General features: G+C 42.7%; 2 protein-coding genes and 1 long non-coding RNA gene across 6 annotated transcripts; 2 read left to right on the forward strand and 1 right to left on the reverse strand.

Annotated features, from left to right (window-relative positions):
* Nucleotides 1-477: 477 nt before the first annotated feature.
* Nucleotides 478-57,330, reverse strand: Dusp22 (dual specificity phosphatase 22). Of its 3 annotated transcripts, XM_059263228.1 has the most exons (8): nucleotides 57,232-57,330; nucleotides 47,643-47,676; nucleotides 42,885-42,967; nucleotides 20,479-20,528; nucleotides 6,733-6,807; nucleotides 3,788-3,959; nucleotides 2,918-2,990; nucleotides 478-1,016 (listed from the first exon to the last, which is right to left on the reverse strand). In XM_059263228.1, exons 1-8 carry the CDS (start codon nucleotides 57,250-57,252, stop codon nucleotides 970-972), a joined length of 555 nt encoding a protein of 184 aa, XP_059119211.1. In that variant the 5' UTR covers nucleotides 57,253-57,330; the 3' UTR covers nucleotides 478-969. The 3 variants fall into 3 exon arrangements, with proteins under 3 accessions (XP_059119211.1, XP_059119209.1, XP_059119212.1); XM_059263226.1 differs by having other exon boundaries at nucleotides 478-2,990; XM_059263229.1 differs by lacking the exon at nucleotides 57,232-57,330 and adding an exon at nucleotides 57,132-57,227 and having other exon boundaries at nucleotides 478-2,990.
* Nucleotides 57,331-57,509: 179 nt separating this feature from the next.
* Nucleotides 57,510-76,868, forward strand: LOC131910406 (uncharacterized). 2 transcript variants are annotated; one of them, XR_009379126.1, is made up of 3 exons: nucleotides 57,510-57,604; nucleotides 74,481-74,587; nucleotides 76,763-76,868. It is a non-coding gene; the product is annotated as an uncharacterized LOC131910406 (long non-coding RNA). The 2 variants fall into 2 exon arrangements; XR_009379125.1 differs by lacking the exon at nucleotides 57,510-57,604 and adding an exon at nucleotides 59,752-60,694.
* A 15,991-nt stretch (nucleotides 76,869-92,859) lies between these two features.
* LOC131910407 (basigin-like) lies at nucleotides 92,860-93,739 on the forward strand. Its single transcript, XM_059262336.1, has one exon. It carries the CDS (start codon nucleotides 92,860-92,862, stop codon nucleotides 93,673-93,675), a length of 816 nt encoding a protein of 271 aa, XP_059118319.1. The 3' UTR covers nucleotides 93,676-93,739.
* Nucleotides 93,740-108,171: the final 14,432 nt, after the last annotated feature.

The raw sequence follows: 108,171 nt of genomic DNA on the forward strand, positions 1-108,171 counted from the left end.
TGTCTGAATTTCTTTACACTCACAAATGATGAGGTTTTCTTTTTGGTGCTGGAGATAATAGACAGAAGGTAAGGGCTTTACTCTGAGCTACACCTCCAGCCCCAACAATCCTAAGACATACTTACCTTTTAGTCATCAGTGTGTTATGTGCCCCCCTTTTGTTTGTTTGGGTTTTTTGTTTTGTTTTGTTTTGTTTGAGACAGAATTTCTCTGTGTAGTTTTGGTGCCTGTCCTGGATCTCGCTCTGCAGACCAGGCTGGCCTCGAACTCACAGAGATCTGCCTGGCTCTGCCTCCCGAGTGGTGGGATTAAAGGCACATGCTACCACCACCTGGCTTTATGTGCCCTTCTTAACATGTGCTATCTGCCTTCTGGAGGGAAATATGTCTTCTGGGCCAAGACCAGGTGCACTGTGATCCTCCACAGAGAAACAGACGTGACCTTCACATGTCACATAAGAATACACTGCACATGATGTTAGACTTGGTTGACTTGCTCTTTATTAATGAAAGTGAGTAGCTTTTGGTAATTCTACCATGGAGAACAACAACCATGGGTAAAACACACACTGAGAGATGTATCTTGGGCTGGAGAACTTAACAGGAGTGTAGAGTTCGCACTACACACTTCCTAGGTGCCAGCTTTCCTCCCTGGGTAGTGTTCATGACAAGTAGTTACTATTACAAAACAGAACAGGTAGTGTGATAGAGCTCTTGAGATTATTCTACAAGCATCCGTTGGGTCGAAGGAACAACCACAGCAGTGGAGTTAAGGCAAAGATATTTTCTCTTGCTACAGAATCTCCATAGTTCTTAATGTATTCCAACATGATTATACATGCATTCAATTTAAAAGGAAAACAAACAAGTTTACAAATTACTACTGGACACTTAAAAATAAACACTATGACACTTTTCTTTTTGGCAGCACCAGACTGAACTTTGCATTATTTCAGAAACTTCAGGTACATTACAGTCTTCTGAGAAAGGCCCAGTACTTCAGAATTCCCGGGGCGGCTGTGGAGAAAGAACGTTACTGGCAACAAAAGTTAAGACAGTTGAGAACCTAGGGAATCTAAGGAGCTGTCCCACGTGTGCACACACACCCAGGCTTCCTTCACTGCCCTACTGCTTTGTTTTCCTCTTTCTCTCAAGTGCCAGGACCTCACTCTGCTCTGTGGCCCGCTAGCAGCCTCCTGCCTGCTTTTCTAGCCAGCACAGTTATGCTCCTTGTTAAAGGCAGGCTATTACAGCTGAAGATGCGAGTTCATGGACACCTTTCTCACTACACACACAGGGCCTCCATACGTGCAGAACTGGCAACCTCACTTTCCCTGGGCCCCAAAGGGCTCAAATTTGACATGCTCTACACACACAGGAAGATTATCCTTCTTATTCAGGGGCTCTTTTTGTGATGGAATTCAGAAAAACCTGGTTGCAGCATCTTTTTAGGGAGAGGTTGAGTGTATTTTTCATTCATATGGCTTAAGAAATGTGAGTTGGCATGAAGGACTGGAAGGTGCCTGCTGCCACAAACTTCAAGCTGAGGAGTTCTCGTGGCCAGAATCTGGGGTTTGACCCACTGGAAAACCTCATGGAAGCCCAAATTGAAGATTTTAAATAGCTCAATGATATAAATGTCTTTTTCTTTGGTTTCAAAATCAAAAGCAACATGATTAACATTTTCAACTATGAAGAAGAATTGACAGGGATACCAAAGAAACACTAGCCTTAAATAAGAAAGAGAGAAATAAATCTAATGAGGTAGCTGAGGTCAGAGATCAAGTCCACAGCCTACACCAGTGAGCTCAGTAAATGCTCAGGCATTTTAAACACAAACTGCTACGGTGTTAATAACTGTTCTTTCTTTCCAATTCCTGCAGGTACATACAAACCTGAGATTTAGTCCCTGCAACATGAGGCCATCCAGAGGCTGGAGTGTGTAAAAGCAAACAGGAAGCAGGCTAGACCTCTGGTGCAGGGCTACTGTGGCTCAGGTCCTCCTTGTCCCCATGGAACTCAAATGATGCTGGTCCCACACAGAGCAGGAACCAAGTAGAACTCAGGGATATGACTGGCTGGCAAGTGGAGTATGTCTTGAGGCAGCAGAGAGGCTAGGGTCTGATATTCCTAGCAAGCCCAAGGCAATTCTCACAAGTCCCCTCCCCTGTCCTATATACATAATTTTTGGTAGGGGTTATGTCACCCTTCCTCTGGAGGGTCCTGTCCCTTCCTCCTCTGCATCATCTCAGGTTCTGAAACACCACTGCTTCCAGCTGCTCATACCCTGAGTTCTCACTGATCACAGGTATAGGCTGTTACTTGGTGAGTAGCTTTTCAAAGCTAAGTTCAAATGACTTCCATGTGGAGTTGAACAAAAATGTGGCTGTCCCAATTCTATCAGCAGGGGATTTATAACTTTCAGCACCGCAAACATTCAGTTCTCCCATGCCGAGACACATTTACATGTATACTCTTTCACGATGCATACATTTGTAGGCACATAGGCATACTCTTACACACATGCATGCACATACACACTCTTGTACGCATACAATTAATACACTGCAGCCCAGCGGCATCCCAGGCACAGCAAGCTCAGGTGAGGCCAAGATTGGGTGAAGATGGGCAGAGTGAAAAGGCCTTGAGCAGGGCAGGGGAGGGTTGCTGGGGAAGGAGCCCTGAGTGGTCCACCTCGCTGTGATCTCCTTTTGTAGTCCTCAGAGGCAGTAGCCAGCACACCAGGCACACCAGCCTGTAGGCAACCCAGAAGACCCGCAGCAGGAAGGAAAACACCAGGTATCTCTGTTAGGTCTCTGTCGTGTAGTTATTGTAGGTCAGAGGAGACAGGGCTGAAAAGCTGCTCCACCGCCTGGTGCTAGGCCGGGGCTCCATGCGCCCTTGCTCTTTATATTTACCCAGAATACTTTTGGCTTCTTCTGCATCCCGCAAAGGGTTTTCTCCATATTCTTCTTTCAGCCACTGCCGATACTGGAAAAGTTGGAAACAAATCTCCAATGTCACATACACCCACACATGAATTCACAGTGACTTTCACTTCTTAAGCAATGGTGAAGTTTTCACAGGGAAGCATGGAAATCAAGGGCATCAGGCAATCACAGCTTTGCGGTTGACAGCCAATGGCAGGCAAGAGAAACAGTTGGTCCTTCAACGATCTGGGTTCAACACTTGAAAATCTGCTGAACTATCCATCTACTTAGCAGACTTGGAGCAGTTAGTGTCTGCTGCTAAGGAATCTAAAATGGATGCAAGAAAAATGTGTTCTTGTGCCATCTGCCTGTGACAGCCAGGACTGACGAAAAGAGTCCAGGGAGAAAACAGGAAGAGTTAAGGTTTGCAATTCAGAACCATCTCATAGAAAGGTGATCCTGTTTACTACAGCCAACAACCTAATACTCGAGTTCCCATAATTAGTATGGGAACTACCCCCTTCCACTGTCACCTGGCTGATCATAACTTTAATAGCTTAAAGGCTGAGATGAAATCAAAGTGAAAAAGAAAAAGAAGAAGAAAGTAGGCCAAACCAGGAAATGGTCACTACACCCAGAGGGAGAGCAACCCGCTGGTATGGAGAACCAGGCACCGCACGACGGCAAACCTGCCACACAGGAGCACAAACACGCAGGAAGACTCTCAGGGATGGAGGGGGAATCCTTGGACCTGATAACTTCTGTGGGCCTTTCAGTCCAAGTGCCACAATTCTCAAAGTGCAAGGCATGGCCCGGGGTGGCTGTCTACATCTGAAAAATTCCCTAAAGCCCACTCACCTGGTGCACTTCATATTTCTCAAATTCCTGCAGCTGCCTTTGGAAGCCCAGGTTGGGGTTGGCACAGGACCTCCCTGCTCGAACGGTGTGCAAGGCATCCTCCCAACCAAAGTCGGTGACAGTCATGATGTATGCAATCACCAGTGTCACACTCCTGGAGACCCCAGCCAGGCTGCAGAACCAAGACAGCTACATGTTGCAAGGACAGTCTGAGAACTACAGATCCACCACTCCACCTATCCAAAGGACCTCATTCTAGAAAGTCTGTCTTCCTTGAGGTTTTCATGGAAGCAGACAAGGGCTTACTATACCAAGAACTTTGCGCTACTCCAGCTCTACTGGAGTGGAACCATTCCAGAGGCATTTTAGCCCAACATTCTATAGCCTGGATATTTTCTATTTCCTTGGCAATAATGTAACTGCAGCACAGTGAGTGGCTGAGGGCTTCCAACCCTATGCAACAATTCCACTCGAAACCTGAAGGCTTCATGGCTTTATTAGCTACCATATATAAAGGGCAAGTCTATGACTTTCAAAGCTTATGAAAGGGCTAGGAATGCAGCTCAATGGTAGATCACTTGGCTAGCATCCTCAAGGTCTGGGTACCCATCTTCAAAATGGCCTACAAAAGCCTTTTCCAAACCTTAGTTTCTAGAATTGTTTTGATCTAATCAAGCAGACTGAACACTCCATGCTCCAAAGCAATCGCCAGGGTGCTTGCAAGCAGTAGTGGTTGGTTGGTTGGCCCTGTCAAGGGGTTAATTTTAAATGCATATGTAAGTTAAGACACAAGACTGGGCTTTCTCAGAGTGCTCTATCAATGACTAAACATAGGGAAGCTTAGAGAATGCTCTTGTTTTTTGAAAAATTTCAGATATACACAAATATATTAAACAGGAATTCTTAGAATATCAGGCCTAGAATAAATAGTCTAACAACAATAATAATAAACCCTCCTCTTAAGCACTAGCTCATCATCAGGGCTTTTTATTAGGAACTGCAAGGGAATTTTAAACAAATATATCCTCTTAGGCTACAATTCTTGATATGAATTCAACAGAAGCCTGGAGAGTCCCTGGGATTGGGGTTTCAGAATCTCTGTCAACTGCCTCCAATTGCACTCCCAAGGCACTTTAACCTAAATGTAATGGAAGGTTGAAACAATTATCACTTGTATTGGTTATGCTACCTGCTTTCTAAAACAGTATAGCACAAAAAAATACTGCACATTATTTAATATATAAACATAAATCTGTGTAAATCTGCAAAACACCATTCTTAAAGCTATTGAAACATCTCATGTCTTTTTCTGCTTTTGTGGACTACTGGCTCACAACGTCTGGATGTGGCTTCTCTGTCTATTGTATTCTGGCAGGGCCACCACCAGCGTAAGCACCAAGAGTTACCACTTCACACTGCTTATGCTGCGGGGGTTGCGGGGGAGAGGGGGGACCTGCTTCTATTCCGTCAAAAGACTTACACTTTCAGTTAATTAATACCACACATCATTCAAGATGAGGGGATATGATCAATCTCCACTTTAACTATGCAGAGCCACGGCTCTAAATGTTGCAGGCTATTATTATCACGCCAACGGTAATACTGACCCAGAATGCACCAGGTGAAAATCAGATCACTGTACAGACACTACACTTAAGCATGCTGGCTTGCCTTTCTTGTCAGTGTGTGTGTCTGCATGCATGTGCAGGTGACCTTTCTGATCATGGGTCACTGGTCTCAGGGCTCACTGTGGATACCAGAATCCACGGTGTTCAAGGTCTCATAAAGGGCAGGGTACTCGATGCCGTCTGTGTATTTCCTCCCAAACATTTTCAGGCATCTCTAGGTGACACCGAGCACACGACAATGCAAGTGCCAGCTTAACAGCTGCTGCTGTTGTCCCATACTGTTTAGGAAATAAGGACAAGAAAAACACGTGCATGTTTCATATAGACACACTTCCTGGATATTTCTGAGTCGTGGTTGAAATCACGGATTTGGAACCAATGGATATGGAGCACTGACTTTCCATTTATGATACAAAGTACAGCAGACTGAAGGTGGGTCCCTGTAAATAAAATATTTAATTCTAAGTCTGCTTGGATCAGTTTAAAGAACTAGAGGCAAACACACAAAACAAAAGCCCCAACCTCAAAGTGGAAAGGAATTATTTTGGTGTTGTAAAAATGTATCTCTACACAGCCACAGTTGCTACCAGAGTTGGCAGGAGGAAGCAGGGCTTTGGAATGGCCATCCTGGGGTCTTGTGTGAGTCTAACAGGACCAGCTGACACATAGATGCTGTTTTAATAAAATGTCAAGCTAGTAATGACAGTGTTTTGTGTCTACTAATCTTGACAATAACCTCTAGAAATCCTAAAGCAAAAACAAAAGCAAAAGCAGTCAGTTCTTTCAGCACAAGGAAATGAGGACTACTACAGAGCAGGGCAAGTACAGTATGCATTGGAGAGTCAGAATCTACAGTGCTGTTAGCACATGAACTAATGAACCACATAGAGAAAGGCCCTCATAGGCTCATATATTGAAATTCTTGGTCCCGAGTTGGTGGAACAGTTTGAGAAGGATTAGGAAGTATGGCCTTGTTGGAGGAGGTGTCACTGGGGATGACAATGACTCTGTCTGGGCTATGAAGTTTCAAAAGCCCAGGCCATTTGAGTTAGCTCTCTGCCTCATGCTTGTGGATCCAGTTAGGAGTTTCCAGCTACTGCTCCAGCAGTATACCTGCCTGCCTGCTGCCATGCTCCTTGCCAGGATGGTCATGAACTCTTAACTTTCTGGAACCATAAGCCCCCAGATAAATGCTTTATTTTGTAAGTTGTATTGGTCATGGTATTTTATTACAGCATTAGAAAAGCAACTAAGTTAAAAAGACACCAATTATAAATCAAACTTATGACAACATTGTAAAGAAAGAGTCAAACTTACCAGTGCACAAGACAGCCCTCACCCTGGAGTCGGCACTCATGAATGAATTTAATACTTTCTTTAAAATGTCTTGTCCTATACAGAAAAAAAGTGAGAAGTGATATTTACTATTTAACATCTGATGAAAAGAAACATCTTCTGGGATTTACTAAGATGTCTTAGAGCAATGATTGTCAACTTTCCTAACACAGACCCTTTAATACAGTTCCTCATGTTGTGGTGACCCCCAACCACAAAATTATTTTCATGCTACTTCATAACTGTAATTTTGCTACTGTTACGAATTATAATGTAAATATCGATGTTTTCTGATGGTCTTAGGTGACCCCTGTGAGAGAGTCTTTCGACCCCAAAGGGGCTGTGACCCAGAGTAGAGTCTGCCCCATCTAGAGCCAGACTATACTGGGACCAGCACAGCTTCAGCTATAGTGGATCATAGGCATACTGAGGCTTAGAAGGCCTCCAATCATCAGAATTTTCCAGAATTGATATTCAAGCCACCCCTGAATCATATGGGGTTGCTACTGACTGATACATGGAGTTCTTGTTTAAGTTCTTATGTTCAGTCTGCCCCTCACACTGGCTGTGAACACTGCACAGCTTCAGAGCTCAGATGAGGAAGGTATCCCTGATATGTGGTCTTCCCAAGTCCTAGAAGCTGGCTTATTTCTGACACCCTGGAGACCTTGGAGGCACTGGCTGTAATAATCTCCCTAGAGACCTCCCTGGTCATTCTTGTCACTGGAGCTGTGGGGAACGGAGAGTTTAGTTTCAACTGTTCTGCCACTCTGTGTGGCCTTAGAAGCATGACTTAGAAAGCAAGAATGATGGCTCACAGAGGAGAAAAGGTAAAATATCAATAAGCTTTGCAAATTCTGCAGTTTGCAATGATGGTGAATGTTATAGTTCGTTCTTCTGACCCTACCTTTTGGGTCACTTCTTTTCTGGGCATTTATTCAGCATACAACTATTCAGGAGATCCACCATCAGGTTCCCGGGCAGTGTGCCTGCCTTGAACTATATGGACAGAGATCTGCACTGGAGCATGGGCCAAGTACAGGTTGTGAGGTGCAGGCCCAGAACCTTTCATCAGGTGTATTTTACCCTCAGGTGGTTTCTAAAGCACCGAAATACCCAAAGCTGCCTATGTGCCCAATTCATTTCTCTATAAACACTGAGTACTGGCCATGTTCCAGGGATTATGACAGGCTGCGAGACAACTGTTAAGGAATAATTCTCCCTGCAGAATGACGGGGCAAATGAAATTTGGCTACTGCTACAGAAGAACTCAGTGGGTTTATGCTGGCAAGAGGTAGTGTGGTTGTTAAGAACAGGAATGGCCCCATAGACTCATGTGTTGAATGCTCTGGCCCATAAGGAATGGTACTACTTAGGAGTTGTGCCCTTGTTGGAATAGGTATGGCCTGGTTGGAGGAAGTATGTCATTGTGGAAGCGAGTTTTGAGGGCTCATATATACTCAAGCCATACCCAATGCGAGAGTTTACTTCCTGTTGCCTGCAGATTAAGATGTAGAACTCTCAGCTCCGTCTCCAGCACCAAGTCTGCCTGTATGCCACCATGCTTCTCACCATGATGAGAATGTACTAAACCTCTGAAACTGTAAGCCAGCCCAATTAAATGTTTTCCTTTATAAGAGTTGTTATGGTCATGGTGTCTCTTTACAGCAATAGAAACCCAAACAAGACTGAAGTTAGAACCAGGGACTGGGGTATTGCAGTGATAGGCCAGGTGGTGTTTTTGTTTGGAAGTATGTGGACTTTGGGAGTTTGGATTAGAAAAACAGTTGAATGATTTAAGTAGGGCCTAATGGGCCATACTAGAAGAAGCATGGAAGACAGTGGTGCTGAGGGTGACTTGAACTGTGGGGACCTGGCTCAAGAGGTTTCAGAGGATCAGAATTTTAGTAAATGGCCTAGAGACCCATCTTGTGATATTTTAGTGAAGAATATGGCTGCCTTTTGCAATTGTCCAAAGTCTGCTTGAGGCCAAATGAAGAGTTTTGGATTAATTTCATTGGCAGAGAAAAATCTCAAAACAGCCTAGTATTGACTCCACTGTACAGTTATTAGCATTCACTCTTATGAAGATCTATAAAGAAAAGGAACAAGCTGAGCAAGGAGAAATACAAAATGTACAATTTGAGGAGAAAAGGAGCACCAGAAAGTGGAATGGAGTTAAATCCTGTGTTCATGGAAATAAACAGATTTAAGGAAAACCTGATGTTAAATGGAATAAAGAGAGTGGAGACCTCAGGGCAAGATCACACCCAGCTAAGCTTCCAATGTGTGAAAAGGAATTAAAGAACAGCTTAAGTACAGACATAATGGTACGTGCCTTTAACTCCAGTACTCAGGAGACAGAGGCATGCAGATCTTGAAGTTTCAGTCCAGCCTGGTCTACAGAGCAAGTTGCAGAACAGCCAAGTTTAGGCAGTGAAGGAAACCACTGAAAAGAGAAAGCTGATGAAAATGTAATTGAACAAGGAGACCATGTTCCAGCCCTAGGAAGCAGCAGAACTTGGCAAGCTTTAAAGTCAAGAACAGAAGAAAGGGTTTATGGAATCTCCCTCCAAAACTAAGGCAAGCTGCTGAGGCCAGGCATGTGGCAGGGGTTTCCCCACATGGAGGCCCAGAGAGACCATTGTGTGAAGCTATGAAAGTGAAGCCTGGAATGCCTTGGAGACCTCAAAATGTTGGAGATGCCAGAATCATGGGATACTTGCCAAGGAGAGCTGCTAACAGGGAGTGGATCTGGCCCAAGAGAAAGAAGTGTGTTGTAGTCAATAAAGTTGAATGGAGTTGGAGATCAGAAGAATGCTTTGACATCAGACATGGAGATGCAGAGTTGGGAGTATGCCCAGCTGGTTTTCAGTCTTTCTTTGGTCCAGTATTTCTGTACTATCCTCCCTTTCCTCCATTTTCGAACAGTAATATAAATCCTAGGCCATCATATGTTGGAAATATATGATCTGTTTTTATTTTGATTTTACAAAGGACTACAGTTAAGAGATTACATGAGTCTCAGAAGAGACTGGACTTTAAACACATTTGAGACTGTTACAGACTATGAGGAGTTTTGAAGTTGGACTACATGCATTTTGCATTATGTTATTGCTATAAGCCTATGGGGGCCAGGGAGTGGAATGTGGTAGTTTGAATGGGTATGGCCCCACAGACTCATGTGTTTGAATGCTTGGCCCATAGGGAGTGGCACTATTAGGAGGTGTGCCCTTGTTGGAGGAAGTGTGTCACTGTGGAGGCAGGCTTTAAGGACTCATATATGCTCAAGCCATGTCCACTGTGAGAGTTCACTTCCTGTTGCCTGCAGATCAAGATATAGAACTCTCAGCTCCTTATCCAGCACCAAGTCTGCCTGTATGCCACCATGCTTCATGCCATGATGATAATAGACTACACTTCTGAAACTGTAAGCCAGGCAATTAAATGTTTTCCTTTATAAGAGTTGTTGTGGTCACGGTGTCTCTTCACAGCAACAGAAACCCTAAGACAAGTAGGAAACCTTTTTTTAAGGAGTATTAGGGAGTTTATTAGGATATAAATTGGGAAGAACAGCTCACTAAACAGGATAAAGCAAAATCACTGCAGAGTCCTGAAAGGCTGATGGCCAGTTCCACACTGCTCCTGCTGCCTGAGTCAATCCACACTGCACTGTCCAAGCCCACGAGGGAAAAAAGAGAGTGAGGTGTATGTGCCCCTGAGGTCTTAAGCTAGCCCTGAGGCCACACCATAGGGGCTGGTACCTTAAGGTCATAAATGGAACAGGTACCCACTAAATCTCCCCTTTTTGTCCGAATAAGGAAGTTCTAACCTAATACAAAACTATATCCAATAGGACTGATTATCAAGTATTGTCCAGGAGAGGGGAAAGGTAATAACATAAACAAAAATAGAAACACAACCAACAAGAACAATCAAACAAGAAACATATACTAACTGTCCAGAAATGTCCAGACCATAGGTAAATGGCAAACTACAGAGATTACTCCAATAGTGTCCTATCCTGAAGATTCTAACTCTAGTACCTAAAATGTTCTTAGTTAGATACAAGAGGATTATAACTGTAACTATCTAGTCTTCAACCCCATCAAGGACCTGAGAAGGAAAATAATATTACCTGAGTAAACAAGAAGTACAAGCAAGCAACTTCTGAAAATTTGCAAGAACTGACAGAGACAGCTAGCAGTCTGGACAGTCACCTAATGTTTCTCAGCACCGCTGGGGCACCCATTTCGGCTACAGGCCTAGAATATCTGCCAGACCATTTTCAGAAGCAGGAATTTTGAAAGATAAGAAACATTTTTAATGAGATGAATGTACATACAACACACATACCTATGCCTGCCAAAAACTACATGAGTCACAGAAGTGGAGATTCCAAGTATACCAACCTAAGGATGCTAGACTGCTATAGAAGTCTCTAGCATAGCACGGCATAGCACAGCATAGCATAGCATGGCATGGCATGGCATGGCACAGCATAGCATAGCATAGCACGGCAGACCAGTTTCTGACAATTTCCCAGGAAAAAGACTCCTAGATATAAACACAGGGCTCAGAGAACTGCAGCATTGTTCTCAACTGGCCATAAGTGGGCACACATATGTCCTTGCTAAAACCACACACCCAGCAACACTAGTACTCAGAACTCCAGTGCATAATCAGGTGGGAAGGGTAGGTACAGGAGCAATCTGACAGCTGGTGGGGAAGGTGTCTGTAGGCATGTTGGAGGGCTGAAGCAGAAGGGTAGAGCCTCTCAAGCTACAAGCCAAACCAGGTACCTGGAGCTGACCAGGACATCCCCGACACAGCTCTGACATCATAGCAAAACAGGCTAGGTACACTGATTCAGTTTTGAACAGCAAAGTGCTCAGGTTCTGAGAAGACTCTGCGTCTACCAGCTGTGGCCACAGAGAAAGAACAAGAAAGCTAAGGGAGAGGATTTCTGCAAAAAGTCTCTCTTTCTGAGCAAAGAAATGTGCTATGTCTAGCCTCCAACCAGAAAGCTACAAAAGTCATGCTAAGATCTGTAGTTGAAGCATGGAACTCCAACGTCAAGTGCAGAATGGGAAGCCAGGTACTCACAGGATATCAGAACTTTGCTGGCAGCCCTAGGAGTACCACACTCAGGTTTCTCCACATCACCTCCCCCTGAGACACCATCAGAGACAGTCTACTTACAGCCAAATGCACTCTCATATCAGAGTCTAATTCAGGAATTAAAAAAGCCCAAGCCACCTCACTTAGGTCAGAAGTATCCTGTGATGGCTAGTTTTATGCCAACTTGACACAGGCTAGAATCATTTTTGGAAAAGGGAACCTCAATTGAGAAAATGTCCTCACCAGATCGGCCTGTGGACAAACTTGTAGTGCATTTTCTTGACTAATGATTGATGTGGAAAGACCCAGTCCACTATGGGCAGTGCCGCCTCTGGGCAGGTAGTCCTGTGTATTATACAAAAGTAGGTTGAGCAAGCCATGAGGAACAAAACAGTAAGCTATGTTCCTCTATGACCTCTGCATCAGTTCTGGTCTGACTTCCCAGGATGATGTACAAGCTGTACGATGACATCAACCCTTTCCTCCCCAAATTGCTTTTGGTCATGGTGTTTTATTACAGCAATAAAATCCCAACCAAGGCATAGACCCAAGCTACTAAGCTGCAATCTGCCTCATGGCTTATACAGAGGTGTCCATCCTTCTTTCAGTAAACAGGAGCTGGATTCCAGACCTCAGACTTGACAGGCTATCCAGACTCTAAAGTCCCTTCAGACCAGCTGAACATCAGGGGATGGCCAGATGGCACATTTGTGGTAGAATATTATTTTAAGGTGTGTTACTTTTGTTTAGCTCTATGAAGCTGTGTTACTGTGCCTGTCTAAAACATCTGTTGGTTTAATAAAGAGCTGAAAGGCCAATAGTGAGGCAGGAAAGAGAAATGGGTGGGGCTGGCAGGCAGAGAAGATAAACAGAAGGAGAAATCTGGGAAAGAAGGGAGGAGTAGACAGAGAAGGAGGAGGACATCAGGGGCCAGACACCCAGCTACACAACCAGCAACAGAGTAAGGGTAAGATTTACAGAAGTAAGAGAATGGGATTAGCTCACAGGTAAAAGGTAGATGGAGTAATTTAAGTTAAGAAAAGCTGGCAAGAAACAAGTCAAGCTAAGGCTGGGCATTTATAAGTAAGAATAAGCCTCTGTGTGATTTATTTGGGAGCTGGGTGGCAGGCCCCCACAAAGGAGTAAAAACAACACACATTCCTTTGTCCATCAGGCTGTTCACACTGTAGTTGTCAGGAGTGTGCAGGAGTCCATCTCCCAACTACAGGTCCTACCTTTTGGTGGGCTCCTTTCTGATTGGGAATCACTGGTCTATAAGCAGGAAAAGGAAAAGAGTACTAGAGCCACAAAAGAAAAACCAGAAAGCAATGAATGAGTGCCACCCAGACGAAGAAGAAGCCACAGACTGCCTCAGAACGTTCCACGGTGAGCCAAAGCCAGCAGAGCTCCTCTGAATGCACACAGGCCTCGGATTCCTCAGGAAGCGGTTAGTCTACAGCCTCATTAAGATCTTGCTAAGAGGGCAGGCCAATTCCTCTACTGAGACCTCCCTGGGAGCAACTTCTTAAATTTGTTTCTCACATCTGCAGGTCACAAACTCCTAGGCTTCCTATGTACTATGAGGCAGAACTTTGATTCAAGAGTCAACCTTGCCACACTTGGGCTGAGCAATACCCAAACCTGTAACCAAGCCCACAATAGTGTAAAGGAGCCTTGCAAGGCCTGGGGAGGTGGCACCACCTATTCCCCCAAATAGCCTTTCCCTCCTTTGGTTTGCACGTCTGCATGTGACAGGTGCTAAATCAAAGACGGCACACAGGATGCTGTTAATGGCCACCACTATGCTGGGGGCAAGGACTGTAGAGCCCCAGGGCAGGCATCTGTAATGGGGACACCAACTGTCTCAGTCTAAGTGCACAATGATGCCCAGAGAGATGATGTAGAACTCCACCATGAGACTTGACTCAGACACAAAATCAGGCACAAGGCCAAGCCAGGCAGATATTCCTAGAAATGCCTTTTACAAGAAAGACCAGAAGGTGGGCTGGCCCAATGCCGCTCTGGTTTAAAACTGGGTGAGGCAGACAGAGGTGTGTGTGGGGGGGTTATTTCCAGGGAAAAATGACATAAATCCAAGCTCTGGTCATTAAACACCCTCCTCCACAGTGGGAAAAACCCACAGTCTGGGTTCTTTTATTTCAACTGCAGTCTGAAGCAGAAGCCCAGATCTGCAGGACCATCCCACCACATGCTGCTGTTTCCATGAACACAGTTCCCTCTTTGTGCTCTTCATCTGGTTGGCAGTGAACCTGTACTTCCATACAGAGGTTTGTTACAGGCTTGTCTGTGTCACATGCAGAAGGAAGCATGCCCACAGGTATAGGAGACTCACCCAACAGGGCCAACAGCCCTAAGAGAACACCGCAGGGGCAGTGGAGAGCTCTGGTGGAGAGATGTTCTTCATGTGGATTGAGCAGGGAGCCCAGTGGGTACATACACATTGTCCTCTTACTTCTCACTGACCTGTATCTCAACCACTCCTCTCCATTTCAGAGGCTAAGAGTGACCAGATGGGCCTTGCTGAACTTCTGAGAATTCAATAAAAGATGGTGGATGGAGCTTGTAAGCCATACCACATGATATTCTGATGTGGAGACTTCTTGCTGCTCTAAGACCCATAATCTTAGATGCCATGATCACCAGTGTGATGTGACAGAGTACTTAGGTTCAGCATTTTGCTTACTGGAGTTGGAGTCCAGTGACCTGGCCACCTGGAATGGTGGTGGGTCTTACTTCAAGGCCAGTGTTATCAAATGAGGTTGTGCTGACAGTAAAGGCCACAGACATAGATGATGTTTCTCCTCTCCAACTGAATCCAAGTGTGTGTAGACATAATCCCAGCAAAGGCAAGCACCTTATGGTCCCCATTCCTTTTTAAAGCAAAGGGGTTGAGCACTCTATGCTGGGATATTCTTCCTGGGGCCAAATTGGTCCAGATACCCCAGGCTCCTCTGCCTATCTCTCAGCTAGAACTCTGAAGGCAACCCCCCAGCATTAAACACAGACAACTCACACTTGTAACAGTGACTCCCAAACTTTATGCCTCAGGAACTGTCTCCATTAAATAAGAACTGGAGGATGTGTATACCATACTTTTCATTTTGCTAGATAAATTAATTCAAAAAGATAGTTTAAAAAACAAACAAGAGCCGGGCGGTGGGAGGCAGAGGCAGGCAGATCTTGTGAGTATGAGGTCAGCCTGGTCTACAGAGTGAGAGCCAAGAAAGGCACAAAGCTACACAGAGAAACCCTGTCTCAAAAAAAACAAAAACAAATCCAAAAAACAAAACCAAAAACCAAAACAAAACAAAAACCAAAACAAAACCCCCAAGAAAACAAAAACATCTCTTTACCCTTTAACATGGCATCATTTCACACACACACACACACACACACACACACACACACACACACAACCAGTTTAACTCAAGAGTAACAAGGACAGTCTCAGACCAGAACACTCTTGCTTGAGGAGAATGATGGTGGCTGTAGCAAACAGTGATTATACCTTTTCCAGAGTTCTCCATCTATCCTGAGAGCAGGAGAGCATCACCGAGGGATGCAAAGACCTCAAGAACCATCTGGAAGCACAGCTACAGTTGTGCAAAGGCTCACTTACTTCTGATCTTGAAAAACTGCTCATTAGCCATAGAAGTAGAAAAAAGGCAAATGAAAGAAAAATGGGAATACAGACAGAATCAGCTACACCTAGACAAAATGACAAGGAAGCGGACTAAGACCAGGGTGTCCCCGGACGCCCTACAGAGCTCTCTGTAGCGCTCACCTCACCTCTCCACAAGCCCTCAAGAAACACAGACACCTGCTTGGCTCTGAAGCCATGAACACTAGAGACTGCTGTACTGATGTAATGCTGTGGGCTCCAGAGCCTATGTCAGAATTCCTTCAGACTCACAGAAAAGGAAGGAAGAATGATCAATTCAGTGCTGTCTGAGTACAAACACCAACTTAATGGGTAATAAAAAACAGAATAAGCAAATGCAAGTGAATACGTATCTAAGCATCTACTTTCAAAATGCATTAGCATTCCTTACTTGAATACAGAGAGAGAATACAACCTTATTTTACAAACACTAGAGAATTAACAAAATACCCAATTTCATAATCATTTCAATACTCTAAGTCTCCAAGGAGATGGACAGATTATTAAATGAGAAGGTTAAAATGACTTGCTTTAGAGAACCCATAGAGAAAACAAACACAAATGGGTTTGCAAACCTTTATGTACTAAGCCCCAGCATGGGCCACTTGACACACATGCACAGCGTGCACCTAACACCCACTCTAGCATATCTCTAATTACGACAACATCATGCAAAACATACCACACTAGGGTTGTGAGGTTATTGGGACACGAAGAACTTGAACTTTTATATTTCCTGACTTGGGCAGGCTAGGTGGCTGGGGGAACTAAGCTAAAATTTTGTGCTAATGTTATCTCAAACCAGGTTTCTGCATTTTAAGTTCATGGAAGGTCAGATGGGGGAGATTCTCTAGGATTAAGGCCAAGACAGAAAACCAACTTTTCTGCAGTTCACAGCAACTGACTCAGAAGTGTCAAAGGTCACACACTTCTTACTAAGGAGAATCAGCCAGAATTCCTGCTGTTCAGGGCTTTGCAGAGAAAGAAATATTTAATCTTTATCTTACCAGCTGGGGGCAAGCATTCTACCACTGAGTATGTCCCCAGTCCAAGAATTAGGAAATAAAGCATTTCATGTAAAGTTGAAAATCATTTTAAAACCCGGCATCTAAGTTTCAAAGAGTGAGTAGTACAGACTTCCAGGACTTGGTCTGTCACTGAAGAGAGGGGACAAGCATCAGAGCTAATGTGGTCAGATGGAAGACTGCCTGTTGATAAGTGTCTGAGTTACCAATAGCAAGTTTTACAAACTACTCAAGTTTTCTCTTGCTTTTTTTTTTACCCAAAATATTAAGAATATTCATCTAGTGGTTGGAGAGATTGCTCAGTGGTTAGAGCACTGGCTTATCTTCTAAAAGACCAGGGTTCAATTTCCAGTGCCTACAAGACAGCTAACAACTCTAGTTCCATGGGATTCAAAACCATCTTTCTAGCCTGTGGGCAATGCATGTACCTGGTATACAGACATACAAACAGGCAAAATACCCATACACATAATATTAAAATAAATAAAACTTTTCTAAAAAAGATCTATGTTAAAAATAAATAAATTTAAATAAAAAAGATACTGATCCACCCACATTAGTTGATGATATAGATAGGGAAGGTTCATTGTGAACTCCTCATATTTATTTAGTGAGTACTAAAGACAGGAAACCCTAAATGAGTTAGATCATTCCGAGGTAAGCATTCCAACTGCTTCTATCACGGAATCACACTCACTGTTATAGTCTGAATGCCTCTCCCCGTCATGTGTTTACTGGAACCTTCATTCCTAAAGCTGGCAGTACTGGGAGACAGGCCAGGTATCAAGTATCTGGGTCATGGGCCTACGGAGAGTCTTCATGAACGTCTCAAGCACTTGCCACTCAAGGAGGCTTCCATCTCCCTACACTCGCTCACTCCTTTTGTCTTTCCACCGCAGTATTAGGAAATACTACAAGTCTCAACAGATGTGGCCACTCAATCTTGGACTTCAGGCTTCCTGAACTGTGAAATAAAACTTACTTGTTTTCTGTATTAATTACCCAGTCTCAGATGTTCTGTTATAGGAACAGAAAAGAGATGAAGACACTCAGCCACCTTCACTGGCAGCAGATAAACAAAACTTAACCTATTTCAACTGTCATTCCTGTAACGCTGAAGACACTTACTGTAGTAGGAACAGATCCATACTTTTCAAAGTGCTTAGAGTTCAGAGATATGCTCATGTACATATGATTTTTGCCACCCCAAATCCTAGAGATGGACGTTTTCAGATGAGAGAATTTAAGTGTAGACTAGTTCAAATGACTTGCCCACAGTATGTAGGACTTTCTGACAGTTGTGTATAATACAGGACTGTCAGTACTGGTATTAGATCACTGTTGTGGAAGTCAAAGACGGCACTTAGCTCCTAGAAAAGCTAAAATCTTACAGCTGCTCAAAGACCAGTGGCCATATGCCTTGACAGCACATACCTAGGATAGGTTCCAGCTTGATTCCTGCCAATCAGGTATTGACACATTCAACAGCATGGTTGAATCGTGGTTAGAGAGGAGAGCAAAGCAGTCATTCCAAAAATAGTCACCAAAACAAGGGCAGAAGATTGCTGTGGTCTTCGGAGAAAGGCAGCGCCTCACTTCCTTCCGCAGGGACCATGCCCTTCCAACCACTTCTGTTTCTTGACACGACTGGTAACCAAGGAAGTTCTCTAAAGTTGCTGCTTCTCCTTCCAGGGTAGGCTACTACTTTGTTTTCCTAGTAAATCTTGCCTCTCCCTCTCTCAGTATGAAAGCCTCACCTCTCTTTGAAACATCAAGGGTCAGGGTAGACACAACCCCTGGCCTGGGCAGAACATGTCTGTACCAACTTCCCACTTTCTCAGTGCTTTCTTCTAACTCTGTTCCCTCTGTCCCCTGTCCAGCTACCCACTGAACTGTAGACCTACCCTGCCCTGCCCCTCCTGCAATAGGTCAGTCTTATAAAGTTACAGCCTGATCCATGATTTCTCTGTCCTCTGCCAGTGAAGACTTAAGGACAGCTGACATTCCAGCATCTTCTAGAGAAGCCAGTCAGTTGGGACAGAAAACACAAGTATGTATGTAGTCTGCCTCACTGACATAGATTTGTATGTACCAGCACTTGTGTACAATGGAAGATGGACCCTGTGATCTTTCAGACTCAAAAATACCATTTGAATCTGGGGCACTTTTGATAAAACAGTAACAACTAGTTCCAGGAGGGCTGTCATGCTGGCCCCCAATATCCAGGTCAGGACAGCCAGAGAATCAGAGGCCAGGTTCAGTGGGATGTGTAAAGTGATGGAGTTCCTAGCATCTCAGCCTGCAAAGGTCAAATGCAGGCCTGAGGAAACTATCACCTATCCATGCTAGGCTTAATTTGGGACCAAGGGTGCTTGTTGCGCTTATAACCGGATCTCCAATGCTCCATCCCATCCTATCAAGGCTGTACCATTGCTCAATGTGGACGCTGTCATTGAGGTGAGCTACAATTGTGAATCCCTCTTAAATGGTTAAAATGACAGAGAAGACCCTGTGAGACAAGTTGGTGGATAAAGATGCTTCTGCACAAGCCTGAAACCTAAATTAGATCCCCAGACCCAGAATAAAAGAAGAAAACTGACTCCTGGAAGTTATCCTTTGACCTCCCAAGTATACAGCATGGCACATACATGCCCCCACCCATGCACACATGTCACACGCACACGCACACACACACACAAATACAATAAAGCATAGGCATATTTTGGAGGGAAAAAACAATAAGCAGGACTAAAATGATGTCAGAGATTTATTCGGTTATGAAAACACAACAGTCTGGCCTTGGGTAAATGAGAAAGAGGAGGTGACTGTCAGTTAGGCTTGAGGTCTGTACTATCTGACAGGGGAAGCACATAAACTACATGTGAGCACAGATCGCCTGCACTGCAGCTGTCCAAACAGAGAAGAGCTCTCAGGGCAGAAAATACACACCAGACTGCTGTGACAGTATGTGGGCATGGGTAGGAAGTAGCTTTAGAATTTCTAGACTTAACATGTATATTTTTAAATATAATAGCTGTATTTTAGATATCAGGTTAATAAAATATTAGAATTAATGCTGCCGGTTTCTTTCCTTGGGTATTGGTTGGTTCTCAAGTACCTGCACTTCTTGTTTAAGACAGTTCATTGGCCTAGGATCTCACCTTGCATACCAGACAATCTTTCCTGTGAGTTTCCAGAGATTTGCCAACACCTCCCATTTTCCACAGGCTCTGGGGATCAGCACTGAGGTCCTCAAGCTTGCAAGGCAAACACCTTACTGACTAACCCACCTTCTCCATACTCTAGGTGTTCTTTGTGTATATATGTGTGTGCCTGTGCATGCACATAGCTACAAGTATGTGGAGGCCAGAGGTTGATGACCAGCGTTTTCTCTAGCATCCCCCACCTAATTTTTTGGGACAAAGTCTCTCCCTGAATCTGGGGCTCAATAATTTGGCCAGACTAGCTGAGCAATGAGCTCTGAGGATCAATTTATCTCTAGGTCCCTAGCACTGAGGTTATAGAAACATGCCTGTGCTGGTTTTCCATGGGTGCTGGGGTCCTGAACTCTGGTCCTTGGGCTCGCTCAGCAGGCCCTTTACTGACTGGGCCATCTCCCTAGACTTCAGGTCTTTTGAAAAAGAGCCTTCCTGTGGATACCCAGGCTTTGTGTTCCACAGTAAGACTGGAAAATAACAAGGTGCCTCCGCCTCAGTTTGCCGACTCACTCCCCTCCTCAGGGCAGTAGCTATGCAGGGACACCAGCAACTCCACGGACTCGCACAAGTGTTGACATATTTGTCTTCAGAGTCCTCTGTTGGCTTTTCAGTTGGCCCAATACTGATGAAATGCACACTGTACTTATTTTTCATTTCTCCAAATAATACAGAAAAAACTTACAGGTTTTGAGATGGTGAATCCGCTGCTGGAATACACAGGTATTGAACTCCCTGTAGAAGGATAAAAAATATACATATATATAAATAAAACTAAAAAAATGGTCCACAGTAAAGTATTAAAAGGAACCATTTACTTAGGTCAAAAAACAAGAAAATAAAAAGGAGAAGTTTTTATTCATCTTTTGTTGCCAAGGAACCAAGGAAACACTCTTTAATTCAGGTTCCTGATTCTTTTCCATAGGCATGTCAATATTCACACTTTGATTTGTAAGCAGCACATATAACAAATTTAGACAAAACTTGAGGGACTAAAAACAGGAGTTGAGCACTTCAGAGTTAAAGTTCCCAACTCATCGTAACACTTGTTCTCATCCTGTCTATGTTACTTTAGGATCCTGAACATCCCAAAGGACGCACTGTTAGTCAACACCTTCAAAAGGGCTGACAACCATGATGTGATGCCATAGCTCTCTACCTCAATTTTAGTATTGTAAGAATTACAGTTCCACTACTAGGCCTTCGAAACCTGGAAACAATGCTGCTTGCTTTGCAGAACAACACTACAAGCTTGTATGGTAAGCTAACATATTTATTTCCCCCTAATTTGAGGGAAAACAACTACCCAAGGTGATGATTTTTAGAAAGAGAAACAGAACTGGTTAACTTCTCTACAGGAAAGATGGACATTGTCATTCTAAAATCTTCAATGTCAACAGCAACCTTGGAATGGAATATGGTAAAGGATAGATGAACCATTCGTGAACTTTCTCTTATGTCTGCCAAGTGTCACAGAATCTTGTCACTTTGCCTTGGGCAGCCAGAGAGAAGAACTAATTAGTGTGAGAGGTCAGCTTGATGCACAATAATGATACTGATGCAGCCAAGTTCCTTGGGAGTGAGAGTTATAAAACAACCTGCTTTTTAGATTTACTTCACGACTTTCTGTAATTTTTAGTGCTGACCTGGTCACCCAGGAGGGTCACTGGAGCTGTAACCAGACAGCTACAGGACAGGCATCTTGCCGACCCACCCTGATGCTTGGTGCAGACGCAGCACCAGGCCCTCTAGTTCTGGTACGCTTACAGAAGGCAAGTTCTGAACTAGCACAAGGGACAGAGCATGGCAGCTCCTGCTTTGCTGGTACAGGTGGAGGCAGAGCACATTCAAACGGTCGACAGTTGTATAATGGGAAAGATGAGCTGGTCCTGGGACTCCAGCATAGAACCCATTTCTCCAGCTCTTGAGCAAACTACGAGCCTCCAACTGCCTGTTAACCTGCCCCTTTCTGCTGAAACTGGCTCAGAGTGTGATATGTTGTCAGCAAATAAACACCTGAATGGTACAACCCCCTCCTTTCCCATCTGCTATTATTGGGTGGGGGGCAGCATGAGGAAAAACTCAAAAATAAAAATCAATTTTCCTTCATTACTTCTGTGCAACTTTTGAAAAAAGAATCAAATTATTTAATCATGAATTAAAAGAAAATCATTATATACAGCAGTTATTGCATCTTTCTGTACAGGCTTCTGAGTCTTGGGGAAGATGAGGTTTACCTCTGTTTATTCAAATAGGAGCATCTCACTGAGAGCAAACGGACTTTGCCGAGAGAGGAAGATCTGCTGGCAGGACAGGAAAGGGAGGCGGTGGGCTCTCTTGTATGTACACTTGCCAGCCCTCCAGCCCGTTCTGCCTCTCTTCAGGTTTCCTGGGCTCCTGAAACTGTGCTATGCTGGGAACGCTGACCAGTTATCTTAAACACTTAAAGCTCTTCCAAACCTGGTGGCATATCATGGCGTAATTTGATGGATAAGACACTAGAAAAGAAAGCACTTCTGCCAAAAAGAGTCCTTTCCTCCTCTCTTCCACAGAGATGAACAAGTCTGTTGCCGAATACACACACCCATTGCTTCCTACAGCTAGATGGGAGTGCCTCATTTATTTATTTATTTTTTAATTTTTATTTATTTATTTTTGCTCTTGAGTGAGATCTGGCAGTTAGGTGGTCAGGCCCAAAGCTTGTGAATTCCTTCTTCCCACATACTCCCTCCATCCCTGTGGCAGGCCATACTTCCAGAGGACAGGATTCTCAAGTGCACTACCGCTACCTCAGCCTGGCAACTCCAGTCAGGCAAAGGGCTAAGTGACCCCTCCAGGACAGCACAGAAACGCCTACCTCTCCCTCATGGTGATGAATAGCCACAACATTCTAGTAGAATCTATGTACTGAGATAATAAACAAAAATAGAGACAATGAAGAGAATGGACAGAGGTTAGGCCAGGAGCATTTTGCCTACTAAAGCATATGCCTTGAACACTTGTTATCAGGGTAATTGGGAATCATTGTGCTTCCTGTATGCTATGCCAGATAGGGCCACATTTACCTCTGTGCTACCTGATGCACACAGAAGGAAATGTGCCTGGGCCCACAAAGTAGAACCTGCCCAGTATTCAGGAAAATCTACCAGCCATAGGAAGCAGGTGGAAGGCATTCTCTCTGTGTGAGCCACAAGGATAAGGAAGTAACACGTTGTCATTCTAGGCTCCTGGCCCTCACAGCTGAGATGGGCAGGTGGAGGCTTTAGCTTCCTCCTCACATAACTCGTAAAGACGAACGTGTGGCTCTCTATTACATTTGAGTACCCTGTGCTGTTAAAGCAAGACAGAGACAAAGACAAGACGCTACAGCATCAAAGACTGTGTGTATAACCACAAGAACAGTTAAATTCCTGGAATGATGCCTGGGCTGTGGTAGGCATTCACTTCAAGTCTGCATGCTGAGGATAAGTGCTAATCAGCTCCACAGAGATCACGGCAGGAGAAGAATGCAGGGTGTGTATGTGCTGGTGAGTGCCATCAGGGAAGGAGGAGAACTGGGTTTTAGGCCATGCAAAGGGCACGTTGTCTACCTAGGCTCCAGTGACACTCAAACAGAACACAAACCACTTCACTATGACCTACAATAAGAAATATGCAAATCTAGTCATGGAAGGAGTCAAAACCGTCAAAAAGGTTTAGCTGCTCGCCCCCAAGAGCGTCTATTTATCGTGACTTAGTCATTAACAAAGCACAGATATCTTTGAGGCCACAGAAGGCAGAACTACAGCTACCCAAAAAGGCGTCAGATGCCTGCACATGTGCACAGCTTTTAACAGTTAGTTACTAATTCAGAAAGCAGCACTGAGACCCCTATGCCACCAGAAAGCTGGGCTGACTTAAAATCACCCTGTACTAATAAGCGGAACAGATATTCCCTCTCTATGATCTATATAGAGGATCGTGCTCTGGAGAGCTTTGCAGAGGAACAGATGAAGGGTAGAATGTATTTACTTACATTATGGAAAGGACAGCAAAAATTAGGTTTAAAAAAACTTAGAAAACATCTCCAAAAATCTCCAACAATCTAAAAAAAAATCTACAAGTAGTAAAAATAGCAACAGCATTTCCAGGAGTATAGCATTTGCTACATATTTTCTGCCTCATGTTCCCTCTAATATTTTGAAACACATAAAAATAAAATTGGTTTTCTGTTCCTTGAAATAAAATTCTTACAAAATAAAGAAAAATAAAAATTGAGCACTTTCTACGGTGTTTCAATAGCGGCTGGTGGGAAGCCAGTTAACATTTATGGAGCTACTCAATATCAAGTCACAACTTTTCAAACCCAGAGCGCTGAAACACAAACATTGCTAGTGAGCTGCCTGTGCATTAAGAGTCGCAGTCCCTACAGGAACATAGGAAGAGCTCATTTCTTTGTCCTGTGCGGCCTCTGAGTGGCCCAGCATAACCAGGAACAGCAGCAATACTGATGAGGTGGGCACCTTAATCAAGAGACAAGGGAAGGTGCCAGTACTCGGTGCCCACAGTAGGAGACGGCACATGCTGCATATTTATCACCCCAGGAACCACATAGTACAAAAGCCAAAAAACTCAGGACAGGAGTAAAAGAGTTCTGAGGGATCTGCCCTGAGAAGCTTCCTGCTGAAATTCTTGTATTTGGGTTTTGAAATTACATCAACTGGTCAAGAAGAAAGTTCCGAGAGAAATCACATCAACAGGACTCCACTGGGGAGGAAGAAAGTTCAGAAAGCACATCAGAGGCTTGATCTGAATAAGCCAGAACTGTCCTAGTCTCAAGAGTTCCACCATTTTTCAGTTTTCTGTTTCAGCAAGTAGAATAACCACTAAAAGGTAGGTTTTTGCCTTTCTTTGGACTGAAACTAAAAATTACACTTAAAATGACAGACAGGCACATACCTGAGAAGCAGGGCCAAGCTTCTGATCACAAAACCAGGAAAGAGGCCAAACTCTTGCTTGTTTCAAGTACAATTTCTAAAACTACCCCCCCCCCCGACATAGTAAGAGTCTGCTGAGAATCCAGGTGACCTGCTTTTCAAAAGATCCAGCTGTGCACAGCCGTTCTCTTTCTTTCAAGGAAGCTAATGTGAACCACTTACAAACAGAACCCCATCTCACCTGTACAGCAACATGGCTGGGCCCTGAGGGCATTACAGACCCACAGAGGATCTTCCTACACACAGGAGCTAAAGCTGTTCTTCTCACACGAGTGGCCTAGTGGATATTAGGCAGGGGAGGCAGGGATGTGGAGAAGCCTGGCAACAGCAAAGGGGATGTTGGAGACAACTACTCCAGAACATGGCAGGGAAGCAAAGATGGCAGCAGACAGGATGGAGGTGCCATACGTGGCTGATTTGATTACTGCATATTATATACATGTGGCAAAGTATGTACAAATACTCCGTACCTGTCTAAAAAACAAAGAACACAACTGAATCCTTGTGGAAGTATTAAAAACAAATGAAAGAGAATAAGTTCTAGAAGGGGCTAGAAATCCATACAATGGAAAAGTTATTTTAGCTGCCAATAAAAGATGTCACTATTAGAATTTAGTACCAGAGACAGGATGGGTGATCCAAGGGTCTCCCTCCTACAAATATGGCATATTTTCTTTGATAAACAAGCCCATTCAGATTTCCAAGAGGCCTGGTAAGCAGGTCTTTCCCAAACAAGCAAGTCCTAATGAAATAAGGACAGAATAAGCCTGTAACCCTACTAAGAACTAATTTCACCACAGTTCTCAACTACCAATTCTCTACTCCCAGGAAGAAAAAATAAAGTTAAAAGCAAAATGAAAATTTGGACTGATCTCACTTGATTGGGAAGCCAGACCATGACTACGCACTGCTATGAAACCCACAAAGCCAGCTGGGTGCCCTGGTGTGTGCTTCTGATCTCAGTATTTAGTGCACCGAAGCAGAAGGACCAGAGTTCAAGGCCATTTTCAGCTATCTAGCTGGTATGAGGCTAGCCTGAGCTACATGAGACCCTGTCTCAAAACAGAAACAATCAAAACTCCAAAATCACATAGCAACAGTGTGTTCCACAGGTGAGATCAACCCACAGAACTGAGGCAGGAAAGGAAATAGTTTAGTAATCTGAGACCCTACTTGGTTTGGGTTATACACACCTGCACTCTCTAGGAATGCACTGGGCAGCCTAGATCCATTACCTGTATGTATTATGTACACATAGTACTCTCTAAATAAAGCATCTAGCAACACTGGGTCCCCACCTGCACTGGTCTACATGTACATTTCTTCTTTTGAACAATAGTATAAGTCACTCTAACCCTAATACAATCAAATTTCAACAGTTCCTATTCAAGTGTATCCCCAATGTGTCTAGTATGAAGAATATATACAGTAAAGCAAAATTGTGTATGCTCAAGTATACTTTCAGGGAGAATCCTCTACTTACCATCTTGTGCCTATGCAAAATTGGGCATGCATATAATTAAAATCAGATGCATATGGCGACATGCACAGTAGAAAATAGATAATCTATCATTCAATAGAGAACCATGCAAACTACACCCACTAGGAACCAAAGTTCTTCTTCTCTTGAGTCCATAAAAGGAAGCCTTGAACAATAATCGGGGCCCTTGAGTATCTGTACCCACGTGGCCCTGCTCTCTTTCACTGTATTTTGATCTTTTCTGCTGTTTTGTTCTGAATAATTTCCTTGATACTTTTACAAATCTGTGTAAGCACTCACTTTCAATCCTTTGGATTAGAAGCCAAGAGCCTGGAAACACCCAAGACTCATACTGACCACCAGTATCAGCACCACAAAATAAAACATACATAATGCAAATTTACTACCTTAAATTTATTATTATTATTATTATTATTATTATTATTATTATTATTATTTTGGCAGAACTGGAGATTGAGGCAAGGCCTTGCACATGCTAGGCAAATGATCCACTACCCAATCATTATTCCTAGCCCTCTTTTTATTTCCTATTTTGAAACAGGGTCCTACTAAGTTGCCAAGATTGGCCTTGAACTTTATCCTTCTGCCACAGCCTCCAGAGTAGCTATAGTCATAGGCCTGTGCCACCAGGTTGGTTTGTTTGTTTGTATTTCTTTGAAGTGGAGATTCTCTACGCTACCCAGGCTGGCCTTGAACTTGTGCATTTAAGGGAAGCCCCTGTCTCATCTTCTAAATACCCATGACAACAGACATAGCCACTGTACCAGGTACCACACTGATCTTTCCCAAGTGAACATCTTCATAGTTGTAGATCATCACCATCATCCATATCTGGAGCCTCTTATTCCCAAATCAGATTTGGTTCCCATAAATACCAACTCTTTTTCCTTCTCTATTCATTCCCCCTGCAGATGACCATTCTCACCTCTGTCTCTGGATCTGAGTACTTCTGCATTTCATCTAAACTGAAAGGTAAGAAAACCTTTGAAAACTGGATTCTTGGAGGCCACAGACCCAAGAGATGACAACTGCTGACTTGAAACTTCCATGAAATGCACATTCCAGGTGAGACCACTTTAGACTCCTTCATAAGGCCTCCTCTTTGCAAGGCTATCTATTCCAGAGAGGCAAGGAACCGGCACCTCTATCGTGCCAAGTATGTATGCAGGCCAAATTCAGTGCCTGGTCCGTGAGTTTGGATCGATGTCTTTCTTCAATCTAAGAATTTACACATAGCCCATAACAGCTGAAAAATTCCTTTGTATTAAAAGGAAAAGTATAAGTCAAGGTTATATCCCCAGGAAAAATTAATCTAAAAACACTCTAAGTGTCATTTGACAAGGAATTAGAAATCAGTATAGAAAATAAAGAATAGGTAAGGTCTAGATTCTTGGTCACTTCCTTTTTAAATTTTTAGTATCATGGCAAAAATGTCAATGGAATCACTAAAGAAAATCACCACTGAAGATGAACAGGGCCTTGTAATAACACTCCATAATGCATGCCTTAAGTCTAGATTCTGAACTGAAAAGACACTTTCTGAAAGTACCCATTTGCCACTGATTCTTCCTGCATGCTAAATTTAGGCAATATACTACAAATAACAACTTCCAAGAACACTGTGGTCCTTGGTGAGGTTTGGGGGGAGTGGGAAGGTCAGAGTGGAGAGGTAAGATTTAGCCTTGGGCTCGGTTTGTGAGCCAAGATGCAAATCAGAAGCCTCTACACCTGCTGCTGCTTTCAGGTTAGTCAAACAACGACGTGCATTTGACTTGTCAGAGTGACAGAAGAGGACTCTGGTGTTTATTTTTGTTCAAGGTATTTCAAAGAAAGACCAAAGTGGCCTCAGTTACAAGGGGTTTCCTCTGGCCCACACGGGATGGATTATAGGAAGGTAATGAGGGAGATCCAGGCTACCCCACCTCCCCACCTCTTCTAGGTCTGCTTTAGTGTGAGGGTTAGTTGATGTACCAGTGGTGACTCAGAAAATCTGGGGCAGTGTACCTTTGTGAAGAGTAGTGCCATCCAATCACATCAAAAAGTGATTGTGAATGCCTGCTTAGAAACCAGTAGGAGAACATCAGTAAGGAAAACATTATTTCTGTAAAAGATACATTTTTATCTGACCACGTTTGCCTAAAAAATACCCAGTAGCACCTCTGAATCTGAAAAGTAAAGAAGATCCAACTTCAAGAACTGTGGTATCCATAGCCCCAGGCTATCACAATCCGCTCTCTCTACCCCCAGCTTGGCCTGCTCAGGGCCACTGGATTGCATGAATCCCTGCACTCCTCCCTTGAACTCTGTGGTTTATAGTCTCTGTGATTCCTTCTCCGTAGGCTCCTCCCAATGGCCTTTCCTCAGCAGAACTTCAACATAGTGTCTCCAAGACCCCAGAATGCAGATGCCTTAGCCCAGCATGCCAGGCTTGGGTGGCTTTATCCCAATCTCTCACAGTGGTCACTGTTTTCTCAGTCTCTTGCTCCTTGAAAATCAGCAGCAAAGCCTTTAAGTGAAGAAAAGGATGCCTCAAAAGGTAGATGTATCTTTAGAATTTTAAACCTGCATGTCCTAAAGGCACAGTCCCTAAGCTGGCTATGAAACTTGGAGCTGGCTTTAGAATCAATGGTTCCTTGCAGCCACATGGATGCCTTCACCTTAGAAGACCTGAACCTCAGCTTTCACTGCCTGATGCTAATTAATGGTTTCAACAGGACATACGGTGAACATGCTCATTAAGAATGAACATGCTCATTAAGAATGAAATATTGCCTGGCGGTGGTGGCGCACGCCTTTAATCCCAGCACTCAGGAGGCAGAGCCAGGCGGATCTCTATGAGTTCGAGGCCAACCTGGTCTACAGAGCAAGATCCAAAACAGGCACCAAAACCACAGAGAAACCCTGTCTCGGAAAAAAATAAATAAATAAAAAATAAAAAGGAATGAAATATTTAGGCAGCCATTATAAATGAGACTTCATGGATCTAGGTTTTCTGAAATTTCTATGAAACAAAATTTCACAGAAATATCCTGTTTCTCTGGCTCTTATAATCTTCCCACTTCTTCTCTGCTATGATCCCCAAGCATCAGGTGCAGATGTGTTGCTGATGTGTCAGTTGGGCATGCATAGCCCAACATGGTCACTTGTTCTCTACATTTTGATGGGCTGTGGTTCTCTGTAATGGTCGCCATTTGTTGCCATGGCTTCCTAGAGAAGAACAGGATGCCACCAACAGACATGATAACGTGGAGGGGGAAATCTCATGGGGCATCAACTCTAGACAAAGAGTTACTGGCAACTAAGGATTGATGAGAGCAGGAGAAATGGGTTTCTCCAGGACAGAGCCCTCAAATTGGTTATCCAATACCAAGTAGTCAGCCCTGAAATAATATACATTATACAGACTGAACAGGTTGCACTTCTATATTAAGGAATATGAATATACACATGCGGATACAAACATATATATGTATGTATATACATAACACAACAATTAAAGAAATAGAGGCCATGAATTTTAAAGGGAGGATTATAGAAAGGTTAGAGAGAGAAAAAGGGAAGGAGAAAATGATGTAATTATATTTTAATTTCAAAAAGAATGGAAAATCGTAACATAAGTATAATGCAAAGACATTCATTCATACATTCTCAGAAGCCATTAAACTGGGATAACACAGCTCAAGCTTCGTGGCAGCTGGCCTCTGGAATCATGCCATGCCCACTCCTCTGAGAACTGACAGTGAAGGCAAGGAGGGCAGACTGAGGCCTGTGTTTGCCTAGGGAGTCAGACCTGTTCCTTATATACAACCTATGCTTCCATGCTCACAGCAGAGTTGAGACACTTTAACAGAACCTCCAAACCCCAAATCCTTACTCTCCTGGTCTTGACAGACAAACATGCACTGAGCCCTGGTCTAGGCAGACCCTTTTCACACACCCATTCAGATGACATGAAGCTCATTGTCCTGGCTCACTTTCTTCTCCAATTTCATGGTATCTGACTCAGCACACTGCTGGTTTAGAACTGCACCCTTCTTAAACAATAGCTGCACTCCATTCACTTCCTTATTCTGCTACCGAGTGGGAGGAGGGGGGTTATAACATGAGGGAATGGGATCAAAATGTGAAAGGCCCCAAAGGCCAGTACCCAGGAGATGCTCAAACAGTGGCTGGCACCAGGTGTGTGATTAGCGGCTCTTACTTGATGGCGGTCCTACTTGTCTGCTCAGCTCTCAGCACACAGCACCACACAGACGAGGAAGTGAACCAGCCGCTGTGTTCCCAGGAGAGTGACCTGCCCAGCCAGCCTCACTCTCTCGGTGGGACATGGCTGCCCCTTAGGCACAAGTGTTCCAGAGGGCACAGGGCACAGTGTGGAACAGCCAATGAGTTCTTAGAGTGCCTCGCCTGTGAAGGACGTGCAGTCAATGCCGGTCTGAGTTACCGGGTGTGTCACTACCTCTGGTTTCAGGAGTGGATGTGTACAGTGCAGTCAAAGCCCTTTTTAAACAGCATCCATGACACACTAGTCTGGCTCTCTGTTCCTTCTCTGGGCCACACCTTGGACATGTTTCAAGAGGTAAACACTGACTCAAATTGGGTGTTGTTCTTAAGGGCTAGCCAATTCCTTGAAGGTGGGTTTCAGCCTCCCAAAAGTAGAGGCCAAATTTAGCAACCACATGAGCAGGGCAAGAAGCTTTCAGACTAGGAAGGATTCAGGAGCTGGGCAGTTAGGGAGAAGTAAGGTGGGGGTGGCATTCTATCATTTCTACTCCATATAAAGAGCAGCATCCTTCTGCAATGTGGTCAAATGTGAATGCTGCCATGGTTGTCATGGTACTGCCTGAGGTTTACAACTGGTAGGTGCACCTGGAAGGGCACCTCGTCTCTTAGCTTAGGCACCAGGATCCTAGGGCCTCCCTTTGCTGGGGCAGTGCTTTACCAAACCCCTCCCCTCTTCCACTGTGAGCAGTTTGATAGGATATTTTTATCTCGACAGCTGTATGCTCTAGCACTGGACACACAGAAGCTCCAGGCCACCTTGGGCAGAGCTCACACTGGGAAAGCCCCAGGGCAGATAGCACTGTGGCCACTGAGGAGGCAGAGGGTCACCAGGATCTTAGAATGACCAGTTAGAGACACTGCTTGTAACATCATTGTTCATGCAGAAGCAGGAAGATCAGTTTCATCGGAAGAGGCAGGGAATCTCAGTATAAAGAATAACAAAACAAAAAGAGATGTTCAAGAGACCTGCTCATACTGGGTTAGCCATGAGACATTCTTCTTGAGGGTAAAATTCACAACACAATGCAGCTGAAGTTCACTATCCTTAGTAAGTAACTAACTGCCTTTCCCTGGGACCACAGAGCTGGCTCCTTGGAAAAGGAGCTCTGATTTATGGAAATTAGGTTATATTTGCCACACCATGCTAGCAAGTTCCTAAGAGTGGGAGTCTCAATGTCTGGGCTTGGTTCTGTTCATCCAAACTACCTCCCCCTAGAATTACCGAGTGACAAGGAAGACAGCTGGTTCTCGTCTATGTCTTCCTCAATCTGGCACTGGCCGAGGGTCTTGTCAAAAGAACCAAGTGCCTTGTGGCTCATCTCGCTTTAACTGCAAGAAAGTCTGGGGGAAGAAAAAGAAGTTCCAAGCCGGACTTGGTTGTGCAGTCCTGTAACCCCAGCTACTTGCAAGGCTGAGGCAGGATCACAAGTTCAAGGCCTGACTGGACTAGAATGAATTCAAGTCTAGCCTGGGCTACTTAATGAGACTCTGCCTGAAAAGGGTTTGGATAAGTAATTTAGTGGGGGAGTGCTTGCCTAGTTTGCAGAAGTCCTAGGTTAAATCCTTAGTAAGACAAGAGAAGAACATTGGAAGGAAGGGGTGAAGGGAAGGAGAGAAGGAGGAAGAGAAAAGAGAGAGAGGTTTAAGATGCCGGGCACGCTGTGAGCCCAGCACTGTGAACCATCTACAGTTGGACTTTCTATACCTTTGACCCTGCACTGCTTTCTCTCCCATAGAGAGGCCAAGAGGTGACCAACAGGTCACCTGGTTTATGATCAAGGCTGGAAACTGATATCTGCTGTGGTTGTGGTAACAACCGACAGGAGACCAGCAATGTCTCAATGCATATCCAGGGCTGAATGCCTTCCTCCCCAACACACACAAGTCCCCAGAGCATCCCAGGGAGTCAGGCTACAGGGAGGGGAGCACATTTCCAAAGCATCTGGACACAGCTTGTTTGCCTGGTCTGCACTGAGGAACCAGCAGGCACTATTGCTTCACACTCACAATTTTAAATAACATTGCATCACTTCCCTTGCAGGTGTGGGCAGACACTGATCCACCTGTGTCACTACCTAGCAATGAATTAAGAGAACCCGAAAACAGCAGATTTGCTTAAACTACTCTTAAGTAAACCTGGATCCACTTAAACAATCATCTTTCCTATGGTGATGAACAATATGGTGTTCATAGTAACCTTGAACCCCAATTTAGCATTTCACCACTGAAGAGTTTCCACTTGCCACTCAAACTTCTGATTGTAGACTCTGAGGCCTCCTCCTAAAGAGCCTGCAACACATGGAGCCCTTGGGATAGATCCTGGCCTGTTCATCACAGTACTCAGGGTGCCTGGTGTCTTCCAGCCATACACTGTACTGTCCCAATCCAGAGCCAGAGACACACTTTCCCGTTGTAGATGCTATTTGATTATTTTCACCAAACTGAGCCAGTTTTCCCCTTTGAACACCTTAATAGACATCATATGCCCATTACATCCTGCCCCATTTGCTTTATATGTAACATAACTCCTCTCTTTTGGTTGCTATAATAGCCACATGGATAAGGGTCTCCTAAGGTGAGGGTCCATTACAAAGGAACTAGAGACTCTTAGCCTGAGGTAAAACAAAATGTAAATCCTACATCTGGTCCAGGTCAGAGTACCCTGTGGTGTACCTGTAGAGAACCCCAAAGACTAACCAGAAGAATGGAGGTCAACTAGAATATACAAGGGGTTAATAGGAACGAGACACACACACACACACACACACACACACACACACACACACACACACACACACACACAGCTAGCTACCTCACAGTGTGAATTTGGGGACTGATGACATCCCCAAATGCGTCAAAAACCCTAATATAACAAACATGATTTCCTGGTCATGTGTCTTGGTATTTTCTTATATGGTTTTATTCAGAACCAATGAAGTAGCTACATAGTTCTACAGAGAAAATGATCAAATATTTGTGTCCAACCTCTACTCTCTCTGGAGGAATGAATGGACCATTTCTAACAACTTTGGAATAAATCAGGAGCATGTTACTCAGAGCTCTAGGGTGTGCATATCCATCAGTGGCCAAATGTCTGCCCCATGAAGTTATTATGTAAGCTACCCTGACACCTCCCTTGCCCCACCTCATAATTAAACACTAGATAATTCCTTCCCACTTTACCTGAGAAATGACTTTGTAGTTTTTGAAATTGCTTATGAGGTGGCTATAGGTTAATGGCTGTTAAAACTTTCTGGTAGATTATTCCTTCTGTTTTTTATGTAGCTGACCTCTGCTTTTATACATATCATGTGTATGTCTAATAAGACTACTGTTAGTCCCTCCTTCTTTTGGGTCATTTGCTTCAGAATCTTTCCCCATTCTTTCATTTTCAACATTGCTGTATTATTTTGTGGGAGAGTCCCAGATCCAATTTGATCTGTTATTTCTAGAAAACAATTATGACTCCCTAGCATTCCAGCTCAAACAAACGCTTATTTCTAAGTAGGAATAAAGCAAGAGCTTTGAAAGGTCTCCAGGACATCTATCTCCTTCCTTTCATTCTATTTCTGCATTGACACTACTGGAAAAGCAGTCTGCCTGAGTCACTTGACTTGGTGCACAAATCTTGGGCAAGTCTTTAAGTCCCACACAACTCTTAAGCCTGATGAACAACTGATCTACTCTGAGGTTGCTTTTCCAGCCTGGCCACCCTTGAAATCTGTTCTGTTGAACCTTTCATGTGGGCCTGGACACACCCTGCCTCTGCATGTCCATGTCACTACATGAACTGTTCTTTACTAGGAATCACACCTGAACTCAACCAATCATCCTCACCATCACTACCTAGCAAACTGATCATCCTTTAGGACCAAATAAATTGTTACCTTTTGGTTGGTACAATCTTGCCCACTGCCAAATCCTTCTGGGTGTCTCGGGACCCTTTATATCTGCTACACACTTGCAATTCAGTAATACTGTGAAGATTTATGTGCCTGTATCAATGTGGGACCCCTTCTTATTTCTCTTTGTATCTGCATTCCCTATACATGGCAGGTTAGTGAGCAGGAGTACTACAGAGAAGTCTGAAGAAGAGGGACAAGGTGCTTGCAGAAATCCTGGCTACACTGCCAGGAGAAAAACACGAATCTCCTCATTCTGGATGTTTAAATAACACCATTTCCCACTGAGAATCAGTCTGGTATTGGGGGCTCCAGTCTTCCTTCTGCCCCATGCAGACTTATCATACTAGTGCTCCATTTGCAAATAAGCTGCTAGCAGAAGATAAGTAGCAGAAAGGAGTCAATCTCTTCTCTACTTGGCTGCCCCCGTACAAGAAACCCAGACAGCTGGATTCAAGAAAGAGCAATTACTAGACAGTTTTCGATCCTTACAGTAATTATTTCTATTTGAGTCATATCTATTTAAGTCTGGAGTTGACTTCAAACAAATTTGCTTTAACACACGAAAGGCACTGCAATCTCTGAGCAGAATAGGTACCACTGATTTTTAGATGACATCTCGAAATTCTCCTAGAGAAGTGAGAAGCCGCTAAGGTTGCTAGAAATAATCATCAATCAGAAAATAATGCCAGGGCAAACAGGGCCTTGTTCCCAAAGGCATTGGGCTTCACTACCAGCTGGGTATTTTGGTGCCTGTGCAATGCTAATAAGAAACAAAATCACCCAGGTTGGTGGAGACAGTAGCCATCTGAAGAGGAAACCTGGCCCAGTGCTTTAAGCTGCAGCACTAGGTGAATCTGTGAATCCTGAAAGAAGGGCATAAATGTATTCTTATGTCCAGTCAATCCAGTAGAAACACACTGTTTTAATGTTCAAAATAAAGCCTCTATCATTACAGACATGTCCTGGGCTAGCTCTTGCCTTTGAAGACTAAGACAACTTGAAGTGGATGATGTACTTTCTTTGTATTTGTTGACCACAGACCACAAAGGATGTTTGATGCCACATATCACACATGAGTCCATGGCACACAGTAATAAAAAAAAAAGTGCAGAATCTTTTCAAGCTAAGCCTGAATATGCATATGCAATCCACCCGTTGTTATCACAGGCACTAAGAGCATGGCTTACTAACCTTCCTTCCCATCACAGGTTGCCTAAGACCACCTGCATATCAGATATTTACATTACAATTTATAACAGTAGCAAACTAAAGGTATGAAGTAGCAATGAAATAATCTTATGGTTGGGGGTCATCACAACATGAGAAACTGTATTAATGGGTCACAGCTTTAAGAAGGTTGAGAACCACTGCTCTTACTGGAACAAACAAATTAAGGAGTAAGAGAACATAAAGAAAACAATATTCCATTCTTGGGAGTCTCGTATGATCCTTTCAGACCCTATACGTGTAATAGAAATATAATGCTAATTTTGAATTTTATACAAATGAGATCATATTGTAGATGTTTGCTACTATTTGTTTCTGTTTCTTAATGAGCTGTCTTTAAATACACAGACATCCCCTCTTTTGGAATTGACTTCAAGTATTTTTTGCATGTGCATGGACTGAGACTGGCTGCACTGCTATGCCATTACCAACAGTGTCATGAACCTCAGTGCACCCACACATCTGCACACCTCTGTGTTTAAAAGGAATGGTTCTGGGAGTCTCTTCTCCTTGGGCTAGGAGAAATGTGACTTACAGTTTCCACAACTTGGGATAGGCTTGCACATTCACATACACTCTGCCTGGTCAGTCTCTGTGTCCTAAACACACAGGAGTGCAGTAGTCACCAGGCAAGAGAGGCAGAGGAGGAGGTAACACCTGAGTGGATGCTTGGGTAGCTACCCCTTCTCATCCAGAACACCCAACTGCTGCCCTGAGTGTAACCTCAGTTACTATGACCTCACTGGAGGCTCCACAAAGTTTGAGACCATCTCCTTCAACCCCATGTGCCCACCTTGAACATGGCAAAGCTTCTGTGGACTGACTGCTAATGAAGATGCATGATCTTTGACCATCAAACACATGTTGTCACAGACAGACAAGTTTCATGTCCCAACCAAGGGCATACAGTGTAGACACTACAGAAATGGAAGGAAGCCTAAGATAGGGATTTAGAGGGACAGGAGAATAGACGAAGACAGAGAAGTACCATATGATCTCTTTCTCTTGTACAGGGAAGTGAGCATACAGCAGTGATTACTGAAGGCTGGGAAAAGAAGCTGGACTGTATCAGCATTCGCTCCATTCATGCATTATCATTCTGAACCACACTGGCAAGAAGAGGAGCAACAGAAGCATCATTTTCCCTTGAACTTTAAACACCATCTAACACTGGTTCTGGCTTGCTTCATATTTCAGAAGCCAACAAAACATCCTCTTAAGAGAAATTCTGAGGGACATAGGGCCGGAGGACCCAGGTTCCTTCAGGAGTCTTTCTATCAGCCATGGAGTCTAGCCTCACGGTCAAAGGATAGGCCTGTCCAAACAGTGGCAGCACCTCACCCTGGTGAGTATTCATAAAGAGTCGTGTGAATGCAGACAGCGTAGAGTCATGTAGATAACAATGTGTCAGAATAAACACAAGTAGTCAAGTAAAGCAAAACCACCAAATTAGATGCTGGGTAAGGATAGCTCAAAAGTACCTTTAGTGTTCAAGTAAATAAAAACAGAACCATTAAGAATAAAACTGGATGGGCATGGTGGCGCATGCCTGGAATCTCTGCACTTAGGAGACTGAGGAGGAATAAGGAATTTAAGCCAGCCTAGGACTCATAGTGAGAGCCTCTCACACAATGAAAGAATGAATGAATGCCTACCTATGAAAACATAATGGTTATTATTTAATGCATACATATGAAAAGGGTTCAAAATACAAAACTCAAGCTTTAAACCAAAAACATTCAAACCAAATTCCAGCTCATATAATCTACCTGTCAAACATGTAACATACATGTATGTAGATTTTGTTTCTCTACTGAGTTCATCGATGCAAAATTGAAATCTTTGCTGTGCAGAAGTTGTGTGGGGGACGAGAGCACTTGTAAAGCACTTCTATTAATAGTGAAAAGTAGTTGTTTCCTGCAGGTGCTCTGTCAAATACATAGAACGAAAAATGAAACAAACGCTGAAATTTTTAAATCAGAAGGACAGGGTTCTGTTTCTTTTCTCAGGGGAAGGGAGAAACCTTTCATTGCTCAATATTACTTCCTCAGCATCTACAAACAATATTGAGTTTCTGATTGGAAAAAATTACTATTTTTCACCTCTCCTCAATGCTGAAGCAATCTTTAGGTTCTGAAGACACCAAACTCATGCTACTCTCTCAAATAAGGAAACACTTCGTGTGTGTGTGTGTGTGTGTGTGTGTGTGTGTGTGTGTGTGTGTTTGCATGTGTTTGTATATATGCTGGTGCACATGTAAGTGGAGGTCAGAGGACAACCTCAGGTATTGTTCCTCAGGTGATGTCCACCATTTTTTGAGACAAGGTCTTTCTTTAGCCTGGAGCTTGCCAACAAGACCAGGCTAGCTGGCCAGTGTGCTCTAGGGATCTGTCTGCCACCCTAGTGCTGGGATTACACACAGGTACCACCATGCCTGGTTTTAACGTCAGTTCAGGGGGTAAAACTCAATTCCTTTTGCAAGCATTTTATTGACTGCAAACACTTATTATCACTGCAACCCAATAAGGAAACAATAAATGTAGACAATTCCCAGCCACTGCTCAAGCACAGAGTCAGATGAAGAACTTTTATACCCTAAATATTGTAACTACAGACCTAGATTTTTTATTTGAAATTAATCTATGTGTTGATGGTTTCTGCCTACAAACACATTAGTAACATGTACTTCAATGACTGACACCAAAACATAGTCCTAAATGATTGTGTCCAGGAGAAAGACCCTTGCCTTTATAGCGAGAAGACCTCAGAGTCTAACCCTGGTCAGGGTCCATTTTCTGACAGGTGGAGTCAACCAGATAAGTTACATCATAAAAAGTAAGGATTGTGCAGCCTGCTTGCTAGGCTTGCAAGTCTTGGAGGATCCAAAAGATTCCAGGGAAGTAGCTGGGCCATGCAGAGGGGCTTATATTCTGGTTTTCTCTACCAGCTTTCTTCTGGCCATAACACCATAAACAGATCACACGAATTCCTAGCTGTGGTGATATACTGTGTACCCTAATAAACTTGCTTGAGGATCAGAGGACAGAGCCAGCCACTAGATTAGACACAGAGCCAGGCAGTGGTGGCACACACCTTTAATCCCAGCACTTGAGATCTCATGCCTTTGCTTGGGAAGCACACATGCCTTTCATCCCAGGAAGTAATATGGCAGGCAGAGAAAGGTATATAAGGCATGAGAAAACAGGAACTCACTCTCTTTAGGCTGAGGATTTCGTAAAGGTAAGAACTAGTGGCTGGCTGTTCTGCTTCTCTAATCTTTCAGTTTTCACCCTGACATCTGGCTCTGGGATTTTTATTAAAAGACCACCTAAGATTCGAACAACACCTAGTCATTGCTTAGACCATTCAAACGCATGCTCGGTGCAGTAAGTGCAGATTCATGGACAGAAGACAGACTCACTCTCGGGTCCTCAGGTCTGCTGTCTATCTGATTTGTCACCTACCCAGAGCCATAGCTCTTCTCCCACCAGGCTGTGGTCACTCTGAATACTTACAAAATAATCAGAACAGAATCTTGTCTGGGCATTAAAGGTTCTGCCAAGGCAGATGGGGGAGGGGGTGATCACACTTTCAGTATCTTCAGGGCCTGTCCTTCAGGGCACATACTAGATGCTCAAGGATCAAATATGCCATCGACTCCCAGCCTCCACGGGGAAGAGGTGTCTTGGGAAGGAATAAGACTTTGGCCAAAAACTTAAAAATTAAAACAGAAACTTTGCTAAATGAAAAGGATAAAAGAACACAAGAGGGTAGTGAATACTGTTAAAGCATATTACAGTCAGACATGGAACTATCACAATGAAATCCATTAGTCTGTACAATTAATACATGCTTAAACAATGAAACTGTGCTGTGAGAGCCCGACAGGTACACTCTTCCCTAACATGGAAAGACCTCTAAACACTGCCACAAGAAGCACCAGCCATGGCAACAAAGGACTGAGATAGGGAGCACGCTGGGAAAAAAGTCTCTAGCCTAGGACAGAAAAACTAGCTTCTCATCAAACTACCAAAACCAGGCATTGGACCCGGACGACTTCAGGCTTTTTATTTTTCCAGTGATGAAGTCAGGAGAGATCATCTGTAGGACCCAACCCAGTTCTGCTGGGATTTGTCAGACAAAAGGCAGTAGCTAGGCCAGGGGTGTGGCTCAGCATTACAGCACCTGCTTAGCATGAATTTGATTTCCAGCAAAACACACACACACATACACACACACACACACACACACACACACACACACACACACACTCACGGCAAGAGTGGGGGGGGGTGGGCAGTAGGAACAGAAAGGGAATTATAGCTCTTTGGAATCCCAGAGGGAGTTGGGGTTACCCTAGTGAGTAATGTCCATAAGTTTATATGCTGCTTTATTTTTAATTTGTGTGTGAAATGTGTGTCCATGTTTGTGCATGTATATGTGTGTGCAAGTAGAGCCCAGAGATCAATGTCAGATGTCTCAATAACTCTTCACCTTCTTTTTTGAGACAAAGTTTCTAGTGAACCTGGAGCTCATGGGCTCAGCTAAATTGGCTAGTAACAAGTTCCAGATATCCTCCTGTCTCTACCTTTCCAGTGCATGCACTGCTGGACCTGGTTTTTTTAGGTGGACACTGGGGGATCTAAATTCATGTCTTCATGCTTGCGAAGCTAGCACTGTGCTGACCCAGCCATCTCCTCAGCCCCTTCTAGATGTCTTTGAGGGTCTCCATTCTGCTCTGAGCCTGACCTGGTTCCAAAGTGATTTCAGGGTTACTTCTTCAGAGACGGGGCGCAGGGGTGGGGGTTAAGTAGCAGCGAAGGCCCATTAAGAGAAAACTTCCGGTAAAGTGAACAGAATCTCTGGCCTGGGTAGAGACCTAACAGTCCAGCTGGTCTTGGCCAACTCCTTGGCCAAGGGACCTCTCTCAGGAAGGCAAGCTCACCTTAGAAGCAGTCCACTTATGTAACCCAGTACACAATCCCACCCCCTATTTCATTCCGGCTCCATTTCCTTTCAAGGATCAGGGCCAGCAGAACACAGAGCTATGGAAGACCACACACCAATAACTTCCCAGCCTCTTCTCCAGATTGGTTAGGCCATGGATTCTGGAGCTGAGCTTGGAATTTCAGAGAGAAGATGACTAAATAAAGTCCCCAAACCTCAACAAAAAAAAAATCAAACATGAAAACCCACAGGAGTACTTATTACCAAGCTGAGGTAATAGTAGTATCTGATGACTATGGCAGAATATTCTGAGGATTCTGCAAGCACAGGCTGGCAAACTGTGGGTGTAAGATGATGATGCTTTGGGGAAACAATGAAAACTAACAAAGGAGCACACTGACTTCTGTCTCTCCCTTCATTTCCCTCTTCTCTGTGTAAAGGCAAAAGCTGTCCCTACAGACAAAACACACAGAATGCAACGGACATGGAGTGTGTTACGAACGGAGGCCCACAGCTGCCTGGAGCTCTGAGGTTTCATGCAAACAGTATCTTCTTTATACCTGGTTACAATCCCACCTGCTGTACTTTCCAGTCCAGCCACAGTTTCCGTGTGTAGAAGGGAGTGGATCTGGACAGAAAGGCTGGAGTTGTCTCACATCTACCACTTCAAGACCTTGTATGTGGACGGAAGCTAAAAGATTAAGAGCAGTGTTCATATGGCAATGTATTCCATCAAAACGAGTAGACAATAGCAAGGTGGGTGAGGGTGGGAAGGACGGCTATGCAATTTATTAAAATAAAGGAAACCTCAAGCCTCATCTTGTGATTTAAGAGGAAGTCAGCCATGACCACTTTGCACTTTAACTTGTCTACATTTTAAACACAAACTATCATTAACAGATTAAAAAATGGAATAACTAATTTCAAAGTAAATGCCTGACTTGAAAATAAAAAAAGTGTTCTGTCACCCTCATTGAAACTAACTCAGCAAACACCCATGGAAACAGTGGAAGGAAGTGTGAGCTTCCGACTGGGAAGATGGAGTGGGCGGGATCTGGGCAGCAGTGATCAGCTGCTGCAGTCATGCTTCAGAACTACGTCTCGGCCTCCATTCTCCTCTATCTGTCTACTTTAGACTGATTTGTATTGGCTAAAACCTGGACGCTCCAAAGGCTGAGGAAAGAAAATAAATAAATACTACCTCTTCTTGCATGATATGACTTTCAATGAAAACAGCTTAAACCAGGATTCTTCCTTTCAGAACAAGCACCCCTCCCTTCCCAATACCCCACCCTAAAATAGAAAAAACATGTATCACAACCACACAGGCATTGTTTTCTAAAAAGAGGTGAACCTGGGCTGTGTCACAGCAGAAACAGAAATAGATTTTGTCCTGAGCAACAGCTCAAACCGTCCATCGGGGTAAAATTGAAGATGTTTTTGGAATTAGTGTGCAAGCAGACACGCCCTGTTTACCCCTGACCTAAAGCAACAGCTCTCTACTGATGGTGTCCACTCAGACCAGGCCCGGGAGAATCCCAGGGATGCCTTGCCTTCCTTTGTCCTTTACCTAACACAAATGGTAGTAGAACTTTTGTGGAAAGCATCAGGAAACGAACAACTTGAATTCGTTAGCATCCTACTAAGACAGCAATCATTTTGAAAGCAGCGACACGTCTTACTTATTTAGCTGTTTACCTATAGTTCCAGCGATGGAACCTAGATCTTCATGTGTGCTAGGCTACACTACCACCAAGACACCCTCAGCCTGAATTTTACTTTATTTTATTTTTTGACACAGGGTCTCGTTCTATAGCCTAAGCCAGGCTGGAATTCACTGTGTAGCCCAGGTTGGCCTTGAACTCAAAGCCATCTTCTTTCCTGAGTGCTGGGAGTATAGGTATGAACCACCATAAATTATGTTTTGAATATCCTTCATATTCAAAAGGAAATAGAACATCAGTTTAGTTTCTGGCATTTAGAAAAAAAGCCAAGCAAGCAACGCAGCAGGAGTACAACAAGGCCGCCTTCTCCATCAGGCCACAGGGTGTCCTCAAGTGAGCACAGGAGTAAATTTTACTTGAGTACAAGAGTAATCCAGCCACTGACCACAGGAACATACTCGTGCCATAATATGGCTGCCTTTACTAACGTCATGTACACATCTACAGGGTATAAACACGCACGCACGCGCACACACACACACACACACACACACACACACACACACACACACACGCACAGTTCTTACCTCCACCATGGGCCTGGCACTGTCGTGCACAGAAAGAATGTGCGTCACCTTGTTCCTGCTCAATTGTTCTGCATCTCTTGCATCTGCCATCAAAGATGAGAGACAGACATTTTAATAGTCTCTGTGAGTTCACCACTCTTAAAGTCTATGCAGAAAACAGCACATGGCTTGCAGTTTTTTTCTTTTTTTTGGTTTTTCGAGACAGGGTTTCTCTGTGTAGCTTTGCGCCTTTCCTGGATCTCACTTTGTAGACCAGGCTGGCCTTGAACTCACAAAGATCTGCCTGCCTCTGCCTCCCGAGTGCTGGGATTAAAGGCGTGCACCACCACTTAATACTTAATACTTCGTAACTGACCATATCCAGAATACTCTAGATTAATGAATTTAGGTCTACTGCTTTTATGTATTTTGCCTTAATTTGCTTCTGACTGATACAACTTTTGAGCTCAAGTACAATACTCTGATTAAAAAATATTGTAATTGGGAAGCTGTTAAAAGAAGGAAATGCAAGACATTATAATATAGTACACTAGTTATGTTTTTACATGAGACACATATAATAAATATATTTTAAAAAACATAGTAAAAATGTTTACTTAAGTTAAAAGTAAAATCCAAGGACCCATTTGCTATAGGAGACAGAAGAACACACTGGACAGTTCTTACCCTGACAGCAGTAAAGCCTGAGATAGGACTATGGTTTACAATATCTATATCCTCATTACAGCAAAAACAAACAAACAAAAATCCAGAACGTTTTCCTGAAATACCACACAGAATTACCAACTGGCTATTAAGTCATCTTCATAAGGAACCGAGACACTTCGTACTTGCAGCTGTAGCAGGAAGACTAATTTGGGGATACTCTGAGTTAGAAATCTTGGCTAATCTACAACAGTCCAGCAAGAAAGAAGGCGGCCCACTCTTCTGAGTCCTTGGCCTTGGCCAAGCTCTTCAAAGAGATACAAGAGAAAAAGAACCAAAAAGCAGATATTCGTTGATGGTGGTCCTCGAGAATGTCTAGTGACATGGAAAATGCCCAGGGCCTGTTGGGCAAGGGGACAATGGAGGCACCAAATTTAAATACACTAGAAACTCAGTTTGTACACCACAAACATGTACAACCAGAAATGCATATGGTGGGGCAAGCAGTAATCACACTGATTAAGATGTGGAATAATGAGAGCGTCTCTTCTCTATAGTGCACGTGCATGTGCGTCTAAGGGTTTATCATGCATAATCTTTCTAGGCGGCACATCAGAAAGACTACTTCTGGGTTCCAGTCTAGTTCCAGGTCTACAGTTGAACTAGGTCATTTACATTCCCAACAAGCCCTGGGATAGAGCAAAAACTAAGAAACAATTTTCTAAATATTTGGCAATGTCAGGAAAAAGGTCTTTAAGTGTAATATTAAAATGTTTGTTTTTAATTTGAAGATTCTCCTCATTGATTCAACCACCCTGAGCTTCAAATTCCAGTGTACAAAGCAGCTTTCTACTTCACCAGTAATCTCAACCACAACCCAGCACCACTATCATAAGTTGGGTAACATAGCTTAGAATCACGTCGTCCTACAGAATCTAGTGTAGAATGCCTTCCAAAGGCTCATGTGTTAATGGCTTGATCTCATTTTAGTGCTACTGGAAGGTGGTGGGTCCTTCAAGAGGTGATTTTTAAGTCACACAGGCCATGGCCTTGAAAAAGATAAGAGGACACTAGTCTCTTCCTCTGTCCTTCCCACTGCCATGAGGTGAAAAGCACCTTGTCCCCCGACATTCCCAACATGACATGCTGCCACAATTCCAAAAGCAATGGATCAACTGACTATGGACCGAACCTCCTCAGCATGAAGCAAAGTGAACCTTTCCTTTTTTTAAGTTGATTACTCTGGGTGTTTGTTACAGAAACAAAAAGCTGACCAACACAAGCAGGAGGAAGAACTGTTTAGAAGGGCTGGCTAAGTGGCCCAGAGGATAAAGGCACTTCCCTGGAAGGCCTGGTAGCCTGAGTTTAATCCCTGGAACCCGTGTAAAGGTAAGAGAAAACTGAACCTCAAAGTTGATCCCTACACCAGTGCCGTGGCATGAGTGTACACGTGTATACACACACACACACACACACACACACACACACACACACACACACACACAAATATATTAATAATAAGTAAGGTTAAAAACAAAAGGAATGGTTCAGGAACCCCCAGTCACCCACCCACACATTCACATCAAGGTTGAGCTTCCACTTTCCTCCTGTACATGCAGCTTAGACAAGCAGATAAAGCTGTAGCCTCTGGGGCCCACAGACTGCGATGGAGCAGCTTCATGACACTGCTGTTTCTCAGGGATCCTCTGGAGTTCACCAGGATTTAAATTTTAAGGAAAACTTACTGGCAGATATCATCTGCAGAAAGTAATCTACAATCTCTGACATCTGACATATGCACATGCAGTATTTCAATCGTGTGCAGCCCACTCCCCACTCCTGTCCTGGCTTCATCTCCCGTCTCTACTAACCCTCCACTTTCATCTCCTTTCTCTATGAGAGGATACACTTGGTTTTCTGAGTCTGGCTATTTCACTAAACACGAGGATCTCCCACTACAACAAGATTTCAATTTTAGCAATCACTGTTTGACTTCACACAAAGTTGCCTCCCTGTAGTCATGAGGAATGTATCCACAGGTTCAACCAAACTTGGACCAAAGATGTTTGAAAAATTTCCATTTGGACTGAACATCTGCAGACACTTGTTCTCATCATTGTTCCCTAAACAATACGGTACAACTCTCACATAACACCTGTCCTGTGTTCCCTGAACAATACGGTACAACTCTCACATAACACCTGTGCTGTGTTCCCTGAACAATATGGTACAACTTTCACACATCTGTCCTGTGTTCCCTGAACAATACGGTACAACTCTCACACATCTGTCCTGTGTTAGGTAACCATCTAGAGATGGTTTACGTATAGAGAAGACAACAGGGCTCTTTTTCTTCTTATTATTAGAAAAAGATGTAATTATAGTGGTCAAACAGTTGTTAGGCTAAAAGGCACAGACCCCAGCCACTGCAGGACCACAGACCCAGACATGGTCCTCAGCAGCAGCCAGGGTCTGATTGTCACCATGGTCCCAGGTGGCAGCAAAGGCCACCCATATTGGCACAGCTTGGCCCCTGAACCCCAACTCAGCCCAAGGCTGCGGCCCAGACCACTGGAATCAGCATGGTCCTCAATGGCAACAGGAGCTACGGACAACACAGACCCTGGCTGCTGTAGGACCAGGGACCCAGACATGGCCCTTGGCAGCAGTGCGGCCCAGACATCACCATGGCTCTGGGTGGCAAGCAGACCTCCCCATCAGCCTACTCTTCACTGCCTTCACCACGGCCCCAGTTGGCATGCAGGCCTTCAACATCAGCCTGCCCCTCATCATCTTTATTTCTTCCTTTCTGTCTCTCTCCACAGCACATGACCATTCCACTTCTCTTTCTCTCCCATTTCTCCACCACATATTTGCTCATCATAATGCGGCCCACTTGCCCGGTGCCATAAGGCACAGGCAGGACCATGGATGTCTTCCCGCCAGGCAGGGCCTTGAGGGTCCCTGCTGGCTAGATTCCATTTTAGCAGAACTATATCAGATGGGGCTTAGATTTCTTCCAGCCAGCCAGGGCCTTGAAGCCCCTGGCTGGCCTGTGGCTGGCCAGTCCCCATTTTGACAACTGTGGTTCTATGAGGGTCCTGCATCACTTGAAATAAAGGACTTGATTTTGGTTTTTGGTTTCTGTGAGGGGTCCTGGAGCCAGCCCCTAGAAGATACTGAAGGACAATATACTTAATGGTCTATTTTAAACTGTTATTTAGCTTTATTGTGCTGTAATAGACAATGGTGTCTCAGCCTTTTGGCTATGGTCAAGTAAAAGTATGACTCACACACTATAAGACTCACCCTTTTAAGAGGATACATGTATGTCAGTGGTACATTTAGAGTTGTGCAACTATGACCATAATTTATTTTTCATTACCCATGACATACATTTTATTAACAGCTTACCATTTTAAATTGTGGTTTGGTGATAAAACTGTAAATCTGTGAATTAAGAGGCCCACTCTACCACACATGACCCGATGGGCTGCTGGGCCCCTGAAGGCAGGGAAGCAAGGTTGGCCAGTGCTGCTGCCACACATGCCCTCTGTCTGCTGCATCAATGTGTCAGCATGGCTGCCCTACTCTGGGATTACTCTCTCCCATGAAGCTCAGCCATGACCGCGAGCATGCCCGACATCCTTCATCAGTTTTGATGGATGATGACAGTGGACGTTTGGTACTTACTGACCTCAAATCACTGGGCATTGTAAATGGAACCTCACAACCATAGTCACTGTGGCAGTGAGCTGTGCATGTGTGCACAGTAGCTCACTAGCCATAAAAGCCTGTAAGTTTGAAATCAGATCTTCCTGGGCTCCTTCAAAAAGGTATCACCTGGGTAGTGTCAGACATGTCACAAACCAGTCAAATATTCCCAACCCACTGAGCTCTGGAGGGCCAGGGGCTCAGATTTTCAATCTAGGAAGAGAGGAAAGTTCTGGAAATGGATGGTGGATGATAGTTACACAACCATGTGAAAAAACCTTAAGAGCTTTTGACCTGTATATGGAGATGGTCACAATGGTACATTTTGTGATAGATATGTATTTACCACCATAAAAAAAAAAAACCAAACAAACACAAAAAAACAGAGCTATCACTCACCTTTGAAGTTGCCAATGTACAGGCCAGGCAGGATCTGGAAGAGAGACACAAGCATGACTGTCACAGGATGCCAGGTGGACAGTGTTGCTGCCTAAAGCAGGTGAGGCTCTCACAAGGTTTCCCAGCCAGGCCCAGGGCCCCTCACCTACCATACCCAATTCCCAGCACTTCCCTGAGCACAGCTACTGAGGAAATTTACTCAAAGGGTTAGACTGTAACCTTTCAACTTCCTTCAGCTCCCTGAGCTTAGGGCCAGGATGGCATGGTGCTCTGGGCATTCAGAGAGAACATCACCCTTCTCCTCACTACACTTCCCTTACTGCCTTGGCAAACACACCCTCAATGCCAAGATCTTTGTACACAGTGTCCACTGCCAAGTGCCACTAAGCACCACAGTGTTCTGTGACCCCATTCAGTGAATTTATGGCAGCCCTGCCTCTCTGCTGGACTAGAAAATTTCCCATGCCCCCATGAAAGATTTCAAAGGTTAAGATGCTATATGGAGACTGTATTTTTCACGAACACCCAATGATTTTCAAAGTACCAAGCAAATCCTTCTCAGTCTTTTGCAAAGACAGTGAAATCCATTACAAAAATGCTCTGGAAAATAAAATTATTTCCAGTGACCTCCCTGCCAATTTCCAGTTGCTCTTGGCTTGCTGGTTCTGCACATACATAGATGGTGTAGCCATACAGTCCTCCTGTCCCGTGTCTCCTCAGGGTCAGCCTCTCAAGGTCCTGATATTTTTATGAAGCAGAGGGGAACAGGTACTTGCTGTGGGGATAGTCTTTCTGTATGCTGTGAATATGTGTTGCTACAACTGGTTAATAAAGAAGCTGCTCCGGCCTATGGCAAGTCAAGTTATAGCTAGGCAGGAAATCCAAGAGAGAGACAGAAAGAAGAAATGCAGAGGCAGGAGAGACACCACCCCACCGCCAAAGGAGCAACATGCCAGCAGATTGGTAATGCCATGGAATACATGGCAAAACATACATTAATATAAATGGGTTAATTTAAGATGATAGAGCTAGCTAGCAAGAAACTTAAGCCATTGGCCATACAGTTTGTAATTAACATAAGCCTCTGAGTGATTATTTTATAAGTGGTTGTGGGGTCACAGGGCTGGGTGGGACTGGAGAAAACTTTTGACTACAAGGTACCATAGCATTCCTGTTGTAAAACAATATAATAATGCATGTTCACCTCAGAGATGGACCAAGCTGAAGTTCCCTGGCAGCTTTTGGCTGCCTGGAGCCTTTCCATCTCCATCTCCCATCCCTCAGGGTCTCCCGTCTTTATTGGGATGTGACAAAAAATACTAAAGGCCACCTGCAGGACATGGCTTTTTTGGCCAAGTTACACATCCTGTGATACTGGACCAACAAATGGCCACAGTCCATCACAATTCAACCATACAGAAATGGAGATGTTTACAATCAACACTGAGAAGAAAGTTATACATCTTCAGGATAAAGCAACCATCACAGGCCTAACTGTATAGTGTAGGAATAAGACACAGGTGAGTGGTGCTTAGGCAACAAATGCTCCGAAAATACCAAGAATCTGTAAAACAGTAGGCTATGATTGCATTAGTGGACTCAGGCCGCATGTCCTTGCAGCTGTATTAACTGGAGAAGGTACCCATCAGTATGGGGCTGAGGATTAAGACATGGAGGAGCTTAATCCTGATAGGTCTTTCTGCCAGGGCACATGATTTACATTTCTTGCTAAAAGCTTTGTGAAGTTAAACAGGCCATAAAGAGACTGGTACAACAAATACAAATTTTGGATTTTGGAAATTTTGTTCAATTGCTGTAAAATCATTAGTTCATATGTATATATGTATGTATATACAATGCTAGAAGGACTGAGCAGGTAGTATTTATATATTTAGGTGTGTGTGCACACACAAACATATACACACACACATACACACATGCAACAGTGACAACTAAAGAAAGGAAGGCCATGAATTTGAGGCACAATAAGGGAGGAGGCATATGGGAGGAGTTGGAGGGAGGGAAGAAACAAGGGAGGGAATTGATATAATTATAGTTTAACATTTAAAATGCTGAAAAAAAACTATCAACCTTAAAAAATAAAAATAGCAAATCTTAAAAAAAAAAGTTCAAGGCTGATTTACTCTATGGATGTTGAACCAGATACCAAGGGCTGAGTACATGTTTTCTAAATCTGATTGTTTCTGCCACAAGTAGACAAGTAAATACATCTTCAGTGAATAAACAAACATCAATAGGGTGGGAAGAAGCAAACAAGGAAAGAGGGGGCATAAAAGTCACAGCTGACAAAGCCTAAAGCAGGCTCAGCCAGTGATCAAAGGCTGTCCCTGTGCCCTGGGTGGCTTCCATGCAGGGCACAGTGACAGGCACATCTGCAGCACTAGGCCAGCCTGGAAGAGAGCAGGAGCCCAGAGAAGGGGTAGAGCCAAGTATCAGAAAGAGTAGATAAAGATGATGTTTACTGAACATAATGGAAGCTGAGGATTTTACACGCATTTCTAAACTGTAAGGAAAGAACAGAATGCATCAGTCATCATTTAACTTTGTTTTCTAGACAGGACAGTGAGCTAGACTTTGGTGAGCTGCACTAGAGAGTCCCCACCCATTTCTGTAGCTTGATTCTGGCTCTCTTCCACATACAATTGCAAAACAAAAGCAAGGAAGGCTGGTCCCCAACAGATTAAAAAGTACTTGGGCAAACTTCTCAAGCAGTCGGCTTTTTAATTTGAACATGACACTCGGTAAGTCTGACTCACCTACTTGGCTGATACTGTTAGGGTCGGTAACCCTTGGGCACAGAGAAAGAGGGAAAGAAGTCAATCAACGGGAATGCCTTTCCAGCAGAAAGAGCCCGCAGAGCACAGGACAACGCAGGAAACCAGGGCGAACACAAACAGGGAGAAGGACAGACATCATTACCTGGTCGGCAGCAAAGACAGGTCGGAAAAAGTCTATCACGTGACCTGGATGTTTTACTTCTCTAAAAGAGTAATTACAGACTTGGTCCTGATCATTTTTGTCCTTTGGAGTCATCAGTCTTTTGCTGCTGGGTGGCCTTCCTCTATCATCTACCCAGAGGGTCCTTCCAGAGAGGTTTCTTCTGGACACAAACTCCTTAGCACATGCTCTCCTTTTGTCTTGTCTGTTTTCTTTACCACAGCTATCAGTACCCAGAGCTTTTATTTCTTTACTTTTGGACTGATCTTGAAGAACCAGGCAGGAATCTGCTCCATTTCTGTTGCTACAGCAGAGCACCAAAGACTGAGCAGTTTACAGAGGGAAGAGGTTTATTCTGCCTCAGTGTTCTGGAATCCCAGAGCATGGCCCCAGCACCCTGTCCAGCGTCAGGGCTTGTGGTGGGAAGGCAAGCTGGTGCATGTGGAAGAGAGACTGAATTACAACAGCTAAGCCATTCCTGGGAAGAAAGCCCAATCCACTGATAAGAGTGCTGCCTTGTGTCTCAGACGCCTCCTAAAGGACCCACCACCTCTCTGCACTGATATATTGAGGACCAGGATTCGACATACACTTTTGTAGCCACAAATCTTGTTCAAACCAAGGCAGGGCATACCCCTTTCCACCATGTGGACTTTAATAGGGAATGGGTAAGACAACAATATGAACCACAGAGGAACTGACTCTCTGGAAGCCCCTGGTCAGAAAGATGCTTGTGTGTCACCAGACAACATACAATGTAACAAAAGCAGAACCCTAAATGGCAAAAGCACTTTGGGATCACATGATCCCAGGGGTTCGAAGCTCCTCTTGATCAGTATCTTCACACCCATACATTACTCAGCTCTAACATCAGCCTCACAAAAGTGCAAAAATCTCAAATACTTTGCCTCAAAACATACTTATATGCAAATGAATTCTGCTTCGGAGGCAGGAACTGTTTGGAATTTATTTTTAAACATTTCTTAGTATTTTAGGATGCCACAAAATCTGAGAACCCCATCCAAAAAGATGTAAGAGAGAAACTCCTGATCAAGCAGCTGGCGCAAAGCAGAATTTCAAGTGGGTGTGGTATCTGGATTCTTCCAAGGTCAGAGGACTTCTGGGTTCCAAACCCAAGGACATTTGAAAAACTGGTGGATTCCGTGAACAGTGAAATATCACAGACTTCTCAATGTGCTTTGGATTTATGCAGTAATAAAAAGACAGATCTAACTGTGGCCTGTGTATTCTTACAACACTGCCTTAAGCAGCATCTGTTCTGTGAAATGTGAAATAAAAACGTAATGCTAAAGCAGAAAAGAGTAGGCATCGTAGTACATGCCCCTGATCCCAGCTACCTGGGAGGTTAGGGCAGGAGGATCACAAGCTCAAGGCCAGCCTGGACCATGACAGCAAGGACCTGAATCAAAATAAATAAAAATGGTTGGAGATGAAGCTCAGTGGTAGAGCACTTGCCTAGGATATGTGAGGATCTAAGTTCAATCCTCAGTACAAGAGATTTAAAAAGGCTGGGAGGCAGTGGCACACACCTTTAATCCCAGCATTCGGGAGGCAGAGCCAGGCAGATCTCTGTGAGTTCAAGGTCAGCCTGGACTACAGAGCAAGATCCAGGACAGGCACCAAAAACTACACAGAGAAACTCTGTCTCGAAAAACCAATATAAAAAAGATTTGGGGGAAAAAAAAATGAGTAAAGACAAGATTCAGGGGGTATAGGAAAACACTACTGTTACGGTGCTATATCCAACCACTAGCCCCAAACATTTTTACTTTCTAAACTGGTGTCCTCCAGGACTAGAACCAACGCCTAGGGGGAGCGTCTTCCTATTCGGTACTTTTTACCCCATTACAGGGACCAGCACTTAGCCTTGCCAGCAGCAGGTGTGGAGTAGTACAACTTAAACGGTCAATGGATGGATGCATGAATAACAAACATAGCCAAGGTACCTGGGGATGATGGAAACACTGTAACAGGACAAAGATGTGTGACTTCCAGCCCCTTCTTACATTAAAACAGTACTTCCCACAGGGTTAAGTCCACTTTTGATAACTACCCAGTCCCAGATCAAATGAGAGTCAGGGGATTCTAAGACAAAGAACACTAGGTCAGAGGTTGGCAACTGGAAACAAGTTTGCCCCCAGGAGAAACATCAGGGACTGGAGATTTGGGCCTGTCCCAGTGTAGGGGAGGATGCGAATGCCATCCACTGGGTAGAGGCCTGGAAAGCCATTTAGCTCACTGTGAATCACAGAGGCTTGCATGGCAAACAAATAAAAGTCGAGTGGAAACTGGGCAGTTGCTGAGGAAGTCTTCTCTACACTGGGGGCATGTATCTCCTTAGAACGGTGATCCTTCCTTCACTCCTTTATCTTCTCACAGAGAAAGAGTCATTCTAAAACATATGTCAGTCATACCCAAGCCTGACGCATCCCTGTACTCATCAGTGGACAAATCCAAGAACACAAATCAATCACAGAGCTCACATACTGCCTCACAGTTTCTAAAAATGTCCCCCCAAAATTCTCTGTTGTTTCTCCCAAGAGTGTGAGTAGTCACTGGAGAGGCACTGTTCTACCCATTTTAGAGAAAACGGAGACTGGATTATGCCAACCACTGAAGGCCTTTTAGTTTTAAGTATCTATAAATTCAGGGAGAGAAAAATCAGGCTTTTTGACATCCCTGCCCTCTTAGCAACCGAGGGCTTCTCATGCAAAATACCAACGGATGCCATAGCAGGGTTCCCACGAAACGCCAGGACAATATCCTTGCCCAGAGGCAAGGCACAGGAGGAGGAAGAGGCCACCAGACCAGTCAGGTGAATGTTCATGAGCTAAACAATACTGGCAGTCACTGCAGGACAGATGTCAGAGGCAGAAGGTCCTCCTCTCCTGACCTACAACACCTACAACGGCACAGCTTCTGCCCACCTGTCATTATCACAGGCTGATCAAGGTAAAGGATGCACAGAAGCTTGGGGGCAGCACTCTGTGATGTCATGCCTAATAAAGAGAGTGTTGTTGTGGCTTTGTTTTTAACGGCATATTGCAGTATTTAAGACTAGTAAGAGACAGTGAGGACAGAGGTCTCCCTCTAAAAAATGTGTTGGTCCAAACTCTTGAGAAAACTTTAGGTCAACTGGCTTTCAGAGACTGCACACAAAAAAGACATGGACATACAACGGTGTGTTGATTAGCAGAAACATTTACTAGGCTGGCCCCTCAGTCAAACCATGAGGCTCTCTGCTTCGTGGTTGTGAGCCAGACCAACTAACTGGCTCTGAGTCCAGGCTCTGCCACTCATCAGGTGGGTAACTCGGCCAGGTCCTCGTGTGTACATGCATGTGTATTTGTGTGCATGAACGTATGTATATGTGTATGGGGGTATGTGAACATGTGTGGATATGCAGGGCAGAAGTGGCTAATTTTAATTTAATCATGAATTACTCTACACCTATTTTTTGAGACAGGATCTCAATTTAGCTAGACTGCCTGACCAGCAAGCCCCAGAGATCCTGCTGTCTCCACCTCTCCAGGGCTGGGGTTCTAAGCACATGCTACCATGCCTGGCTTTTGGCACAGGTGCTGAGAATCAAACTGGGATCCTCAGGCCTGCATAGTAAGAGCCATTTAGCAACTCCTGCCCCTGCTCCCTTAAGCTTCGTGTGCCTCGTGTGAAAAACAGGCCTGGAACGAACAGCACTTCTTCACGGAGCTGGTGAAGAACAAGTAAGTCACTCCAGGGCAGCAAAGTACTACTAAAGGGCCCAGGCACCACAGACTCACTGGCGACTGCAATGCTGGCCAGCTCAGAACGTCGACTTGGGACTTACACAAAGACAGTTGGAGCTACCTGCTCTAACGCCTCCTTTATCAATGTCAAACATGAAGCAAGAGAGTGACTTTGTTTTACAATGAATCTTAATCTGTGGTGGTCTGTTCTGGTTATTTTTACATATTTTTAGGATCTACTTGAGACAAACTGGCAGCCCTGGTCAAAGGAAAGAGATTTGATTGGAGATTCTCCTCTAGTCAAGGGGAACTGGGATCCAAAGCCAGTTCTACCAGCTCTTGCATCAGGATGTAGTTGTCTTATTTAGACTCCTCAAATCTCCTTTCCCAATCTGCACAAAGAGGAAAACGGCTTCCTCAGAGCGTGTTACGAGTACATAACATGAAGCTCAAAAAAGAATGGACTGCTGCTTGTTCTCTGTTGCTATTTTCTCTCCTCTTTAACTGGACAGCATGCATAGGCCATTTCCCTTTTGTCCTTTGAATAACCATAGGAAACTGGGACAAAGATCTACCATGAGGCCTAAAAACTGCTAGTCCCTCAAAGAGTCAGAGTGGAGCAGACATTCCTTAGTCTGTAATTCTTTGCCAAAGGTGACCAATTTGTATAGGATGAGAAATTTTGCTCCAAGAACCTCAGATAAACACTGTCTAAGTGACACTCTTAAATTCTAAGGCATCACCCATTTTATTTATATTCTTAGAATCACATCTACAACATTAGCACCTTCTGTCGAATCTGTAAACAAACTGCTCTTTTCTTCTTTTCCCAGCTAGGGAAAATAGGGAACCCCGTTTAAAGTTACACAGCAATACACGGAAGAACTCTGGTTAAAGCTCTTGGTCACCTGCATCCAACAACATACTTCATCACTGCCTTGACTTGTAATTCAGGTAATTCCCTCTGACTTCAGATTGAGCATGTTTACTCTAGTAGAGATCCACCTTTTAGAATGATATCTACTTTCCCCACACTCTGGAAATTATCTTTAGGGCCTGTAGTCTTCCACCTTGTGAGGCACCCCACCACCACCACACACGCAGACAGGTACAGACACAGTAATCTGCGTTGTGCAGGGGCCATCAGCCAGTGGTCCCTGAGCATTTAAAATGTATCAAGTACCTAATGAGAATTTAAGACTCTGCAGAAAAAAATATTGCATGAATAATTTTACTTATTGGTTACATGTTAAAATGCTTTAAATAAACTCAGTTTAATAAATATTCGTAAGATGATCATTTGTTCTAAATTTCAAAGAAATGTTACTAGAAAACTTTAAATGATGTGGTTCATGTCATATTTCTACTAGACCAGCAGTGGCCTACTGAGAAGGTCTGTGAAGGACTTCTCTGTCATCTGCACTGGCTTCCTCCCTCTGTCCCCAAAAGGACTACACCTGGCCCATGTTCAGTGCACAGTATGTGCTGAACCACTGAAGCATATAAATCTCTCTGTACCTATAGTTTTAAATTTCTTCACTGGAAACTGTTTCTGCACAAGATAGTTATGATAATAAAATAGCCAAGAAATCTATTACTTTGAAAGGTAAATAGCACAATGTGGATATGAATACTACCACTTTTGCTATGAAGTGTGAAATTAATATTCCTTGGGCAATCATTTGCATACCTAAATCTACTCTTTCAATTATAATATAAAATACCAGAAACCAAGTGCAGAAAGGGGCAGTGACCACTGGAACAAACTAGAAATGCCAAAGCAAAGTGGAGGCACAGCCACAGTCAGTGGGAAAGCAAATCGAGCCCCCAACCCCAGACTGATGTCTCCACTAGTCACAGTGCTGACAGATCCCCGCGCTAATGGGAACATAATGCAAGCACGCATCCAAGAGAGGGAATTTCTGATCACTGGCAAAAAGAGATTTTCAGTGACTTAAATCCTAGTCACCAAAATACCTCAGTGAGATACTGGTCCACAACATGCAGAAGTGTGGAGATTGTGGAAAGAGTTAAGGAGCACGCACCATTCCACCAGGGACAGGGCTCAGTCCCCTACCTTGGATCGCCGCCTCAACGTTCATTCTCATGGAAATAACTAAACCACTGCGGTGCCCTCACCCCAAAGCAGTGACCAGTGTAAAAGGGTGAAGAGGAGGGAAGAGAACAGAGAAAGCAAGCCCATAAACATGGCAGCGAATGTACACGGAGATGAGGTGGGGGTTGGGGGTGGGACACAAGGCCAGAAGCTCACCAAACCCAAGAATATTTAAAAATACGTGTACAGAAGTACTTGTCTTAGTCCCAGGTATCTACACCCACAGTAAGATTTCCCTTTAAACCAGTAAGTTCCTTAATCTTGAGTCTGACACAAATAGACACCCCCCCCCCTCCCCAGAGGACGGACTGTCACCGCCAGACCATCCTCAGCCTAGAGGGTGGGGGTGAAGAAACTGGCCCAGAAGGTTTGCACCACAACAGGGTCAAGGAAAGATTTTCCAAAAGGCCTAGTGCGCACAACAGCCAGCCAACAGGTAGCCCTACGGAAGCCCCATAACCTAGGGTCAACCAGCTCCAGACACCAAAAGCCGGGTCAGTTCTAGGGTTTCCGTGAACTTCCCCACCAGAGCGGCTTATCTGTGCACGCGCACACAAATCTGGGGAAGAGGAGAGGAAATTACAGAAACCGCCCATCTGGCCCGGCTTCACCAATGCTGTGGGTGGCAGGCGTCAAGGGGCCCGGTCTCAAGGGAGGGGGACAGACCACATCCAGCCCGGGTCCTGGCTCTCAAAGGGCAGCCTGTGCGGACCGGGCCCGGCGGCGGAAGCCGCAGAGGGAAGGGGCGGCCGGGCCCGGACGTTACCTGGCTCATCCCACTCCCCATGGCCGTGCCGCGCTCTCCGCTCCGTGCTCGCGGGAGGAGCCGGCGCGTGCATGGGCGAGCGGGCGGGGCGGCGGGAGGCGGCGCCAGGGCGGCGCTCGCAGCGCGCTCCGCCGGAGACACGGCATGGCGGCCCGGGCTCTGCGCACGTCGGGGACAGCGGCCCTCGCCCCCGCGGCCGGACGCCCAGCGCGCACGCGCACCTTAACCCGCAGTTCAGTTCGCGCAAGCGCGCCGCCGGTGGGGGCGGGCGCCGCGGTAGGGGGTACCCAAGTCCCCGAAGGCGTTTTCCCCTGGGGCTCCCTGATGCCAGTTACCGGCAGTGTCTAGGGCTTTGAGTCCCTGGGTGAATCAGGTGCTAAACAGAGCCTGGGCTCGGGGCTCCCCTGTCTGGGTTTTCTGAGCCAACAGTTTTAGGCGGGGGATTCCTGTGGCCCTGCCCCACCCAACCCAGACCGAGAAGGAGCACGCTCTGGGAAAGGTGGGCTAGGTGACTCACCTCTGCAGAGATATGACCCTGGCTGGTCTAGGAGAGGAAGGCCGCTGGAGGCTGTGAATGGTCCAGGGTCTCCTTCAGGGAAACGGGTTGAGGTGACTGTTCCCAGAAAGCCTCCCACCCCGCATACCTGTTTTGCGATTTTGTCTAGAGTAGGTTGCATTCTAGCATGTAATAAAATTATTTGAGGACCATCAATCATCCATCCTAAATTTTAAATTTCCTTTAAACAGGCGCAAAAATTCTTCAGCTAGAGCAGTGGTTCTCAACCTGGCGGTCCAACAACCCTTTACAGGGGTTGCCCTTCACAGGACCATCAGAAAACACAGATATTTACATTCGGATTCATAATTAGCAAGATTACAGTTATGAAGTAGTAAGGAAAATAATTTTATGATGCGGGGTCACCACAGCATGAGTAACTGTATTAAAGGGTTACAGCATTAGGGAGATTAAGAACCACTGAGCTAGAGTTTTCTTGTTTTCATTTTGTGTTCTTGACAATGCCCTGCACTGAGTAGATACTCAGAAAGTACTTGTTGAATGAAGACATGCCATGCTTCAACTTGATGTGACAGGTCCGATTCTGCTGGCCCTGTATCATTTACCCCTCTGTCCACTTGGGATCAGCCTCAGAGGCTGCACTGCTCTTTCTTCGGCTTCCTAGCTTGATCTTGCCCAGGGTCCTGTGCTACTCACATCTCAATTCCCAATTCTTTGCATAGCTTTTTTTGAGGTCTCAGAACAAAGGTCGTCTTAGAGACTCTTCTTTCCACTAAACCACCAAATTTATAAGGGATACTTCAGGTAGCTATAACATGACTGCATCTTATTTTTTTTTATAGCACTATGATCAGAAATTACTAATTGCTTAATATTGACCTATCTCATAAGATAGCAGCCTCCTGAAAAGGGCCTTTCTGTCTTATTCACTACTTTGCCATATGGCCCCGGGATAGCAAGTAGCACAAAATAGAGTAAACATTTGTTAAATCGATTAATGGACTCTTGGCCAAGAAACCAGTGGGGAGGTTCTAAAAACAAACAAACAAAAACCAGGAAAAAAGAAATGCTGTTGAGTTGGCCCAGCTGGTTAAAGGTTCTTGCTACCAAGCCAGACGATCTGAGTTCAGTCGCTGGAAACCACATGGTGGAAAGAGAGAACCAAGTTCTGTAAGTTGTCCCCGACCACACCTGTGAGTGTATACACACACACACACACACACACACACACACACACACACACACACGGCAAATATATGCAAAAATATTTTAAGAGTTTCTAGAGAGTGCTAAAAACTCGTGGGAAGAGCTCATTGGCTCAGTCTCATGTCATTTTTCTTGTACACTCTCATCCTGGGCAATAAGAGGCATTGCGTCCCTTAATGTGCACTCGCACTGTGGCCTGTTTCTGCTCCTTGTTAGGAGACTGTTCCTGTCCTGTCCCCCTCATGTCTTCTTCCTCCTGGTCCCGGGGGGGGGGGGGGCAGCCTGCCCTCTTTCCCTCTGCACCATCCCACCATTACACCATCAGCATCAGCATAAGTAATGGACTCCACTAGGGGAATCACATGACCACCTTCTATCCCTAGCCCTTAGGGATACCTTGGGCAAGATGATGCACTTTCTCAGCATTTTCCTCCTTAAAATGGGTCCACTAGAATATGAGTTTATGAAGACAACCAGACAATTGCTTCCTCTCCTTCACTCTCCACCGGTCATTGTTTCCAGTAGAAAGGCTGGCTTCTCAAAGCACCATTAGTTTGTAAGTTGGTACACACGCATAAACAACAAACACAAAACATGTTTTTTTTTCTTCTGCCATCCACTTGGAATACTTCTTTGTGTGCCTATGCTTCTATTATTGTTATTAATATTACTATGATTATAGCTTAGAGCATGAGCTAACCTGTCTCTTGACAGATTTAGCACTTGCCTGCATTTGCCTTGGGTCTTTCTAGGATACTCACATGCCCAGAACTCATCTCAAATCCTTAAATTTCACTTTTGAGAAGAGGCGGAAAAGATGATTAACATCAGAAGTCAATAGAGTGTGGTTCTGTGTGTGTGTGTGAGAGAGTTCCCTTACAAGAGCTTCTGTCTCTTTTCATCTCCTACCTTCATTCTAGAACCTACCTCCCTCCATCATAGCATGATTAATATCTGTTTTTGAATTCTTGCAGTTCTATGAGTTTTTCTCTCTGTAGCTTCTGATTATGAAAAGGAGGGAAAATCTAAACCAACCTAGTGTATTTCATATCCAATGTAGAATGTGTTTGTTCACTTGTGGTTTCCCTCATTCATAAAAGCTTTAAAGGCCAGAGCCAAGTGGATTTCCGCTCCATAAAAGGATTGCATCCATAACCTTTCTTCCTGCCATTTCCCCCGCCCTCAACATTGCCAACATCACGGATGTGTGAAGTATTCATGACACAATAAATGTCTTGTGACCACCATATTTGTCATGACGTATAAAAGTCCACAAGCAGAAGTTCAAGAGAGCAAGTCAGATCATTAGGTATGCTAATGATAATTTCAGAGAATTCAGAGAAACCTCTACTCAAGTGAGTAGTTGTGCAATAGGCCTTGGCCCAAGCACTAAAAGGAAAGGCAAGGCAGACAGATACTAATTAGGTGGAAAGAAGAAATAAGGCAGAGCCCAGAATTCCAGAAGCAAAAGGAAAGAAGAAACAAGGCAGAGCCCAGAATTCCAGAAGCAAAAGCACAGGTTGTTTTCTCTGTTTCTGCAGCTCTGTCCAGAGGAAAGACGCTCAGATGGCCACTTGAGGCCTCTGAGCCTACGTGATAGCCTAGCCACAGGGTTGGCCTCTATAGAGGATGACATCGTCCTTCAGAAGGCCACCTGTTTCCAGCTCTCTGTCAGCCTTCGGAATGTAGTTTCCTTCTTTCTGACAAGAGGCTTGCAGGGCTCAGATCCCAGAACTTCAGGTATGTGCACTGTGATTCAGAGGAGAGGGGCAAGAGGCCTGCTTCCCAGGTGACTGGGTGGAGCAGTGAGAGGGCCTTGGGATCTAGGGAGATTCTGTCAGGCTTTTATCTGAGAGTTAATAAAACCTGTTGACCTGTAAAGTCCAGGAATATTAGCAAGACCTAGAAGGAATGAAACGGTGAGCAGATTATTAATCAATGTCCTGCAAAGACAGAACACTTATTCCTAACAGTGGGTGGAAAAATGATGCTTTTCTTTTAATACAGAAGTCATAGACTATATGTCTGTTACTGTCAACACAACCAGCCATTGCCAAAACTGTAGTTTCTTGAAGGCAGAGGCCAGTTGTTTATTTGCTTATTAGTTTTGGTGTTGATGATTGAAGCCAGGGCCTCCAACATATTCTGCCACTGAGTTACACTTCCATTCCCAGGAAAAGTTGTTGTTGACCTTGGCATCCAGCACAAAATAGGTTCCTAATCTGAGAAAATTTGTTAGATAAGGAAAGGAACACAGCCAGGATGATGTTAAATTTCTGTCTTGGATACTTTTCTATTGCTGTGATAAGACACCCTGACCAACACAACTTATAAAAGAAAGTGTTCAATTTGGGGCTCATGGTTCCAGGGTAGCGTCTATGACCTCATGGTAGGCTGGGAGCAAGGCAGCAGGCAGGAAGGTGTGGCATGGGAGCAGTAGCTGGAAGCTTACATCTTGATCCACAAGCACAGGGCAGAGCAAACTAATTGGAATGGCCTGGTGTTTTTAAACCCAAAACCTACCCCCAATGACACACTGCCTTTAACAAGGCCACACCTCCTTCCTGAACAGTTCCACCAATTGGGAACCAAGTATCCAAACATATGCGCCTATGGGGGCCTTTCTTGTTCAAACCTCCAGTCTGGGGTAAAGAAAGAAGCCTAGCCAGGATGCTGTTCAGTTGTCCCAGGCATGAGTTTCACTAATCGTTCATGCATTTATACACCAGACACTCTGTCAACCCTGAAGCTCCCTGTCTTCCTCTTTCTGCTTCCCACCCTCCCTTTCCTCTTCCTTTTTACTTTCTTTTTGTCTGAGATAGCCCAAGATTGGAGAAAGTTTGTGTAGTCCAAGCTAACCTCCAAGTTTCTCTATAGCCAAGGCTCTCTTCAAATTCATAATTTTCCTGCCTTTGCCTCCCAAGTGCTGGGAGGATGTCTCCCAGGTGGAGGACACTCAACTCTGCCTCCCCCACCCCCCCCCCCCGCCCCAGAGCAATATCAGTTCCCTAGAGCCATAGAGTGATGGCTGTATGATCTAGTAGTCACCAAACTCCTATAGACTTGCATTTTAAAGAGACAGATACAATGTGACTCTAGTAGAGAAAGGGGGAGAGTTAGCAAGGAGAAAGAGAGCAGGGAAAGGCAGTAGAAAGGTAGGGGAGAGAGAAGAGGAGGGGCCGACTGGGGAGGAGGTTGCTAATTCTGCAAGGGTGCTTTCCTACACTGCTGGGCTCCACTCTTTGGTGCACTGCTGATGTGTCAGATCCCACGGTTTTCTGGAGTTCCGCTCCTTGATGGTCTGTTGTCTGAGCTTTGGATGAGAAAACTTTGGCCTAGTCACTTCCATCTTAGATATTGTTTGTGGTTATTTTCCCTGCAGGGAATGGTTTGAGCCAAGTCCTTCTCTATGCCTGCCCACAAGGGTTCTGCAACAATGAACTTGTTTCTTTAAAATGTATAACGTGTAAACAAAACCTTTTTATGGCTGGTAACTATGCCCAAACAACTAGCAATATCTGAACCACTGACATCTTCTCAGCTCCTGTAGAATATTTGACTTTATCTTGGTATTTGGCAGGACAGAACTGACATAAGATGCAACTTGAACCTTGCTTTACTACCCACCCACCCATCTGCTACCACTCCAACTCACTTGGGCTTTAGACACAACCAGGAGGCTTATCAACTCTGCCTCTCTTTAGTACACTAGGCACAGTCTTTAGACCTTCATCAAACCCTATTCAAACTGATCATAGATGCTGCAATGTGGGGGAGAGTGGGATACCCTCTAAGTGTTCCTGGTCAGAGGACTCCATCTATTGGAACATACTGTACCTGAACAGGCAGCCACCTCTCTGAGGCTCACTTCTGCTTCTTTACATGCCCAAAGAGGCCAGAGGCTAGCCTAGAAGTACAGACAGCAAAGGGTGCCTTGGCTCAGGGTGGTTCTGTAAAGTGGTTCTGGCTGCCTTAGCCACCTTGCACTTGTCTACTGATATAATTTTGGAACTCCTCCCAAAAGAAGGGCTTGAGCTTTGTTTTGCTCATTTATAAAAATTATTTACTCTCTATGAAACCAAAAATCAGTTGGAAACGAAGGCACATACATAGCCTGGATGGGGCTAGAGGGAGGAGGGGCTTTCTTGAGATAATGGAATGTCCCAGGAGAAATTTCACTCACCGTGACAGGGAAGTCCGTTTAGCACGAAATAACACTGTTGCTATAGAAATTCTGTCTTGGGTTTTACCTTTGTTAATAGTTATCATTGTTTTGACTAGTCAGTCATCATTGAAGTCCTATAAGTTTGAGAAATATCACACAGTGAACACACCTCAGGTTGATGGTGGGCCAAAAGTCCATTAACCACTAAGCTACACTTAGAATTTTTTTTTAACAGAGCACTGACTGTTAACTTCAAGGATAGGACCCAAAAGACACAATCTCACCCAGAGCTACCACCTAGCACCAGTAATTCATGTTTCCTGGAAATGACCTCCCATCACTAAAGTTCTAGTTGCTCTGGATTTTTCGTAGCTTTGTCACACCTCCATAACCTTTATCCAGACACCAACTAGCGCAAGGAAAGCTGGTGCCCAGAGAATTAAGCAAGGGAGGCCTGAGGTATTCCTGAGTCACACAAGATTATTGTTGATTTGTCTTATACTTCCACAAGGGCCTGAGAGGACAGGAGCAAAGACCTCCTATTTGTCTTGCACATCTTGTGTCACTGAACAGACTAGAACATTCATAAACTCCCCTTCTACTTCACTCAAACGTACAAAAGAATATTTCTTTCCTCTTGTATGTTACTAAAGGGTCTCTGGTGGTGATTTTTCTCAAATGAAGTTACATCCTGTCTCCAAGGTGATGTAAGATCTCTGTCTCTCCAGACACAAAACCTGCGACTTTGAAGTAGCAGTTCCCTTTCATGCTTTCCAAGGGGTTGAAGGGCAGCCCAATGGCAGGGTGGGATGCAGGTATAGAGTGGGTGGCAGGAAGACGGCCTGGTGCATAACTTAGGTGGTATGCTGCATCTTTCCCCATCACAGTGCTTTTACAAATGAGCATAATGTAAGAAGAACTCTTGCTGTTTTGTAGTGTCCATAACTACTAAGCAAACAGCTGCAGGCTCTTGGCGTTGCTGATATTTTCCTCACACCATGGCAAGCAGCTGCTTCTTGCTACAAAAGGAGGTTTAGTTTTCTCTTGATTGATAGCAACTCTGGCACTTTAGGGCCTGTAGAGGTGTTGATTTCAAAGTCTACAGTTGTGTATCTGAGCACCATAGAGCAACAGAAGCAAATGTCTGATGAAGTGGTGTGCAGAGCTAACATTTTAAACAGGACACCCATCATCTAGTTAGTTATTATATGTGGTAGTTCCACATAAGTAATCCCTTACCACTCTTTTTGTATTTCTTTAAAGATATATAATACATGTGCTTTATATGAATATTTATCATATATGTAAATGTGGTTTTTGTTTGCAAGGTTACCCCTATTATTTTAAACTTAGTAATATTTCTTGATGTCTGGTTTATCAGCTGCAAAAGGAAATAATTTGGCTCTTTGACTTGATAGAGGGTGTGTGCCATGTGAGGTGACTTATTTGTTCTTGCTTGGTAAACATTTTCCTGATTTTCAAACTGAAAATCCAATGTCCCAGGAACCACTTTGGTCCTGAGCAATACAGGGCAGCTGGTTTCCTTATATCTATGGTGTGTTTTGGTGAAATGGGGATTATCTTTAAATGAGAAACAAAACAATCATTTAAGCACTTGCCTTTTCATTTAAGAAAATCTTACCTGTAAAATGTAGGAAGAGAATGGCTGTCTGCACTCACTGCACATCACTGGCAACACTGGCCTGGAACACATGCTGAGAACCCTTCTGCTTTCCGGAAAGGAAATACTGGCTGGATTAGGAAAGTGGATGTCAGTATTTGTTGATGGGGAGAAATGTATTTTGATCACTGTCAAAGTAACCCAACATTCACATCTGCTTCCATGTGAGTGTTTTCTTTAGAAACCATCACTGAATCAGCATGAGAGAGCCCAGGAGCCTGATGATGTCAAATTGAGACTATGGTGCTTAAAAGGACAGCTTGAAAAGAAGATTAACAGTCTCCACAGGCTCTCAGAGTGCCACAGTCTGGTGGGTTAGCACATAAATGCCTCAATTAATCATCCTTACTGACATCTCTTTGGGGTCTGCTGCCCACAGCTCACTCTCTGACTTGGTGTCAAGTGCACCAGGCACAATGCCCATCTCAAGCACCTGAGGATCTTTTATTTCATTCAACCAACCAATATTTAATGTCCTGGGCTTTGTGTCAGAATTTGGAGATACAAAAATAAAAACAAAATTTCTCCCATGCTTAGTACACATCCATTGATAAGTCTACTGCAAAGAAGGATATGTACACAATTAATTTTTACATAGTCTCATGTATCTTGAGTTGACCAAGCTTTAAAGCTGTCTCCATGGCCCTGATTTTTTTCTATGTAGGAAATTTTCAAACATACACTCCCATATGTGTTTCAAGTTCAACAGCTTTGGTGACTTACAGTCAGAAATATAAGATTGACACATCCTCATGTTGTGTTCTGGAGATCTTAGTCCATCAATGATCTTTTCCAAAGGGGACTATAATGAAGGGAATGAGGTAGGTGTCATGCACAGAAGAATAAGGGCTGTATGGAACGTGCTCTTGCTTTTTTTGGAGGGGGGTTGTGGGTTCCCATCCTCATCCATTTGCCTTCCCTTTCATAGGATTCTCAGAGGTACATCTCTAAGAAAAAACTTTGGACTTTAGAGAGGTCACAAATTTAGACAGTAAAAGCAGTTTATTATGCAGGTGCAAGTTGGTAGTGCTCAGCCTTTTAAAGAGAAACTTTTATCCTACATTTATGGAGGAAAACCCAGCTTTATGATCTGATTAGGAATAATCATCTAAATCACCAAATCTGCCTTTGTAGACATTAACAGAAATCAAATTGTAGAACTAGAAGGCCTCTACAGATCATCACAGTCTAGTCTAAACCTTTTGGCTGTTGAAGTATGAAGTGACTTTTTTCAGGCCACACAAAGTAAGGAGAAATAGAGTGTTTGCTTTCCCAGGTTCTCACTCCATCACCGGCTCCTCCTCAGAAATTCTCCCACTTCTGGTTTTATAGCAACCAAAGGGTCAATGTCTGACACACTGGAGACTCTTCAGACTCTAAACTCAGCTTCTGTAGTTTTGTCGGTGAGGAGGAGAGTGCCAGACTAGTATGAAGAGGTGTGCCTTAGTCAGTGAGGAAATCATTCCACAAATATTGATTATCTACATACAGCAGATATAGCTTGACCTAAAGATACAAAGGTAAACATCACGGTTTTAACTTCTAAAGAACTTTTCACCCCACAAGGGATATAGAGAAGTCAGTTGTATCATTAAGTGTTAGAGTAGAGTGGGAAAGGCATGCTCCAGCATCCAGGCAGGAAAGTGAACTCACCCAGAGAGGCTGGGGAACTTTAGAGAGGATTTACTTAATGACTGGTGGGCCAGGCTTGATAGAACCTAAGCAGACAAAGGACAAACCATCAGTGGTTGCTGATTGTCCAAGTCCATGGGGAGAAGAGAAAGAATAGATGGGTTAGAATGGATGGGTTGGCACCCAGTAGAAGCTGGAGTTGAGGAGTGTTACATTAAGCTGATGTGTGCCTTTGAATTCACGTGTTGAAATTCTAAACTAGGACCTAAGAATTTGCTCACATTTGAGATTGAATTCAGAGTCAAAGCTTTTATCTAGGTAATTAAGGTAAAACAAGGTCATTGGGGTAGGACTTGGTACAACATGGCATTTTCCTCTCTGTATCTTCAAGGTCTCATAGTGTTGTACTTTAAACTACCAGGTCCTTTATAGTTACCATTTTAGTTCCTAACAGTATCATAAGGTTGCTATTATTTTCTCCTACTAATGAATTAAAAAAATTAACATCTAGGAAGCCAAGCAAATGACCAAGGCAGCATTCACACACAGGCCTGTTTGCCTAAGAGCCACCAGTCAAGATTGCAGTCCAGGAGGGCCAGTCACTAACTAGGCAAGGAAGCCTGAGAAAAGGACAGTTCCAAAAGGAGAGACATCTCTACAAAAGCCTGCTCGCAAGAGAGACTCTGTGCCTCTGGGGTCTAAGTACGGAGTATCAAGCATGGAGGCAGGAGAGGGCTGGAAGGGAGGCCTGGACATGTCCTCAGTGCTCCCAAACTCAATTCCAGAAACCTTGCAAAGACTTGGATTATAGCATGAACACCTTGAGACCAAGGTAGGACATTGGTTCTGAAGGGAAAGTAATCAGTGAGAAAATCAGTACAGAAAAGCCATGAGGACCTTCAACCAAGATGGACAGCAGGGGTCGGGCAGAAAGGCAGGGGCTGAAGAAGATAAGGCAGGAGACTCACTAGGTATGGAGACTAATTGGAAGTGGGAAGTGAAAGTGAGAAGGGGCCAATGGTGACTCTGGGTTCCTAGCTTGGGGAAACTGCATGGATAGTGGCCCCACGCCCAAAGACAGAAAACAGGTTCTGTTGAAAAACAATGGATGCCTCTGGGTTAACTCCAAGTGGAAAATATAGACATGTTACAAGCAACAAAACAAAACAAAAACAAAAACAACAACAACAAAACCCCAAACAAAAAACCCCATTAAATTCAATGACAACTTCTTTTGTTAAGTAGCTTATAGTAAAATCATTATATTTTGAATGCCCCCCAAGTGATTATTTCATCCCTTAGGTGTGAGCAATGAGTAAGTACCACCATGGCTAGGTCACAGCATGCTGTTTTCCTCATTTTTAAACACATGATTAACATTCTAAACTTTATACAGTACTAACACAAGTGTTGGGAAATAAGCAGGTCAGAGAAAAAGGTGAATCTGATGGTCAACAAGGAAGAGGTAATGATGGCGTCCCAACATTAGCACATGGTGGCAGAGAAGATGACATGCTGAGTGAAGAATCTGTGCAGACACGGTGCTTTCCAATGTCCCCAACTGAGCCCTGATGTGATGAGACCTGCTTGAAGGCAAAGTTCCCAAGTGCCACTGTAGAGCATATCTTCATGTCACACAGGAGGCTTCCTCTTTGCCTGATGTTTGAACATTGTAAGCTCAAAACAATAGTAAATATTGAGAAAGTAAAGCATATGATGCCATACTTTGAAAAGATAATTTGATGATACCCATGTATAATGAATGAATGACCTGAGAATGGGCTTATAATATCTTAACTTAGAACAATCCATCTTAATTTGGATATGTGGTAGTTTTGATTATCCTAACCATGGCTATCAGACAGTCTTTGGGAGACACAGCTTCTTTGAGAGATGGCTCCCAATCCTCCTCAAATTTCCCCACAGTAACATCTGTGCAGGTATATTATTGGTCAAAAAATGTCCCCAATATATATTTATAGAATAATACATATTTTATGTATTATATGAGAGAAACCTATGAACTTTGCAAGATTCTAATGCACAAACTTGAAGATCTATTTTTACATCGTCATTGAAATTTTCTACTTATAGAGAAATAAATCCGAAGAGTCCTAAGTTAAAGATGATCCTAGAATTGTAAGGAGGTCATATCCCAATATATCTACCATAAATGGGGAATATCAGAAGTTGAGAATGCATTTGATGTACCATTCTCAGAAGGTCCTTTCTGTCCTTAGACAGGCTATTTCTGTGTATTCCAGGTCTCTAATAGGCTCAAGAGAAGATATATAGTTCATTTAGCTTTTATTTTTAAAATATTTTATTACATTTATTTATTAACTTGTGTTTGTGTGGTTGTGAACAGGTGTGTGCACATCAGTGGAATCAGGATCTTTCCCTGGTGCATGAGCTGGCTTTTTGGAGTCCACTACCTATTGTCAGACACTTTGCACAGCCTTAATGCAGGGGGAGGGGCTTGGACCTGCCTCAACTGAATGTACCAGGCTCTGCTGACTCCCCATGGGAGGCCTTACCTTGTTGGAGGAGGGAATGGGGGGTGGGCTGAGGGGAGTAGGCTGGGGGGCAGAGGGAGGGAAGAGAGGGGAATCTGTGGTTGATATGTAAAATCAATAAAAATTTCTTAATTAAAAAAAGATTATTTTTTTTAAAAAAAGTAGTGGAGTTGAAAAGTCATGACAAAGAGTCAAAAGCAAATATGGACCTGAAGATAGGGCAATTGTTATTACCGAGTCAGGAATTAAAAGAGAAACATTGGAGAAGAAGATTGAGAGCCAGAATTTGGGTGGACATCTCTGTGCAGACCAGCATGCACATCTGCACATCATGGGAACCCAGGAGGAAAATAGGAGAGAGTTACTTAGAGGATCAGTGGCTAAGATACCCAAAATATAAGAACGATATGAATATACAAGCCCAAAATTGTAACTGGAAGCTTTTCTCCCTGCCTGCCAGGACCCAAATAACCAGTCAGGGGCTTAATTTTAGTTACAAACTGTTTGGTCTATGGCTCAGGCTTATTGCTAGTTAGCTCTTACATCTTAAATTAACCCATTTCTATTACTCTATATTTTGCCATGTGGCTGTGGCATTACCAGTCTACTGGCATCTTGTTTCTTGGGTGGCTGGATGGCACCTGCCCTGACTCCACCTTTCTTCTCCCTGTCTCTCTCTTGGATTTCCCACCTGGCTATCACCTGTCTTACCATAGGCCAGAGTGGCTTCTTTAATAACCAATGGTAGCAACACATATTTATAGCATGCAGAAAGACCATCCCACAGCACAAAATAAATCTCATTGGGAGGAATTCAAAGAGACCTATGACAAACTATTGAGAGTCAAGAGGAAGAAAATGTTGAAAACTGTAGACATCACCAAACACATGCAAGGGATCCTCGCTAAGAATTTCTGTGTACATTCTTCCAAAATCCTGTATAGCGCGAGACATTGATATTCCAACCACTGAAAAGGAAGAAAAAAGTTGACTGAGAAGTCTGCATTTGACAAAACTATTCTTAAAAAACAGAAGGTGAGACAAAGGCTTTGTGAGAAACAAAAGCCAGAAGATCTGTTACTGTGTGTTCCCTGACAGGAAACGCTAAATGAAGTCCTTCAAGAAAGATGAAAGCATGTTAGGCAGAACTGGAGGCCATTAGAGGAAATAAATCTCTCTGCTAGAATTCATTTACATGGAAAATTATAAAAGCAAGTATAAGTTAATTTTGCTTTTTAAACTCCCCTTTCCATTTTCTGTTCAGCCCAATGGCAAGCACACAGAAAAACATTGTGTGGACTTGTTCTTGAGTATGCACACTTTGTAACATCAGCAACTTAAAGGTGGAGCCACAGTTGTATAGAAACAGAAATTTTGTATGCTTTAGGGCTTAAACAGGTTTAAATACAAATCCAACTCCAACTGTTAGAAAGCTGAGTAAGATCCATGGTAGCCCCAAAATATAACTATAGCATTTATGTACAAAATAAAAACAAAAATACCAAATAACCAAAAAGAAGGCAAGAAACAAACCCCATAAGCCCCATAGGAAATAATAGAAAAAAAGGCTAAAATAAGTCATTGTTTAGAAAATTCTTTAATGTAATGGACTTATTTCTTGAATGCCAAGACAGGCAGTAGTAGAATTTTAAGTAGGATCCAATTATATGCTATCTACACTTTAGATTCAAATAAATGAAAAATACTGATAATAAAATAATGAAACATATGTGCCATGTAAGTAATAACCAAAGAGATCTGGAAGAAGTATACTGATAACATACAAAACAGATTTTAAAAATTTATGAGGCAAAAAGGGAATTTCATATTAATAACTGTTTGTACATGGCAACAATCTTAAACATTCCCAGGGTCTCCAAATATGTGATGCAAACATGAGCTTCTGTGAGGAAGAAATGATAGTTCTAGAGTAAAACACTCAGTATAAAGATAAGACATTCAGACAGAAGGTTCAAATATCATTATGAATCCAGCAGATCCAACAGCTGACATATAAAATACTTCACCTCACAACAGTAGAGCACATATTTTCCTCAAAACTATGTGTGATATTTTCTAAGATAGACTGTATGTTATGTCACCAAAATCGTTTCTATATATTTAAAAATATTTGTATCCAGCAAAATGTCTCCTCTGGACACACTAGAGGTTAGAAATCAATAAAAAGAGTGCTGAGGGTCTAGCTCATTGGCACCATTCTTGCCTACCTTATGAGAGACCCTGGTTTGACCCTGAGCGCTGTTCCTCACTCCATCAAAAACAAAAGGAAAACTGAAAACTTCACAAGTATGTGGAAATTGAACTGCACACTCTGAAAAAACACTGAATCAGGGAAGAAATGACAAGAGCAGTTAGAATATAACATTGAAGTTTACAGGATGTAGTGAAAATACTGCTGAACAGAAATTTATAGCTATAAATGCTTACATTAAGAAAGATCTCAAATCAACAACCTAAATTTATACTTTAAGGAACTAGAAAAAGAAGAACAAACTAACCCCAAAGCCAGCAGAAGGAAGGAAATAATAAAGATTACAGTAGAGATAAACAAAATAGAGAATAGAAAAACAATAGAGAAAATCAGGGAAGCCAAAAGTTGGCTGTTCAAAAAGATCAACAAAAACCAATAAAACTTTAACTAGATTGACTAAGAACAAAAGAACGTAGACTCAGATTACTAAAATCAGAAATGACAGCAGGGTCACTATTGCAAATTCTGGAGAAAGATAAAAGATTATAAAAGAGAAGTATGAACAAGACATCAACAGGTTGGATAACCTAGATAAATGGACAAACACCCACAGACACAAAGCCTTCCAAGAATGAATCATGAAGAAACTCTATAACGTGATAAGATTGAACCAGCATTCAAATACCTCCCATTGAAGAAAAGCCTAGGGTGGCTTCATTGACATAGTCTACCAAATATTTAAAGAAATGCCACCAATCATCCTCTAACCCCTCAAGAACATTGGAAAAGGATACTAATTCATTTCGAGATGCCACTATTTTATGAATTCCAAAGCCAGACAACAACACTATAAGAAAATTATATAATATCTATTATAAAGACAGATACGAATAGTCTTAGCAATGTTCTATCAAAACAAATTTAATAGCACTGTTAAAGGATTGCACAACATGACCAAATAGGATCTAAGAGTTAGAACTACCATATAAACAGTAATATATAAAGGTCAACATACAGAGTCTGGAGAGATTGCTCAATGGTTAAGAACACTTGCTGCTCTTACAGATAGCCTGAGTTTGGTTCCCAGCACCCACATAGTGGCTCACAATCACCTATAACTTCAGTTCCAGAGGATCCAACACCTTCTTCCTTAGACAGCAGATATGCACATGGTGCACTCACACCTTTTTAAAAAAGTAAACATACAAAGATTATACACTAAAATAAGCAACCTAAAATGGAAATCAAGTGAATAAATTCATTATTGATAACAATGAAAGGCATAAAAAATAATCAGTAACTTAACCAAAGAGATTAAAGACTTGTAAATAAAATTACAAAACACTGCTGAAGTTTATATGTGTGTGTGTGTGTGTGTGTGTGTGCATTTCTATATATATATGGAAAGACACTCCATGTTTATGGACTATGACTTAATATTGTTATGATATATTTTGTCCCTCCAAAAGGCCTATGCCAAAGACTTAAGCACCAGCTGGTGGCGCTGCTGAGAGCTGATTGTATTCTGAAGGTGATAGCTTTATCCATCAATGAGTTAATCTGTTGGTGAGCTCATTGTTAGGGCATAGACTTGGCTCTAGGAAGCAGGTCACTGGGCCCTACCTTTGAATGTATCTCTTGTCACCAATTCCTTCTTTTTTCTATCTCTCTCTGCTTCCTGGACATATAAGGTGAGCAGCTTTGTTCTGCCCATGCTCTCTACACCATGTTGCTCTTTCTCATGACAGGCCTATAACAACTGGACCATGAGTTAAAGCCTCTGGAACCACGGGCCAAAATAAATCTTCCCTCCTTTAGGTTTTTCTTGTTATTGTTGGTTTGGGGTATTTTGTTATAGATACAAAAGACTGGCTTACACAAATACCAGTATTACCCAACTTGATCCACAGATTTAATGCCACCCCTACAGAATTTAATATTTTTTCAGAAATATGAAGCTACATCCTAAAATTCATGCAACATTGCAATCATCCCAGGAGAGCCAAAAGATCTTGAAAAAGAAACAAAAAGTTGGAGGTCTAATGTTTCCTAATTTCATAAAGATGGACCATATTAGTTAGGGTTTCTAATGCTGTAATAAAGCACCATGACCAAAAGAAACTTGGGGAGGAAAATTTTTATTTCATCTTACACTTGGTAGTCCATCACTGAGGGAAGTCATAGAAGGAAGTCAAGGCAGAATCCTGGAGGCAGGAACTGGAGCAGAAGCCATGGGGAAATGCTGCTTACTGGATTGCTCAGGCTTCTTTCTCATACAACCCAGGACCATCTTTGCCTAGGGTCGGTACCACTTGTAGTTGGCTGGGCCCTCCTGTATCAGTTATCAGTCAAGAAAATTCCCCACAGACTTGCCTATAGGCAATCTGATGGAGGCATTTTCTCAACTGAAGTTCATCCCAGACAACTCTAGCTTGTGTCAAGTTGACAATAAAACAAAACAAACAAGCAAACAAAAACCAACAAGGACATAGACATATCTACCAGTGAAGTAGAACAGGGAGACCTGAAATAAAATCTCATAGGAGGTAAAGAATATTAACCTCCTATGAAATATTAATCAATTACGTAGTTAATACTGATTGTCAACTTGAAAGGATCTAGGAGACAAACATCTGGGCATGTCTATGAGGAAGTTTTGCAGTTGGGTTAGTTGGGAAGACCCACTTTAAATATGGTTGGTACCATTCTGTGGGCTGTGGTGCCAGACTGATTGCAAAGGAGAAAGCAAGTTGAGAGTGAGCATTCAAGTCTCTCTGCCTCCTGACTGCAGGTCAGTGTGACCAGGCACTTCACTTTCCTGCTGCCATGCCTTTCCCATCATGTGGACTGTGGTGCCCAGTTAGTGATGTTGCTTTGAGTTTTGAAGCCTTTGGATTGTAGTGCTGACTTGGAGGAACTGGATTACTGGGTGGCTTTGGAGTCTACATCTCTACCATATTTCTTTTCTGGTTTCTGTTTACTGATTCACCCAGATATGAGCCTCCAACCCTGACACCATAGCTGAGAACTACTTCTGCCTCTGTGCCTTTATCATCGTGATGGAATGCACTCTCAAATTGTGACCCATATAAGTCCATCCTCTCCTTTAAGTTGTTTATCAGACATCTGACTTTAGCAATGAAACAAATAACTAATACAATGATATGCTTCCAAAACTTAAAACCTACCATTGGTCCATCACTACTAACTGAATGGCATACTTTATTTAGATTAGGCTTTTCATTATTAGGTTTGCATACTTTATTTAGATTAGGCTTTTCATTATTAGGTTTTTCATGAATGTCTTGTCTTTGTTCTAGGATCACATGAACAATGACATCATCACTTTTAGCTGCCTCTTCTGGTCTGTGAGAAAATTTCAGACTTTGTTTTGATAACCTTGACAACTGGGAGACCTATTGGTCAGGTATTTTGTACGCTGTTCCTCAATTTGGGTTTCTCTGATATTTACTTGTGGTTATATTGGGTTTACAGAATCTGAAGAGTAGAGCATAGGGGTGAAGTGTCATTCTCATTGTATCATCCTGGGATTACTTTCTTTCAACATGACTCATCACTGATGATGTTGACCTTGGCAACTGGACAGACAAGTGTTTTCCAGTTTCCCCATAGTAATATTGTCCCTCCTTTTCCCTAAATGCTACTTATTGGGAGTAAAGGAATAGAAAGAAAGGAATACAATCACATGTCCCAGAAGGTAAAGCATCTATGAGAGATGTTCAGACTTTATTTATGGCAACCTTGATAATTGGGAGACAAATTTATCAGGTATTTGTAGATTGTTCCCTGATTTGGGTTTCTCTGATATTTACTTGTGATTGTATTGGGTTCACAGGGTGAATTATTTGTAGTCCTTTGGTATTAAACATTTGGTTATATTTTCTTTTTTCTCCTTTCTCTTTCTCCCTCCTTTACCCCCCCCCTTGTTTTTGTTGAAGAGTGTTTAGAAATCAAGACAGCATGGAGCGCAGTCACTTCTGTTCAATCACACTCCCTTTCAGAGTCACGACATATGTGAATACCTATAATCATTTCTATATCTATACATGTGTTCTTAGCTGAACATAAGTTCACACTGGTGTCTCCAACTCATATCCACATTACATAGTTCACATTAACTAGTGTACAGGGAGATATCACTTTGAAATTCCCCCAATATCAGTTTCATGCATTTGACTTTACATTTAATTTTAAGATGCCATTAAAAAAGCACCATGAGCATCAGCTTTCTGTCAGAGGTTTCCACAACTTCCCCCATTGCAGTATGCTCATTAGTATGTCTATTTTAAAAGGCTATTCCTCAGTGTATTAGTAACAACTTCTCAGACGTAGGTATAGCTGATACACAATAACCTGTCAATAATTGAAAGGTACAATTTTTCATTTTGACATATGTCTACACCTATGTGTGTGTGTGTAAGTATGTGTATAGTCTTGAAGCCATCTCTACAGCCCTGAAAATGAATAAATATGTACATTCTCTCCAACTTTTCTCATAGCACTTCTTTTTAAAGATTTATTTTATTTTTAATTATGTGTATATCAGTTCAGAAATGGGTATATACACATATATGTGCCCACAGAACTGGAAAGATCATTGGATCCCATGAAGCTGGAGTTACAAATGATTGTGGACTGCATAATGTGGGTGCTGGGAACAGAACTCAGATCTTCTGCAAGAGCCATATGCACTCGTAAACACTGAGCCATTTTTTCAAGCCTCAGCATGCTACATTTTATTTTATTAATATATTTATTTTATTTTATGCGTATGAGTGTTTTGCTTGCATCTATGTTACCATGTGTGTTCCTGGTGCCAATGGAGATCAGAAAAGGACATTTGATTTTCTGGAACTGGAGTTACAGATGGTTATAATCTGTCATGTGGGCACAGGGAAATAAACTCTGAGTCCTCTGTAAAATCAGCAAGTGCTCTTAACTGCTGAGCCATTTCTCCAGTCCAGTATGCTATGCTTTAAATCCCTCCCTTCCTGCTGCACCCTGCCCAATTCCTATCCTCGGGTGACTCCTGAGAGGTCATGCAAAGTAACAATTTAAAAACAGCAGAAAAATAAACTAAGATGAGCAGAGAGCTTAGAGAGAAGAAAAACACTTAATCTATAGTTTCATAATGAGCAGTCTTCAAGAATATTGGGACAGATGGAAAATTTAATAGTGACTTTTGTGTTGGCTCAAACATATGAGTTGGTTCATGAAAAAGTAATTATAAATATATACACAAAAGATATAAGAAGTAAACTAATAAATTGAAGGAGGAAATATTCAGGAGTTGTAGACTTCAATATCTCATTAAAATGATGGATGTACCAATCAGAGAGAAGGTGACTTTGCTGACAGAGGACTTGAATAGCATGAAGAGCCAATTAAATCCAACAGTCATACAAAGCACCGAGCAAATACAGAATATGCTTTTCTTCTCAAGTATACATGGAACATTCTCCAAGATAGACCATGTCTACTCCAACCACAGTGGAATGAAGCTAGAAACCCAGAGCAGGGTGGAATAATGGAAAAATCACAAGTGTGTGAAAATTAATCACCTGTTTTTAAATTATAACAGAGTCAAAGAAGAAATCAGAAGAGAAATGGGACAATAATCAGAAGTGGTTGAAAATGGAAACAGCACACCAAATTTAAGAACACAGCAAAGGCAGAGCTTACAGGCAATTCTAAGTGCCTGTTAAAACATCAGTGAACGAAGCACCTTTACATCTTGAGGATATCCACCACGAGAAGAGAAAACTAAGCCTGTCTGCAGAGCTAGAGGGAGGAAGTAACTAGCAAGATTAGAGTGGCGATAAGTGAAACTGAGAACAGAAAAACAGAGTCAATAAACTCCATAGTTTGTTGACTTTTCAGCAAAATTAGTGTGTATTGAGACAGAAAAGGGAAAAATAGTAGACACGAATTAATGAAGTCAGAAACGAGAGTAGAGAAATTAGTACCAGTTTTGCAGAAATTAAATATTATACATGAATACTAGGAACATTGTGTGCCAACAAATCAGATAAGTTAATTAAATGAAATGGACACATTCCTAGAAACAAAATTATCCAAACTGACATACAAAGAAATAGAAAATTGCTACAAATTTGTCACCAGAGTTTGAATCAACAGTGAAAAACGTCTCAATAAAGTGTCCAAGACCACACAGCTTCACTAGTGAATTCTATTACATGTTTAAGAATAATCAATACCAATTCTTTACAAACTCTTACAAAATAAGGAGGAAGGGAAGAAGAGAAGGAAAAAGAGGAGGAGGTCAAGGGGAGGAGACAGCGAAGGAGGAGGAAACCCATCTTAACTTGCGGCAGGATTTCAGCATTACATAGTGAAACTAGAAAACACAAGGTAATTACAGACAGCTACTTTTCAAAAATGCAGATGCAACAATCTAATGCTAACAAATGAAATCATATGGCATATTAGAAGGAATACACATTGAATTAGAGGGCAAAAGTGGTTGAAAAAATATTTAAAGTAATCACTATATTAAATTTATTAAGTTAGTAGAACATGAAGGAGGTGGTGGAGGAGACAGGCAGTGTGAGAAATAGGAAGAGCTTAATGAGATGTATGTATGATCATCACTTTGCATGCCCACTAAAAAACTAAAATTAACAGGACGAAGGAAAAAGAACACATGATCATCTCATTTGGTGCAAAAGGGAATTTGGTAAAATTGAACATGGTTTCAAGATTAAAAATAACTCAGTAGAGTTTGTTCAGAACTTCTTGAGTATGTTAAGAGGCATATGTGGAAAATGCAGATGAATCCAGTTCAATAGTGAAAGACTGAAAAGCTTTCCCTTCTAGATTTGCCCGTTTCCCTTCAAGACAGGATGTCTGCTTTCACCTCTGTATTCAACATCATAGATTCTAGTCAGAGAAATCAGACAAAAGAAAAAAGGAAATCAGAAGGAAGAAGTGAACCATTTCCAGAGAGCCGACACATATAGTTAAAGCTTTGAAGAATCTATTAGAACACAAGTTTTCTTTTTCAAGATTATTGCGGCTACTGTGGGCCACTTGAAATTCTCTATAATTTTCAGTATCAGCTTTTCCATGTCCTCGGTGGAGGCATAGTTAGAGTTTATAAGATCAATATGCAAAAAATGAGGTATGTTTCTACATTCTAGCAAAGAACAATCAAAATCACCACATTAAAAAAAAACAACTCAGTTTACAAACATAACATTACAATACAATTGCCTGCCAATAAATTTAACCAAAGAGATAAAAGATTTGTATGAAAACTACAAACAGTTTTTTGAAAAAGTACAAAGACATCTTGTGCTCATGGGTTAGAAAATGTAATATTGCAAAGACGTTAGAACCAACACAAGTTTATGTACCCATTCCTTTCTGTATTCCAACAGCCTCCACTGAGAACATGGGAAAGCTGATACCGAGACTTACAGAGAATTTCAATTGGCCCACCATATCCAAAGTAATCTTGAAAAAGAAAAACCTATCTTAACTTGAAGGAAGAAACATGTATTTTATCTCTTGGTTTGAGGAACTGCAAGTCCTCCTTGTCATGGGCTCAGCCCACAGAGCCATAGAAACTAATGTCAAGGACCAAGACACAGAGAGCTTGGGCGGGAAGCAAAAGTGGGTACCACCTTCAAAGGCTCATCAGCATAACCCATCTCTGCCAGTACCAGTCATGTCTCTTATCTTAAAGATCCTATGACTTTCTAAAACAGCACTGCCACCTGGGGATTAAGTATTCCAACATATGAGCCTGTGAGGGACATTTCACATCCAAACCATAACAGAGGACTTCATACTTCCCACGTAAAACTTCCATCAAAGATGCAATCAGCAGAACGAGGTTGTACTGACATAGGGATAAACATATGGGCTTGCAGAGGAGAGGTGAGGATCCCAAGTTAAATCCACCATCTACGGCCAATTGCTTTTGACACAGGTGCCAGTTTCATTCAATGGGAGGAAAACACTTTCTTTCACAAAGATGCCAGGGCAACTGCAACAAGGAAAAGAACTTAGATTCTGGCTCCTGTGCATCCAAACTTGACTGCAATGGATGGACAAACTGAATGAAGAGCCCCAACCACTGAACTCTTAGAAACAATGAGGTGTTTTATGGAATTGAAAATAGATGAAATGGCAGATACCTGTAAAAGTCACAATACCAAAAGTACATTGTGGATTTTGAGTAATTATGATGTCCCATGTGAGTTCATAAACTGTGTGCACCACCTCTGGAAGGATTTTGATAATGGTGGACCCTGGGAATATATGGAAAATCTTTTACCTTTCATAAACTGTGTGCATCACCTGTGGAAGGATTTTGATAATGGTGGACCCTGGAAATATATGGAAAATCTTTTACCTTCCTCTAAATTTTTCTGTGAACCTAAAACTTTGAAGGAGGAGGAGGAGGAGAATAGTGAGCTGGAGAGATGGATCAGTGGTTAAGAATGCTTGTTGTTCTTGCAGAAGACCTGGGTGCAATTCCCAATACTAGTTGGCAGCTTACAATTGTCTGTAACTCCAGTTCTAGGGCACCTGACACTGTCTTTTGGCCACCTTTGGCACAAGACACATAGTATACACATATACATGAAGGCAAAACACTCATACACATAAAATACAGATAAATAAATCTTTTAAAATATCAAAGAAAATAAAAATAAGTCTTGAAATAAAAACTTAGAACTCAACTATTTATTTTTGTCAGAAAGAAGAAGACAAAAAGCCCAGTGAGTTTTAAAAACAAAAGGCAAAGGATGTTTCTCAAAAGAAGATATATAAATGGGCAATAAGGTCATGAGTCATTAACATTTACACCACTAATCACTAGGGACATGCTAATCAAAGCTGTAATAAATGAGTGCTGGTGAGGATATGGTAATCCTGGATCTATATACATTACTGATGAGAATTTAAAATGCTGCAACTATAGTGGAAAAGTGTGATGTTCCTACAAGGTTAAATGTACAATTATCCTACAATTTGGCTATTCAGTTTCTAGACATGGACCACAAAAGAACTGAAAACATTGGGTCAGACATTCTGATCCCAGTGTTTATTATGAGCCCTGTAATAAACCTCATGTCCCTCAACCAATAAATAGACAAAACACAGTCTAGCAATACAATGGAACATTATTCAGTCTTCCAAATGAATTCTTATACATGCTACAATATGAATGAATCTTGAGAGTTTTCTAAACAAATAAAGCCCCTTATGAGTTTAAACGGTGTTTACCTAGAGTGTGAAAATCAGTAGAGTCAGAAAGTAGAATTGTGGTTTCCAGGGAGCGGAATATGGAGGGAAAGAGGAGTTTGTGTTGTGGGTACAGGATTTTAGTTCAAGAAGTTGGGAAAGCCTGGCATTGGATGATGGTGACGGTAGCAGTACAACTCTGTGAATGTAACTAATGCTGCCAACCTTTACTCTTACCAGTGCTTATGATGGCACATTTTATGTCCTGAGTATTTTACAGCAATAGAAATTTAAATCTGGGGCTGGAGAGTTGGCTCAGCAGTAAAGAGCACTCGCTGTTCTTCCTAATGACATGGCTTCAATGTCCAGTACTCATGGCAGTTTATGACCATCTGTAACTCCAGTCCCAGGAGAGCTGGTGCTCTCTTCCAACCTCTGCAGGCACCAAGTATGTACATGGTGCATATACATAAATGCAGGCAAAACACTCATACCCATAAAATAATAAAATATATAAATCTCAACATTTTTCCTCAAATCTGGTCATACACTCCTATAATCCAAACAATCAAGACAAGAGGAATATAATTTCTAAGCCAGCCTATAAAATGTACCCTGTCTCAAAAAAACAAGCAAGCAAACAAACAATATTTAAAACTCCTTTGCTACTGCCTTTTGGCTACCTGATTAAAAAAAAGCAGAGATGTGAGTTCAGTGCTTTTTTTTTGTTTTTCATCACTAAAAAAGTAGTTAATTTGTGGTTGTGCTGTGTTTCCTGCATTAGAATGAAAGTGTCTGAAGCCAAGTGTGCTAGGTAGGTAACACATGCCTGCAATCCCCGCTTCAAGGAGGCAGAGGCAGAATCACTCATATAGTGAGGAGAAAAAAGGGCTACTCTCAGGCCTGGACAAGTCACTTGTATAAATCTGCTGAGCCAACATCTTATCTACATCTCTTGCCTCCCCTTCAGCAATCATCCCTTGGAACAATTGTCTCAGTATCTTCCAAGTGGCTGTAGCCGGCTTGCTGACATTCTGGTTTACACGAAAGCTTGAATAGCAGATGTGAGTAGGCAAAATTCTCTCTAACGATAAATCCCATGGTCACCACAGTTCTCATCAGAATGTGAGCTCAGTTTTGCTCAGTCTTCCTTACAAGAATCCTAGAATAGCGTATAGCACACTGAAAATGTTGAGAGATTTGTGGTGTGTTGTTTTGTTTTGTTCTGAGACAAGGTCTCATGTGGTCCAGACTGGTCTCATACTGGTAGATCATAGCTGAGGATGACCTTGAGGTTTTGATCTCCCCATCTCTGTCTCTGAATGCTGGGATTACAGGTATGTGCTATCATGCCTGGTTTTACCTACTGCTGGGTATTAAACTCATGACCTTGTGCATGCTAGTCAAGCATCCTACCAAGTGAGATATGCCCCTACTTCCTCCTCACCAGTACCCCCATTGAGAGAATTCTAGCTTATTTAAATAAAATCCTTTGGCCTTTAGTTTCTTTCCTTTTTCTTTCATTTATTTATTTATTTATTGCTTTTTTAATGATTGAGAATTTCACACGTACATATGATATGTTTTGATCAAGTCCACCTTCTACTTCCTCTCTGCCTAAGGAGACATTTTGACATTTGGACAAGGAACATGCAAACACCATAAATCAAGAGAGGTCCTAGTGTCTACAAGTGGAAAAGGGGAGGAAGTAAAGGAGGAAGCTGCCTGTCTATAGAGGCCCTCGGTCTCCAGTGTCACTCAACACTACTAGTGCCCACCCTGGCCTGGTGGCATGGTACTTACTGAGGTGAGATTAAGTGACTTTCACAAATCTTCATCTAATATTTCTTGGATTTCAGATTTTGGTGCCCTAGGACAAAACCTCAGTAGCCAAGTCAGGTCACAGCTTTGGCCTTGTCACAACATTCTACAGGACCTGTAACCACCCTGTCCCTCCTGCTCCTGCTTCAGCCAGGAAAAGAAACTCTTCACTTTGTGAAGTTGTAAAAGGAACTTTTGTCTTTTCCACTGTACCCGCCCCCTCAGTACATGTGGCTAATTCTGCTGCTCACTAAGGGATGGGACTGCTCTGTAAGGTCAACGCTCCCCTTCCGCTTCGGTGAGTACTCCCCTCTTCTCTGTCTCTCCCACCCTCCTCTCTCTAGTCATTTTTTTTAAACAGGAAGCACCTGTCCTCCCCCTCCATGGTGTACGTAAGACCAAGGAGCCAGGTGCTGTCTTTGCTGGGGGAGGCTACAGCTGTCTTGCCTGTGAAGGGTGGCTTTGCGTGAATTCCCTTAAGATCTTTTGGCCCCTGTATCTAAGTCAAGAGTTTGATTCATTGTATCTGATTTTTGCATTTGTTTTTCAACTAATTTATAAAGCCTCTACAGGAAAGGGAGATGATGAATTTGCATTCTCAACCCCAAACCACAACAGTGGGTTTGATGTTCCTTAAGAATGGAAGATATTTGAAAGTAAACAAATGGAAAACCAGTCTATATCCTTCTGTAACGAGCTTTCCCCTGGCTGAAAGGTATGGCAGGTTTAGTTTTAGAGAAGAAAGAGATTTTTACTGATTCTTTCCAATGCTGGGGTCTATAGGAGCCTAATTGCTGCCCGGAACTATGAAAGAGGTAAGACTGATGAGTTGCTGAGTAGTGATAAAGGTGTAACCTTTTTACAGGCAAGCACAGGCTTTCCTACAAAAGCATGTCCTTTCCACTTCAGCTTGGGCAATGTCACCGCATCCTTATCTGGGATTGGGTAATTTACAAGAAAAAGAGGTTCATTTTGCTCACAGTTCTGGAGGTTTCTGGAATTCAGCATGTATGCCTGCTTGGTTTCTAGTGAGGGCCTCATGTTGCTGTAACTCACAATGGAAGCACAAATGGACACATACAAGGGGAGGTTATTTGTAACAATCCACTCTTGAGATCACTATTTTGTTCCTGCGAGGACTGATTCAGTCATATGAGAATAGCATTAATCACTCTTAACAAAGGACTTAATCACCTCTTACGGGCCTCACCGTCCAGTGCTGCCGCCTGAGTGACCAGTTTCTACTTGAGTCTTGGCAGTGACAAACCACATCCAAAACTAATCCAAAGCTGTTTCTAGAACTGGTAGTTGATAGAGCTCAGAGGAGATCTGACCAGACAAGACTTTCTACTGAACTAAGGCTTCCAGTGGGTATCTTGTTCATGAGACTAAGACGAAGGAAGAGGGATAGCTATATATTTAGGTTTCTCCAAGTTCATCGGGTGAGGGGCTGGGATAGAATGTACATGAGCGCCCTGCACAGTCCACTAACAGACAGTCCTCCCCTTGGCAGAGAATGTCAGGAGTGGACAAAAGCACATGTGGAGACATGCCAGCCATCCTCAGGAAACTTGTAAAAGGGCTGAGCTGAGTGCTTGGCGAGTTTAGAGCCAGGAACAAGAGCAGGCACAAGGGCTGAGGGGAAGCCAGGAGAGCCGTGCTGTGCTACTTGCTTGCACAGGCTCTTCTGTCGAAGTCTAAGTTACCTGCAGTGAAGTGCACAGTGCTTGGGGTTACAGATTTCTTGTGTGTACACTAACACATACATCTCTGACCAACTAGAAGGGCATTTCTAGGACCATTTCTAAAGGGCTTGTTCACCTCTTATGCTCACACAAAGATCTCTTAGTGGTCCGTCCCAGAACCATCCTCCAAACCCATGGATGTATTTAAAAAAAATAAGGAATAATTTTATAGCAACAACATTTAGTTCTATTCCAATATTTTTTTGCTAGCGTTTAACTTACAAGATTAATCTTTAAATCATGTCCACTTTATCAGTTTTAGAAATACCTTTATAATTTAAACAGCTGAACAACTAGTTGTCTAAGTGTAAACAATTCTGTTTCTTGGGAAATGTATTCTTTCAGGGAAAGGCTGTCTGTGTAAAGCACTGGTAGCCTCTTAAGGGACAAAAAATGGAAGTTTCCTTTTCCTCACTATGATAAGATCAAAATTGGAACTATTTCATCATGGGGAGATTTCTTATAATTAGTCAACCAAAAGCAGTCAGAGGAAGATCAAGTTAATTTTTAAAAGGGAACTGTTTCAGGAAGTATGATTTTTTTTTCTAGAATACCTTCAGTGCTTTAGAGGGAAAAAATGTGTTGACTTTCCTAATAGGCATGCTACAGTAACACCGGTGGAATTTGGGTGCTGGAAATTTTCCCAAAGGCTTTTATTCATGAGGAATTTTGTTTTACTTATTTTAATTTAAAGTAAACTTTACTATTAAAAAGCTTGAAAATAAGTTAAAAACATCACACACCAAAATTATAGAGACTCCAAAGTCTATACAACTCAATGAACTTCTCTACACAGAAAGAATATGCACTCAGGAAGGATGCCATGGAGCTCCACATTAGATTTACATTTTCAGGATTAAATATATTTTATGGACCATAAATATATAATTATATTTTATGGATGATTTTTCTTTAAAAGATGATTACCTTAAATTTTAAAGAAGACAACATCAATGACTTCTTCCCTTTAGAAGGCATCATAAGACATGAATAAGATGAAATCTAGGGAAAATGAACATTTGTCAGAGTTTGTGTTTTATAATATTAAATATAACTTGACACTAAATATGATACATTTATACGAATGTAATACAAATATTTCTGTAAATATCTGTTAAGTGTGAATAATTTAACATAGCATGTCACGCCTCTCCTTCCACTATGCCTCCTCACACTGCCTATACAGCTGTCCACACAAATGTTCGTCTGTCTTTTCTATCGGGCATCCACTGAGGACTCAGACTGCAAACGTCAGTTTCAACACAGCACTCATTAGCCAAACCAGAGCTACAAGCACAAATCAGGTCAAACCATCACCACCCAAGAACAGTGTAAATATGATCAACAGATGATTCGATGTGTGAACACCAGGCCCAACTGCAGATTGGATCAGAACCAACGCCTGGGTGACTAAACCATGAATGGTCCTAATATAAACTTGTTTTGGGTCCGAACTCTAAGCTCTGAAAGAATGTGAGCCCTTAGGCACTGTACACATGCAACATTAGTGATGACTGACGATTGATATTCCCCAGAACAGGAAGTTGGGGGTCCCTGCCTCCAGTTGATAGAGAGTTGTTGAGCCTCTTGTAAAATGAGGAAGGGCTGATTGCCAGATTAGGCTGATTTGAGCTCTTAAATGCCACCGTTTTCCATGAGATACTTTCTTCAGACTTTAAGGTTGTAACCAGGAGGAAGCAAACTCTAAAACATCCTTTTTGTGGGGTCTGTCTGTTCCTGACTGATGTCAGAACTTTTAAAGGGATGTGAGACTCTGTAAGAACCCCTAAAAGTCACTGAAAAGTCAAAAACAATGTCATCCCATCATCAGTTCCCTCTCATCTGCTCTGGAGAAAATGCAGGCCCGCAGCAGGAGCACGCCTTCTGTCTGTCCATCGCACGCGGCTAACACAGTGGTGGGTCAGTGTTTAGTGCCAAGTTTCACTGCCTTCTAGGAACCTCACTTCATTACGTTCTGCAGTTAATATCCTTTTAGTTTCTTTTTAAAGCCAAAAGGTAGGGTTCACTTGGTGAACCTCTCTTTCCCAGAAATTTCACTTTTAGTTGGTTATCGTCATTTGTGCATTGACTCAGAACGCATGTAATGAGTGTTCATTCAGGGCTCAGAGATTGGAGTAAACCAGCATTAGTCATGGGCCCTGACAGAGTTGGAGGCCAGATCTTTCCTAGGCAGGAGTCTCTCCCATCCCAGTCTTGAGTCGATGGACCAGAGGCCACCTCAACCTCCACTTTAGCTTGCTTTAGTAGAGTGGAGTAGGACTGAGGTCGAGGGGACAGGTACAAAATTGGTCATTTACCCTTCTTAGGAATTTAGAATAGAGAGTGAGAGGAGGTTTGTCTCTTCCCATATAAAATGTTTTTGTCAAATCTATGTTCTACCAAGCAGCAAATTGAGCAGAAGTAGAGAATGAAGAACGCTGACAAGAAGAAAGGAGACAACTAGGATGAAATAGCTTCCTCCCCCTCCCTTCCTTCAACTCTCTCTCCCTCCCTCCCTCCTCCTTCTCTTCCCTCCTTCCCTCTCCCGCCTTCTTTCTCCTCCTTATCCTCTTCTCAGAACCGGGGATATAATCCAGGGCCTTGTCCCTCCCTTGGCCAGTGAGATGGGTGAATACATTTCTGGTTTTCCTCCACACTCCAGCTGAGGCATGGTACTGTGCTGAGTCCCAGTGGGAATGTTGCCAATGACTTTTATGAGCTACTTGTTGCCCCTGTGTCTCATAAGTCCATACCTTGGCTAAAGTTAGCTCCGGTACATGCCTTTGGTGTTCACAATCAAAGCATGTCCTTGTCCACACACAGGCAAGTCAGTAGTAAGTAGGATGGAAAAGAACACTGAAACATTTCATGGTGTGGTGAGGCACAGGGAGGAGCTCTGGGGAATGGATGTTGACCTTGTGACCAAGTTGGTGAAGGAGGAACGGCGGGACCTTGGACAGGTTCTTCACCACTTTTTCCCTAGGTTCCTCATCTAGAAGGACCTTTAAAAGACCTTTGAAGTATTTATTCCCCCGAAGAGGAACTTGAGGCCCAGAGAGGTAAAAACTGTCTGCAAGGTCACACAGCTAGTTCATGGCAGATCTGAAAGTACACTTGTTGTGTCTCTAATCTACCACTGTACTTCAGCCTGCCTGGGATACCTGCTGCCTCAAAATCAGCACCCACAGCCTCCCGGAACCAGGGTGTCCCTACTCAGCCTCCTTACTCTGTACAGATTCTCAGTTTGGCTGCCACTCAGGACATCTCATGATGCTGCTTTGTTAGGGACCAGCCTGACCTGTCAAAAAGTCCTTGAAAGGAGGAGTAAGGATCAAGAAATAATAGATATGAAAAATAGAGACAAAGAAAAAGACAAAGACACAGCTTTGGGAGGGCTCTGGGTCAATACCACAGTCACTTCTAGTTTAATCCTAATAGGCTTTTTATATACCAGTAAGGGGGGAGGCAAAAGACCTCCTCCTTTTAAGGTCAAGGTAAAAAGTACAAACCAGTATAGATCCTTCCTTAATTTTCAAAACACTTGGTAACCATGCCTTATGGCAAAGCATCTTGTAATTAGGCCTTGAAGTATAAGACACCTGGTAACTACAACTTAGGGCAAAACATCCTATTACTCAGTCTTGTGGGGCAAAGCAAACTCAGACTCCCTGACCCTGAGTCAAGATGGAATAAGGCCTAACTATGGAGTCTCTGTGGGCTCCCCCTACTGCCTCCAACTGGCCTCTGCCAGACCCAGATGCTGTTCAGAAATAGTACCCAGAGCTACCATGTCATGGAGGTCCCAGTGTGACGTTACCAAGGTGATCCATAGAAATGCCAGTTGGTTTTATTAATGACTGAAATGAGATTAGTCTCTGACTTTTCTAGTCATACGGACAAATGTAGAGCGAGTCATCCCCAAACTGATGAGCAAAAGCGTTCCCTCAAATGCGAGGCTGTAAGGCACAACCTGGTAGGACCCTGGGGGAGACTTGAAGTCAATAAGGCAATTAACTTTCTAATCAAAAGATGCACAGTAAAAGTTAAAAAAGAGGTGGGTTGAGGATGAGGCTCAGTGATGGAGTACTTGCCTAGTGTACCCACATTCCACAATCCACCCTAGAGATCACAGCTTGCTTAGAAATATGAATTCACACAAGGCGAATCTGGCAAGAAATTAACATTTGAGGGCTCTAGGTAAAGGGAATATGGGAACTTTAGGTGATGAGGATGTGGGGACTGTAGGCACTAGTTTTGAAGCTTTTGTATAAGTCTGAAATCATTTTGGTATAACAGAGTATAAGTAATCATTGAGATGAACTGTTATGACAAACACAAAGCCCTGGGTTTGATTCCCAATGCTGAAATGAGGAGAAAAAACCAAACCAATATGTATGGTGTTTATAACTGCAGTACTAGGAAGGCCAAGGAGCAAGGATGGTGGGTTTGAGGTCAGCATGGGCTACACAATGAGACTAGGTCTCAAAAATAACAACAAACCAATAAGCAAAACACCCAGACTCAAACAGAAGAAACAACATGACCATGAGCAAAGGACCCAGGGTGAGAGTGGCCATTCTAAATGCCGGATGGGGAGAAGCAGGGATTAAGAAAGGCAGGCCAGTAAACTAGCATCCAGTTATTGTAGCCCTGGCTTTTATGTTGGTGGGAGGGTTTATGGGTCTTTTTATGTTATTGGAAATAAGTAAATGAGAACAATTAATGAAAATAGGTCATGTATGGATCCAAAGTGAAAACCAGTTACGGACCAAAGAAAACAAATAATCCAATTTTGTGCAACTGAAGCCTATGGATAAAAAGAACTAGGCAAAGAAAAGATAATTGTGGTGTCCATATGTTATCTTTATAATTTATCTTAAGCTATCAATTAATTATTTCATGGCATTCTAAGTCTTTGAGGGTTTCGTTAATATGTTACATGTTGAGACAGTCACTTTGCCACAGGTAGAAATGAACTGTCCTTAATTTGCTTCATATCTGAGCTAAGCTACTGATGCAAATTCATGGGTCACAGCCTTGATTTATAGAGAGCGACAATACCTGGCTTACCATTCTAAAACTAGACTAAACTTGGGCTTCCTGTGTGTGGCTTACAGTATTAGACTGATATACTCAAATTGCTTTAGTTTCAGTTATGAAATAATTAAAAACAGGCTTTTCAGCCCCTTCAATGTTTTTATTAGTATAAGGAGATAATGTGTCTAAGATGTTCTGAAACAGGATTAGAAAGCGAGAGGTGAGGTCTGAACAGCAACAGATCTGCCTGTTAGAGTTGTACATTTAAGAGCTGGCTGATGCTTACTGTGTGGTGAAATAAGAACCCACATTCCACAATCCACCCTAGAGATCACAGCTTGCTTAGAAATATGAATTCACACAAGGCAAATCTGGCAAGAAATTAACATTTGGGGGCTCTAGGTAAAGGGAATATGGGAACTTTAGGTGATGAGGATGTGGGGACTGCAGGCACTAGTTTTGAAGCTTTTGTATAAGTCTGAAATCATTTTGGTATAACAGAGTATAAGTAATCATTGAGATGAACTGTTATGACAAGCGTTGTCATGCTGAGGGAGCAAACTGGGCAGTTCATTTGAGAGGGTTAGATTTTTCTCACTTCAGTTTGAATACAAGTTAGCAAAGTACATTTGTTTTTGGTGGTGATTTTTTAAAGGTACATTAGGGGAAATGATTTATCCCCTGTGGTGGTTTGAATGACATGTCCCCCATAGTCTGGGGGCATTTGAATGCTTGGTCCCCAGGTGGTGATGATGTATGGGGAGGCTTAGGAAGTGAGACATTGTTGGAAGAGGTGTTTCACTGGAGACTGGAGGCGGGATTTGAGAGTTTGCAGAATCGCTCCATTTTGAGTTCGCTCTCTGCTTCATGCTTGCTGTTCGAGATGTGAACCATCAGCTTCAGCTGCCACACCTGCTGGTTGCTGCCATGCTCATCCCTCTGGAACTGCAAGTGAACCCTTCCTTCTATAAGGTGCCTTGGTCATGGAGTTTTACCACAGCAGTAGAAAAGTAACTAATGTATTCCCTTTAAATAACAGAACTGAGACCTCTCTTGCAAGAATAAAAAGATGAATTACTTTCTGTATCTATTCAGTTACTCTGAATTGAAAAGATGTGCGATCTTGACTTTGTTCTCTGTGAAAGTGGTTCTCCATCAACATATGAAACATTTTATTCAAAAAGAGAGGAAAGAAACTTGCAATTAACTTTCAGCAAAGAAGTAGCATTTCTCTTATGAACAATTCTAATGAGGAAGGAAGTGTGGAACTTCATAGTCTCAATTCTGTTGAAGTTATGAATCATCACAGCTTTACTAACAACTACATTGTATTTTAGGAGTGCTTTCCAGTGTTCTCCTGGGCTAGGCCAATTGGTGAAATTTGATGCTTCTTTTCTTTTACCCATGAGACCTTGCAAAGTGGATTCATATCTCAGCAGAATAATATCTCTCCTTCTTTCATTTCTGTTTCTTCATAGTGAAATTTTAGAGAGGATTCAAGAGGTCAGTTTTGTGGAAGGAAGCCATAATAAACTAACCTAAACAGATCTGTAATATGGAACATTTTTGCTTTCCCTTTTTTTCACTGTCGAAAAGACGAGCATAACTAATAAAGAAAATGAGTGAATGACATGGAGAAAAAGAAATTCAAATAAGCTTTTTTTATTTTAACACGTGTGCCGGATATAAGCTGCCAAAACTGATGGAAGAAATAGAAATCTGAAGGCTGAATAAATTACAGAGAGAAAACCCTTCCCCTCACCAAAAAAAAAAAAAAAAAAAAAAGATCAGATTCAAGTTACTTCACTAGCAAATTCTTAATATTTCAAATAGCAAGAACCTCTCATAAACTCTTTCAAAAAAGGGAATATTAGGGAGTACTTCCCAACTGGTTCCAGGAAGCCAGTGTTACAGACATCAACACCAGGCCACATATCACAGGAAAGAAAAATACAAACCCATATCCACTGTGAATATAGACACACAAGCCCTCAATGAACTACTGAGTCTAGTAGTATAAAAAAGATATTAATTTCAGCTGGGCAGTGGTGGCACACGCCTTTAATCCCAGCACTCAGGAGGCAGAAGCAGGCAGATCTCTGTGAGTTCAAGGCCAGCCTGGTCTACGGAGCGAGATCCAGGACAGGCACCAAAACTGCATAGAGAAACCTTGTCTCAAACAAAACCAAAAACAAACAAAAAAGATATTCATTTCAAAGAACTGTGGGCAACTGAGTAAAGCTGGGAGATGTGTCCTTCCCAGGGAGGAGCACACCAATCGTTTGTCCACTGCCAAATGGTCATCCTTGAAAACATACATGCAACACACATACAAGTAACATCGTATGGAATTATATATATGTGTATATACATGTATGTGTATATATACGCATATGTTCCTAAATATGTATATATATACACACACATATATATTCCTAAATATAAGCTGTTGAGTCAATATAATGCCCAATATATGTTTATACAAATACATATATGCATGCATAACAATTAATGAAGGAAGAGGCCATGAATTTGAAGGAGAGTAGGGAGGGGCATATGGGAGCATTTGGAGGGAGGAAAGGGAAAAGAGAAATGTAATGAAAATACAATCTCAAAAATAAGCACAAAAAGAATTTCAATTTAAAAATTCAGTTTCTTTTGTCACAAGATAAAAAGTGTTAATTTAAGAGGAATTTTGATGGAATATGAAATTATTTTGCTATTGAAAACAATGTTAATAGACTAGGGGTTATAGAACAACAAAACCCTAAGTCCTTCTAGAGATGGGGCATTTTACAAAATCTAATAACTTTCCCAATAACTGCTCCCCGAAAAAAAAAACCTAAGAAAGGAAGGGTGCTTTCTCAAACACCCCAACACAGAATGTCTGTATGATCAGGAACAAGACAAGACAAGAATGTTCAATCTCACAGTGTACTGAAAGATCAAACGAGGATAGATTTAAAAAAAAAAAAGGAGGAAAAACAATCAAATGGAAAAGTAAGAAGTAAAACTATCTCTATTTGTAGATGATTGGTCTTATATATAGAATCCTGAGAAATCTACAAAATAAACCATTATAATTAACAAATTAATTACATAGTACATGATCAATACACAGAAACAAATCTGCTCTATATACTCTCAACAAACAACCTAAAAATAAAATTAAGATGGAATCCCAGTTATAGTACTGTTAAAAAGAATAGGATACTTGAGGTATACATTTAACAACAACAACACAAGGTGTTTAGACCGAAATATAAAGTGCAAAAGATCACTAAAGACTTAGCAAAGATTTAAATAAATGGAAAGCCACTCCATTATCACAGAAAGAAATACTTAATAGTTGTTGTTAAGATGACAACACACCTCAATTTTACCTGCATAGTCAATACAATCCTTTTCAGAGCTCCGGTTCATATTTCATAGATGTTGAAAAGCTGATCTCAAAAAAATAAAAAATAAGAAAATTCGAAAGATCTAGAAAATCCAGAGCACTCCTGAGAAATAAAGTTGGAGGACTCACACATCCTGGTTTGAAAGCCTGTCACATAGTTACAGTGAGCACTGGAGTGTGGTACTAGCATGCTGCTAAGGATGTAAATGTAGAAAAGAATGGAGAGCTCATAAATAAACTCTCATTTGTGGTCAATTGATTTTGGCATGGTTTCCAAGATGACTCAAGGGGGAAAAATCTTTAATAAATAGTCTGGAATAACTGACTGCCAAGTATCAATAAATGAAATTGGACTTCCTTTTTGTGTAAGAATTAACTTATAGTCATAAACATTGTCATATGAGCTGAAACTATAGAATCTTAGGAGAAATAAAATGAGTATTTTTGGGAGGAGGCGACATGGCAGCGGCGCTGCTGCTGGCTTTGAGCTTCGCGCTCCTGGGCGGCCAAGGCGCCTGCGCGGCGGCGGCGGGTACCATCTTAACCTCCATCAGCGAAGACAGCTCCAAGACACACTTTACATGCACTCTGAACAGCAGTGCCGTCGACATCCTTGACCACCGCTGGATGAGAGGTGGCAAGGTACTGCAGGAAGACAAGCTACCTGACCTGCAGATGCAGTACTGGGTGGACACAGATGACAGCGCTGGGGAGTATTCCTGCATCTTCCTTCCTGAGCCAGTGCGGAGGTGCAGCATCTTTGTGGAAGGACCACCCCGGATCAAGGTCGGGAAGAAGTCAGAGCATTCCAGTGAGGGGGAGAACGCGAGACTGGTCTGCAAGTCTGACTCATCCCACCCTCCTGTCTTTCTGTGGACCTGGTTTAAGACCTCTGACTCTGGGGACCAGGTGATCACCAATGGCTCTGAGAGCAAGTACCTCGTGATATCCACACCGGAGAGATCTGAGCTGATCATCAGAAACCTGGACATAAACAGCGACCCTGGCACCTACATGTGTAACGCCACCAACTCCCAGGGTACTGTCCAGGAGAGGATGACACTGCGTGTGCAAAGCCATCTGGCCGCCCTCTGGCCCTTCCTGGGCATCGTGGCTGAGGTCCTGGTGTTGGTCACTATCATCTTCATTTGTGAGAAGCAACAGAAGCCCGACCAGTCCCTGGATGAGGATGACCCTGGTGCTGCCCCACTGAAGGGCAGCGGCCATCACCTGAACGACAAGGACAAGAACGTACGCCAGAGGAACGCCACCTGAATGGTGGAGCAGGCGGGGGTTGGGGGGCGCCTGACCCCAGCCCAGTGACCACCTCCATGCCCATTCCCATCTGTCCCAACCTCCTATCCCAACCCGGGTGAAGACAGAGCCTCACCGTGCAGAAATCCCACCTGGAAGAAGCAAGCCGCCCACAGCACCCCTGATTCTAGTTTAAACTAAACGAGGTTTCTATGCAGAGAATACATTCCTTAGGGGGTTCTGTTTGATTTTTTTCCCTTCCTTTTTTTAAGCTTGTCACTACAACCCTGTGGAGTGGGAGAGTGGGGTCTTGTCCTTAGTCAGGAGGGAGAGGCCAGGACAAGCTCTGACTTCTTGGTGGAAGGGGGCCATCACCTGCTCCCCTGTATGGGACTGCCCATCCTCACCATGGGCAACATGGCTGGGCCTGCTGGGACCCCACAAATAAAGACCTACCCCGCCAAAAAAAAAAATGAGTATTTTATTTATTTATTTTATGTGCATGAAGGTATGTATGTGCACCTGAATTCACCTGAACGTATGTATGTGCACCACACACCTGTCTGGTGCCTGAGGAGTCCAGAAGAAGGCCTTAGATCCCTTGGAACTGGAGTTATTGATGGTTGTGAGTCACCACGTGGGTGCTGAAAATCAGAGCTGTGTCCTCTGCAAGAGCAGCAAGTGCTCTAAACCACTGAGCCTTTTTCCAGCCCCAGAAGGACTATCAATCGATAGATAGATAAATAGATAGATAGAGATGGATGGATGGATGGATGGATGGATGGATGGATGGATGGATGGATGGACGGGTGGGTGGGTGGACGGATGGACAGACGGACGGACAGACAGACAGACAGATAGATAGATGGATACACATACACACATTAAGTAAGATTCATAAACATAAGTGACAAAAGAACAAAATTAATCATGTTTGGCCAGAACTGAAAATTAATTGGCCCAGACTGGTCTCAGACTCACAGTTCTCTTGACATGACTTTGTAGGTGTGTGACCATGCCTAGCTAAAATTGAGAGGTTGTTCTGCAAAGACCTCATCCATTGTCAATACAGACACAAAAGCCTGCAACAAGTTACTGAGTCCAATGGAATAAAAAAAAAGTGTTAATTCAAGAGGAATTTCCTAAAGCATATGAAACGATTTTGCAATTGAAAAATCAATTAATAAGGTGAAAAAAGCTACAGAATGAGATTTCAAAATGTTTATAAATCAAAGGTTTCAGCATGACTTGCATTCAGAATAAATATAAAATACAACTCAATATTAAAGAGAGAAACCATTTTTACAACAAAAACCAAAACAGGCAAATAATATTTTCAGACATTTTCCCAAAGATAATGTGTAACTAGCTGGAAAATATATGAAAAAAATCATGAGCCATTAAGATAAATGAAAACCCCCAAAGACATACTACTTCCTACCTCTTAGGATAGCTGTAAACAATAACACAAATAATGACAAGCTTTAGGAAGCATGTAGAAATATTGGACACTCTTGGTTTTTTTGTGGCAATGTAAAATGGTGAAGCCACTTTGGCAAACAGGCAGGTAGATGCTCACAATATCAAGCAGTATTCTCCTGACTTAGAACTTAGACTTAGACAGCATCTTTAACAAATGATGTTGGGAAAAATGGACATTAATCAATTCCAAGTTGATAGATGAGACTGGAAACTCAGAAACTTCCAGAAAAAAGAATAAGGGGTACCCTTCAAGATACAGGCCCAGATTAGTGAATCTCTCAAACATCATCAGAGGAGTTTCTTTGTTCAATGGATGATGGTTAATGCAGAAACTCACAGCTGGTCAAAGCGCAGAGACCAAGTGTCAGTGGAATGCTCAGCCACAAATGGGACATCTATATCACGCCCTTCCCCAAAGGCTCAGGGATCTTCATGGAAGAAGGGAAGTAAATATTTTAAGAGCTAGGGGTCTAGGAGGATCAGAACAAAACAGTATCTTCTAGACATGACAAGACCGCTGTACTCAAGAACTCTAAGTACCTGTGGTTGCTTGCCCAAGAGCTGCACAAGATGGAGCCCATCAACAGTCTATGGTGGAGTAGAAAGGAGTTTACTCCTAATTGCAGAGCTGTGGGAAGCTGATGATTGCTGAGGGAGTATCAGTTTTCTTTATGGGTGTGGCTCCTGGAAGGCTGACCATTCTCCAGTGGAAGGTCCCACACCTATGAGTACATGAACAGCACAAAATTAGAGTCAATAGGTTATGCTTTTAAAAATGGATATAAAGTTGGGGGTAGTAGGGACTTGGGGTGGACCAGGGAGGAGTTGACGGGAGAAGTTGGTGTGAATATGATCAAAATACAGTGTATGGATTTCTCAAAGAATTAATAAAATATTTTAAATTTAAAAAGAAATTCTTAGGCATATGTCTGAATGAAAATGTATGTTTATATAAAATGTACATGAATGTTAATAACATCTTTCATAATAGAACAGAGGCTTACCCAAATGTACATCAACTGATGAATGGATAAAATGTGATAGATTCACATAATAGAATACTATTCAGTCATAAACAAAATGAAGGTCTAATAATATGCTAAAGATGGTGAACTCTGAAGACTTTGTGCTGAGTGAAGGACGTAAAAGGCCATATACTATATAAAACATGTACCAAAGATGTTTAGAATAAGCAAATCCAGAGATACAGAAAATAAATGACTAATCGTCAGTGACTGGAAGGGGGAGAAATTAGGGGCTGAATGGTAATTGATATGAAATGTACTGAGGGATTAAAATAAAGTAGCCTAAACTAGGCAGTGGTGGTAGCTACACAACAATTTGCGTATGATAACCACCAAGTTTCATGCTCTCAAAAGGTGATTTATGGTATGCAAATAATATCTCCAAATTATTGTATAAAATGTCTGTCCTCTTTCTGTTTTGCTTCTCTATCATGCTGGACCTTAAATGTGAATTTCTTGAATTATTCCATGTTCCACAATAACTACTCCATGAAGGAGCTTTTTCTCCTCCTCCTCTTCCTCTTCCTCCTTCCTCAAGTGTTTACTCCTAATAGTTGGAGGAAACTCAAGTTCCTTTCTACTCAGTAGTAAATGTCACAAACCTTGTTCTCATGAAGTGGTGCTTGCTCCTGTCACTTGATCGGTCCTAATAGGCTAACAGGCTTTCAAGGACCGGAACATGTGCTTGAATGTCACACACATGGCCGAGTGACATTCAAAGGCGAGAACGTGAAGATGACTCAACACAAGTGGGAACAGCAGCATGAATATTACCCTCCTAAGCTGGTGTCATCCTGGGTGGCACCTAAGCTGTGGTGGATGTGGGAGAGCGTGGGTTGCTATGTGGTTGGGGGTGGGGGTGTGAAATGTGAGAGAGAGACAAACTCAGAAGCTCTGGAACCCCCAGAAGAAGAATCACAGCCACATTTTTGTCTACTTTTCCATTTTGGTAGGAAGAGATGGTTCAGATTTTTAAAAAGAAAAGGAAAAGAAATTTCTCTCTTGAAATTATTTTTATTCAAAGCCCGAAGGAAAGCAGCCAGAAGTAAGACAGAATTTCAAGCTGCATCTCAACCATCTCATATTCATTCCAAATCATGAATGGAACATGTAAGACCTCTCAGAATGAAAAAACTGACTGAAGTAGTCTCTCCTAATGGGATGACTGCATTTCAGAGCAACAGTTGGACTTATGCTCTCCCAGTTCCTGAGCTTATAAATGCCAAGAACACTGCATCACCTCCCTCAGGACATTTCACAAAGCTCTCAGAAAGGAGAGCTTAAAGAAACTGAGAAAAATAAAGCACAAAGTCTGTATGGCTTTCTGCTCATTGCCAAGTAACCCAGAGAACTCTTTAATTATTTAAGACTTTGCTCAGTGTAAATGTGTATATGAATTTGTATGTGTATATATGTATTTAGCACATAGGCATGACATACATATATTCTAAATTGAATATATATATATATATATATATATATATATATATATATACACACACACACACACTAGATTGAATCATTTGGATTTGTTGATATTTGTCCATTTTATCAATTCAAAATTCCTACACAATCTGAAAGTTTGCATGAAGTGGGTCTGAAAATTTGACAATTCCAAACAAGTACCCAAGAAGTCAGATTTCCACATTTCTCACAGTGAAGCTGCTCATGATAGAACATTTGTCCTGTTTGGTATACTTTCCTATTGTTAGATCATCTCAGCCAGTCACAGACATGTGATTTCAAGGGCTGTTTTAGATTTATTACCATCTCAGAAAGTGGCAAGGCTGTGAGAAAGAGAAGAGTTATAAGTAGTGATAAAATGGCTTAAGTAATGATTTTCTTTTATATACATTTTAAAAAGGGGTAAAATCAAGTCACATATGATAACAAGGTACACATACCTGCAATTCCAGCCCTTGGGAGGCTGAGGCAGAAGGAGCATGAATTTGATGACAGCCTTGGTTACATAGTGAGACTCCCATCTAAAAAAAATCTGTAAAACAAAACTCTTGTATAAATATACAATGAACACACATTATATTTTTAAGTTAAATTTATTATTTGACTGTAGCTGGAGTTATCTCCAGTCCCACCTGGGCCCGCAGCCACTCAGACCCAAATAAACACTCACAGGCTAATATTATTTAAAACTGCTCAGCCATTAGCTCAGGCCTACCACTGACTAGCTCTTACACTTAAACTCAGCCCATTTCTGTTAATCTATCTGTCTCCACGTGTTACATGGCTTTACCTGTTGCCTTTACATGCTGCTCCCTAGATGGCAGGCTGGCCTCTCCTGACTCAGCCTTCCTGTCCTCAGAATTCTCCTCTCTCTTTGTCCCGCCTATACTTCCAGCTTGGCTCCTGGCCAATCAACACTTTATTTATTAACCAATCAGAGCAACACATTCACAGCATACAGATATCCAGAGCATTTATCAATGTCACCAATCTACATAACACATTCTGATTGCTCTCACCCAATTTTCTCTTATCTCCCTCCTACCACCATCAATTCCCTCACTCACCCCCCCCCAAGTCCCTTTCTCACACTCATGTCTTTTTGTTTTGTTTTGTGATCCACTGGACTTAACTGGGGGCATCCACTTGACCATGAGTGTGGAAGTATCCACTGGAGAATGGTGAGATCACCAGCAGGCACAAAGCTGAAGACAATGACCTAGCCTTCTGCAGGCCCAGTGCTAGCAACCAGAGCTGCTATGAGTGTTATGATTGTAATGTCTGTGTCATGTTCAGAAGATAGCATTTTACAGCTTTTCTCCCAATCATCTGGACATTAAATTCTTTCTGCCCCATCTTCTGAGATGTTCCCCAAGCCTTAGAAAGGGTGGTACAAATATCTTCTCTAGGGCTGCACATTTAACAGTCACTTATTCTCAGCATTTTGAGCAGCCATAAGTGTCTGCATTATTCACTTCCATTCATTATGAAGGAAAGATTATCTGATCAAGGCTGAGAGTATCACTTGTCTATGAGTATAAACATGAATGTTTAAAAGATGATGTGATACCATGTCAACTTAGCAAAGTAACAGTATTAAGTTCTCTCCTACAGCCAATGACCTCTTCAGCCATAGGTTTTGACCAGGTTTACAATTCTAGGTATTCATTCTCTCCTATGCAGTAGAGTTCAAATCCAATCACACAGTGGCTGGTTAGCCTCATAAGAATTATGCCACTACTGTACCAGTGGGCCCTTCTTGCCTAGCAGGTTGGTATGGCATGCAAGACAAGGTCCACACTCAGGTGAAGTCTTACATGTTTTCTAACTTAGCAGCCTGCCTAACAATGTCTGCTGCTACATACGTTAGTCAGCAGGGAGGGAGAGAGATTTTGTTTCATTCTCTTTGAAAAGGAAAAGTAGCTATTATAATAAACTCAATGAAGAACTCCAAGAACTCTACATATGTATGGAGGGAATTAGGAATTATAAGATGATTTCACAAAGTTTTAAAAGTTTTCTTTCACATGTTGGATACAAGTATAAGGAAATTCTCTAAGGCTTAGAAGGATTCTGGCAAGGGCTGATAAAAGGGTCATACTCAAGGGCTAAGGAAGTACCAAAAGGGCCATATTTATAAGGCAAGAATACAGAGAAAATTGTATTCAGTTAAAATTGAAACCATGAGAGGTGTGGAATAAACATTTTAGTTTAGTAGAAAACAGACTAGGAGTCATAAAAATAACCCACAGCTGCTGCCTCACAACCCAGAAGTTGCTTTATGTCTGTCTGTCTGCCTGGTTGACATGCAAGGCTGTCAAAAGTTGACTGAGATGGTAAGAAAGAGTCCTTAACATTGCTAATATCAGTTCATCCTGAGGATTTGCATAGAAATTGTAGGTATTACCTGCTTCTGCAAGAATAATAATTCTCTATTGGCCCACTGTTGGTTTCCTCCACCACCACCAACAATATAGAGAAAACTATGACATACTGTCTCCATTCCTCTCCGAAGATAAGGGTCAACGCCCCAGAGTGGTCAAGAACTAATCTTCATCTGAGTTCTCCAGGCACCAGACAAGCCAGACAGATACAGTGGGCCCTTCTCTTGGTAGTTTCACAGTAAGGATGCTCTGGCTATATCTGATGAAATGTGAGTTCTAGGGACTAGAAATACTAAAGCACTTGGAATTCTCATGTCACTCTTCACTATCACGGGTCTTCCCCACACAGCTTTCATCTCTCACTGAAGAATAATTTACTCCTAAAATAAAAACACTCCTGTGTACCTTTCATTTAATTAAAATTTTTTAATGAGCATATATTTGTTCTAGATACATTATTGTTGCTATGACAAAACACTGACCAAAACCACCTTGAGTAGGAAAGGGTTTATTTTAGCTTAGGAATCTGCAAGCAGGCACTGAGCCCTGGAGGAGTGCTGCTTACTGGCTTGCTTTCCATAGCTTGCTCAACCTGCTTTGTTATAGAACCCAGGACCACCTGCCCAGGGATGGCACCACCCACAGTGGGCTGGGCCCTTCCACATCAATAATTAATCAAAAAATGCCCCACAGACCTATCTAATGAAGGCAATTCCTTGATTAAAGTTCCCTCTTTTCAGGTGACTTAGTTTGTGTTAAGACGACAAGAAACTAACTAGGAACTAGGAAAACTGAAGGGACTCTAGCCGGCCTGAGCATGGCAGGCATGGTTCTGACCAGCTTTCCCTTCTTCCCCATTCTCTCTGCCTTGCTAGAAACCGTTAGATTACATTCCTAAAGCTAGCCACTGAGGTCTGTTAACTCATTAGGCCACTTCCTCCTCCTGAGGCTGACTACCAAGGTCCAGCTATCAGGGCATTGAAGTCCAGCATCCAAAGCCCCCTTTGGCTCACCTAATTGACAATCCCAATTAAAATCGAACATCTCATCCTACCATGGGATTTCTCCTTTTGCTTTTGTGAACCGCCATTTGCCTATGGGTCTCATCTGTCTCCTCTCTATGCAGAGGCAGTCCTTTATCCCCCTCGGGGACAAATATCCCTGTCCCCTCTCCCTTGTTCCCTTCCCCCTCTCCTTCATCCTTTTACTGCCCTTTGTTGCTCTGGAGTAAATAAATCTCCTTTGCTCTGAGAACTTGGTGTTGGGGCTCCGGAGCCAATACTGATCCCTTTAAAAACATTTTGATGAAAATAGCAAAACATTTAAAAAATTAATAGTACCTCTGGCCATCCAGCAAATTTATTTAAAAAATATTCAAATTTTGTGGTGGCAAACACTTTTAATTCTAGCACTCATGAGGCAGAAACAGGAAGATCTCTGTGAATTTGTGGACAGCCTAGCCTACATAGTGAGTCCCAGGTTAGCCAGGGCAACACAGTGACTCAACAAATAAACAAATAATAAAGATATGGAAAATATAGCAAACATTTTATGAAAACAATATGCTTAAATTGACTATAATCTGGAGAAAGTATTATTAACATTTCAGTTTGGATTCTTAATTTTTCTATTTACATATAAAATATGTCTTTACAAAACAATTCAATAAAATATTATCTCATGCATTATCAACATATCATTAACATTTTTCAAGCAGTAAAATATGGCTTACAATAAACTCGAGCAGCTGCATGGTTTCTCTGGTGTTTGGAAAGCTGTAAGATACTTTGCAACTTTTTATATGGTATCAAATTTAAATCGTATGCTATTTAAGCACTTAAGGTACATATATAGTGTTAAAATGAAATTCTTCCCAGTAGGATTGATAGATGTTCAAGCATTGAGATTTTTTTGTTTACCATCAAATCACCCATCGCAAGAACAGTGTGTCATCCCAAGTCCTCCTGTTAGAAATGAGGATGGGATGAGCAGGAACACACTGCAGCATGTTCACAGTGGCACCTAGGATAGGTGTTTACCAAACACTGTGTTCAAGAGAAATGGTATTCGTATTTTGTTCTATGCTGAAATCCAGTTCAGGGTTGTATTATGTGTCAGAACTTTTCCTGGGAAGATGCAACACACAAGTCTACTCACCCCTGATAGGAAACTCAGACCAAAGTACAGACAACAAAAAAGTCCAGCTTGGTGAACCAATGGACTTCATTGGGGTTATTTACAGGAATATGGGGGGGGGCGGTTACTCACAGGGGCAGAAATGACTCAAAGACAGCTGTATCACCAAAGCCCACCCCGGCGTGGGTAAAAATGGGGACCTGGAGTCCAGTGCAGAGCCTGTAGTCAGCTCAAGGGGTTGGGGAGTGACTCTGGTCTTAAAGTCAGAGTCTCTTCCGGGCAGCTCAGCTGATCTCTGCTTCTTCCAGGCGCTGGTCTGGTCTCAGAGTCTTCGTCGCAGGTTGTGTACTCTCAGCCTTTTATCGCTTCCTCTGGCACAGATGGGCCTGGTGAATCTGGTCAGTTTCAGGGACTCCCAGAAACTATTTTGAGTTGTTTACCTGCTGCTGGAAGAGCTTCCCTGCAGGATGGGAATTTTCAAGATCAGAGGACACGGTTACACAAGATGCTGAAACATTAGATCTAGAAGCATAAAAAATAATGCAGAAGTCAAGCCAGTAACCTTCTAGAAGTTTCTAGAAGCACCAAAGTGTCACAGGAACGTGTGATTTGCTACCTTAAACAGTTATGCCTGAAGCCTGGGTGATCTGTAGTCCAATGATAATAGGAATGGGGACGGATTAGCTAAGGGTCCAAGAAAATTACCAAGAAAGAAAAGCCTAAGAGTGGTGGATCTGGGATGACAGGCCAGCAACACCTTGGGCTTTGTGTGGGTGCTCGCACGGAACCAGCAGCAAACAGGCTTCTTGTGCCCCATCAGAACCAGTAGGTCTGAAATGAGCTTGCCTCTTGGGCACGAGCACAGCCTTGGAATGGGGAGTGGGTATGAAGATGGACCACGTGCCTATCTCCATGAGGAGAAAAAACATTCAGATCGAACAAAGCCAGCTCCAGCCTCAAGAGAGCCAGACAGTTGCGCTTTCTGTCCACGTGGCTTCTGGGGCAGAAACAAAGCTTTCATGTGACTCTAACAGTTCTTTCCAGAACACTCTTCTCCTTCCTAACGTGAATCGGATTCCCTGTCACCTTGGTTTCCCAGGACCTGGTGTGAATGCGCCATGATGGCGAAAATCTGGATTGGTGAAGCTGGCCCTGTGGTTATCCTTCAAGGATTCGGTTTTCTAACCTGGCTTTGTAGACTCCACTCATCTCTTGTTACATTAGATGTATGAATAATTTGACCTCTCACTGTCCGTTCTCCCCAGTAGGAAGTTCTTTCTGTAAAGTGACTAACCACACCTCTTCACACTTGTCAATGTGTGGGTGGGTGTCCTGTTTTCTTGGTCAGTTTATACAAGGTAAGTTTCTTTTCTGCCCTTTGATGTCAGGGGGAAAAAAATAAACCGAGAAACGAGGCTCAGAGACAGAGACAGATGGCATCCACAAGGAGACAGAGACAAACCATGCCTGAGACAGACAGAAAGAGAAAGAGATATAAAGAGAAACAACGAGCCAGAGAGAGTGAGAGGGTGAGAGCGAGAGGTCACCGAGAGAGGAGACAGGGAGCTGTTGGAGGGAAACCAACTCACTCTAGGAAAGTTTCTAAACTCTTTCCTTTCTTTTAATTTTTCTTTCTGAATGGGAAGATATTTGTGTTCACTTATCAAAGGTTTGTAGGGGGAGCTATTATTTTCAGACTTAGCTGGGGACTTGGGTAGCGTGCCCCGGCTCCCGGGCTGATCCAAGCTCCTCACCTTCTTGCTTCTATGCAGGCACCATTCCTGGCAAAGGTTTCAGCTCCACAGAAACAGGAAAGGCGAGGGAAAAGAGATGGAAGTGCTTTGGAGCAAGCAACAAATTCCAGGTGCTCGGACTCTGCCTGTGTCAGCAGAGAGAGAGACCATCTTTACCTCCATCCCCTTTCCTCCCTTCCATAGATACACATGTCTCTCTGCAGCATTGGATTCCCAGGGAACCCTACAGTTTACAACAGGCGCTTCCTTTTCAAACATTCTTAAATGGTATATAAAATAATGGGTTTTGTTATAACATTTACAAACGCTTATTAGTGTTTTGCTAATATTCACAAGACCCAGGACACGGTTCTTTTCCTCTTACCCTCATCTTGCTGGTTCTTTGCTCTTCACGAAGTAAGTGTGTGTGTGTGTTGATATAGAATATTATATATATATATATAATATAGTATAATACACACACACACATATATATATATATATATATATATATATATATATGTCAAGATTCCACATATGAGAGATGTAATGTTTGTCTTCTGAGTTGGATTTATTTTGTTCACATGATCATTTCCAATTCCATATATTTTCTTGCTAATGGTATGATTTTTTGGTCTTTATAATTGATTGAAACTGTATTGTATGCAATGCCCATTTTCTTTATCTGTTCTTCTGTTGACAGCCATCTAGCTTGATTCCATATTTTTGCTATTGTTACAGGCACTGTTTTTCTTGTTACCATCATTAATAAAGATTCCTGGACCAGTGGAGGTAGAGCTCAGTGACTACACATTTTCTAAACACTTGAGGCCCTGGGTCCAACTCCAGTGTCATCAAAAAGAGCAGAGGCAAAGTCCAAAAGAATGAATGCAACTTCTAGCAGCTGATAGTGTGGTCCTAAGAGAACTTACATAAGAACAACCTATTCAATGTACACAGTGAGTTCAAGTCTCAAGTTTCCCTTCCAAGACTTTCTCTTTTTTTTTTTTTTGTTTTGTTTTGTTTTGTTTTTCGAGACAGGGTTTCTCTGTGTAGCTTTGTGCCTTTCCTGGAACTCACTCTGTAGTCCAGGCTGGCCTCGAACTCACAGAGATCCGCCTGCCTCTGCCTCCCGAGTGCTGGAATTAAAGGCGTATGCCATCACTGCCTGGCCCAAGCCTTTCTATTAGGGCAACACAGAGACATTCCTCATGGGTCAGTGTTCAGCTCTATATGGCACCATTTAACTTTAAGAAAGTAATTTACCAGCCAAGTGGTGATAGCACACACTTTTGATCCTAGCACTCAGGATTCAGAGGCACGTGGACTTCTGAGTTTGAGGCCAGCTTGGTCTACAGAGCAATTTCCAAGACAGCTAAGGCTACACAGAGAAACCCTGTCTCAAAAAACAAAAAACAAAAAAAGGAAAGAAAGAAAAAGAAAAAAAGAAGAAAGAAGGAAAGAGAGAGGAAAACAGTGATTTACCTCTCAGCTTCCTTATATGAGAAGCTGAAGCCATGCTTGCTTACCACACATGACTCACAAAGCATGAACTTTAAAACCAAAATGATGGGAAAGACAAAGTTCCCCACTTGGCTCCTTATTTTTAACATTGTTGTTGTTGCTGTTACTATTGGTATTAAGCCTTGTCTAATGCCGTCTGTACTTCTGGTAGTTAGTCTTTTATCACTGGGACAGAATACCTAAGCTAACAGAAATGTTTAATTTGGCCCAGGGTTTCAGTTTATAGTTGCTTGGCACTATTGGCAACACAGCACGTAGCAGGGAGTATGTAAGAGAAGAAGCAGCTTATGGTGGCAGAGAAGGGGGAAGAGGAGGAGGGGGAGGAGGAGGAGAGAGGAGGAGGAGGAAGAGGAGGAGGAGGAGGCACTGGGTCTGGATTCCCACAGCCTCCTTTGAGGACACCTCTAGTGACTTGAAGACTTCCTACTAGAACCTTCCTAAAGATCCCGCCACCTTCCAATGGCACTATGGGCCTTTCATGTGTCTTTGTAGGGGACAGTCCAGGTTCAAGACACCACTATTTCCCTGGGTTGGATACCTCTTGGTGTGCGCAGTGGCATTGTGGTGATTCTATGGAATAAGGGCTGCTCTGGCCACTGCCTGAATAAGGTCAAAAGAGGAAGAGTTACCCTCAGCTCCCTCCTCTCCCCACCCACCCTGTGTGCTCTTTCTGGAGCAGCAGTGGCTGGGACATGCATCAGACTTCTTCAGTCGTCTGAGCTTAGTGCAGAGAAGGGAAGTGATGCGTCTGGTTCTCTTGGACTAAGATGACCTCAATACAGGTCCTTGCTGAGGGTTTTGTGCATGGCTCATACTTATGGACACCTGCATTTGTTCCCTACTAATAAATCACCACAAACTTGGGGCCTTAAAGCCAAAGCCACATTCATTCTCTGGCCTCACAGTTTTGGAGATCAGAAACTTGAAAAGAAGATGTTGAAAAGTCCCCACTCTCTCCCACTTTCTGCTGGTGGCTGGCAAGTCTTGGTGTTCTGTGCCTAATAGATGTGTCACTCAAGCTTCGACCTTGGTTATCATGTGGCCTTTCTCTGAACGTCTGTGTCCTCTTCTCTCAAGGACATCAGTCATGGTCCTATTCCAGCATGACCCCATCTGAACTTTACTGATTACAATGGCAATGACCCTGTTTCCAAATAAGGTCACTTACTAGAGGTTAGAATATCAACATGCCATTGTAGGGGACAGGATTCAGATCCTAATAATATAGTCTACACAAAACGGAGCTCATGATCTGCCCTTTTTAGATCACAGGCGGTTGAGGTCAGCAGCCATCATAGTGTGCAGTGAATGGCAGCCTTTCTTACTACTGTGGGGGCCCTGATCTGGGTAGAGCATGCCAGGCACAAGGCATAAGGCCTGTGAGGGGCCGCAGCATCTCCAGAAAGCTTCTGTGGGCCCCATCTTAACAGAAAAAGGTCTTTTCTCAAAGGAAGCTAGTGTATGTATTATCTGGGAGACTGAAAGCTTCTTGACATTTAAAGCAACACCTTTCCATATATGAAGGAAGATGGAGAGGAAGGACTACTATTCCAGTAATGGATACACTTGAACATTTATTGAAACATGACCACTAATTCACTGAGTATCCCTGATCAACTCTATGGCTCTGAAAAAAATAAAAAGGTATTGACAAATAATGTCCCTGGGGCCCCTGGTAGGAGCATGACTCTGGATTGTAATAAGTTCCTCATAGTCTCATGTTGCTCTCATTAAAAAAAAAAAAATGACCTCAGGAATCTTGTCTGTTCATTCAACAAAAGTTGCTTTCCTGCATCATGACTTGAGTTTTTCATATTCATTGTTCTTTTGAGATATAAAATTGATGCATGTTGATAATGTGAAGATTGGAAAATTATGGGAAAATAAATTTAAAATTGCATAAAATCAATAGGATTAAGGAGTTATTGCCATTTGACAGTGAGTAAATGTTCTCACCATGGTAACCTTTAGCATGACTTCAGCCACCCTCAAAGGGCACCAAGGAACCACAAATTGCAGACCCAAACCAAAGAGGAAGCATGGGCAGGGTAGCCTGGAGAATCTGTGTGGCAGACACTATTGGGCTAGCCAGCTGTCAGTTTCCTGCTCTTACCTCTATTCTAGCCATAAGCACTGAAACTGTTCATCCTCTCTCTTGCCTCCTGGATGGCTGTGTGAAGAGACAAAAGAAATGAATCAAGCATCTCCTGTAATAATTCTTGTTATTTTACTAAAAGAAACAGAAAACATGGCATCACCTTTTCTTATCTCTTCTTCCTCTTGCCAACAATACCTGGAGTGACAACAGAATGCCTCTCTATTGGATGTTAGAAAAGACTGTTGTGGCTGAATTGCACCCCCATAAGATTCGTCTGTTGGAATTTTAATGCTGGTACCTTATGATAGAATTGTGTTTAGAGTCTTTTAAAAAGTAATTAAGTTAAAATGCATATATTAGGCTGGACCATAATCTAGTCTGGCTGGTGTAAGAAGAAATTAGGAAGTGAAGGAAGACCCAGTGAGAACATAGTTAGAAGATAGCCACTATGAACCAAGAAAAAAGGCCTCAGAGGTCACCAGCCCTGCTTGCTCTGGGACTGCGGACTGCAGCCCTCAGCCCTGTTGAGAAATGAATTTTTGTTTAGTTGATTTTTGTCATTTACGTTTTCTTGTGGCAGCCTTGGCTAATGAATGGAAATGGCTAATTGCTTAAGTTGTTGATAGCAGTGTCCTGTTGCTTTCAGTTGAAAGCATTCTGAGTAATTTCCA

Source organism: Peromyscus eremicus, chromosome 5, assembly GCF_949786415.1.
Source record: "Peromyscus eremicus chromosome 5, PerEre_H2_v1, whole genome shotgun sequence".
Taxonomy (NCBI): Eukaryota; Metazoa; Chordata; class Mammalia; order Rodentia; family Cricetidae; genus Peromyscus; species Peromyscus eremicus.

What these genes read in the sequence shown, in the direction of transcription:
- Dusp22 (XM_059263226.1), bottom strand. Translation starts at nt 57,252, where the DNA reads ATGGGGAGTGGGATGAGCCAG. An exon ending in GTGCCAGGCCCATGGTGGAG is followed by an intron (nt 20,529 to 42,884) that starts GTAAGAACTGTG and finishes ATCCTTCTACAG; the next exon opens with GGAGTTCAATACCTGTGTAT. An exon ending in AGAAATATGAAGTGCACCAG is followed by an intron (nt 2,991 to 3,787) that starts GTGAGTGGGCTT and finishes CAACTTTTCCAG; the next exon opens with TATCGGCAGTGGCTGAAAGA.
- LOC131910407 (XM_059262336.1), top strand. Translation starts at nt 92,860, where the DNA reads ATGGCAGCGGCGCTGCTGCTGGCTTTGAGCTTCGCGCTCCTGGGCGGC.